The sequence below is a fragment of the Motacilla alba genome, chromosome 20 (genome assembly GCF_015832195.1).
Source record: "Motacilla alba alba isolate MOTALB_02 chromosome 20, Motacilla_alba_V1.0_pri, whole genome shotgun sequence".
NCBI lineage: Eukaryota > Metazoa > Chordata > Aves > Passeriformes > Motacillidae > Motacilla > Motacilla alba.
The window spans coordinates 2711289-2853993 of NC_052035.1; the positions used below are offsets into that span (position 1 = coordinate 2711289).

Here is a 142705-nt window from a genome sequence, read left to right on the forward strand (position 1 = left end):
TAAATGCTTTATTACCACTGTTTAAAACTCCACAGTTTGGAATGTGCTCAGAGTAAATCTGCCATGTTGTGTTTAAGTACCAATTGCTTATGTTTTAATGGCATTAATCTTTGCCTTTTTGCTATGCCTAAGTGGCTTGGTTTGAACAGACAGGTGTCTGCTTAAGGAAGGCAGGAGCCTCCCCTGAAATGGAGAATATAAACACCCTCCCTCCAAATTATTATCATTTTGAAATTACAAGGCTCTCAGGCAAAGATGTGGGAGTAGGAATAACAGCTCTTTATTAGGAAAATTAAAAATAAAAGTGCAATAGTACCAAAAAAATCCCCAAAACACCACTGCCAGAGTCAGAGCAGGAGCTGGCCCCCTGTGGGTCAGGGTGGTGGCAGCAGTGCCATTCCATGGTGGCTCAGCCCTCCTGCAGGGCCAGCTGTGCTTCTGCTGGAGCAGGGATCCTGCACAAGGCTGGAGTTTTCCTCTGCAGCCCCAGGGCTGCTGGAGATGGGCCTGCTCTTCCTCTGGCAATGCAGGGCAGGAGAAAGCTGCTCCTCTGGCAATGCAGGGGGCAAAGGCTGCTGTGCTGCTGCCAGGCTCAGATTGGATCCAGGTAGGAATGCTTGGCTCCTGCCCTGGGCGCAGCATCTCCCCATGGGATGATGGAATTGGATCAGCCATGCAGGGACACTCAGTGGCCATGGACAGCAGAGATCTCCTGGAGGGAGGATTGGCTGTGGCAGAGAGAAAGAAACCTGCCCCATGGACAGCAGAGAACTGCCCCAGCTCTGACAGATGGGGACAGAATGCACAGCCCCATTTCCAGCCTCAGACACTGAGCCAGGATAATGAAAGGAGATTCCCCTCCTTCTCAGCCACTGAATCCTGTGAAATGAAAACAGGACTTGGGTGCTGCAGGCAAAGCTGGTACCCTGCTGCTTCTGAAGGCCCTGTCCCCTCCAGCCAGGCATAGAAAAGTCCAGGTGGCTGTGCCTGCATGGATGGAATTCCCAGGATTGCTGCCTGGCTGTGTCAGGCTGGGCCTGAGCTCCCCTCCTGTCCCACCCTCTCACTCCTGCCCTGCCAGCTCCCAGGCTGTGAGGAAGGGGCTGCAAAGGCCAAAGGCTGCCTCTGCCGGGACTCCTGGTGGTGATGGAGACTGGGAACTGCACCAGGACACCTTGGTATTGTACAAGACAGAGCTCTCAGCAATTTTCATCTGCAGGGCATCAAGCAGGGCTGATCCCGTGCCTTTAATTTCCATCACTCGTAACTCCACTGCTAGGCTTCCCTTGGGAATTTTACTTTGGATTTCACCCCACAGTCCACATGCTCTCAGGAGAGAATCTCTTAAAAAACAGTCCAAGGCAGCTCACCTGATAGAAAGGGTGATGTAACACTGCAACAGAAAATGCTAATGAGTTCCAAATTGTGTCAGGAAAATCAATGCTCATCCTCCAGAAGGTTTTTATTGGGTAAATTTCTTCTTGACTTGGTTATTGTTCCAGAGTCCTACAAAATGAGAGGGAAAGAGGAAGGTAAGGAAGTGCAGTGCATGACAGACGAGCTGATTCTTCAGTCCAACATAAAACTTGGGGGTTTAGAACAGGCTTTAAATATAGGAGATTATAAACTGGGAAGATGGAATGTAGACACAGTAAAACAGGAGGGAGAACACAGGAAAGATCTGCTCCTAACAGGTTTTTGTTGCACAAATATATTTTGTTCAACAAAAGCCAATCTTTCATCCTTCCAGGTTTCTGGTGGAGGAGGACACTTCCCAAAAGCCTCAGGAACCAAACCTCACCTGCTGGAGCTCAGCAGCTCAGGAGTGGCTCTTCCCCTGCTCAGGGGTGGTGGGACTTGCAGCCCTTCAGCACTTTGGGTCCTCCCTGCCCTCCCAATTTTGAGGAGGGCACAACCAAGGAGCAGGGATCTCTTCCATCCTTTGATCATTTCAGCCTTAAAAGAATTTTCTTCAAAGGAAAGAAAAGGCTCTCCACATGGGGAGACCTTTATGATACTTTAATACCAGTGAAGGGATTTCTCTCCCTGGTGCCATGAGGGCCCACAGTTGCTTTAAGGGTGTTTATACCACAAGCAGGGGACACATCTCAGCCTTTTCCAAAGTGATCTTTCAACTCTCCACCATGGTTTTATAGATCAGTGGATTCTGGGCTGGAAGGAAAATCTCCCTGTAGTGAGGAATAAGTCTGTCCTGTATTGTTTCTTTTAAAGGTTGTGCTTTTGCAGCCTCTCATCCACCAGAAACTTTTTTGAGATGCTTTAAACCTTAATTTCTTTCCAAGATTTTTTTTTCTCTGAGGTAATTTGCTTGGCTTCCTCTCTAGGAGGTGGGCAGAGCCGTAAGAGATGACAAGAGTCCCCTGCCACCCCCGTGGCTGAGCAGCCACCTCTGCTCCCTCCAAGTGTCACAAGCAATGAGCAACCTCCTGAATTAGCAGCTCCATCAGCACCAGAACGAGGTGTTCCAAACCCCATTAGATTGTTCACAATGCCCACAAGACCCCAATATTATCAATATTTATCCCAGTTGAGGACTGCACAGAAGTATAAAGAGCAGCCCAGCATGGAGCATCTGATGGCTGCCTTAGCTGCTCAATGTGCCTTTTTAACATCTCCTTCAGATCTCATCTCACAGGAGCCCTTCACATTGACAAGTTTAACACAGGAATGACCCCTACAACAGCTCCCCTTCCAGCAGCTTCTTAGACCCTAAGCTTAAATTAATGAGGTTCAATGAATAACATGAGCTGTGTAATGTTGCTGTCAAATCACCACAGCACAGGGCTTTCATCTGTGCTCAGATCCAAACCCTTCCAATCAAACTCCACCCCCAAATTTGGAGGCTGCAGAAGCTTGGACTTGGCTTAGCCTTTAAATTCACTTGGCCTTAACAAACACCACGTTTCTGACACTGGGATTAGGGGGGCTCAAGCACAAAGGGTACCAAAGCTGGCCCTTTGATTTCCACCAAAACAGCTACCATTTGTAGAGAATTGGGATGGATTTTCCTAGGAAGAGACAAAATTATTCGCAAATAACAGAATCACAGAATCCAAGAATGGTTTAGGTTGGGAAAGACCTCCAGGATCACTGAGTTCAATTGTTAACCCAGCACTGCCAAGGCCACCACTGACCCATGTCCCCAGATGCCACATCCTCACAGCTTTTAAATCACTCCAGGGATGGGGACTCCACCCCTGCCCTGGGCAGCTGTGCCAAGGCTAGACAACCCTTTCCATGAAGAAATGTTCCCTAAATTCCAATCTAAACCTCCCCTGGCCCAGCCTGAGGCCATCCCCTCTCCTCCTGTCCCTGTTCCCTGGGGGCACAGCCCAACCCCCTGGCTGTCCCCTCCTGTCAGGAGCTGTGCAGAGCCACAAAGTCCCCCCTGATCCCCCTTTTCTCCAGGCTGAGCCCCTTTCCAGCTCCCTCAGCCCCTCCTGGTGCTCCAGACCCTTCCCAGCTCTGTTCCCTTCCCTGGACACTCCAGCCACTCAACTTCCTTCCTGTCATGAGCGCCTCAAAACTGCCCCCAGGATTTGAGGTAGAGCCTCAGCAGTTCCAAGACATGTTTTTTTTTAAAAAAAACAATATCACCTGCATGCCACCAAAGGATCACTCCCTTAAGCTGGGCTGGACAGTGGATCAGGGATGCCCCTTCCCAGATGCCAGGGATAGATTGATAATGAAAATTTCCTTTTTTATTCTGGAATCTCTTCATTCACTTTTTCAACAGTGAAAAAATGACAACCTGCTCTGATATGCACTTTCCCCAAGAGCTGAGAATTCAACAAAGGTATTGTATGGAAAGTCATGGAAATTGGGAGGAGTGTTTGGTGAAGGAATGGGGACAGATGTAACATCACAGCTCTGTTTTGGGAGACTCATACCCGGGTGGCAACATCTCTATGTAACTCACGTGGAAAGTCACTAGGACTGCTCCTACTTCAGCTGGGCTGGCAGAGGAATTTTACAGGATGAGGAAAGTTCTGGTTGAACATAAATACCACACAAAATTCCACAGCTGAACTTTCCAGAGACACAGAATTACAACACTGCCCGTGGACTGAGTCTGGGAAAAGCAGCTATGTCAAAAAGCTGCCTCAAATTCCCATCTCCAGACTTGTGGAGACCTTGAAATACCACTCTGCACGTGGGTCTGCTTCTAAATCCTGTTAATCTTTTATGTACATTGGTTATTTGTCTCATTTCTGGAAGGAGGACAAAATATTTCTCAGCTTTACCCCTCAAAAATTAGGTTTTGGGTCTCAATCAGTCATCTAATTTCTCCCAAGTGTCTGTGGAAAGAGCCAGAGGCTGGCATCTCCACAGGGTGATCCATAGGATCCTACACTTAAGGGATGAGTTGCCCTGCAGAGATCCATCCGTGCTTTTCATCTCTCTCATTCCTCTTTGGTAAGAAGAACTGGGGAAGTTCTTTCCTTCATTCTGAGAAAATGGCTCAAACTGCACCAGGAGAGGTGTAGATTGGACATCAGGGAAATATTTTCATGGAAAGGGTTGTAAAGCATTGGGCCAGGCTACCCAGGGAAGTGCTGGAATCACCACCCCTGCAAGTGACCAAAAACTAGTGGATGTGGCACCTGGGGACGTGGGTTGGTGGTGAACCTAGTGGTGGTGGGTTGATGGTTGAACTTGATGATCTCAAAGCTCTTTCCTGACCTCAGCCACCCTCTGAGATGATTGTGGTCTGCAAATAATCTGTGAACAAATTATAAAGAGCCAGGGAAAAAGGAGTTGGGAAATGAGGTCTAATGTCAAAAAGCTGATAAATAATAAATCTGTTAAAAATAATCCTGAGGGGCTGATAAAAATAATCATGAGGGACTGAAAGAACATTTTGGGGTCTGCAGATGAGAAGAGGCTCATCTCTGAGAAGCTGGTGCTGCAGGGAAGGAAGGCAAAGCAGAGCAGAGCTGGTGCCCCTGGCACTGCAGACATCCAGCCCTCCTTGTTTTGCAAGTGCCATTTTAGCAGCTCCTTCCTATAATTTACCAAAGTAGCCTTTTTTTTTTTTTCCTCACAAAGAGAATAAAGAAATGGTAAAATAACTTTGAAAGTCAGGTTATTCCTATGCCTTAACACCTTCCAACAGATGTTGTTCTTACCGAAAGCAGAGTTCCTTGAATTATTAATGGTTCCCAACAGCTCAGCGTGAAATAATTTAGCATTTGAAAGAGAAAAGCCACTCTCATTATTCCAAGTGCAGAAACATTTTTGGTTATTAAAGGTGTTCTCCTCAAAAAAGAGAAATCTGAACAGTTTGTATCTTTTCCTCCAGATGCCAGCAGGAGCACCAGATCCAGGGAACCCTTTGTGCTTGCTGAAGGTTAATTGACAAAATACAATGGAAGAGAGAGGACTTCATATTCCATTTTACTTGAGAAGCTCTTATCTGATCTCATGGTACCTTTAACTTCACCAGACTGATTGTATCTGCACTTGGAGACCATTACATTCTTTCTGAGGCTCAAAGTGACCAATTATTCACTCCAATTGAACTTCCCAAGGGATATTGGCCAGGTTGGACAGGGCTTGGAGCAGTCTGGGACAGTGAAGATGTCCCTGCCTGTGAGAGGGGGTGGAATGGGATGAGCTTTAAGGTCTTTTCCAACCCAAACCATCCTGGGATTTGTGAGACTGTACACCAAGCTGTTGGGCATTGCCCCTTGGGTGGCTGCTGGGAGAAGAACATCACCCACAGCCCCTGCCCCTCTGGGAGGGCAGCACTGGGACATGTTCTTGGCAATGTCGTGGTCTCAAAACGAGCTCTGGCTCCTGAGAAAACCAAACAGGCTGGGGCAAGCTGTGGCAGGTTTGTAGCTTGGCCTTATGGCAGAGCTGGCCACACTGTGGGAGATGCACAGAAGGGCCCTGGGCTGGCTGGGAGCTGAGCTGGGATGGTTTTTGCCCAGAATTGTGTGTCCCCTGTGAAACTGGCCCATGGAGGAGATGAGTGGTTGTTTGCTAAGCACTTAGGGAAAGGTGGCCAAAATGCTCTGTGCAGGGCTGCTCCTCAGAGGGACAGGGTCAAGTCTGCCCGGCCATGGACTCAGCAGGATGGCTTTCCCTCTCCAGATGGATTTCTCAGGTGGGATCCAGGGACACTCCAGGGGCACACGGCCAGGATTCACAGCTGGAGGTGTAAGGTGGCAGTGCTCTGTGACAGGCCTTGGCCCTGTGCTCTCCTCTGGCCCTTCAGCTCGTGGGGCACATTTTTACCAAATTCTGAGATTGCATCAAAAGTGAGGGGAGTGAAATGCTGATTATTGTGATTAATCATCTCTGCAAACATTGGGCTGCTGCCCTCAGTTGCTCATCAATCATGGAATCACAGAATGGTCTGGGTTGGAAAAGACCCCAAAAATCATCTAATGCCAGCCCCTGCCACTGTCCCAGGCTGCTCCAAGCCCTGTCCAGCCTGGCCTTGGGCACTGCCAGGGATCCAGGGGCAGCCACAGCTGCCAGGGCTCTCCACCCTCACAGGGAACAATTCCCTCCCAGTATCCCATCCATCCCTGCCCTCTGGCAGTTTGAAGCCATTCCCTCTTGTCCTGGCACACCATTCCTTTGTCCCAAGTAACTCCCCATCCTTCTGACAGCTTCCCTTCAGGAAATGAATTAGGTGACCCCAATACATTTTCTTTTCCAGGGTGGACACCCCAATTCCCTCAGCTTTCCCCCACAGCAGAGGTGTTAAGGCCCTCCTGGGGGTGGGGGAGATCAGGAGCACGAGCTGGCCGTGGGTCTGGGTGGGACAGGACTGTGCAGGTGTGCAGTGAAGATAACCCAGGGGGGTGTGTGTGGGTGTGTCAGAGCCCTGCTCGTGCACCAGCACACTCACTGCTGTATTGATCTTCTCCTGAAGGCCTCCTGAGCCTCATTTCAAATGAATACCTCAGAGTTGCACATGGCTTTCGATGACTCTTCAGAATTATGACCCAATTTATGTTTTCTGTAATAATCAGCACAATAAGGCAGTAAAGCTGTCATTGCTGGATACACCAAATTTATATTTCATCATGGCAATATAATCAATATAATAAGAAACCAATACTTTGTGAGTTAGCATTGTCTTCTCAGAGTCTTTTTGGGACTCTTTTCTGAAGTCTGCTTTGGGTCTGGGGAGGTTTATGTCCATATTAGCTCTTCCTGCAGCTGTTCCATGATAAATAAACCTCCCACTGCTTCTGAGATCTCAGCCAATATGTTCTGCAGTAATAACAAAACATTTCCTTTACTGGTCTTTTTTACGTTCAAAGCAAAACCATCAAACAAATTAAGTTTTCTCACAATACAACAAAACACAATGTGTTTCTCTGTTTCCCCCAGCTGAGTTCCTTGCATGCACTGCAGGAGCAGCTCTGAAACGTTGAATGATGCTTTGCATTGCTTCAGCTGCTGTCAACAACAGAGCTGCAAACACTCCAAAATGTCATTATTTGACTCCCAACACTGTAAAATATGCTCATAAACACATCCAGAGATGCCTGTGCTCACACATGCTTGCATTTGGCTCTATATACACATTTTCATATCTGTTTCTGTTTCCAGATGAGAAAGAAAAGTTCTTAGATGGTTAAATACCATTTCCCACTGCAAAGGAACGAGCTGAGGGGAGAACCAGGCAAGGATTTCTGGTTCCCTTTCTCTTTGTTTTGATCCCAGCACACCTCTCCCCTGCTGAATGAACAGCCACGGGAATTTGCAGATAAATACTTTAATGCCATTTCTGCCCTCTGGTGCAGCTTTGATCTGTGCCAAGAGCAGCCTCAGAGGGTGACAGAGTGCCCAGGACAGAGCTGTGCCCAGGACAAAGCTGAGCCCAGGACAAAGCTGAGCCCAGGACAAAGCTGTGCCCAGGACAGAGCTGAGCCCAGGACAGAGCTGTGCCCAGGACAAGGCTGAGCCCAGGACAGAGCTGAGCCCAGGACAGAGCTGAGCCCAGGACAAAGCTGTGCCCAGGACAGAGCTGAGCCCAGGACAAAGCTGAGCCCAGGACAAAGCTGTGCCCAGGACAGAGCTGAGCCCAGGACAGAGCTGAGCCCAGGACAAGGCTGTGCCCAGGACAAGGCTGTGTCCAGGGCAAAGCTGAGCCCAGCCTCAGGTGGCTGGGAGAAGGAGAAATCCCTAATCCAGCAGATCCTTCTCCTGCTGCCACTCGTGCCTCTTCGTCAGGCAGGTTGGAGCCAGTAATTGTCCTGCTGATGTCTGACATAGTTCTGGGTCTACCAAAGCCTGCTTTAATAAAAGCCAGGTTTTGCTGTCAGCCCTAGTGCCTGGGCACCTGCCAACACCCTTGTGCCCAGCAGATCTCTGGATTGCCTTCCATAATGTGTACCCTGAAAAGCAAAAGCTTTTAAACTCCCACAATAAAAGGTCCCTTAATTGCAGCAAAGCTTTTACAGTCACTGCTTTGCTGGCTTTCTTCTCTCCGTAAAACATCGATTTTTCTTCTTAGATTTGTTTCTCTTTCTCCCCTGTTAAATTGTGTGTGCTCCCCCTTTCCAGTTAATATAATAATTCTGATGAGCAGTGCTTAGCATAATTCCAGACACTGCTGTACGTGCTGCTCCAAGCTGTGCTTTAGGAGAATTCCATTTCTGAGGGCAATGTAGCATGGAAAGCTCTCCAACCCTCTGAAATTGCATAAAGGGGAACCCAGAGAGCATCTGGAGGGATACTGTGGAAAAGTTATTTTGTGGGATATTTCAGGGCTGGCAGAAGCTGGGAAAAGCCATCCAAGATGGAATAAAAAGCAACAGGGTTTACAGGGCAGAAAGAAATGCTGCTCTGAGGTGCTGGAGTGTCCAGGGAAGGGAACGGAGCTGGGGAAGGGGCTGGAGCACCAGGAGGGGCTGAGGGAGCTGGGGAAGGGGTTCAGCCTGGAGAAAAGGAGGCTCAGGGGGGACTTTATGGCTCTGAACAACTCCTGACAGGAGGGGACAGCTGGGGGGAGGTCGGGCTCTGCTCCCAGGGAACAGCAATGGGACAAGAAGAAATGGCCTTGAGTTGTTCCAGGGAAGGTTTAGACTGGATATTAGGGAATATTTCTTACTGGAAAGGGTTGTCCAGCCCAGAGCAGTGGGGGAGTCCCCATCCCTGGAGGTGTTCCAAAACCTTACGGATGCAGCACTTGAGGACATGGGTTAGTGGTGAACGTGGTGCTACTGGGTTGATGGTTGGACTGGATGAACTTGAAGGTCTTTTCCAACATGAACACTTCCAGCATTCCATGATTTAAAGCCATGCAGGCCTGGGGCTTCAGCAGAGTTATCCCAGCACAGCTGTGGAGTGATGCAGAGATGAACTGGACACCCAGTTGTGTTCAGGGCAGGGCTGCAGGGTGGAGATGGCTTAAAAAAACCCCATGAGGTTTAAAATAAAAACAATATGTTTATCTGCCTCCGGCTTTCTGGACCTTTTAAACACCCACAACCTGCATTTTTCAACTTATGTCTGCAATAAGAAGGCAAATGAGTTACCCTTCATTAAATATTAAAGTGACATCATGGAGTGATCCCAGGAACCCAGGGGCTGGCACTTGGCACTAACCTCTGCTGCTGTGACAGAGCTTTCCATGCCAGGGAGGAAAGGATACTCCAGGGATGGATGTGCCCAGCTCCTCCCTCTGATGCTGAAAGCCACAGGGTTTGAGGAATGAGAGGAGGATTCCTGCTGAGGTGTTTGGAGACAGGGGCTCTCCATGGGGGGAAGACATTCCCAGCCACCATGGAGGGAGGCTTTCTTATATATCTATATCTATATCTATATCTATATCTATATCTATATCTATATCTACATTTACATAATCTACACCTATAGAAATATCTATAACATCTCTACAATCTATATGTCTCTAATATATACATATATATATATATATATATATGCATATCAGAAATATATGCACTTCTTAATTTTGGAGTTGTTCTCCTCACAGCAGCACAAAAGGTGCCTCACATGCACATTCCCAGCAGACTGGGAGGTGTTCCCAGTTTAGGCAGAGCCTATAGAAAAGAGTCTTAGCAAACAGGAGCAGGATTTGGGGTTTCTGTGACTTTCTGAGCCAACAAATATCTCCATAGATTTGCTCAGCCATCCAGTGCAGCCTTCTTGGTGCTCCTGGGTACAGGGAGTTGGAGTTTCAAGCCAAGAGGACTCCCAGCCCTCCTCCTGAACAGCAGCAGAGCTTTCTTTGTGTCCCATCTCAGCCCTTCCTGACACAAATCCCTGCACGTCTGTGCCAAGCCCTTTGTGGGGTCAGGCACGAACAGCCCCCAGCTGTTCCAGGACACAGGGCTCAGTTGGTGCCCAAACATCCTGCCTGTGATATTTGGGGTTACTCAGCCCTCCTGTGTGTCAGAAACTCTCCCTCAGTCTTAGTTCTCTATCTGTAAAGTGGAAAATAAAAGAAATTTACAGCCAACATCTCTCCCTAGAGTGGCAATAGTGGCTGAAAGCATCACTGCAACCCCAGAGAGCCGCCAGGAGTGGCTCTGATGAAATCCCTGCAGGTGGAACAGGAGGACCAGGGTCTGTACACCATCAGCTGGGCACAGGTCTCAGTGACCCAGCTGCACAGGCTCAGCTCATTTTCCTCCTCTTTAAACCCCCCTGCCAGCAGCTCAAGCCTAATGGTCAGGCTGCCTTTCCTGAAAAAAGAGCAGTGAGTCAACAGTGCAGAGGAGAAAACACATCCATTCACTCTGATCATTCAGCAGCTGAGAGTGAGGGATGGAATTCTGGAAACCAGGGATGATTCACGAACAGAAAAAGAAGAATTGAGTTTGCAGAAATGATAGAGGAGGGGGGAGCCAGTGATTTAAGTCACCAAACCTGACTCACTGGTTAAATTAATCCCAATATATGATTTCCATCTTCTAAAATAGCAGAGAAAAGCTGTACAAAGAGGTGGAATCATTCACTGAAAGCCATTTATCATAGGATTTTTGGCTTTTTTGAGGTTTTTTGAAACCTCTTTCCATCTCTCTAGTCTTCAATGAGTCAAACAGCATCCTAAACCTGGAGGTAATAAGTTGGTTATCCTGTTTCCCATTGCTCATTCCCTGCCATTTTTTGTAGACCAACATTTCAACTATCTCAAGAGCCTTACGAAGCAGCCCCAGATCCAAGATTTTGCCATTCCCATTCTCCAGCACCTCTACTTGACATGCAAAAAAGAATCCTTCAACAGACAACCATGGAATGACCAAACCAGGCTGCAGATTTAGAGGAGGCTCCTTCCTGTGTGGGCAGCTCCTGATTGCAGCTCAGTGTAACCTCAGCAGCCCTCCCAAAACAGTGGGAAGGAAGCTGTGACAATCCAGGTGTCCCTCAGGTCCATCCATCACCCCAGGAGCTGGCAGCTGCTGGCTGAAGTCCTGCCTGGGCTCAGCTGAGCTGGGTCAGAGCAGCTCAGCAGAGTGGCAGTGACATCGCTGGGTCATGATGTGGACTCAGCTTCGTTTGCCAAGTTCTCCCAAGTGCCACCACCACTCTGGGCATGAGGATGTGAGAGGAAGGCTTTTAGGAGAGGCAGCATATTTTATCCCAGGTATTCCTGCTTTAAAGGACCCAACTCCACACACATGGGCCTTATTTAAGGTCAGAAGCAGAAGCAGCAGCTTTCAAGTTAAATCTGAGTGTCCCCAAGTATTAGAAATTTATAACTCAGTTATAAATTCTGTAAGTTTCTGTACCCTTTTAAAAAATCCTCCAAACTTGTGCATCTCCTGACATCTGTGCCTTCTGAAGGGGAATTATGAGCTACAGAAAAATGGATGTGTGCCCAAAAAATTCCGTTTCTTCTTGTCATGGTTTGAAAAGACAGGTGTCTGCTAAGGAAGGCAGGAGACTCCCTTGAAATGGAGAATACAAACCCTCACCCTCTGAATTATTATAATTTTGAAATTAAGGGGCTCTCAGGCAAAAGTATGGGAATAGGAATAACAGTTCTGTACTAGGAAAACTAAAAATACAAATGCAATAGTACAAGAAAAAGAAAACAAACCACTGCCAGAGTCAGAGCAGGAGCTGAGCCCCTGTGGGTCAGGGTGGTGGCAGCAGTGCCATTCCATGGTGGCTCAGCCCTCCTGCAGGGCCAGCTGTGCTTCTGCTGGAGCAGGGATCCTGCACAAGGCTGGAGTTTTCCTCTGCAGCTCCAGGGCTGCTGGAGATGGGCCTGCTCTCCCTCTGGCAATGCAGGGCAGGAGAAAGCTGCTCCTCTGGCAATGCAGGGGGCAAAGGCTGCTGTGCTGCTGCCAGGCTCAGATTGGATCCAGGTAGGAATGCTTGGCTCCTGCCCTGGGCGCAGCATCTCCCCATGGGATGATGGAATTGGATCAGCCATGCAGGGACACTCAGTGGCCATGGACAGCAGAGATCTGCTGGAGGGAGGATTGGCTGTGGCAGAGAGAAAGAAACCTGCCCCATGGACAGCAGAGAACTGCCCCAGCTCTGACAGATGGGGACAGAATGCACAGCCCCATTTCCAGCCTCAGATACTTCTCTAATAATCCCTCACTCTTGCTGAGGAAGAGCTAAAAGTGGCTCCTGCTTTTCCCAGCCTAAACCCTGACAGGGCTTTGCTTACATGGCACAAGAGCCACTTCAGAGTGGCTGTGCTGGACATGCCACAGTGCAGAGTGCCCTGCCAGTCCTGGGTGATTTTTGGCTCCAAGAATGGATTGATCCTTCTGCAGTCACCTGGCAAACACAGAAATGCTTGAAAGAGATGTAGAGGAGGGTATTGGGGGACACAGCAATATTGGGAGCCCCTTGCTGATGCTGGATTCAGTCAACTTTGCTTCTCAAAACCAGCATTTCAAAGGGAAAATCTGCTTGGGTTTTTTTTTCCCCCTCTAAAAGACCCCACAGCACAAGGCAGTGGATTTTCTACTGTTAATCTTGTATCCAATTTTTTTTTCCCTCTGTGCTAACAGATTGACCTGAAAGAGCAGGATCCTAATTGCTCAGAGATAAAGTAATTGAGTGGTCTCCTGGGCTCTATTTGGTACAACAGGCTTCAATAGAGTTGACAAATGTCGATCCATAACCCAGGATTAATGGGGCTGTGCTTGGCTTCCCCTTCAGTTTCCCATTTGCTCCTTTGGTCTAACTAACACCCTGATTGCTTTGGGAAAACTGACAAATCTTTGCAGTTAATGAGCCCCTCCAGTAATTTATCAAGCAGGGTTTCTAAAATAAAAAGAGCACCAAGAACAAAATGTTGATTCTGTGCTAAAGGAAGAAGAAATCCTTCTCTGCCCAGATCCTGGAGAGCCTGGAAGACTTTGCTTCCACACAGCTGGGAGCTGGAGGGACTCTTGCAGTGTGGGGTTTTTTGCCCAAAAGCATTTGGGATTCCAGGCCAGGTTGGACGGGTCTTGGAGCTCAGCCTGGAGAAAAGGAGGCTCAGAGGGCACCCTCTGGCTTCTGTCCAGAGGGAGGTTTGGGATGAGATGGCTTTGAGATCCCTTCCAACCCAAACCTTTCTGGGACTCTGGGACTGCTGACTGGCAATGTCCCATCCATGAGACAAGGGGTACCTCTCACTGAGCACCCAAAATTGCACACAGATCAGTTTAGGAGCTTGTTTTTACACCTGTCTTTTAACCTCTCTGTGGAAGGATGAACAGACCTGGAGAGCTTCTGTAGGGACGGGGGGGCTGCAGCCACTCCCCCAGTGCAGATTTCTGCTCCCAAAAGCCCTGCCAGGCTCAGCTGCCCCACGTGTCACGAGTGAGACTCTGCCAGGTGCTGTCTCTGGAGAATCTCTGGGAAGCTCTGAAGAGCAGCTGTTCTTAGCATGCAAAAAAAACAAAACAAAAAAACACAAAAAACCCAACCAAACAAAAAAAACGAACAGCCCCCCCCACAAAAAAAAAAAAAAAAAAAAAAAAAAAAAAAAACCAAACCAAAAAACCAAAAAACCCCCAAAAAACCCAACCAAACAAACAAACAAAAAAACCAAAAACAAAAACAAAACAAAAAAAACCCGAAAAAACAAAACAAAACAACAACAAAAACCCCAAACCAAACAAACAAACAAAAAAAAACCCAAAAAAACCACCAGAAAACCCCAAAAGGGCATTAGAAACACTTAATTTTGCAATCAAATATTTTATCTGGCCCTGGGCTCAATGGCAACAAACTCTGAACTTCTTCTCACTGGGGGTGGAACTCCCCAGGCTGGTACGAGCCCCACTGAGTTCTCTCTACCAGCAGCTGAAACTCCAAGCTTTCCAAACTCTGTATTCCCTGGAAGATGTCAACACTTCTGCAGAAATTCCAGTTTTCCTTAGCTTGATTTAAAATAAAGTTCCTAAATGGGAGCAGGGGAGAGCCAAATTGCCATTCCCAGTCCCAGCTCTGCTCTGGGTGACGGGAGGGGCTGCAAGGGCTCTGTTTCTGTTGTGACACTCGTGCATCTGCCCATCATCCTCTTTCTTTCTAGCTCCTGGTCGTGTTCCTCACCACAGAATGAGCTCAGTTTTACCTGCAGTAAAACTGAGGAACCAGCTGCCATCAGGCTGCAGGAACAGTCTGCTTGAGCAGTGACTTCAGCACATTTGTCAGCCCCTGAACCTGGATCTTAGGGCAGAGGAGGGAACACCTGGCAGGAAGGATCTGGTGCCTCTGCCAGGCTTTTCCTCCCAAGGGCTGTGTCTGTACTGGGTGAAATGGGGGGCAGGAAACCTCTGGGGACCTCCCAGAGCTCCTGCCCATGGCCAGGTCTGTGCACTGGTGGACATGGAGGAGCAAGTGGGTCTGGGGTCTGCTAGAAACTGGATTTTGCCCCTCACAGCCCCTATTTTACCCCAGTTCTGTACATTTCAGGGGTGATTATGTGTAGGTATCTGTTCAGGCCTGGGCAGCTGCCTGGGAAGGGTTGTGTTGCCTCCAAGGTGCAGTTATGGACATGACCCCACCAAACTGGAGGTGCTGGTTAATTCATGGACCCTCCTCCCCCTGGAGGTGACCTCGGGGCTGCTACTTTGTCTGTCCCACCTTCAGCCATTTCAGGATTCTCCCATTCAGCCTCTCCCACATCACCCAGCTCCCTGGGTCTAAGCCTATCGCTCCGGTGCATCCTTGAAAAGCCATTTCCATGGAGCCATGGCACTGCTGCCAGCCTGGAGAGCAGTGTCCCCTCTGCCAGGGCCAGCAGAGCTGTGCCCACCCCTCTGAGGGGACAGCAGCCAGGGGAGCTTACCCCAGCATGAAGGTAACCCTTGGGGTCCCTGCTCCAAGGGGCCATTCCCAGATGGGCACAACACAGCAGAAATCCCTGATTTTAATGTGTTTATCACTGAGGCACCTCTCCCAAATGCACTTTTTGTTCTTCTGAAGCATTTTCCCCCTCTCTGAGTTCCCTTCTCGGCGTGTGTGCCTTTCTTCCTCACATCTCTCTCTCCAATGCCAATCTCAGAGGATTTTTTTTCTCCTTCCCCACAAAATTCCACAGTACAGCCTGCCGACCTGGGAAGGAACATTGACACCTAAGCTCTGCTACCCTTCATGTTTTATTCCCAGCTGTGTGAGAACATAAATATCTTTGTCCTGTAAGAGCAGCAAACAGCTCATGCCCCCTCTTGGAGGAAGTGACCCATTTTGGAGAGAGCTCTGAACTGCTGCTCTGGCAGTGTCAGATGTCTCCAGGGGGGTGTAACAGGGGAGAAGGCCAAAATCTCCAGTTGGGAATAAGGCCTGCAGGGTCAGAATTATATTTCACCCCTGAGCTGTCTGTACCCTCCAGAAGAGTAACCTCGGGCTTTGGATTGGGGGATGGCCCCTGCCCTGGTGGGCAGCAGGGCAGGGGGTTCTGCCCCTCTGCCCTGCTCAGGTGAGACCCCACCTGCAGAGCTGCCCCAGCCCTGAGCCCAGCACAGGGGGTCCTGGAGCTGCTGGAGGGAGCCCAGAGGAGGCACCAGGGGGATCAGAGGGATTGAGCAGCTCTGCTGGGAGGAAAGGCTGGCACAGCTGGGATTGTTCACCAGGACAAGAAAAGGCTTCAGAGTGACCTCATTGTGGCTTTTCAGTACCAGAATGGAGCCTGCAAGAAAGATGAAGACAATTTCCAAGGGCCTGGAGTGCCAGGACAAGGGGAAATGACTTCAGACTGAGAGATAATAGGTTTAGATTGGGATATTGGGAGGGAATTGTTCCCTGTGAGGGTGGGCAGGCCCTGGCACAGGGTGCCCAGAGCAGCTGGGGCTGCCCCTGGATCCCTGGCAGTGTCCAAGGCCAGGCTGGACAGGGCTGGGAGCAGCCTGGGACAGTGGAAGGTGTCCCTGCCCATGGCAGGGGTGGGGAGCAGGATGATCTTTAAGGTCCCTTCCAACCCAAACCATTGTGGGATTCTGTGATTCTGTGGAAATGAGGAACAGGCTGGAAAAGCAGGACGCTGGGGACAGGCGTTAATGCCATTGCTTTGGAAAGCTGCAAATGAAGAAGGCAGCACAGCTGGGTCCCTCCCAGTGCAGAGTCACCCTGGGGGACTAGGGGGGTCACCCTGGGCTGTGCCTGGCACTGACAGCAGGGCTGGGACAGACCCGGCTCTGGCTGTTTGCTGCAGCAGTGAAAATGCAGAGAGGCAGATCATTTGTAGGAGAAAAAGAAAACAAGAGAGGATTATTTAGTCAATCACCTTGTTGGCTGTGAGTAGTCTGGAGTTTAGAGCAGAAAACTTGTGTATAGGAGTTCTCATTCTGCATCTCACACTGGACTCTTAAAATCTTTAAACCTTCCCACTGGACCCCAGACTGAGAAGCTGCTGCTGCTTTTTTTTAACTGTGAGGTGTCCCCACAACAGCTGACTCCTTTGTAAGCCACAGCAATATTTACATACTTCCCCCTGCAATGGATTTACAAATCCTGTGGAACAGCACAAAATGCTCTGGCAGGATTCCAGGCCAGGAGGAACCCAAACCAAACCCTGGAGCAGGTGAAGTTTGTGGGGATAGGAAGGACAGGCTCCAGAGGAGGACAGCGATGATTTCCCTCCCTCAGGAATCCCCAGAGCACCCATGGGCAGGGAGAGCTGCTGCCAGCAGGGACAGGGAAGCAAAGCAGGCAGGAAAAGCTGAGTTCAGAGCTGGGCTGAAGAGGCCAACGAGCCAAGGTGGGCCTGGAGAGCCAGGCAGCACCAAACCCTCCCCTCACTGAAATCCCAGAGAAGGGTTTTTACCCTGATGGGGTAGACAGTCCCATTCTCAGCTGTTAACTGAAGATACCTTGAATGGCCTGATTTTCAGAGAATATTTCCCAGAACCACAGAATGTGCTGAGCTGGATTTGTTCCTGGTTTCCCTGAAAATATCAACCTTGTGGTCTGTAAGTAAAATACAACAGAGTTAATGGTTAAAACTGAGGTACATATATATGAAAGAGGCCGCTACTTTTTCTTTGCTCATCTATCAAATAAAATCAAATATTTAAACCAAAATCTTCCTTGAATTTACTGTGAGTCCTGCAATTTGCTTTGCACTTTTCCTTGCACTTGTCTTTGTGATGATAAACATGTTTTTTCCTGTTGCTGGGAAAAGCTTGGTACAGGCTCACCACAACCAAAGTAGAGAGTGAAAGAACAAGTTTTTAAACTTATTTCTGAATTCCTACAAGTTCACAGATAAACAGGATCACAGAATGGTTTGGGTTGTAAAGGACTTTAAAGTTCATCCTTGTAATAACCCACCTGCCATGAGCTGGGACAGCTTCCACTATCCCAGGTTGCTCCAAGCCCCATCCAACCTGGCCTTGAACACTTGGCATTTTTAATCTTGATTTCTAAAATCCTGATAGTTTTTAGTGATGATCTCATTAAATCCTCACATCTCCTACAGCACATTTCCCAGCAGCACAACATGTGCAGGAGCACTGGGACCTTTGCTGGGTCCAGCATCTCCAAAGCAATTGGAAAGCTTCATTTGGATTGTCTTGGTTTGAACAGACAGGTGTCTGCTAAGGAAGGCAGGAGACTCCCTTGAAATGGAGAATGCAAACCCCCTGTCTCTGAATTATTATAATTTTGAAATTAAGGGGCTCTCAGGCAAAGATATGGGAGTAGGAATAACAGTTCTGTACTAGGAAAACTAAAAATACAAATGCAATAGTACAAACAAACAAAAACAAACCACTGCCAGAGTCAGAGCAGGAGCTGACCCCCTGTGGGTCAGGGTGGTGGCAGCAGTGCCATTCCATGGTGGCTCAGCCCTCCTGCAGGGCCAGCTGTGCTTCTGCTGGAGCAGGGATCCTGCACAAGGCTGGAGTTTTCCCCTGCAGCTCCAGGGCTGCTGGAGATGGGCCTGCTCTCGCTCTGGCAATGCAGGGCAGAAGAAAGCTGCTCCTCTGGCAATGCAGGGGGCAAAGGCTGCTGTGCTGCTGCCAGGCTCAGATTGGATCCAGGCAGGAATGCTTGGCTCCTGCCCTGGGCGCAGCATCTCCCCATGGGATGATGGAATTGGATCAGCCATGCAGGGACACTCAGTGGCCATGGACAGCAGAGATCTGCTGGAGGGAGGATTGGCTGTGGCAGAGAGAAAGAAACCTGCCCCATGAACAGCAGAGAACTGCCCCAGCTCTGACAGATGGGGACAGGATGCACAGCCCCATTTCCAGCCTCAGACATGGATCTGCACAGAGGATGCAGCAGCTGTTGGCACGCCATGGTCAGAGGTGAGGAGCTGCACTTCTGAAGGCAGTTCGTGCTGCAGTGCGGGGTCCTAGGGCAGCTAAACCCCAGTCCCTGGAAGGTATTAAATCTGCCTGTCTGAAAAATCCTCCCTGTGACCTGAGGGAGACCATTTCTAGTCAGACTGGTGCCTAATTGCTATTGTCATGTCCCCATCCCTGTAAAAATGCTGCAGAGGATGTGGAATTTATATATAGACGTATTTATTTCTTGTGAATTATTCCTGTGGATGAGATAGAGCCTGTGAGCATGGCCAGGAGCAAGGTAAATGCACAGCTCAGGCACAATACTGGGAGTTCTGTGCTTCCTAAAGATTCCCTAGCTAATTTTTCCCTTTTTTTTTTGTGTCTGCAAAACTCCTTTTAGGACAAATGGTGACAAGGAAGGGTGATCCTCCCTTTCCTTAGAGCTGTGTCCCCGGACATGCCCAGCACCCTGGGCTGCTCTGGGTTTGAAAGAGCTGGATTTCTCTCCCAGAGCAAGAGTCAGGAAAGCTTTGCTGAAATATCAATTTGCCACTGAAAAGCCCCTAAATGCAAGCAGCAAGGGGAGCTTCCCTGGATGGGAACGTGGCCGTGGGACACTGCAGCCCAGCTGAAACAGGGCTGTCCCTGCCTGAGAGGAGAAGTTCATTTCCATTTTCATTCAGCTGAATAAAATGCAGATTAAAAAACACCTTTAGAAGAAAACAGAATATAGGGAAATGTACAAATTTGAGCTTTTTGCCATAATGGGAGTGCAGGGCTTGCAACCTGGAAAACATTGGGGAAGGGAAATTATCATATTTTCATAAGGAATGTGGCTCCTAGGGTATTCTTCCACTTGATTGATCCACGGCAGGAACTGTCAGGGTGCAGGGACAAGCCAAAAGCTGCACTTTCATTTCTTCTTCCTAATTTAGCCAGAAATTTTTGGTTTTTCCCCATTACATTGGTCTGGACTGGGGTAAAGGCCTCTATTGCTTGAGTCTCTTCAGAGAGCTGCCCTGGTGTGAGGAGCAGAAGGATTTGGTGCAGTTCAAGCACCAAGGCAGAAATCTGGCCAAAAGAAGAGTTGAAGAGGTGCCCAAATGTTGTTAGACACACCAGACATCCCTGTACAGGGTAAAAGGTCCATGCTGGGTTTGGTGGAGCCAGGGAAGGGTCCTGTGCCCAGGGACCTTGGGATTTCCAGATGTGTGAGTCTGCAGAGGGGCTAAAACAGCTGTGGGGAGGTGGCTGTGAGGGTGGAGAGGCTGGCAGGTCCTAGGGGCTGGTTCACAGGGACCTTAAATCCTGTCCAGTGCCACCCCTACCATGGCAGGGACACCTGGCACTGTCCCAGGCTGCTCCAAGCCCTGTCCAGCCTGGCCTTGGACATTTCCAGGGATCCAGGGGCAGCCCCAGCTGCTCTGGGCACCCTGTGCCAGGGCTCTCCACCCTCACAGGGAACAATTTCTTCTCAATATCCCATCTAACCCTGCCCTCTGGCAGTGGGAAGCCACTCCCTATGTCCTGGCATTCCGGGCCCTTGTCCCAAGTCCTTCTCCAGATCTTGGAGCCCCTGGAGCTCTTGGACACTGGCAGGTGTCTTCTGAATTCTCATAAAATGAGCATTTTTGTATCAAGAGCAATGGGGATTATGCTGCTTTGTGTGTGTGAGTGGGTAAAATCCCTTTTTCACTAAAAGTCAGGACTTGTAGCAGATAAATTCCAGAATGCAGCTCTGGTGAGAGAAAGTGACTCCAGCCACCACTACCCTTAATAAATATGCATTGCAAAATCGTCGTAGCTTCCTCTGATTCACATCAGGGAGCTTAAATTTGCCATTACAGGGAATGTGACATGTCAAAATCCCATCTGTAATTATAAACCTGCATGGGAAGATGGTGAAATGGTGGGACAAGGAACGAGCCCATTAGGATTTAGCTGCCAAATGTGTCCTGAATTCCAGAATGATTTAAAAGGCTGAAATCCATAGCAGATAACAGCACAAAGTGTCACTTCACAGGAGCAATAAATTCATGCAGGGACAGTCACTGACCACCCTACTGCAGCCTGGGTTTACGCTCAGTCCTAACAGAGCCAGCCTCCAAGGTAAATATAATTACCTGGGCAATAGCCCTGAACTCTTGCAAATCTGATTTGTGCCTTTGGCAGCCAGACAGAGCTAAGAGCTGCAGGAGGAGGCAGGGAAGGAGGTCACCAGCACAGCCTCAGCATTAGTTTGGAGACACCAAACTGCATCTCTTTTTGAGAGCCTCCCTGGGAGCAAAGCCTTGCTGGGAGATGCTCTACCAAGGGAGGGTTTCACAGAATTCACAGAATTCACAGAATTCACAGAATTCCCAGAATGACCAGGTTGGAAGAGACCTTCAAGATCACGGAGTCCAACCCAGCCCCAACCCCTCAGCTAAACCCTGGCACCCAGTGCCACATCCAGGCTTTGTTAAACACACCCAGGGATGGTGACTGCACCACCTCCCCGGGCAGCCATGCCAGAACTTTATCACCCTTCCTGTGAAAAACTTTTTCCCAGTATCCAGCCTGTGTTTCCCTTGGTGCAGCTGGAGGCTGTGTGCTCTGCTTCTGTCAGTGCTGCCTGGAGACAGAGCCCAGCCCCACTGAGCACAGGCACCTTTCAGGAGCTGGGAGAGTGGTGAGGGCAGCCCTGAGTCTCCTTTTCTCCAGGCTGAGCACCCCCAGCTCCCTCAGTGGCTCCTCTGGGGGTTTGTGTTCCCAGCCCCTCAGAAGATTCTGCTGCTGCATTTCTCAAGCCCAGCAGTTGTTGCACAGGCTGCTGAAGGAGCCACGTGTGAGTGGCTCTGCAGAGCTGTGGGCAGGATCTGGAATGATGCACGTGCTGCTCCTGCCAGGAACGAGAGTCACTGCAGGGAAAAGCTCACACGGAGCCTCAGGCCTCGCTGCTGTGAGAGTGGCTTCTAGAGGCCCTGCAGTGATGGGCTCCTCTTGCTTTTACTGAGCTCCTCTGCTGAGGAGCTGAGCAACGAGGGCTGGAATGAACCCTGGCTACCACACAAAGTCTGGAAATATCCCAGAGATGACTTAAAGACCTAAAAACCCCCATCTCCCTCAGCTGTTCCTCACAGGGTTTGTGTTCCAAGCCCCTCACCAGCCTTGTTGCCTCCTCTGGACATGCTCAAACATCTCACCATCCTTCCCAAATTGAGGGGCCAGTCACCTCTGGGTGCCAGCACAGGCAGCAGGATTAAAACAAGTTATGCTGAAAGGAAATGAGATGGGTGGGAAGAAAAGCTGAACCCAGATGTGACATGCAGGTGCTACAGCAGGAGAAGCACCAGCCCAGCTGTCCCCTGCCAGGTGTGCAGGAACATTTTGCTGTGCTGGGAGGTGTGACAGAGACAGCAAAGCTTCAGGCAGGTTCCAGGTGGGTGTCTGCCCCCCCTCTGAGCCACAGCAATGTCTCAGGCATTGAGCTGACTGCAGAAAATCAATCAGCAGCACTCTCAGCTCAGTGGAGCAGCAGGAGACAATTGCAGAGCTTGGGACATGCCATGGATGCCATGGGTGCCGTGCCCTCATTCCTTGTCCCCACCTGAGATGGCTGTGCCCCTGAACCTCTCTCTCACCACCTTCTGTGTGCTGAGGGTTTTAAGCATTGGTTTCCAGCTGCTGCCACAGCTTCAGGGCAGAAGAAAAGACCTTTCTGGACAGGTATACTCAGCTTTTTTGCCTTCCAGCCATGGCCAGGTGAGGTTAACCCTGGGGATGCACAGGAAACTCCTCCTGGGGGCCTTCCAGTTGTCACCCCTGGGCTGGAGGTGCACTGAAACAGATCATTGGTGTCACCTTTGCTTAGAATTTTTCATAAACTGGATTATTTTAATTTGAAAGAGCTTCAAGCCATGACTCCAAACTGCAGCTGCTCTCTGTTTCCCCAGGCAGGGGTGGTAAGGGGATAATGTGTTTGGGGTTGGGGTTTTTTTTCAGGGAAAGCTTTTGGAGGGTGCTCTTTGTTAGGAAGTTCAGAGCACATCCTTGGCAGGCGCCACCCTGTGCTGCCAGAGCTGCCCTGATGCCCAGGCATGAGGAGGAGGAGCAGGAGGAGCCTCCTTAGAGCACAGAGACCCCCAGGTGGTGGGCACAGCAGTGCTGGGGTGATGCTTGCCCTCAATGGCCTTACAGGTCTTTCCCTGCTGGTGGTCTTTAGGGCCCCTTCCAACCCAGCCCATTCTGTGGTTCTGTGGTTCTCTGATCAGGTTTTGCCTTGGTTTTGTCAGCTCTGGGTGATGGGAATTTTGGGATTCCAGCTCTGCTGGGGGTTGGCAAAATCTCCGTGACTGGTCAGCATAGGCAGGCAAAAGCAGAAATGCAAAAAAATCTGATGTATAGGCAAGGGGGAAATGCAATTAAATAGATCAAACAGATCAAACAGAACTCCTGCCTGCTCAGCACTGCTGTCTTCATGTTTAAGTGCTGAGAAATACTCACACATTTGTCTTCTCCAGTCCTTCCTCAGGGTGTGCCTGAGCTGGGAGTGCCCTGTGGGACCGAGCAGGGAGGGGGCCAGGTGCAGGCTCAGCCCAGCACCTTTATCAAGGAGCCAGGCCAGCCTCCTCCCAAAATGCAGACTGTGGCTCCCTGCAGCCTCTGGCACACAGGATGGTGTCCCAGGTGTGCTCTGGTTCAACTCTTGGGTGCTATTGGAAAGGAGCTGGTGGGACAAGGAATGCCTTGGAATGGTACAAGGGCTCTAGATGGTGAGAAATGAGCCTCTCTGAGGGTTCTGGCTGGGCAGAGAGGGCAGGGCCAGGCCTGGTTCCCTCATTTCCCAGCCTGAAAACCCTTGGCTGAGGGAAGAGTCCTCCTCTAAAATGATCTCTGCTTCCCTGAGAGCACTCAGCAGCTCTCAGGCAGGGCATCCCCAGCAGGAGCCAAGCACATTACAAGATGTGCTTCAAGTCCCTCAAAGGCTTCTGAGTGTTCACAAACCCAAAATGGAATTAATGAGAGAGAGAATAGCCTCCAGGGCTGTCAGAGGCCCAGCCCAGGGACAGGGGACATGGCACAGGGACCTGCTGCTCAGGAGTGTGTGAAGAGGGAAGGTCTGGCCCACAGGGATTTTGTGTTTCAGAGCTTGACTCCTCCTGTTCCCACAGCTTTTCCTGAAGTGCAGCCTCCTGCATTCACTGCATCCTGCAGGAACAGAGGCCTGGATACTTTTCCTGGGGTGCTCCTGGTCCTGGGGAGAGAGGAAGGCCCTTGATGGGATGTCTCTGTCTGCCTCCAGCCACTGTGGCTCCCAGGCAGGTAAAGCTTGTTCCCCACAAACCAGAGTTTTTGGTGGAACAGACATTTTTTGGGATTTGTGATGGCCATAAACTAAACCACAAGAAGCTCCACCTCAACGAGAAGGAGAATTTCTTTACACTGAGGGTGGCAGAGAACTGGAAGAGCTGCCCAGGGAGGGTGTGGAGACATGCCAAACCCACCTGCTCCAGGTGACCCTGCCTGGGCAGAGGGGTTGGACTGGATGGTCCCCAGAGGTCCATTTCAGCCCTAAGGCTTCTCTGAACTGTTCAGGCCCATGAACAACCTCCCAGCCCAATTCATTACAACTGTGGCACCACCTCTGCTCAGCCCCTGGGCTGGAATTGCTGCCCTGAACAAGGCTGGGAGCAATCCAAGACCCAGTTCTCATCCTGCTCTGCCAGCCTGGAAAAAGACATCCAAAGGAGACTCTCAGCAGCCTTTTCCCCTGGTCCTTCATCAGCTCTTTCACTATGGACGTTGATTTTGGGAGACAGGACTGCATTCTGACCATGGTGTCCAAGGCAGCCCAAACTGTACAACCATGGCAGGACACTCAGTGCTGGCAAATGTCCCCAAGCTGGAAGGTGGCAGCTGGGAGTGCACCATGCACAGGCACTGCCCGTGGGGGAAAGAGGCACCACGGACACCTGAGCGTGACCCAAGGTGATGCCTCAAGGAGCTGGAACAGAGGCTGGATGGAGTTCAGAGGAACAAAGTGGAGATTTATTGAAGGGCCTTCAAAGGCCACACCCTGGCAGTACCTGGATGGCTCCAAGATGGCAGCAAAAGAGGGCTTGGCCACGAGATCTCACATTTTTACACATTTAAGTTCATTTTCATATAGGAGTGAAATGTCCAGTTAATAACTTCAAATTATGAGGTTTCATCCTCCTTGCTTGCCTGCCCACCCTCCTCTTCTCACATTGTTTATGCTTTGGGCCTGAAGTTTGAAGAGATTGTCCCTGAGTCTCCAGCTAGAATAGGATTGTTTTGTGAAAAGATCCTAGTAACATTAATATAAAAGCTAAAAGTAACATTAATATAAAGCTAAAAGCTGCACACCAAAACAGAACAGAAAAACTTAAAACCAAAGGTATCAGAGAGACCTGGGTAGTGCTCTTAGAAAAAATGTGTCACTGTGGCCACCAAGCTTCTCTGCTCATGTCCTGATTGTTGCTTGAGTTGCCTGAGACCTCTCTCCCATTTATCCCTGTCTAATTTCCACCTTTTTTCCATGAAAACATCAAAACCGGGGGGTGCTGCCTGCTCTGTGATGGTGTGGAGAGAGAAAAGAGTCAGGAAAGCTGCTGAGCACTGGGAGAGCAGCTGTGTCATCTCCTATTGTATTTGCAGGGATGCCCCAATGAAGGCAGGAATGATGAATCTGACTCCATGTTCTCAGAAGGCTAATTTATTACTTTATGATACTATATTATATTAAAGAATACTATACTAAACTATACTGAAGAATGCAGAAAGGATACTTATGAATGCTAAAAAGACAATAATGAAAACTCGTGACTCTCTCCAGAGCCCTGACACAGCTTGGCCCTGAGTGGCCAAAGAGTGAAAACAACTCCCAGCAGAATGCAATGAAACAATCACCTGTGGGTAACAATCCCCAAACACATTGCACATGAGCACAACACAGAAGAAGCAAATGAGATGAGAATTGTTTTCCTTTTCTCTGAGGCTTCTCAGATTTCCAGGAGAAAAACCCTGGGCAAAGGGATTTTTCCAGAGAATGTGAATGCCACAATCTCCCACGGGATGCTGGAGTAGGGACTGCCAGGGTGCTGCTGCTCATCCTCCAGAACAGGAGCACTGGCAGGAAAAGGAGATGGCACAGGCAGGAGAGGGAGGAAGAAGAGGAGAAGCAAGAAGCCCTTGTCCAAAGGCAGCTGGAGGTGAAATCCACCAGCAGGAGCTCAGTCAAGTGGCCCAGGCAGGTGGCACTGAGTGGCTCAGCCACCTCCTCTCCAGCTGGCTGCTCACTGAGCTGCTCTGCACCCTCTGCCCATGGCTTTTGGGAAATCAGATATGTTTTGTCAGCTCCTGAACAGCCATAAAAGAGGAAACTGAGAGATTCTACAAGTCCCAAAGCAGGGCGACAAGAGATTTCAGCTGTGGCAGTGCCAGAGCACAGCGACAAGTGGTGGGGGTGACCAAAGCCACGGGTGGCACAACCCAGAATGAACATCTGTACCCAACAAGGCTTTGCTGAGCACAGCCCCCCTGGCCTCTGGGGCCAGGGCTGCAGCTGCAGCACTAATTGGCAGCAGCAATTAGCAAAGCACCCGGAGGGCAGCAGAGGGAACATGGAGAGGCACCAGAGCAAATCTGCCGGGGTTTCCAGTGTGTTTTGAGGCACATTTACAGCATAGTGTAGCTAAAGCTGATAGGCCAAGAAATGCTTATAATGTTTTGTAATTAGGAGATAGTTGGCTTCTGATTGTGATGGTGTGAATTATAACATCTGTATTGTCTCGCCCGTCTCATGAGACTGAAAATGGAATAAAAGTTTTTGAAACACCTCTCAGTCGCCCCATCTCTGAGTCAGAAAAGGGCTGAATCCAACACTGGGGGTTCAGACCACAAGAGCACTGCTGGCTCCTCCTCAGGAGGCTCAGGGCAGCACTGGGAGGCTGGAGCTGGGATCCACATTTATCCCATTGATTCCTGCCCTGTGGGAACACCCTGCTCCAACAAAGGCTCCTTAAAGGGCAAGGAATGGCAGAAAGAGCCCCAAAAATGTCCTTCACATCCCAAACACTCCGAGCTGCCGGGGCTGAGTGCTCCTCACTCCATGAAGGAAACAATTATTTCCTCATGCAGATTGAGTACAATGCAGACTAAAAGCATCCAGATGAAAGCAGCCAAAACCCTGGAGTGAGTGGCACGTTGCAGGAAAATATGAATGTATTCCACTTGTAGCACACTAAATATTATCTGTGGCAATAGCAGGTTCAATCAGACACCTCTAGGAAGGTGTGGAAGTCCTGCCAGGACATGGATGGAATGAGATTCCACTTCCCTACAGGTTCCTGCAGCCCTGGCTAACAAGGGAGATGTAACAGGAGGTGATGGTTCCATCCACCTCATATCCAGAAAACACATTTGCATGGTGTTTATGAGGATAAAACCCATTAGCTGGCTGAAAAAGTGACTTCTCAGTGCTCAGAGGAGCCTGGGTTTGCTCTCGGTAATGTTAATGGCAAAAATGTTGACTAAGGAGAGACCAGGAGGGCTCATTCCAAATGCTTTCATTTCCAGCCTTCTCTTTAATTAAATTAATTAAATTAATTAAATTACAATAAAAAACAGACTCTGTCACACCTTCATAAATCCCAGAAGGTCCACCCTCCTAAACAACCTCCTTCGAGAAATCAATTGAGTAAAATATACTGAAAACCATTATTACATCCCAGTTTATTCAGTTTATCAAACAAAATCTCTAATGTATATTTGGCAATCAGCTTCCTGTCCCTGAAAGTCAAACTTTTCCTACAGAAAAATTGGGCCTGATGTTTTGAGCTGTCAAGGATATGAAAACCCAAGGAAAAACTCAGTTGCTCAGCACTATGGAAAATCCAACTCATTAATGCATTTTTTTCCCCATTCCAAAAATAAAAAAATAAAAAAAAAATAAACCAAGATATTTGGGAACAATATCATTCTTCAATATAAACTGTGGCTTACACTTCAGAAAGAAACCAGAGAGGAGGAGAGCAGAATGTTATTTAGATTTCTGTCATGTGTCATTTTTCTCTTGCTATTAAATTCAAAGGAAAACAAAGTCCACTATAATCAAGAGCAATTGTTGTGGTGGGAGCATTTATAAGGTACAATGAATATAAATGGGCCACTTTTCCAGCAACAGAGTATAAGGAAAATCCTGTTAAAAACAATTACTTAGAGTCTCTGGCAATAAACCCAGCACTGAGGACCCCCTGAACCCAGAGCTCCTGGTGTCAGGCCACCAATTTTACAGTGAGGAGTTAAGAGAATCTTTAGGCAAGGCTGCCATTAAAGTCACTTCCCAAAGTCCCAGGAGCAGGATTGATGCCTCTGGAAGGACCAGCAGGGTCCAAATGGACAGGCTGTGTGAGTCAAGGGGTTGAGCTAGGAATGCAGCGAAGATAGTGAAAACTAGATATATTTTAATTAAGAAGGGGTTAAGTTAGAAATGTAGTTAGCAAAGACCAGGTGGGGATAACTGAAACAAGGCTGGGAATGACAGGTGCTACATGAAGTATTGCACAAGGGCAGGAGCCATAAACACCACTGGCCTCTTAGAATGAGAGGAGGCTTGGACTGTGACCAGCAGGCCAAGGAGCCCTGCCAATTTGACACAGGTGAGGAGTTTACCATGAGGAAGAGGTCTTACTTCCTCCCCAGAAGCCCACCGACCTAATTAAAGGGGACAATTGCACAGCCATAATGGACATTCAGCTAATCATAATATGAGGTAAGAGCTAATGTTTATGTAATAGGTGTCCTGGAAACCATGTGGATATGTAAAACCTTTTGGATAAATAGAGAGCAGGAGTTTGTGACTTTTTTACACATGACTTTGAAAATGATTCCACATGTGTCCAGAGGTGTAATAAATATACACTCTTTTCAACTTAATTAGTTGAAGAGTCCTCTGTTTGTGCTTCATGTGTGCTCTCTGCAGCTGGGGTTGTGCTGGGAGCTCAGCCCTTCATGCAGGGCAGAGGTGTGGGCTCCTCACCTTAGGCACCTGGGATGGCAGGGACAGGGGTGACACCTCGGGAAGTGGGATTCAGGATCACAATGACTCTGGGACTGAGTGACTCAACTCCTGTTCAAACCTCTTTTTGTCCAAGCCCATGAGTTCTTCCTTCAGTCTCAGGACAGCTGGGGATGGTGTGGGGTTGAGATATTCTGGGCACTCAAACCCAGAGAGACAGGCCTGGATCAGCCTCCTGAGGATCCTCTCTGAGCTGACACCTCGTGTGCCGAGGAGAAGGGACAAATCTGGATGAAAAGAACAGTTCTTGGGTGCCTCACTCTTCCCATGTCACTCTTTGAGATGTTTGGGGAGCAGGGTTGTCTTATGTTGGAAATGTGGCTGTGTATTCTATCCCCATCTGTCAGAGGTGGGGCGGTTCTCTGCTGAACTGGAAAAATTAGCCAGGGAGACTTTAGGAAGCACAGAACTCCCAGCATTGTGCCTGAGCTGTGCATTTACCTTGCTCCTGGCCATGCTCACAGGCTCCATCTCATCCACAGGAATAATTCACAAGAAATAAATACGTCTATATATAAATTCCACATCCTCTGCAGCATTTTTACAGGGATGGGGACATGACAATAGCAATTAGGCACCAGACTGACTAGAAATGGTCTCCCTCAGGTCACAGGGAGGATTTTTTCAGACAGGCAGATTTAATACCTTCCAGGGACTGGGGTTTAGCTGCCCTAGGACCCCGCACTGCAGCACGAACTGCCTTCAGAAGTGCAGCTCCTCACCTCTGACCATGGCGTGCCAACAGCTGCTGCATCCTCTGTGCAGATCCATGTCTGAGGCTGGAAATGAGGCTGTGCATCCTGTCCCCATCTGTCAGAGCTGGGGCAGTTCTCTGCTGTGCATGGGGCAGGTTTCTTTCTCTCTGCCACAGCCAATCCTCCCTCCAGGAGATCTCTGCTGTCCATGGCCACTGAGTGTCCCTGCATGGCTGATCCAATTCCATCATCCCATGGGGAGATGCTGCGCCCAGGGCAGGAGCCAAGCATTCCTGCCTGGATCCAATCTGAGCCTGGCAGCAGCACAGCAGCCTTTGCCCCCTGCATTGCCAGAGGAGCAGCTTTCTCCTGCCCTGCATTGCCAGAGCAAGAGCAGGCCCATCTCCAGCAGCCCTGGAGCTGCAGAGGAAAACTCCAGCCTTGTGCAGGATCCCTGCTCCAGCAGATGCACAGCTGGCCCTGCAGGAGGGCTGAGCCACCATGGAATGGCACTGCTGCCACCACCCTGACCCACAGGGGCTCAGCTCCTGCTCTGACTCTGGCAGTGGTTTGTTTTTGTTTGTTTGTACTATTGCATTTGTATTTTTAGTTTTCCTAGTACAGAACTGTTATTCCTATTCCCATATCTTTGCCTGAGAGCCCCTTAATTTCAAAATTACAATAATTCAGAGACAGGGGGTTTGCATTTTCCATTTCAGGGGAGGCTCCTGCCTTCCTTAGCGGACACCTGCCTTTTCAAGCCAAGACAGGGGTGAGCGAGCCCAGAGCATCCCTGCATCCGTGGTGGCTGCAAGTGTCCTGGGGTTGCCCTGCTCTGCCTCCTGCCCTTGGATCCCAACCCAGCTCTTTTCAGCTCCTTCCGCTCTCAGCAAGGAGATTTTAGTCCCAAATGTGTAATGAATTCCAGGGAAGGCACAGATGCAAGCCCTGCTGGCTGAGCCACGGGAGGATGAGCACTGACAGCCAAGGCAGGAACTCTGGGCACCCTGCAAAGGCAGGGACTGAGCAGCTGTGAAATGGGGAAGGGGAGGCAGGAGTGGAGCAGCCTGTCCCTGCCTCTGCTCCCTGAGCTGCCACCACCCAGGAGTGTCACCAGTCGTGGTTTGAGCTGGGCTGAGGAAACAAAACCACAGTAAGGGAGGACAACCTCCTCTCCATTCCCCAAATCACTGGCTATCACCACATTGCCCTAATTAATTGTTAACATCTCTGTAATTAAGTAGTAACAGAAATTATTCCCTCTCGCTGCTGATGAAGATAATGAATAACAATCATGGCTGCTTTGTTTACCAGCAGTAATCTGTTTTGAAATATACATTGATTTTATTTTGATTAGGACTAAACCCCCTTTCCACGCTGCAAATAAACCTCTGTGATTTGAGTAAATTGCTGTTGGCATTTACATTATGATAATCAGCTCAGAATCAGCTGCTCTCTTCCTGGGTGTCATTTGCTTACTTCTTAGTCCACTGTAATTTGGGGGTTGTACTCAGGAATATTTAATTATGGCTTCCTTTCTGCTTTGCTCTGTGATCCACGTGTTCCTCAGCACTGTTGTTATCCATCAAATGTTCCATAACTCTGCAAGCTCCCCCAGGTTCGTTCTCCTGGTGCTTTTAAAGTCCTCCAGACCTGCTGGGCTGCCTTCCTCAAGCCAAGCCCAGCTACAAGGCCCTGGCAAGAGTGGAAATTGTGAAAACTCCAAAGAAAACCAAAAATCACATGTTGGTTTTGCACTGAAACCCTGCTTCCTGTTATTTTCCTGATTCATTTGGAAAATCCCAGGAGTTAGAGCCTGGTACCAAACTGCCTCAAAACCAAATTCTAATTATTTCCCTTGTGCTCTGGGAGCTGCTCCTGCCTCTGTCCCAGCCTTGCTGTGTGCTCTGTGCTCATCCCAGTGCCTCTGAGGTGGGGGCCTGGGTTTGGATCTGGTTTGGTTCCCAGCTCAGACACTAAAGTTGTAGTTCAAATCCCTGGACTCAAGTATTTCACTACAAATATCTGAATTCTTCCTGCTGCTTTTAGGGCAGAGTGTGTATCTGGCAACAATGAGATATTTTTTAATCTCAGAGTTGAATCCTTCATTTAAATTATTCACAGCATTCAGTTCTGGCACTTTATAAATGGAACTTTTTCCTGCTTGAAAATGTTTCTGGTTTTTTATTCAATGTTTATTTTGATTTATTTTCTTTTTAGGAGGAGAAACACATCCTTTTCAACAATTCTGTTTTTTGTATTTTCAATTTCAATTCATCATAAAAGACATGTTTTCCTTTTGAACTGGAAGACAACTTCTGTCCAGAGCAGCCCAGCAACCAAAGTTTTTGGCCCAGTAAGTTTAACCAACATTTTTTTGATGCTCCTGTAGCAAAACATTTCAAAAATTCTTTTCTGTGAATCTTCTCCAATCATCCTAAGCCAAGCTGTCCAAGGAGAAGTTTGTTTCTGATATTTAAAAATATTTTAAGTTCTCCAGTATCCTGGGAATGCTGCTGGCCTCAGCCTGGGAGGAGGGATGCACCACCTTCTGCTGCCTGGTTATGTGGGCTGAGGAAAGTGTGAAGAAGACTGGTCTGGATGATTTTGGGAGTCTTTTCCAACATTAAGGATTCTGTGATCCCTCCTCAAAGCCTCCTCCCTCCCTGTGCTGCCCTCTCCTCCTTCCCCAGGCTCTGCCCAGGCCTCCCCCAGACTGCAGGAGGTGGGGAAGTGCTGGGGGGTGTCCTGGAGAGATCCTGAGTGCAGGTGCTCAGGGGGATGCAGGACAGGGCATTTTCCTTGCAAACAGGAGGGCTGGAGCTGCCACAGCTATTTCAGGGTTCCCCAGCCTGGGCTGGGGCCTAAGAGAAGCAAAATCCACCAGCACTGCCAGGGCAGCCTTTCCCCCAGAGGGAGAGAGGGCCAGGGCCTTATGGACATGGCAGTTCAGGAGAATTCCTGCACTGGAAGGTGCCCAGGCACTGGAAGGGGCTGCCCGGGGAGCTGGTGGAGTTTCCATCCCTGGAGGTGTCCAGGGAAGGCCTGGATGTGGCGCTCAGAGCTCTGGGCTGGGGACACAGTGGGCATCAGGCACAGGTTGGACTCTATGACCTTGGAGGGCTCTTCCACCCTCAGTGACCCTGGGATTCTGTGATTGTGCTTTGCCCCCAAATCCAGGAAGTGTAAGAATTGCCTTAAAAATTAGTTGCAAAAATAATTTGATTGATCCATGAGTCCATGCTACCAGCTTAGAGTGGTTCCTGCAAGATCAAAGTCTGACTCCTCTCTTTCAGGGGAGGGCTTCTGGAATGTTTTGGCGTGTGAGGATGGAGCACATCACCTGATCCCAGAATCACTGAGACCTCCAGGGGCAGCAAGGCCAGCCTGTGACCAATCCCCACTGTGTCCCCAGCCCAGAGCACTGAGCGCCACATCCAGGCCTTCCCTGGACACCTCCAGGGATGGAGACTTCAAACCTCCCTGGGCAGCCCCTTCCAATGTTTAGCAACCCTTTCTGTGAAGGAATTTTTCCTCACATCCAATCTGGACCTCCCCTGGGGCAGCCTGAGGCCATGTCCACTCACCCTGTCACTGTGTCCCTTTGTCCTGTCACAGACCTGCAGCTGGATCCTGTCAGCTGCTCATTAACATGGACATGGATGGGAATGAGGATTTTTTTCATAACAACAGCAACCATTTCATTATCCAACAGCCACACTGGTACATCCAAGAGAGATTTGGAACCATAGTGGTACCATAAGCCTCACTGTTCTGATGCCTCAGGTTTTAGCTTTTATTTTTTAGATTCTGAGCTGCTTCAGTGTGTGGGTCTGGGCTTCATATGAGGAGATGGTGAGCTCTCTGCACAGAGCAGGGAGACAAAACAATTCCCTCTCCAGCTGGGCACCAAGGACAAATGATCCAAATCTCAGCCCAAGAGCACAAACCACGTGGGCTGGAGAGAGACAAACAAGAGGGATGGGAGTGCATGGGCTAAAGCTGGGATTGGAGAATTAATTCCAAAATGCAAATGGAGCAGAACAGATCAAAATGAGAGACCCTGTGACCGGTTGTCCATTTTTGTGGCCATTTTGGGTTGTGCTGCCCAAGGTGGATCCATGGAGGCCCCTTAATAAATCCCTACTTTATTCTTTAGCTCTGTCCAGTCTTTGTTCTAGGTCAGCCTTCTCAAGGCATCAGTTCAGGTCTGGCACAGCAGGATCACACATCCAGGCCTGGCAATGACATCCTGCTTCCTCTCCAGAACAGGTTCCACCCCTTCCACATGCCCACCTGTCCCAGGAGAGAGGGTTAAACACTCATCAAAGGGAACAGCAGAGAGAGGGGGTGGCCGTGCAGGCAAACCCCAGCTCTGGAACTGGAATCATTCATGGCCCAGGGCAAACAGAAACACGGTAATGCAGAGCAAGGGATGGCACAGAGGAGAAGAGGCTTTGAAAAATGCAAAGCCAACCTGCAAACACGCAGGGAAATCTGAACCTTTCACTTCAAAGCATTTAAAGTCAGTGTTAAAAGGCTGTTTCTGAAAGGTTTCCGTTCTGCTGCCTCTTGTGCACAATTTTTGTTTCACTCAAACTCCCTATTGGAAACAATTTTTTTCATTCCATGCTTGAGCTCTGCTGCTGGTTCTGGGAGAAGAGGCGTTGTGTGTGAACAGAGGATACCAGGAGTTGTAAAGACTTGTGGAATAAAAGAATGTTTAGGTTGGCAGAGGCCCTTGAGGTCATCGAGCCATTAACTCAGGAAGGTAAAGCAGGGGAGGGGAAGGGAATTGCAACCAAGGGAGAGGCAAGGCAAGGCAAAGGAGGGGAAGGGAAGGCAAGGGAGGGGGCTCAAAGGCTGCCTTGTCTTCCCTTGCCTGGGGTACCCCTCTCTTCCTGCCATGTGCAGCACCAAACCATGTCTCTAAGCACCACATCCACACATCTTTTAAATCCTTTCTGGATCCCTTCCCTGGACAGCCTCTGCCTATACTTGACAACCCTATTCATGAAGAAATTTCCCCCAGTATCCAACCTGAGCCTCCCCTGGCCCAGCCTGAGGCCTTTCCCTCTCCTCCTGTCCCTGTTCCCTGGGGGCACAGCCTGACCCCCCTGGCTGTCCCCTCCTGTCAGGAGTTGTGCAAAGCCACAAGGTCCCCCCTGAGCCTCCTTTTCTCCAGGCTGAGCCCCTTTCCCAGCTCCCTCAGCCCCTCCTGGTGCTCCAGCCCCTTCCCCAGCTCCATTCCCTTCCCTGGACACTCCAGCCCCAGCACAGGGACAGTCACTGCCCTGCTCCGGCTGCCACACCATGGCTGGCACAATCCAGGTGCTACTGGCCTCTTGCCCACCTGGGCACACCGGGCTCACACCACCAGCACCCCCAGGGCCTTTTCCAGCTTTCCAGCTGCTCTGCCCCAATCCTGGAGCATTCCAGGACGTTGTTGTGACCCCCATGTAGGATTGGCCCTTGGCCTTGTTGAACTTCATCCACTGGAGCTCAACCCATGATCCAGCCTGTCCAGATCCCTCTCCAGAGCCTTCCTGCCTTCCAGCAAATCAATTCTCCCTCCAAACTCACCATCATCTCCAACTGGCTGAGGGTGCCCTCAATCCCCTCACCCACAGTGTTAACAAAGACATTAAACAGGGCTGTCCCCAAAGCCCTGGGGACACCCCTGGTGACCACCACCCAACTGGATTTAACTCCATTGAGTTAACTCCATTTAACTCCATCTTTAACCTCCAAGACTGTGGATCTAGCTTTGATTTCTTATGGCCAAGCCACCCTGAAGGTCTGGACACTTCAAATTAACACTTCTTTGGAATCTGCTTTGGGGCTGTATTCTTTCGGGAGGCCTGGCCAGTCCATGAAAACTTGAAGTGAAAAAGCAGAGAAAACCTGAATTGTGATCAAAAAGGCACATTCCAAGAGTTTGGGGGAACAGAGTTTTGCATTCACCAGGCTTTTCCCACGAGCTGCAGGAAGGAAAACCCTGCAAGGCCCTCAGGCACCACTGCTCCAGGGGCAGCCTCTGCTCCCACACAAACCCACAACAGCTCTGTGTCTTGGTTTGAAAAGACAGGTGTCTGCTGAGGGGGGCAGGAGCTTCTCTTGAACTGGAAAATGTAAACCCCCTGTCTCCAAATTGTTATAATTTTGAAATTAAGGGGCTCTCAGGCAAAGATATGGGAGCAGGAATAACAGTTCTTCATTAGAGAAGAAAATAAAAATGCAGTAATACAAAACAACACTGCCAGAGTCAGAAGAGGCCCTGACCCCCTGTGTGTCAGGGTGGTGGCACTGTCCCATTCCATGGTGGCTCAGCCCTCCTGCAGGGCCAGCTGTGCTTCTGCTGGAGCAGGGATCCTGCACAAGGCTGGAGTTTTCCTCTGCAGCTCCAGGGCTGCTGGAGATGGGCCTGCTCTTGCTCTGGCAATGCAGGGCAGAAGAAAGCTGCTCCTCTGGCAATGCAGGGGCCAAAGGCTGCTGTGCTGCTGCCAGGCTCAGATTGGATCCAGGTAGGAATGCTTGGCTCCTGCCCTGGGCGCAGCATCTCCCCATGGGATGATGGAATTGGATCAGCCATGCAGGGACACTCAGTGGCCATGGACAGCAGAGATCTGCTGGAGGGAGGATTGGCTGTGGCAGAGAGAAAGAAACCTGCCCCATGAACAGCAGAGAACTGCCCCAGCTCTGACAGATGGGGACAGAATGCACAGCCCCAGCCACATCTTCCAATGCAGGACACTCTGGAATCCCATCCCAGTTTCCCAGCACATGGGATGCAGGGGGGCTCTGCCTATGGACAGGCACATTCCCTGTGCTGCGTGGCTGGGGAAGGGCTGGCTCCACGTCCTTTGCTTGTCAGCATTAATCAAGCTTTAAAGCAAAGGACAAGCAGATTTTGCTGATTTAATGGATAATTCCAGCTTGTTTGGTCCATCTAATTCAAACTACCAGGACTCAATCTGAAGCGACTACTGCCTGTCCCTGCTTATCTTTGTCAGTAGCTTTAGACACAGGTCAATGCAGGTAATCAGTTTTCAAGGGACTCTCAAAAATACCAGGAGTATATACTTTTTTTCGTTTGCAAATCCTCCCTTTCCCTCATTATTGCCATTAAGTTTGGGGATTTTGTTTAGATTTTTTTCCCTGCAAAATGAAATATTTTCTTTTTTTTATTATGAAAATAATTTATTCCATCTTCTAGCTGAACCTCTACTGACACTTATATGAATTATGGCTTGCTAAGGCACTTTTCTTCCTGAAATAGTTTTTTAAGGAAGGGAATGAGCCTTGTGAATACTGACTGGGCTTGAGACAACCTGTGAGTGATCCTTATTAACATGGTCATGGTTTGAGGAGGAAAACACAATGGGCAAAGGACTTCAACACAATCCAAGGAATATTTCTACACCAGAAATGCTGCATGCTCCTTTTTGCTGCGTGCACAAACATAAAAGTCCAACTGCAAGCTACAGGGAATTTATAGACAGACACAAGCTGCTTAGATGATCAAATAAAAGATGTTTAAACCTCATCAATCTTTCAGGAAGCAGAAGGGAAATTTGATTGTCTCTGACAAACGAATGGCCTTTGGCAGTTCTGCACAAAGGTGAAGCAGATCCCAGAGTAACAGCACAGGCAGCAACGGCAGCAGTGGAGTCTCACATTTTATAGTGGACTCTTTATATGATGAAGTCCATCCAGTAAAAAACCTCCCAACATCCCACAGCTCTGTGTGCTGCAAATTTAGGAGCAGCTGCTTGGAGAGATCACAACTTTCCCTGTAGAAACCCCAAAGCTGCAACTTCTGCTCCTAAATATCTTACTTGGGCAGGAATTGAAGTCAAGCAAAGGGCCAGCAGGTCCTTTTATCCCTCCTGGGAAACACTGTCCTCCACAGCCTCCCCTGGGAGCACAGTTCTGTGGACAGCAGAGCATGTTTTGCTCCCTCAGGGGGGTCATGGATAATGACAGCAGGCTCTGGACTGCAGCCCAAGTCTCTTGGGACTGCTTTTGAACTTGTAGGTGAACATTAGGAAGACAAATGGGGACAGGTACAGCTGCTGGGTCTTTTGGACTTGTGAGAAATCAGCTGTGCTACTCCTCCTCAGCTTCTCTGAGCTCAGCAGCTGCCTTTATCCTGAAGGACAGATCACATGGTTATTCCATGGATTGCAAATATAAGGATGATTTAAGACCTCCACAGGCTGACAAGACATCTTCTGCAGTCTAGTGAGTTAGGGCTTGTCTCCCTTCATCAGTTTGATTGATCTGAAGGTCACCTCAAAGCCCAGTCCTGCAAAACTCTGGGCCTGGCTCCAGGCTGCTGCCTCCAGATAACTGCAGCCTGCCCAGTGAAGGGACCAGCTCTTCCCCATTCCTGTGCCATCTCCAGGCCACTCTGCCATGGGCTGGGGCACACCAGGCCATGGAAGCATGGCAAGTTCTCCAGCAGCTCCCAGCTTGTGGAAGCAGCTTTGTAACAGACAGTCCAGGACGCACCGGAGCAAGGCTCCCACAGGGATGTGGGATAGGCATTAATGTGCACTTAACTGGGATATCTTTCATGCAAGGAACAACTCCAGAAAACAGAAAATACTGAGAGAAATACAGAGGTGCCCCCCAAAATGTTCAATGTTCTTATTTGCCCGTGTCTTGGTGAACTTGATTGTGTGGTACCTACAGCAGAAGCTGGGGAAATATTGGAAGAATTGACCATTAGTTGTGAGGATTCACTGTGTGAGGCACGGGAAAACTTGAAAGACAGGAGACATTTTTAAATGCCAACCTTTGAAATGTTAAATAAGAAGACAGAGAGTCAGGAGCTTCCCTTTCAAACCTATAAAACTTCAGTTTTCAGAAAACACTGAAGTGGATAATCAAATAGTCTATCTGTGAGCTCACAGAGGAGTATAAAGGGATGAGTAACAGTCTGTATGGATTTGTCAAGAACAAATATGTCAAACCAATCTAATTTTCCTTTATGACAGTGCAAAAAGCCTTCTGGATAGAGAAGAAACAGACCATGTCATAGATCTTGATTTTAGTCAGGCTTTTGACACTGTCTCCTCTGATACTTCCATGAGCTAGAAAAATACCATCTGAGTGAATATATTATTGGGTAGTTGCAAAACTGGTTAGAAAATTATAGATGGAGCAATCATTGACAGATTACTGTCAAAATAAGATGTTTGCAGTATGGACTGAGCTTTCAGCACTTTCATTAATGGTCCCGATGATGGAACGCAGAAAATACTTCTCAAGCTGGCTGACACCTCCACATGGAAAGGACTGCCAGGATTTGGGATGAGTAGACTCACAAATTAAGTGCACAGATCTAGAGCTGAGTTGGAGATGATTTGAAACAAAAAGGAGATGCTGCTTGGTGGGCATAAGTCTGTCTGGAAAGGAATGGCCAGCTGTGGTAATTCCAGATGGGAACAAGTGGCTGATGAGCAGATCGGAAGGGAAGTCTGTGAGATTACTGTGGATCAGGTGCTCAGCAGGAGAAGGCAAAGCCTCACTCCACACAAACTGTGATTTGTGAGCCATGTCAGAAACTCCTCCATCAGCTTATCTCATAGGCTTTGGACACATATGGTTACTGCTCAGCCAGTCTTTGTGTCCCTACAAAAACACTGTGTTCTCTGAAATGATTTATCCCCAACTTAGCAATGGCATATTTAGCTTTGAACATATTGGGCTTGGAAGGCAAGGCAAGACTGAAATTGTGATGTGACTGTAGAGCAAACTGTCCAACTCTCCCATTAGTTGGGGGTTTTTTGTTACCCCTTGTCTTCCTCAGCACGTTGCTCATGAGAGTGCAGGGGTGGGATCAACCTGGGAAACCAAGCAGGCTCCTGGTGAAACCTCATCAGATGAAAACTTGGCTTTGCTGGTTGATTAAACAAACAAAACCAGCGTTGGAGGACAAGGTCCACTTTTTTGCTTTTTTTCCAAATACTGCCTTTCCTTCTGCCCGCTCTACAGCGGGATGTGAGTCCTTGCTGCCCGCTCCTGCCTTTCCACAGGAAGCCACACAGAGCCTTTCCATGGGAAGTGTCCAGACAAACCCTTTTCAGCTCTCCAGACCTCTACACACGAGCACAGAAAGTCCAGGGAGTGCTCAGAGCCCTCCCCATCCCTCTCGCCTCTCGCTCCCTTTTTTTTTTTTTTCTTTTCCGGAGAAAATCTGATTAAAGCCGTGCAGGAGAGCAGCAGATGGCAGTTTTGACGTGAGGTGAAGACAGCTTAATCTCCATCTGTGCTGACATTTTCACATGCCTCCCTGCAAACGCTGGCCCCCGATAAGCTCTAAGGCAAGCTGGGGGGTCTCGGTGCCCTTTGCCAGAGGATTTTCCAGGCGGGATGTTGGGAGCTGGCACACACCGGCCACGGGCTGCGGCTCTTGCTGGAGACTCTGATCATTACCCAGCAGCTCGGTGATTGGGCTATCGACCTAATTAACACCCTGAGCACCTCGGCAGAGCTGAGCTCGGGCTCTGGGAAGCATCTGCTGCAGCCCTGCCCTGCCGGCTCCAGAGAGGCAATTAGGGGAGCTTGGAGCGAGGTCAGGGAAAAGCGAGGCACAAAGGCAGAGCATCTTCTGAAGGGGAGCTAATTACAGAGGGCGATTCCAGGATCCCGGCACCCTGTAAGTCAGAAGGATCTGGCAATTAAGGCAGTGATGCCTTTTGTGCTGGGTTTCTAAGTAAACACACAGAAATTTGGTGTTGGAGGCTCGGGTGTATCTGCCAGGGCTCTCCCACCGTGGAGTTTTCCAGGCCAGCATTGCCTTGATCCAGGCTGAATGTTGAGGTTGCCCCTGCACCCTCTGGGGTGGCTGTGGAGGGCAAGCCCAGGGAATGCCCAGGTCCCTGCTGGGTGCCCATGGGGCTGGCAGCCCTGTGGCCTCCTTTGTTCACCTGCTGGGATGGGAACTGCTTCATCCAACCCCCTCCATCACCCAGCACAGGTGGGCACTGCTGAAACACAGAGCTCAGCACAGCTCTGTGGAAATGGCAACTCCCTTCAAGGTCAAATCCTGCAGAACCAGATGGCCCTGCAGCAGGGCACTGGCCAGCGCTCAGAAATGAGTTTTCCATGGGTTTCCCTGCCCGAAGCTGAGGCACAGCCCCACGTGCTCTGTGCCAGCTTCCCACAGGGCCCACAGCACCCAGCAGATGAGGTGAGGTGCTCAGCTGGGGCGGCAGGAGCATCTCAAATCCAAATCCTTGTTGGAGAGTGTGAGCAAGACACTAAAAAGGCTTGGCAGTAGGACTGGGGATTCGGTGCTTCAACACAAGCACCTGGAAAACACTACTCATTAAATGGAGCAACCAAACAACACAGAGCAGGGGGAAAGGTGTGGTTTAATTGAAGCCAGCTTCTGATATGAAGGAAGAAAGGAAAGCAGGATAATGCCATGGCCCAGCTGCAGTCTCAAGGCTCCCATTATCACCAACAGCACAGCACATTTTTGCAAAGAAGGAATCAAAGCCCTTGGTGTGGGGGACCCCAGAGGAAGGGGAGGAGGGAGTGGCCCAGTGGAGAGCCCAGAGCTGATGCGTCAGCGTGACTTGGGAAGGCTGTTCCTGCTGGCTGCCACCCTGGGATCATCCCAAGGCTGCACGAATGGAAGAGAAATCAAAGCTACAAATTCCTCCTGGAGACCTGAACTGCCCGAGGGGATTAGAGCAGGGCTTGGCTGCACATTCAGGACAGATTTGTGAGTAGGCTCCAGGCCATGCTCCCGGGGCGCCAGGACACAGGACAGGCTCCTGGGGGCACAGCCAGGCATCAGCTCAGCTCTGCAGCCACAGCTTTGGGTTCTGAGCAGCACCAGGACTTCTCATCTTCTCTGCCCTGTGTAGGGGCCCAGCGTGCTCAGCTCTTGCCAGGAGGTGGCTGAGCACAGGTGGGGGGTGTTTGCTGCAGCCCCAGCTTTGCTGTGTGTCCTCCACATCCATCCACAAGCTCTGACCTCCCTGTCCCTGTGGGAATGGCACCAAGCAATCGGGCAGCAGCCCCATCCAGAGCACACTGTGGCTCTTGGTACCAGCCCTGTGTGTTCAGGACACTCTGCTGATGGCAACACGTGGGTGCAGGGCCCAGAGAGCTGCACAGCAAACCCAGCCCAGGGAGCAGCTCCGGAGAGCAAACACCTTGTCTGAGGCCTTTGGAGGTGCGTAGAATAACACAATGTGCACAGACAGCTTTGGAATGCCTCCTGTGGTTGTCTGACACCCCCATGAGCTACTGCCCAGGGACCTTTCTTGGGCAAGCACAGGATTTATGGTGCAATTGTGCTGTTCAGTGTGTTCCAGGGAGGGGGCTGTGGCTTTAAGGCAGTGCAGGAATGACTCGTTTCTCAACTTCACAGAGCATCCTTGAAATGCTACTTGTGCCATCTTGTGTTTTCCCTGCTCTAAATCAGTTTAAGTGTTTTGTTCTCCCTGCCACCTATTTTTATGATATCTCCCCTACTTGAACATGCATACAGCCCCATATACACTGCATTTCTAGGCAGGCAAACAATCTTTCATGCTTTAGGAAGGGCAGCTCAGTCTAACACAGACATTTGGGCTTCTGACTCTCTGTGGCTTGTTTAACATCAGCCAGGCAAAGATGAAGTTTTGATGATCACATCTTGCATGTTCTTGTTGCATTACACACTACCAGACAAGCATGAGGTTTTTGTGCAGGGGTGTCAGCCTCAGAGGTATCTCTGCCCTGAGAAAAGCTGTCTGGGTCTGGGAAGTTTGAAGGCAATTGAGAGGTTACAGTGAGGTCCTGCCTCTATAAATGTTCTGCTGGTAACCTCAATTCTGGGAACAAATCATTGCTCAGGAAACCTGGGACTGTCTCCTTTGCTTAAAATCCTTACTCAGGGTGAATTTAGAAAGCCCAAGATAGAAGAAAATTGGCTCAAAATAAAGCAATAATCTATTTGTGGCTTTGGTTCAAAGCTTATCCATAGATAACTTTTTCCAGCAAATCCTTCTAGATGTTACCAAGTTGACCAAAGTATCACTGAGCACCTCCTGCTCTCCTTTAACCACATTAGTTGGCATGGTCAAGGAGCCAGGATGATTCCTGCCCATCCTCCAGGGTGGCAGAGAGCTGCCCAGGAGGTGCCTTGGCAGCCTGGCTGGTGCCCAGGGTCACCTCAAACCCTCCTGGCTCCCTGCTTGGTGGGTGACACCTCAGAATCCAGAGAACAATGAGTGGCAGCTGAAAACAGCCATCCTCTGCAGAGTCCTCAGTGCAAACCCACTGGTGATGATGGGATTTGGGAACCCTGGACACAACTGGTGGCTGAACTTTGCAAACAGTGCCTGGGCTGGTCACAGGGAGTCAAACTGCAGGGCTGTTCTTCAGCATTTGCTCAGCTTTATATCTGTTTTCATTGGTGTTCATAGAATCACAGCATCACAGCATGGTTTGGGTTGGAAGGGACCTGAAATCTCATCATCTCATCTCATCTCATCTCATCTCATCTCATCTCATCTCATCTCATTTCCTCCCCTGCCATGGGCAGGGACACCTTCCACGAGTTCAGATTGCCCCAACCCCATCCAACCTGGCCTTGGATGGACAAAGCTCCTGAGAAGATGGGAGAGATACTTCAAATCCTGACATTTAACTGAAATGTTTTATTGAAATGGGGTTTGTATAAGCAGACAATCCAGACTGTGAATCTGAGGAGCTCTGTAATTGGACTACTAATGACAGCAGGTTATTTCTTGCATTTTTATGCAGTTCAAGCTGAAAATTGGACCAGTGCTAAGCAAGAGGAGCAGCCCTTTCCTGTTGCAGTTTCCTGGTTTCACAAGGGGCTGTGACAGCAAAACTCAGTTTGCTCTGAGAATGGGCCTTTCTCATTCCAGCATGGCACATTCCCTGTTATCTATCTGAAATAAATAAGGTAAGATCAAAACCAGAAAATGAAGATGCAGCAATCAGACAGGGCTGTTTACACCTCAGGCTCAGTGGCCTGAATTAAGCAAAGGTCTGCAGCAAGTTGCCAACTTCCTCACTACTCCTCTGATTCCTGATTATTATTTTTTTCCATAACGCTCTGGCACCCGTGGCTCCCAGGCATTGCTTTGAACTCCAGCTACTGCCTTGTAAATGAGACTCCAGACTGGAAAGAAAAGCTTGAAAACAATGACCTGAGGCACCTCAAAGCTGAAGAAAGCAGGGAGAGGAAACGGAGATGGGATTTCTGGGGCTGTGCTTTTAAGTCTCATCATTTCCCACCCCATCTCGTTGTCTGGGGCACCCAGTGTTCACTGACCAACAGCCAGGGACATCCTGGCACAGGAACCACCCCTGCAGCCAGGACTGGTCCCTCCCTGGATGATGCAGCTGGGCCAGTCACTAAGAATCAGACAATAACTGAGGTTGGAAAAGACCTCCAAGATGATCAAGTCCAACTTTCAACCAAACACCACCATTCCTGTAAGAATCCGTGCAATACAACACATTCCCACTAAACCATATTGCAAAGTGCCACATCCACTCATCCTTTGAATCCCTCTGGGGATGAGGACTCCACCACCTCCCTGGGCAGCTGTTCCAGCGCTTAACTTCTCTTTAAGTGATGAAATTTTCCATAATATCCAACCTGAACCTTCCCTGGCACACCTTGAGGCCAGTTCCTCCTGTTCTGTTCTTCTTGGGAGCAGAGCCTGACCCTCCACCCAGCTGTCCCCTCCTGTCAGGAGCTGTGCAGAGCCACAAGGTCCCCCCCGAGCCTCCTTTTTCTCCAGGTTGAGCCCCTTTCCCATCTCCCTCAGCCCCTCCTGGTGCTCCAGCCCCTTCCCCAGCTCCCTTCCCTTCCCTGGACACGCTCCAGCCCCAGGATTCCAGGTGTGGCCCCAGCAGTGCCAGCACAGGAGTAAGTCACTGCCCTGCTCCTGCTGCCACCCATGGACAGCTCCAAGGAGAGCTTTGCATCTCCCACCACCCCTGCCTCCCTTGGCAAACCTGCCCTGCTTCTATTCCCACCTGAAAACCTGCACCAGACCCCTCCATTCCAGCATTCCCTTCAAAGAGAAGCAAAAGCTGGGCAAGCCCATTCCAAAGTAGCTGTTTGCAGCCTCTCTGGCAGGTTTTTGAAGGCAGACTGCAGAAGGTTAATGAGTCCTGGCAGTGTGAGCCCCTGCTCCGGGGGATCCTGCCTCCTGCCGGGATAATGAGAAGTGCCCGGGGTCATCTGGAAAGGCAAAGCTGGCTGTGTGATCCTGCACCTGGATGCCAGCAAGGATTGTTCTGCAGGCAGTGCTGAGCAGTGCAGAGAGGAGGGAGCAGCCTGGGAACTCGCTGTCTGATGTTTCTCATGCCTCAAAAATCTTTTTGTTCCATAAATTAGGCTTCACTGAGGAAACGAAAGGAGGTGTTTTATAGTTCTGCATTCTCTGTCACTCAGAGAGATTCCCAGGTGAGCCAACACATCTTTGAGAGGGCAAATGAACGATGGGGCTGGGAGAGAGGACAGCTGGAAGAGACAGTGAATGTGTCACTGTCACCTCATCATGGTCCCCTGCCCAGGAAGGTGCTGGAATGATGAGTCCTTGGAGGCCAGGGCAAGCTCGGGGATCTGCACAAGCTCTGTGCCCAAGCCCTCTTGTAGCTGCTCTGGGATCAGGGGGAGCTGGAGCAGGTTTGGGGTACAGGGAGACTCTGGGTAATGACTCTCTCCCTGGGTCTGTGCCTGGGTGTGAGGGGGTCAGGATGCCATGGATGATGCCAGGAGTGGCTCCAGGAGGCAGGTGTGCCCCCATTTCTCTGATCACACAGCTGCAGGGAGTATAATTTATTTTAGATTTTCAATTTATTTTACATTTTCAAGGATATTGCAGTGGAAATACCTGGGAAGGTCCTGCTTGCTGCATCCCAGGCAGGTGCTGCTCCTGGAGAACACACCAGGGCTGGCTCATGGGGGGAAATGAGAGAAAGGCAGCCCAGGCATGACCTGGAATTAGTCTGGGCCAGTTCCAGTCCACAGCCCAGGACAGCAGAGCACTGTCCCAGCACAGCCACAGCTGCGTGAGGGATGCTCTCATCCACCTCTGGCTGCTCCCCAGCCTGAGGAGCCAACAGCAAGGGCAGCTGGGCTGGCCTGGGAGAGCTCCTCAGTGCCAGGGGCTGTTCACCTGTGTGCCCTGCACAGCCCCCAGCGCTTTGGCAGCCGAGGCCAGGCAAATGCTGAGGGCTGGGAGCTGCAGGAGCAGCAGCAGCTCAGGGACAGGGCTGTCACTTCACAGCACACGGGAGGAGGGGAGAGCACAAACCCCCCTGCAGCTCTAAAGGCAGGCTGGCTCCTGGCCCTCTCCCCTCAGATCCATCCAGGTCTGTGCTGCAGAGATCCAGTGGAAGTGATCAGGAGGAGCTCTGCTGGCCTCACAGAGGAGAGCAGCCCTGTCTGCCCAGAGGAAACCATAATCCTAGAGCTGCTGTGGGAATTGCACAGGGATGGATCCCACTTCCCAGGACTGTGATGCCTCAGGTTTTAGCTTTTATATCTTTCAGATTCTGAGCTGCTTTAGTGTGTGGGTCTGGGCTTCACATTATGGGATGGTGAGCTCTGCACAGAGCAGGGAGACAAAACAATTCCCTCTCCAGCTGGGCACCAAGGACAAATGATCCAAATCTCAGCCCAAGAGCACAAACAGCGTGGGCTGGAGAGAGACAAACAAGCAGGATGGGAGTGCCTGGGCTAGAGCTGGAATGGGACAATGAACTGCAAGGTGCAAATGGAGCAGAACTGATCCAAGGGAGAGACCCCGGGAGCGCTCGTGCATTTTGGGACCATTTTGGTTCATCTTGGGGGCAGCCCTGGCTGGGCTCTTGTGCTGCCCAAGGTGGATCCATTGAGACCTTCTAATAAATCCCTGCTTTATTCTTTAGCTCTGTCCAGCCTCTGTTCTAGGGCAGCCTGCACAAGGCATCAGTGGCAGATCACAGAATCCCAGACTGGTTTGGGGTGGAAGGGATTTTAGAGGTTATCTCACCCCAGCCCCTGCTGTGAACAGGGACACCTTCCACTAGACCAGGTTGCTCAAAAGCTCATCCAAGATGTTTCTCTTCAGTGGTCCAGGCTTGTGCCTTCCAACAGACAAATATTTATTGGCTGATTTTGGTTCTGAACCTGGTGGACACAGGAGATTGCAACAAATGCATCACAGGGAATGGGATTCCCTGGAGGCAAAGGCAGGAGCCTAAAGCACTCTGAGGATGGAGCAGGGACATTTTAGCCAGGGGCAGATCCAGAACTCTCTTTGCAAGCACAGGGCAGAGGTGAAACACATCCTTGCAGCAGGACAGTTCCACTCTCCCACTCTTTGGATTTTATTTCTTCCCCCCAACCACACACGCTGGCTGGGGCAGGTCCTGCATCTCTCTGTACATGAGGATGTGACACAAGGGCACCTCTGGATGGCCATGGAATGAAGTTCCATCCTGCCTGGACACAGCTCAGCAGTCAGTGGTCAGTGTGGGAGCAAGGACACACCCAGGGCAGGCTGATCCTCTCTCAGTCTCCAGCAGTTTTCCCCTCAGGGACCCCCTCACCCACAAGGATGGCTTTCATTTCCATCAATTCAGTCCGCAGACTTTTTGACAGTGATGCTTTTACACCTGTTTCAGAGTGCCCCAAATGCTTTTAGTGTGGTGTGGTGTCAGTGTGGGGGATGAAAACTCATCTCCAGCTGTGCCCCCAGGGCTGATCCATGGCCTTGGCTCCCACTGGGATATTGCCCAAGAAAGAAATTCAAGCAAGCACTGGAGCAAATAAAGATTCCTTCTTCATTACCTTTATTGAAATACATTTCTGCTAAAGCTGCACTGTGTGAATCTGCTTTGAACACTGCAAAGGAGACACAAATCTGGGCATTAAGCACCCCCTGCAAAGGATAATTGAAATCAATGCAGTTGTTGTCTCCCTCTGACACTGGTGCAGGTGAAAGGAATGCTGCTGAGATCTGCTAATAAGTTAGAGCATTCTGGCAGCAGGTGTGGCTCTCAGATATTCCCTCTGCCCCAGAGACTTTCAGTCAAGGCATCAGGAGCTGGAGCATCAAGACAAGGCCAGAAGGGATTTTTTTGTGACTAAAAAGAAATTTTTTTTTTTTAAATTAAAGAATCCCCTGCACGTTCAGAATTCTCAGTATGTTCTCAATACACTCTGCAGAAATCCATCCTCTCACTGCACAGTCACAAGGGAGTGAAATATCACTCAGCTACTCCTCTGTATCCTTTTATTTTTTATGTGTTTTCACTCCTTTTCCTCCAACCTCCTGTGATTTCCAGCCCTTGTTGAGCACTGACAATGCCTCCCTATTATTCCAGCATCCCTAGTCTGCTGTCAGCCAGACTTCAAACCCAGTGCCTACAGCTCCCTGCTCCTGTGCTCCCTCTGTGCACACAGAGCTGAAAAGTAGCAACGTGGATTTGAAAGACTCATCTTCATTTTGCTGATTCTCTCCCCTAGAAAATTCCTCCCTCTCCCAAAATCTCTGCAGTGGATCTTTACCTTCCAGCTCTCCTGGAGCAGGAGGGCGAGCAGATCATGCTCCTGATCCAGGCTGCACCAAAGGAGATGTTCTTATTCCTTCAGGGTGGGACAGGCAGGGTATCCCAGGAAGGAGTTTGAGGAGAAAATGTTTCCAGCACTTCCTGGGAAGGAAAGAGAAGATGAGGAGTAGGTAGCCCAGGTAGAGCTGCCCTGCTGGGGCAAATCCCCTCCCGGGGTCCTTCCAGAATAAAAACTTCATTATTGGTCTCCAGAAATTGCATCAAGTCAGATGAACCAATGGGAAGGATTCCTCAGTCCACCAGGAGCTTTGAGTGTTACTCTCCAGGGGCTTTGGGATGGAAAGGTGCATTCCAGCTGCTGCCAAAAATTTTGTTCTGGTTGTTTCAGTGCTTCTCTATTAATTAAAATTGTTTAATTATAAAATAAATTGTTTTAGTAATTGTATGCCTGGGCTTTGCAAAGGGGTTGTGTGTTGCTTGTAAGCACTATGATGAGTGTGAGGATAAGGTTTTCCTTGCTATAATGAGATTAATTGCTATTAAGGAATTACAGTGAAATGGGTTCAACATGGTGCATGTTATGTAGATGGAAAACTTACAACCATGGAATCACTGACTGTTTTGGGTTGAGAGGGATATTAAAGAGCATCTCATTCCACCTCTGCCATGGCAGGGACACCTTCCACTGTCCCAGGCAGCTCCCAGCCCCAATATCCAGCCTGGCCTGGGACACTGCCAGGGATCCAGGGGCAGCCCCAGCTGCTCTGGGCACCCTGTGCCAGGGCCTGCCCACCCTCACATGGAATGATTTTTTTTCCTAACATCCCATTCAAAGCCCCTCTCTTTCAGTTTAAAGCCAATTGCCCTTGTCCAGTCACTCCAGGCCTTTTTTAAACCTTCCCAGTGGTGAATCTGAGCTGTGAATCCTTGCCATGGTCAGGAGGATGCTGGAACGAGGCCCTGCAAGGATGGGCATGTGGGCTCTGTGCTGTTCAGTATTTGTACTGATGATCCTGGAGAAAATATAAAACAGGCACCAATCTCTGCTCTGGGACAGGGACAGGAGCCAGGGAATGGCTGGAGCTGTGCCAGGGAGGGTCAGGCTGGATTTCAGGGAAAGGTTCTTGCCCCGAGGGTGCTGGCACTGCCCAGGCTCCCCAGGGAATGGGCACGGCCCCGAGGCTGCCAGAGCTCCAGGAGCGTTGGGACAGCGCTGCCAGGGATGCCCAGGGTGGGGCTGTTGGGGGGTCTGTGCAGGGCTGGGGCCCTGGGTGATCCTGGGGGTCCCTCCCAGCCCTGGATATTCTGGGGTTCTGTAAAAGCTACAGGCAGCAAAAAGCTGATGGAGAGGTCTTACTGCAGTTGGGAAGCAGGCTGGGTGATATGTGTTATAAACTGAGACAGTGAAGTGGGGCTGGATGTGGAGCCATTCCCTGGAGAAAGGCTGCAGTGGGGGCAGGGCTGAGCTGGAAATCAGTGAGACAGGGAAGGTGTGAGGGGAAGCAGCCCTTGGAGTGAAGGGCCACAGCAGTGTCTCAGCCACAGGTGTTCAGTACCATCCCCTCAGATGAAGTTCAGAATTACACACTAAAGCAGTACAGAATCTGAAAGATATAAAAGCTAAACCCTGAGGCATCACAGTCCTGGGAAGTGGGATCCATCCCTGTGTGATTCCCACAACTGAAGGAGGATTGCCCTAAATTGGAGGAGATATTTAGGAATGCACCAGAGCAGAGATTCAATAATGAGATAAAGTCAGGCATGTGAATAATTCCCAAAGTTCAGTCAGATAAACTTAGCCAAGAGGAGGTTAAGGACAAGTGGTGCCAAAATAAGGCAGAGAGATTTAACAGCAGAGGTTTGGTAGGATCTGAAGCTAAAAGCACAGGATAAACTCACCCAGGCTATAAATAAACTATATGGGCTCCTTTAACGAAGAACATCCTCGTTAAAATGATGAATGAAGGCTTCTCCACCACATGCAATGAACAATAATAGCTGGATGTGTTAATTGTGGGTGCAGCCCAGTTCAAGCAGGAGCACAGGGATGTCTGTGGTGTGGAGGTGACACCGATGTCCCTTTGGGACATTAAAGTTCCCCAGGGTAGGGCTGGGGTGCACCACGGTTAATTCTGCATTATCTCATCTCTGCACAGGCTGAGCTGGCAGGGACCCAGGCCTCCCTGACATGATCACCTGACGTGGATAAAATCACACAGATTCTGATAAAATAAAAACAATTCTAAGAAACAAACAACAACAACAATTTAAAATAATTCAATCTGTGGCTGGCCATGTTCAGTTCTGCAGTGAAGGCTGTCAATTCTTGCCACCAGCACTCACAGGCAACACTTTGTGAAGATCCAAAGGGGTCAAATATGTTTGTGAGACCCACTGGAAGTCCCAGCAGGAATGAAAGCCTGTGGTGATGCCCTTGGCAAGGGAGATGTGCAGGTGAGCAGGTCCCTGTGAGCACAGGCAGGGCTGGCTTTCATTCAAGCTGCAGATGGGCATTAGGAAAGAAGGATGAAATCCCAGATTTTCACCAGCAGTTTTTTCTCCTCTGCCTTTGGGAGAGAGTCTCCATGTCTAGTGCCCCCAGGAGCACCAGAACCTGCCCAGCTCCTTCTCAGCTCAGCTCCACCTCCTTTCCCCTGGAGTGGAAGCAAGTAGCCAGGTGTCCAAAAAATACCAAAAAAAAAATTCTTTCTCATTGCACATTATTTCGATGCCTTTTTGCTCTGCAGCCACAGGGACTGCTGGGCTCTGTGTTCAGCCTGGGGCCAGCTGTGGAGCAGAAGCTGCTGGGCTGTTTTACACAGCCCTTCCCAGCCTGGCTGCACCAGGAGCAGGCTCTGCTCTGTCCCTGTCCCAGCTGCAGACACAGCATTTCCTGAAGGCACAGCCTGCTGTGGCTGCCAGCCTGCACAAGGCTCTGTGTGCAGCACAGCTGCAGACTCACACAGCCCTTACTCCACGGGAGGAATCAATCTGTGGGATGTTTAATCTGGGATGAATCTCAGGAGCTGGCATCACCGACATTTCACTCTCCTGTAAAAGCCAGTGACAATCCCTCATGTCCCATCAGTGCCAATTACATCCTCCTCAGGGTCACACAGACACAGATCTTTTCTCCCAGTGGCTCTTTATTATTTCTCACCTTTTTCTGTGAGCTGTTGTTTAATTTTATGAGTTCTAGTAGTGATCAAATGGCTGAAATTTGGAGTCTGTGATTACACCCCACGGGGCATCTTGGCAAAAGCATCTCCCAGTAGCCTCAGGTGTGCAGCCCAATGCTACAGAAATACTTTTCCTTGTGGCTCCTAATTAAACTCCTCCTCACAGGTATGAACAAGCCCTGGGGTGATGAGGAGCAGGGAGGTGCCTGTCACTCCTCTGGCAGCTCCTCCTTTGCCCAGGACCAAGTGTGAGGCAGGGGCTTGAGCAGGCAGATGTTGAGTAAGGTTGAAAAATTATAAAGAAAGACCTCATAAAATCAGGCCTGCTCTGGCTGGCCTGTCATTTCTTCTAAGCCAAGCTAGCCCTTTGCAAGTTCCCATGTGAGAGCAATCCTGGTGTGAGCAGTCCATTAACATAACAATCTATTCCTGGGTAAAAAAAACAACCAGCACCTGTATAAACTGTTTTTACACTGTTAGAAAAATGAAAACTATCTCTCACAAACAACTTTTCCTGCCCATACACACTGAGAGTTTGAGTGACCAATCAATACAGGGTAACAACTTGTTTAACTAAAAGCAATTGGCAGGAAAGCTCCTGACCAGTGGGAGTCCCACACGAGGTCTGTAAAACTGGATAAAAATGAGTTATGTGAATAAAGAGGGGGCTTTTTCCACCATGAAGAAAATGGGGTCCGTGGGCTTTATTCCCATAGGCAGATCCCTTCCTGCTCCCCTGGCTGGTCTGAGCCTCTCCCCAGCTCTCCCCAAGCATCATTAGGCAGCCAGAGCAGTTCCTGCTGCCTGCTGCGTGTGTTACACCTTCACCAAGCCTCCCTTGTCCCCTGGGGTGACTGGAACACAAAGGGAGGTTTGCTGGAGCAGGGTTTACATTGCACATTATTTCGATGCCTTTTTGCTCTGCAGCCACAGGGACTGCTGGGCTCTGTGTTCAGCCCGGGGCCAGCTGTGGAGCAGAAGCTGCTGGGCTGTTTTTCACAGCCCTTCCCAGCCTGGCTGCACCAGGAGCAGGCTCTGCTCTGTCCCTGTCCCAGCTGTGTGGTTTCAAAAGCCTGTCACCAGCCCAGCCCTGCTGGGTGTCACTCACACACCTGGGGTGGAGGCTGCAGCTGGGCATCCCCAGCTCTCCAGCTGCTCTTTGCTGGCCCTGCCCTGGTGATGCCTTCACAACCTGTAGCTGAAACTGCTCTCACATTTGAGATAATGTTAGTATAGGAGGTGATATGAAAGCTGGTCTTCGTTGGAGGCCTTCAGGGGCAGTTATGGAAAAATGTCCTCAAAAGCCCACCCCCATGGGGGTGCAGACAGTTTTATGGGCTTGGCTAATAATTAGCATCATTAACAAAAAGCACTAATTAGGAGCACAAGTGGTGATACAATTCTTCCCCCAGTCCAAGCCCCTTCTAAATCCTTCCCCCCTCAGGTAGAACTGACCTTTGTTGATGAAAATGTGTCTGAAGAGCTGGTTTTCAGCCTTGGTTCTGAGGGAGAACCAAGGCAGGACAGGGGTCCTGGAATATGTTTTGTGTTTCTGGGAATATTTCCTTTCTGGAATATTTTGTCTTTCTGGAATATTTTTTGTCTTCCTGGTAAAACTAGCTGCGAATGCAATAATAGGCTACAGAGCTCTGAATATATGAGTACAGAATACAGAGAATGTATGAAAGAAAAAAAGGCAAACATCAATAGGCATCACTGGGAACAAGGTGTGGAGCACTGGCCCTGTCCCTGCCACCCCAGCTCATTGCTGAGGGGCCCTGAGGTGTCTGGGGCAGACCCCAGAGGTGTGGGGATGATCCCACAGCTCCCACACCCAGGGGCTGGGGGGGAGGCAGCTGCACCAGGGAGCAGCCAAAATGCTTCAGAGCCTTGACACCTTCAGTTTTAGCTTTCATATTTTCCATATTCTGTACTGCATTAGTTTATAACTCTGAATTTCACATAAAGTGTTAGCAAGCTCTCCTCACAGCTCAGTCAGACAAAACAATCCTTTTCCAGCCCCAGAACCAAGGACACCGCTGCAGCTTCAGGCACAAAAAGTGCAAACAACAAAAAGGCCCAAAATGGTGCAAACAACAGAGAATTGAGGAGAGCAGTCTGGGAGGATGGGACTGCAGAGCCTGGAGCTCTAATTGGACAATTAACCCCAATATGGAAATGGACAAAAACTGATAAAAGTGTGAAAACTTGTGACCACTGTCCATCTTGGGTGGAGCCACAGCCAGGCTCTTGTGCTGCCCAAGGTGCATCCTTTGAGGGCCTGTTAATAAATCCCTACTTTACTCCTTTAACACTGTCTAACCACTGTTCCAGGTCACCTTGCAGGCCTGATGAGCTGAGCTGAGCTGAGCTGAGCTGCTCCCTGTGCCTGCAAGGGAGCTGGAATCAGCACAGGTGGGTCCCTCTGCCTTCATGGAAGGTGTGTGCCCTACCCAGCAGGCAGGCAGAGCTATGTTCACCTGGGAAACGTGGCCTGACACACCTGCAGATGGGGAGGAGAAGGGATTCCATCTTTCTGCAGCTCTCTGACACCTCCCTGGGGGCAGCCAGACTGGGGGCCGGGCTCTGCTCCCCAGGAACAAAGGACAGGACAAGAGGAAATGGCCTCAAGTGCCAGTAGAGGTTTTGATTGGATGCTGTGGAAAATTTCCCCACAGAAAGAATGGTCAGGGCAGTGGTGGAGTCATCATCCTTAAAGGTGTTCAAAAAACTGTGGATGTGGCACCTGGGGACACAGTTAGTGATGGGCTTGGCAGTGCTGAGTTAATGGTAAGGCTTAATGACCAGCCTTAATGACTCCAGAACAGCAGGATTCTGTGATCTTTTCAAAATCTCTTGGCACTTTGCTCTCAAGGATGTTTTTCTTCTAGGAATTACATCTAATGTTGAAAAAGCTGAGTATGAGACACGCTCTGACATCAAATTCAAAGTGCAAAATGCTTCTGACTCTGCAAGCTGTTCAAAGGTGAAATCTCCCTCCTGCCATGCCCCAGGGCACCAACAAGCACTTGGGCCAAAGCTGTGCCAACCCTGAGATCCCAGAGCTCAGTGGAGAGGCTCTAGGGTCACTGCTGCTGGCACAGCTCGAGCTGCTGGGTGCTCAAGAGGAAAACACACGTGGAGTGGTGGAGGAAGGAGGTGTGTGCTTCTAAATGCTGAGAGGATTGAGATTGCTCAGCCTGGAGGAGGAGAGAAGAGAAGAGAAGAGAAGAGAAGAGAAGAGAAGAGAAGAGAAGAGAAGAGAAGAGAAGAGAAGAGAAGAGAAGAGAAGAGAGAGAGAAGAAGAGAAGAGAAGAGAAGAGAAGAGAAGAGAAGAGAAGAGAAGAGAAGAGAAGAGAAGAGAAGAGAAGAGAAGAGAAGAGAAGAGAAGAGAAGAGAAGAGAAGAGAGAGAGAAGGCTCTGGGGTCACCTCGTCGTGGCCTTCCAGTACCTGAAGGGGACGAAGAAGAAATCTGGAGAGGAACTGCTTACAAGGGCCTGGAGTGACAGGACACAGGGAAATGGCTTCAAACTGCCAGAGGGTGGGATGAGATGGGATTTTGGGGAGAAATTCTTCCCTGTGAGCTGCGGCTGCCCCATCCCTGAAGTGTCCAAGGCCAAGTTGGACAGGGCTTGGAGCAGCAGGGACAGCGGAAGGTGTCCCTGCCCATGGCAGGGGTGGAATGAGATGATCTTTAAGGTCTTGTTCCACTCCATGATTCCATTATATCAGGGTGTGTCCCATGCTAGAGCTCCCTGAGCTGTCACCAGCTGAGCTGTTTCCTTGGGAGGTTCATTTAATCCATGTTCCTGCATGAAGTGCCTGGCATCAGAGCTGTGGCTGTGCAGCAGCACCCTGGAGTTCCCCACCTTCCCCCTCAGCAAGGATGGTCACTCCCAACTCTGCAAGGCCAGCAAAATGCAGAATCACAGAATGGTTTGGGTCAGAAGGGATCCTAAAGTTCATCCCATTCCACTGCCATGGGTAGGGACACCTTCCACTATCCCAGCTTGTTCCAAGCCCAGTCCATCCTGGCCTTGGGCACTTCCATCACCAAACTCATCCTCTGGGCTCTGCTGAGTTCAGGTGAGCCCAGAAAAAGGCACAGCCTCTCCCTGCAGCTGTGTCTCCTTTGGGTGAAACATGGGGAATTGCTTCTCTGGGATGTGCTGTTTGGAATTCACAGTGCTCTAGAAAACACAAAGCTCTCTAGGTTCTGATCACTGACACTCCCTATCCCTGTTCAGCCCTGCAGGACTGGGTTTCTTTGTGCTGGATGTGGGCTGGGTACAGATTTATGGGTGCTCCACATTCCTGGTGCACCCAAAGGCCCCTGGCTCTGCTGCTTGTTGCAGGGTAGGACAGTCAGTGCCTGAATAATCTGTGCTTGCTGCTAGGGCACTGATTTCATATTCATCTGCTAATCTCTCTGGCCACATATATTAAGGACTTTAAATGTGATACATGCTATTAATCCTGGTACTGAATTATAAATTTGCCCTGACAGGTTAAAGTGCTGTTCTCACTGCTGTCCACAGAGCTGCTCTGTCACTCCTGCTGTGTCCTGGAGCCTGCTGGAATAATCAAGGGAAAAGGTTAATTGGGAGCTGCTCTGAGCATCACTCTGGTTAAAGACCTCGGTGTTGGGGTGTTTACTCAGCTGAAGCTCTCAAAACCTCTGCCCCAAAACCTTGTGTTAGAATCTGCTCTTTTTTGAGATGAGCTGTGCTTACAGCTCAGGACATGCAGCAAAAGCACCACCTCAGGGGGCTTCCAGAGCCTCTGCCACCACGGAAAGCTGGAGTAATGGTGCCTAAAAACACATTAAAATGGAGGTTTCTGGATCTCTGCAGTGACTGAGCTCTGCACTGAGCTCTGGGCAAAGATCCGTGGTGGTGCTGACCTGGCTGGGACCACAGAGCCACAGAATGGTTTGGGCTGGAAAGGGCTTTAAAGACCAGCTCATTCCAACCCCCCCATCTCATTATCCCCATTCCACACTGGGCAGCTGGCACTGCCCAGAGGGCACAGAGAGGCTGACACAGCCCCAAACCCAGTGTGTCCCTGTTCCCAGGCCCAGGCAGGAAGGAGCCAGTGACACATCCATTCTCCAGAGCCCTGTGAATGCTCTCAGGCTTTTATTATTAACTCTGGCTGGGTTATTATTCTGCTCCCTCTGCGATTTTCCCCATTCTGCTGCTGTCAGCAGCGTGTTTGTCAGCCTGCTGTATTAATACCTGTGCTTTTGCCTCCTTGCCTCTTATTAGCTCGGGGAGAGGAGGGAGATTTGGTGGTTTCATGTCACATTAGAGACTCAGGAAGCTCCTCCACATCTCTGCAGCCTGAGGGAGGCGAGGCTTTGCTGCCTGACCCGGGTCTAAGGGATGTATGTGGCTGCACAGAGGCGACCTGCCAAGCCCTTTGCTGTCTGCACTCATGCCATGGGCTGTTTTCTGTCTTGCTGAACAGATACAAACAACAAAAAACAGCAGCCCAGGGAGATGAGACGTGAGGAACTGGAGAGGTTTGCTCTGCAGCTAGCAGCAGCACAAAGTATTCAAAGGCTCCCACTGTCAGTAATCAATGCTCCTATTAGATGCTCCTCTTTTTTTCTGCAGATCTCAAGCTACTTAATTGTTGATATCTAGGCACTGAATCAGTGCACGATTCATTTATTCCATCATCTGCTGCTGGACAGCTGATGTGGACACTAAAAATCCCCAGTCAATTCCCACTGCTCCTCTGCTTCCTTGTGTGGACATGAAGTTAAGGATAGTCAAGATTTTTTCGACCCTCTGAAGGTATTTCAGGAAACCTGCAGCAAAACTGCTCCACTGCCATGTGGATGGGCTCAGCCCAGCAGGTTTGATAGCCTCAGACTGGAACAGCAGTGCTGCTCCTGCTGCAGCATCCACAGTCCAGGTGCTCTTGGTGGGAGGTGCCTTAATTGCTTCTTAATTGTTAGAAATTGTTACTGTTCTGTAACAGGGAGAGTTCCCACTCCAGGATCCAAGGAAGCCCTTCAGCCTTTCTCCAGCCTCCTCTCTAGCCTGGGAGCTGCACCCCTTGTTTTACAGCCACCAACCTGAGGCTGTATAGGTTTATACAAGTGAAAAACAGAGCAAAATTCCTCACATCTTCAGGGATTTGGGAATCTGGCCAATCAAAAGGCACGCCTCAGCTGCCTGTCAGAAGCAGAGATTAATATTTGTGGGCTGGCTGTGTCCCACCGGCCTTCTGCCTGACAGCACCACCAGAGCTGGTTTGTGCAGTGCACTTGTGTCTGACTCTGCAGCTGATGGAGAAATTCCCTCTTTTCAGGGGCTCTGGACAGAGAGGTTTGTGTTCCAGCCCAGCCCTTGCTGTGCAGGGGCAGGCAGTGACAGCCATAAAGTGCCCAGGTAGAGTTGTTCCATTAATAACAACCCCTGTTATTAACAGCTTAATAGATAAAGCCATTCCCTTTACTTGGGATCTGCTCTGGGACTTCCTGCTGGAGAGCCTGGATGAGCAGAGCCAAGGGGTAATTGCTAATTAGTCTGGGTTATTGTTCATTAGTGAGCCAGGGGCTGGCTACTGGAGGCTCTGTGCCTTCTCCAGTTTCTTCCTGGGGTTTCATCTTGCCTGGGAAAGGTGGTGTCACTCTCCTTCCTCATCCTGAAGTGTGGAAGAGGTTTTAGAGCCAGAGAGAAGTTTGATAAGAGGATCCATGTTTACCCCTGAAAGAATTTCCTACCAAGGTTGTTGACAGAGAGACCAAGAAAGAAAGAAGGATAAATAAGAGAAACCTGCAAGTGCCTGTTCCAATGAGCACTTTGTTTGACTTTCCTGACCAATGAGTAAAGTGTAAACTGAAGAGTTTTGTAAGAATGTACAAAAAGCAGGCATGCTAAAATGAAACCAGGTTTGAAGCCTTCTGAAAATGGAGTGTTGCTCTGGATTGTGACCATCTCAACTACAACACTAAAGGGCTCAGACACCTCAGAATGTGGGAGGTTCTCTGGCAGGATTGGCCCTGGTGGTGAAAGAGAAATTGTTCTGTGATGGCATGGTGCAGGTAAATGCCATCCCTCCTCTGAAATGCCTCTGAGCCCATGTTTTCATATTCGTGCCCAGCTCCCCTCACAGAAACAACAGAGCCCATCAAGGAGGGCTCTCCAGTGCATCCTGGCCAGGTGTGGAGCCATGCTCAGGTCGGTTCATGCTGATGAACTGGCCAAAGTTATGCTGCCTCTGCAAAGGGGACAGAACAACCCAGGGACATCCTGGAGCTCTTCCTGAGGATCTGCTCAGGGAATAGGGACCCATGGAACCTCTCTTACTCTGTAGTTCATACCTCAAACCCCTTTGCAGAGGCAGGAGCATCACCCAACTCCAGCTTGAGGGCTGAGTGTCAGTGCTGGGAGCTGACCCTGCCAAAGCAGCTGCAGGTCCCTGCTTGTTGAAGAAGTCAGGAGAAAGTAGCAAATGCATCTCCCCAGACTGAAACACTTCCCCTCTGCCAGTGAAGGGCAACATCCCATTGCTGACCTTCCTGCCAGCACCAAAAATCCACATCAGTTCTTGTGGGCTCTACAAAGGGCACAGAGCCTCACTGCCAGGGCAATACACAAGCCCAGCATGGGATGGAGCATCTTCTGTGGGACTTCTCCAGTCTCACAAAGCATTGTTCATGTCTGTGCAGGTCCCCGGTTCTCCAGCTGTGGGCTGGTAGCCCAGAAGGCTCCTGGGAGTGACCTGCAGCTGGTGCACAAGCTCAGCACACCTGAATGTTGCTCTCTGTGACACCCTGCTGGCATAAGGACATGGTGGCCCAGGCAAATGCTGGTGGCTGACAGCACCCTGAGTCCAAATAATTCAGAGGGTGTGAGTTTTGAAGGGTTAGAGGCAGCCTCTGCTGTGCAGGATTTTTCTCACCTCAGTTTAGGCAGTGACACCTGTGGTAGGACGGGAATGAGCTGAGTGAGTGTCCCAGTGAGCACAGACAGAGCCCAGGCAGCTCCCCTGGATGAAACCCCACTGCTTCCAGGCTGCAGCGTGGAACATGGAGCTGAGCCCCAGGGAGGGCTGGCAGAGGGAATCCCTCATTTTACTGGGGCATCTGGGCTGGGAGGGACTGCAGCTCTTGGCCAAGGACACGGGCACCTGGCTATGCCACCCTCCTGCCACATTCATATTTTCTGAAAAATCCCTTTGCCCAGGGTTTTTCTCCCAGGAAGCTGAGAAGCCTCAGAGAAAAGGAAAACAATTCTCATCTCATTTGCTTCTCCTGTGTTGTGCTCATGTGCAATGTGTTTGGGGATTGTTACCCACAGGTGATTGTTTCATTGCATTCTGCTGGGAGTTGTTTTCACTCTTTGGCCACTCAGGGCCAAGCTGTGTCAGGGCTCTGGAGAGAGTCACGAGTTTTCATTATTGTCTTTTTAGCCTTCAGTAAGTATCCTTTCTGCATTCTTTAGTATAGTTCAGTATAGTATTCTTTAATATAATATAGTATTTATAAAGTAATAAATTAGCCTTCTGAGAACATGGAGTCAGATTCATCATTCCTGCCTTCACTGGGGCATTCCCAGCAAATACAATACCTTCCCACCTCTCAGATCTGCCCAGGCCCCAGAGCAGATGTCCCTGTCCCCCTGGGCAGCCTTGTCCCCTGGCCCTGCTGTGGGAAGGGCCAATTGTCCCCCCTGCAGCAGACAGCCTTCCTGGAGCTCTCCTGGTTTCTGTTTCCAAGCTCCAGCTTCCTCTCCTTGCTCTGTAACCACTTATTTGGCTCTTGTTATTGGGTTATTTATAGAAACTCTGCCAAGTGTTTGGGAACCAGGAGAAGGGCACAGAGCTAAATACAATAGCATCACCTCGTGAGAGCTGACATTTAAAACCAGGGATCTCATTACTGAAACCAAGGGAGACAGCAAATGTCAGGAAAAGCCGGTGGCTGTTGGCTCTGTGCTGCTGGCGGGGGCTGCTGCAGGCACAGGTGGCCTTGGCAGCCCGTGGGGACCCCACAGAGCCCAGGGGGACACCTGCAGCACGCCTTCAGAGGATACAACCTGTGCTGCTTTATCCAGGGCTGGCTGAAAAGAGCAGCATTGTGAGGCTGGGTGTGTTCTCGACAGGAAATTGTTCATCCTGAGTTTGGGTTGTGTGTTCTGTTCCTGTGGCTGTGAGGCTCTGGGTGCCCTCCACTCCTCAGGATCAATGATTCCCACCTTCATTCCCACCCTCAGAGCCTTCCACTGAAGCCAGGAGGGTCAAACTTGTTCCTAGACCTGTCCACAAGTTTTCCAGCCAGACTTGGTGTAAAGAGCAATTTCCCAGCCTGCTTTTTCCTCGCAGAGCTGATGCCATTTCGGGCTACCTAAAACCAGAGGCCAGACAGAATTAAGGGAATAAAAAGCAGTTATATTTATTGAAGAGCATTCAGGTGCATTTCAGGCAGATTAAACCCCCCCAGGGGCTGCACCCAAAAATGGACCCCAGGTCAGTGGTTTTCACACTTCTAAGTTTGGTCCATTTGCATATTGGGGGTTAATCTGCCAATTACAGCTTCAGGTAATGAAGCCATTTACCCCAAGTTTGCTCCCCACAACTCACTTTTGTTTCCATCTCTGGGGCCTGAGGCAGTGAGGTGTCCTTGACTGCCAGGCCTGGAGAGGAATTGTTGTGTGTGCCCAAACTGGGAAAGCAGCAGCTCCCACTGTGTGTGGGGTTTAGAGTTACACACTAAAGAACTGCAGGGTCACAAATAGATGGAAAATTGAACAGCTCAAATCCTAAGGCATCAGAGGAATTCCAGTGCAGAGCATGTCCTGGCTGTGTGAAATAGTGCAGCTACCCAGAAGCCCCAGTTAATATTCATGCACTGTGCAGAATTCCAAATACATCCAGGATTTCAAATACATCCACCTCTCATCAGCCACGTCAAACTGTCTTGACAGCTAATGAGGGAGGCACAGCCTCGAAACCAGCAAGTTGCAACTGAATAAATATGATAAACAACCTGTTTCCAGATGGCTTTTTATGTAAAACTATTTATGCAGCGTTGATAGATGGCAAATTTTATGCCAGTAAATCCTCATATTTTAAAACATTTGCCTTCTTAATTGCCCATTTTACATGTAAAATATGTTTATGTGCATTGCTAAGTCAAAAAGTGGCCTGGAACAGCTCTGGACTGAGTAAGCATCACTCCTGTGCTGGCCCATCTGCCTGGGCTCCTGGGAGCAGAATCACAGGAATGTCACTGGGAACCTGGTACTGATCAGAGCCAGACTGATCACAGGAGAGCACAAGGGGCTGTTCAGCTCCTGTCTGTGGCCCCAAGGTGTTTGGGGGAATGTGGGCCCCTGAGTGCTGCCAGGGAGATGCAGCTGGGGATGGATCTGGTGCTGGGACAGTGAGCTGGGGCTGGGTGATGGTACTGCTGCAGCCTCTGCTTCACATCCCTAAAATCATATCAGGGAATCCCCAAACGGTTTGGGTTAAATATCACCCAGTGCCACCCCTGCCATGGCAGGGACACCTTCCACCATCCCAGGCTGCTCCAAGCCCCATCCAGCCTGGCCTTGGGCACTTCCAGGGATCCAGGGGCAGCCCCGGCTGCTCTGGGCACCCTGTGCCAGGGCCACTCCACCCTCACAGGGAAGAATTTCTTCCTAACATGTACTCTAAGCCTCTTTCAAAGTGAGCTGGCTGTGTTTTGGGCAGAGGTTGTCATCTGACCACTTTGTGCTGTCCTCTAAAGAGAACTCACCCTGCTTCTCTGTGCTTTCCCAAGCTTTCCCCAGAGCCAGCCAAAACCCTCTTCCCTCCCCCTCTTGAAACACAACCTGAACAGAGATGATGCAGCAGGAGGCACTGAACATCCCCCAGCTCTGCTGCTGAGCCTTTATCCCAAACCACCAACACCTCTGGAGATGACAGGGCACCTTCCACGTGCTGCTGGCTGCATCCCAGGGACCTGAGCAGTGGCAGGAGCAGGAGAGACAGAGCCCTGGTAGCCTCTAATGCAATTAGTTCGTGGTGTATCTGCATTCTTATTACTGGCTATTTGCTCTAATGGGTTCAATCATGTACAGCATTAACATAAATTGACACGAAGCAGAGTTATTCCTCTGGAAATGTTTGCTCATTTAGGATTGTTGGTCTCAACTCTACAGTATATGGGGTGTTTTATTTAGCCTCTAACTCATTTATTGGGTATTTATAGAAGAGGGCTTTCCCGAGCAGTAAAACCACGGGGCTTTGCACACAACAGCTCTGTCCTTCTGACAGGTTTATTTGGGTTTATTTCTCTGTGGGAGAGCTTTGCCTCACTCTATTTACACCTCAGCATTGCCACTGAAGTCCTTAACCAGGGTCTGCCCTGTCACTGCTGCTGTCCAGGCACTGGGGCCTGGCTGCTCCCTGCCAGGGCAGGACTGGGGAGGAGCTCAGGGCACCTTCCAGGGCTCCCCACACTCAGCACCAGATGTGGCTGAGCTGCCATTGCACAGCCGAACCTGCAGGGCAGAGCTGCTGGATCCCTCTGGGAGCAGGGAACAACCCCTGCAGATCCCTGTGCTGCTGCTCCCTCTTCTCCAGCGTGGAGCAGGAACCTCCACCACCCCCATGGGCACAACCAAATCCCTGAGGGCTCCAACAGCACCAGCCCTGGCCTGGCTTTACAGAATTCACAGAATTCACAGAATGACCAGGTTGGAAGAGACCTTCAAAGTCATGGAGTCCAACCCAGCTCCAACCCCTCAGCTAAACCCTGGCACCCAGTGCCACATCCAGGCTTTGTTAAACACACCCAGGGATGGTGACTCCACCACCTCCCCGGGCAGCCATGCCACAACTTTATCACTCTTTCTGTGAAAAACTTTTTCCCAATATCCAGCCTGTGTTTCCCTTGGTGCAGCTGGAGGCTGTGTGCTCTGCTTCTGTCAGTGCTGCCTGGAGACAGAGCCCAGCCCCACTGAGCACAGGCACCTTTCAGGAGCTGGGAGAGTGCTGAGGGCAGCCCTGAGTCTCCTTTTCTCCAGGCTGAGCACCCCCAGCTCCCTCAGTGGCTCCTCTGGGGGTTTGTGTTCCCAGCCCCTCTCCAGCCTCGTTGCCCCCTCTGGATGTGCTCCAGCCCCTCAGTGTCCTTCCCAAACTGAGGGGCCAGAGCTGGGCACAGCACTCGAGGTGTGCCCTCAGCAGTGCCCAGTGCAGGGGCAGAATGCCCTCCCTGCTCCTGCTGCCCACACCATTCCTCATAGAGAATTCACATAGAGCCCTTGGGCATGGCAGGAAGGAGTGAGCAGGGAATCACAGAATGTCCTGAGCTGGAAGGGAGGATCCATCCAGTCCAAGGATCACCCACCCAACAGCCCCACCCTGGGCATCCCTGGCAGCGCTGTCCCAACGCTCCTGGAGCTCTGGCAGCCTCGGGGCCGTGCCCATTCCCTGGGGAGCCTGGGCAGTGCCAGCACCCTCTGGGCAAGAACCTTTCCCTGATCTCCACCTTAAAGCCCCCTGACACAGCTCCAGCCATTCAGAGACCTCATGCCATCCTTTAAGAATTATGGCAGAACCTCAAGGAGTTTTTTACCTTCAAGAACACAGTATGCACCCAGCCAGGCTCCTGGGGATCCAGGTGCCCTTATCTCGGTGAGAGAGCTGAGTGAGAAATCTCATGTGCAAGGTGGGTGACACTGAACTCAATTAAAATGCTTCCCTAAAGCCTTTGCTCTCAAAGCTCTCTTTGCTCTCAAAGCAGCCTTTCCCCAGCAGAGGTCTGGATGCAGGGGGACACATTCTGACAGAGTGCCTGGCACCAGCATTAGAACCTCTCCAGAATTTTTCACAGAGCTGCAGGTTCAACAAAACCATTATAAAGGAAGATTGGGTTTGATGAGGCTCAAAACCACAAGAAAACAATTTGGGGAATAAATAATAAAATAATTCAGGCATTGTCATAATGTCCCGTTTTGATTTTGAGGCTTTTTTTGTCACCGAGTTGAGAAAGGCTTTTGTTTCCAAACATGTTTAATCTTGGACTAACCAACAGGCAAAGGAAGAAGAAATGTCAAATGTCATCTTCCTCTGGAGTTTATGAATATGGGACGTATGACAGCCCAGGACTCTACTTGGCTGTGCAAAAAAATGAATAGCATAGTTTGCAAAAACAGTATGCATAGCAAAAAAAGAGGAAAAAAATCTTGACTTTTCATGTTTTCATCCTAATTTGACCAGGATGCTGTTTTTTTCTTTTTTATAATATGAAGACTTTTTTACCAGAAGAGAGAAGCCTTCCCCGTTTCTGCTCCAGTTGTCACTGTGATGGGCATTTTTAGATAAGATTTTGATGGGGGAAGGGGGTGGAGAGAAGTCCAGGACTTTCTGTGTTAACTTGCACATTCTGTGAAGCTCTTGACTAACACTCTGCATTGAAAACCTTGAAGATCAGGAATTCTGGGACAGCCAGATTTGCCTGGGCCTAAATAGCACATGAAGCTCAGGAGGAAGCCCATGGAATAGGGGACAAGATGGAGACTGGGCTCCAGTGGAGACTGGGCTAAACTGGGATTGACACTGCCCAGGAAATGCAGCCTCACTGCATCCTGCCTGCCCCAGAAAGGGAACTGCTCCTTCAGTGTTGCAGTGAAGTAGAAAAATCATAAAGAAATCATAAAATGAAGGCTGCTCTCCTGGAATCAGTGGCTGGCCTTGGCAAGTTAGCCTTTGCAAGTTCCATGTGAGAGCAACCCTGGTGTGAGCAGTTCATTAACATAACAATCTATTCCTGGGTGAAAAACCACTTACACCTGTATAAAACTGTTTTTACACTGTCAGACAGAAAACTGAAAGCTATCTCTCACAAACAACTTTTCCTGCCCATACACACTGAGAGTTTGAGTGACCACTTAATACAGGAAAACAACTTGTTACTGAACAATGAAGTAATTGGCAGGAAAGCTCCTGACCAATGGAAGTCACACATGAGGTCTGTAAAACTGGATAAAAATGAGTTATGTGAATAAAGAGGGGGCTTTTTCCACCATGAGTAAAATGGAGTCGATGTGATTTATTCCCACACTTCAGCACCAAAGCACCGCATCCCCACTCCATCCCCACTTCCAGAGGGTCCCAGGAGTCCAGGCCCAAGGAGTGTGGAAAGGACAGCCCAGCCACCACCACAGGCTCAGCTACATGTCCTCCCATCTCCTTTTCCATCCCACATTTCAGTGACATTTGAGAGTCCTCTCCCATTTTAAAACACATGGATTTTGACATTTTATTACTCGCCTGTCTCAGTTTTATGGTTATTAGGATGGGTGAAAAATTAAGGTTCCTGGAGGCTCTGGAGAAAACCTCTATTTATCCAAAGGGCAATAAAAAAAGGCTGCATCCCTGTAGGGGACAGAAGGAAATTTAGGATCATTCCAGGCTCTCAGATGCTTTGCAGAATGAGCTGCAGTGTCAGCTGCTCAGCCCCAAGTCCATTCTGCCAAATCCACTCTCATTTCATCCCCTGTCCCCAGAGCCCAGGACACCCACCTGGGCTGTGGGCACACGGAGATATCCAGATTCCCATGAGAGAGACACTGAGGGGCTGGAGCATGCCCAGGGAAGAGAAGGGAGCTGGGGAAGGGTCTGCAGCACCAGGACGGGCTGAGGGAGCTGGAAAGGGGCTCAGCCTGGAGAAAAGGAGGCTCAGGGGGGACCTGGTGGCTCTGCACAACTCCTGACAGGAGGGGACAGCTGGGGGGGACTCCAGGGACAGGAGGAGAGGGAATGGCCTCAAATTGCACCAGAGGAGGTTTAGATTGGATTTGGGGGGAAAATTATTTCAGGGTAAGGGTGGCCAGGCACTGGTAGAGCTGTCCCAGGCGGTGGTGGAGTCCCCATCCCTGCAGGCATTTAAAAGCTGTGTGGTTGTGATGCCTGTGGGTCAGCAGGGCATCCATTTAGGAGGAGCCAGTGGGAAAGGAGCAGATTCCCCTGGGATTTGCCTGCCAGGCTGCATGTGCAGCCACCTCACTGCCATGTCTCAGTGCAGGTGAGGCTCCAACACACCTGCAGGTCTGGGTGAATGTCGTTCTTCTTTCAAGAAAGTCCCTGTTTTGTGGGAAGCATCTGGAGAAACAGATCCCTGGGAATGTCGTTGTTTCAGGCCTGCTCTGTGTCTTACATTGGAAGATGTGGCTGGGGCTGTGCATTCTGTCCCCATCTGTCAGAGCTGGGGCAGTTCTCTGCTGTTCATGGGGCAGGTTTCTTTCTCTCTGCCACAGCCAATCCTCCCTCCAGCAGATCTCTGCTGTCCATGGCCACTGAGTGTCCCTGCAGGGCTGATCCAATTCCATCATCCCATGGGGAGATGCTGCGCCCAGGGCAGGAGCCAAGCATTCCTCCCTGGATCCAATCTGAGCCTGGCAGCAGCACAGCAGCCTTTGCCCCCTGCATTGCCAGAGGAGCAGCTTTCTTCTGCCCTGCATTGCCAGAGGGAGAGCAGGCCCATCTCCAGCAGCCCTGGAGCTGCAGAGGAAAACTCCAGCCTTGTGCAGGATCCCTGCTCCAGCAGAAGCACAGCTGGCCCTGCAGGAGGGCTGAGCCACCATGGAATGGCACTGCTGCCACCACCCTGACCCACAGGGGCTCAGCTCCTGCTCTGACTCTGGCAGTGGTTTTTGTTTGTATTATTGCATTTGTATTTTCAATTTTCCTAGTAAAGAACTGTTATTCCTACTCCCATATCTTTGCCTGAGAGCCTTGTAATTTCAAAATTATAACAATTTGGAGACAGGGGGTTTGTATTTTCCATTTCAAGAGAGGTTCCTGCCTTCCTTAGCAGACACCTGTCTTTTCAAACCAAGACACTCTGTCACTTGTGGGAGCCCATGTGGTCACCTTTCAGGGTGGGCTCTCAGCAAAGGCAGGGCTTCCTACAGGGCACTCTGGAATTGTGCAGCAGGAGGAATTAGGGGGCAAAAACAGAAGAGGCTTTGGTTGGAATGTTCCTGGTGAATAAAAGGCTTTTATGTTACATGACCTACAAGGGCCTCCCCAGCCACTGGATGAGAAAAGGGTCCTGACAAGGGGAAACCCCAAATGTGCTTCTCCAGGGCACCTTGAACCTGTCTGAATGTGGGTGTCTGTGGAAGTGGTTGGGAATACCCCATGGCCTGGAGCAGACCTTCTCCTGACTGTTGGTGATTTTTCCACTGGAAAACCACTCCTGTGGGACACAGCCTGGATCCCAGGCTGGCCCGTGGCACTGTGTGACACCACATGCAACAAGGAGCCTTTGGAACAAACCGTGAGACTCCAGGCCTTGAGATGCCCATGGAATCCACAAACAGGGTAGGAAAGCCCTCCAAGATCCCAATTCCAACCCTTAACCCAGCACTGCCGAGCCACCACTAAACCCTGTCCCCAAGTGCCACATCCAGGAGTTCTTTGGACACTTCAAGGACAGTGATTGCACCACTGGGGAGCCTCTTCCAGTGCCTGACCACCATTACAATAAAGAATTTTTCCCTAATCTCCAACCTGTTCCTGTGCTTTGCCCACCACCCCATCCTGAGCCAGGCACCTCTCAAGGACCGCAGGGTTTCCTGAGAGCCTCTCCTGATGCCTTTAAAGCTTTTTCTGTGTATTTGTTATGAAATAGGATAAAAAATAAATAATACATTTCTTTGGAAAGAGCACTAAGACCGAAAACAAACAAAGGGGAAAAGCCAAAGCAAGCAAACCCTCCATTATTTTAAAAATTTGCCAGAAGAGACAAAACACTTCATTTTGGCTTGGGAATTTTTCTATTGTGCCTTTCCAGTGAGACTAAGAAAAGCAACAAGCAAACAAACAACAGCAAGAGCAAAGAGAGCTTCCCCAGCCTGTTGCTATATTGCTTAGATTAATTTCCTTTTTTAGTCTTTTCACCTCAAAACACAAAGGAAAATTATGAAAACCCCTTTTGCAGGTGCCATTGGCTTTGCTAAGCCTCAGGTGTGTGGCCAGAGCTTAGGGTCCCCGTGGCCAGGAGGGCAAGGGGAGGTTTGGCAGGGAATGCAGAGGCCCAAGACACTTCTTTGCCTCACTTCTGGGATTTTCCAGCTGAGGTAGCACAAGGCAGAGCCCCTGAATTCAGCTTTACTGCTGCAGGTGTGTGCTTGTGGCCCAAATTTCAACTCCCAAAATCTTCCTGAATAGGAAGCACCTGGAGCAAAGCCCAGCACTGAAGCCTCTCTCCCCTTCCAGGGTGCTCCAGCTCAGGTGTGGACTCTCCTGCTTGTTTGGAGGATGCCCAACACAATTCCTGCTGCTCCTGCCAGCCCTTTCCCAAGCTCACACACTCCATGGACAGCTCCCTTCCCTTTCAGTCCTGCCAGAATCCCATTAGCTACAACATTTTTACACTCCCCAGGGCACGCTGGAGTTCTGCTTGACATTCTTTCCCCAGCTTTCCCAGTTCCCCGGCACGGTGTACAATTAGAGCTCAGAGCTCTCATGCACTTCATTGTTTCCTGGTTGCCTTGGTTTGAAAAGACAGGTGTGTGTTAAGGAAGGCAGGAGCCTCCCCTGAAATGGAAAATGTAAACCCCTGTCTCCAAATTATTATAATTTTGAAATTACAAGGCTCTCAGGCAAAGATATGGGAGTAGGAATAACAGTTCTTGACTAGGGAAGAAAATAAAAATAAAATAAAAATGCAGTAATACAAAACAACACTGCCAGAGTCAGAGCAGGAGCTGAGCCCTGTGGGTCAGGGTGGTGGCAGCAGTGCCATTCCATGGTGGCTCAGCCCTCCTGCAGGGCCAGCTGTGCTTCTGCTGGAGCAGGGATCCTGCACAAGGCTGGAGTTTTCCTCTGCAGCTCCAGGGCTGCTGGAGATGGGCCTGCTCTCCCTCTGGCAATGCAGGGCAGAAGAAAGCTGCTCCTCTGGCAATGCAGGGGCCAAAGGCTGCTGTGCTGCTGCCAGGCTCAGATTGGATCCAGGCAGGAATGCTTGGCTCCTGCCCTGGGCGCAGCATCTCCCCATGGGATGATGGAATTGGATCAGCCATGCAGGGACACTCAGTGGCCACGGACAGCAGAGATCTCCTGGAGGGAGGATTGGCTGTGGCAGAGAGAAAGAAACCTGCCCCATGAACAGCAGAGAACTGCCCCAGCTCTGACAGATGGGGACAGAATGCACAGCCCCATTTCCAGCCTCAGACACTGGTGCTGCACTGCGGTGCCTGGGAAGTGCCCTGAACTTCCCCTGAGGATTTTTAATTATTGCTGCTGAGTTCATTCTCCTTCCCCTCCTCGAAGGATCCCTCACCCCTCATCCATGTTTTCCTCTGAGGTACCACCAGCACTGTTCATCCCAATTAAATACAGCTCCTGTAAACTCTTATGGGGGATGAAATATAAAAATTGGTTTCCCCCCCTATTATTTTGTTTGCCTGCCTCTTGTGGATTCTGGCTGGTATTCCCAGCTTCTGTAATTATGGGAACTGTCACCAGTGAGCAGAGAAATGGGCCTGGAAAATTAGAAACACTTGGAACTTGGCTTGTAATATTTCACTAAGAGCCTGAATCCAAGTTATCCAAGGCATGTAAAAATGGTTGTGTGAGTAGGCACAGGTACAGAAGATGTCCTGCCCGGCATGGTTTAGGTGCAGACCTTGAGTTAAACCCTAAAATGTAGAGGCTCAGTGTCCCTATCCCAGACTGAGATTAACAACAAGGGAAAATGGACTGAATGGATCCAGGGAAGGCTGGATACATTATCAGGAAAACTTTCTCATTGCTGAGTTTCACATTTTCTCAATTCCTGATATTATTCCAGCAAAACAGGGCATCTTACCCACCCTCCATCTGCACTATGGACAAATAACAGATATTTTCTTTGATGAACACACTGGAAAATGTACTGCAGTGCCTCTTCCCACCAGATTAGCCTCAGGGTTAGAGGAGGAACATTTCATTTTAATCCAATCTGCTTCGTGGGGTCCATTTACTCCTTTAACACCTTTTCCTCCAGTTAAGCCAAGGCTTAGATTTAAAAACTCTGTAGGAATTAAACAAAACAACAACTCTGTGGTCACAACAGGCTTTGCTGTGAAAGCCTGCTAATGAAACCTGCTGCTGTTTCCAAAGCATTTCAGCTGGGAAACTCCCAGATTACATTTTTCAATTTATTTTGCCTTTTAATCCTCCCTACTTTTTTCTGGCTGAAATTCCCACTGCTCTTTCAAGGCATTCTTGAATATTTGCTGTTATTTGCTCCTTTTCCTCAGAAGTGAATTTGAAGCCAGTGCATGGTATGGAAGAGCAGAAGGAAACCATATGGCAGCAGCCTCTTGTGGCTGGTATTTGGATGGAGATGAGGAGCTGAAGGGGGCAGAGAGAGACCTGAGGGGAATCTTGGCACTGCAGAGGGGATTGTGCAGAAACTGCCTTTGTCACTCTGAAAAACTGCATTAAAAGTGGCCTCATCCCACACAGGAATAGGAAAACCCCAGCGAGATCCAGAAGAATTGTTAGGGACCTGGAAATGGGAGAAGATTGGAAACTCTCGGGGGTCTCTGCTGGTCAAGATGACCCCAAGATGCGTTAGACAATCTCTGTTTCCAAGCCGGACAGCTGAAGAAGGAATCAGGATTCCTCATCCGTGGTTTTCAAGGTTTTATTTTCTCTTATCTAGTACATTCTTTCCCTGACCTGCCGAGGTCCGTTCAGCAGGTCAGTCCGTGGCACGCTGCACTGCCCTGAGGTGGTGCTGTTTTTACACTAAAAACTATGTGTACTTTATTTACAATTATTTTCCAAAACCTATCACCTGTGTTAGACAGTCCATCTCTAAACCAATCCAAAAGTGCCACCATCACCCAAAAGATGGAGGCTAGGGAGAAGGAGAAAGGACAAGGAACGCCCAGATTCCTCCATCTTGGCCTCCGAACCCCTATTCTAAAAACCCCAAAATTCTACTTTTCACCCTGTGACAAACTAGCTATCATTCTACTCAAACTTTCGTGGCTTGTAGTTCTTCACATAAGGTTGGTAATTTTCTCCATGGGTTAAAATCAAAGGCACAGGGGTCTTGAGCTCCGTGCCAAGGTCTCGGAGCCCCCTGCCAGGGGCTCGAGCCATCCAGGGCAGCCAGAGGGATGTCCTGGGTTCCAACAGGAAACCAGGGGGCATCAGCCCTGCAGAGGGGAGCTGTGGGAGCCCATCCTGGGAGAGGGAACAGCTGCTGGAGCAGGGACAGGGTCAGCTGGCCAAAGGGTGGAAAGGGAGCTGTGTCGCAGTACGACACGAAATGAACGACATTCACGCGCTGAGATGTTCAAGGTAAAAAAGGCACATTTATTTCTGGACTTTCTTATTTATAAAATTCTAAAAGTAACTATCGATAAGAAGATGAAATTACGACCTTTTTAATTACCTAGTCAAACTGACAATCTATCAATTCTCCCCTTCTCCAAAGAAAAATGAAAACCAATCATTATTTATGTAAAAAGTATGTAAGAAACTCTATTACAAAAATGTAAACATCAAAAAGCTTAGAAAAACTTTAGAAAAACAAAGCAACAGAGGTGGACATGACCAATTTTCTCCCCAAAAAGCCCTTTCTCTCCTGCCCCTTATCATTAAGAGGCCATGCTCCACCTCCTGCTTCTTCCCCCTGTTTTTACAGCTGTTGCCTCCCTCTCTGCCTTCCACTCCCTTTGCTTCTCCTTTTTCTTTTCATTCTCTTCCTTCCTGCTGCCTGGATTTTATCTGTGACTTTTACAAATGGGCCTTGGCTGTAAAATTCACCGTATGGATTATCCATTTTTCAACGGAGTGCTCTTGACATTGTGTGGGGAGAGAATCCAGGCAGGAATATATAAAATCCATTATATATATAATATATACAACTGTGAGCAAACAGCACAAGCACTTCCTTCAGAGAGTTCCTCACAGTTCACTAAGGGAAAGCAGAGCCCAGACACTGAATCACCAACCTCCAGCTTAATTACAGACACAGAGGGTTGGAATTCCAGTGCTGCTGGTGGTGCTGCACAGCTCCTGCCTGGGTGTCTGCCCAGCCCAGGCAAGCAGCTGATGGAGCACTGAGCTGAGTAATTCCTCACAAATACTCCATTTAGGAAAAGGAGCAGCAAGAACCATTAGCAATTTCAGTGTGTCAAGGAAACTGGGCATTTCATCCAGGGGAGGGAGGTGGGGAAATCAGTCAAAGTGTTTTCATCAATGAGGGAAGAAAAATGGGCTGAAAGAGAAGAGGAATAGCAGGGACTTGGAGGCAGAGGGAAGGCAGGAGGAAAAGATGGAATTGAAATTTTCTTTCTCATGAGAGGGACAGGGAGGAGGGAGGGGGAAAGGGTGGCAGCAATTTGGTGGAAATTGTGTGAGCTGGCTCACTTTTAGAACAACTGGTGAATGACTTTTAAAATATACTTTCAAATATATTGCATCATTTAAATATGTCTCATATAACCAAAAGAAGGGGGAATTTCCTCACAGGAGGGGAGGGCAGGTGGTCCTTCCCCTGGTTTCAGGAGCTGCAGAGCAGTGCTGGCTTTCCCACAGACCTCCCCAGCATCCAAAGCTGTCCCACTGCAGTGTACCCGTGGGTTTTTACCTCACCATTAAGTGATACCACAGCACAGCCCCTGGTCAGGTGTGAAGCCTAACCAGGTGCTGTGAGACAAAAAAACTATGTCCCTGCTCCAAAGAATTACTATTTGGGGAGACCTGAGATAGGAGAGGGGGGGAAGAAAAGAGATGTGGCGGGACTCCATTGTTGCCACATTTCTCTTCACAGAGAAAAGCAGGGCACAATTCTTCCCAAAAATATTTCTGGGTTTCACATTCTCTGAACCTCAGAGAAAGAAAAAACAATTCTTATCTCATTTACTGCTCCTGTGTTGTTCACAAGGGGAATGCATCGTGGAAGATTGTTTACCTGAAGGGAATTGATAATTGGATTCTGGTGTGAGTGTTTTGATTCACTGACCAGTTGGATCCAGGTGTGTGTGTGTGTCAGGACTGTGGGCTGACAGGCACCAGATTCTGTGCAGTTGTGTGCAGGGTTGAGTGCTTGGCAGATTCAGTTTAGATGTAACGTAATATACATGTAATATACTACAGAATAATGTACTATAATAAAGTAATTAATTAGCCTTCTAATAAGATGGAGTCCTCCTCATCATTCTTCTCCCCCGTCAGGGGCAAAAATATCTACTATACTCCATGGGTGCCATGACATCTCCAAAGGACAGCACTGGCATCCCAGGGAGCCAGCCCTGGGACAGGGGTGTAGATGGCCTTAGCAGCTGGTCTGCAGGCCAAACAACTGAGTTGGCAGCAGAAGAAATTGATAAAATACGAGTTTATCCGTAGCAAAGAAGAAAGCAAGGCAGTTAGCATGGAAACCAATAAAATAGACACATAAGGGATGTTTGCAGGCAGAGGATATGTGCCTTAGTGAGCAGTGTACATGCCTAAATAATTTGTTGTAAACTCTTACCAATTAATTATTGATGTTAATTACTTTGTACCAATAAAATAAAACATTGCTTTGTCCAGTGAATATAATGAGCTGTTTTGATGTAACTAATGACTGAAGATCACGCTTTGTTAAGGGTATAAAACTTAAGAACAACTTGTAATAAAGAGAAGCCATGGTTGTCTCTGCACAAGTGTGTGTGTGTTGTGTGTCCGTCTCAACAGCGACACATGGGAGCTTGGGAGCATCCCAGCACTGCTCTGGCACAGCTGGGGGAGGACTGGGGAGGCTTGCAGAGAGAAAATCCAGGCACTCCCTTGCAGCCCTGCTCTTCGGGATGGTCCAGCTGCAGCTCCATCCCCTGCAGCCACGTTGTCTGTTGGGTTCTGGGGAAGCACTTCCAACAAATAACAGGAACTGAGGCCACTCTCCTCACAGGGATCCTGGGGACCTCCTCCTCCTCCCTCTCTCTGAGCTCAGCTTGGGCCATGCCATGTGCCAGAGCTGCCGTGGGCAGAGGGCTGGGGAAGCACAGGAAAGGTGTTAGGGAATTCTCTGGGTCCTGCTGGCAGCTCTTCCCCTGGACTCAGCCCCTTCCTCTGCAGCTTGGCCCCAGTTTTCATACACAGAAGCCTAAATCCTGTGCCCTGGCCTCTCCCACTCCTCAGTTTGAAGAGCATTTCATCTCAAATCTCAACTCTGTGATCTCTCTTCCCATTCCCTTGTTGATCCTGCTGGCTCCCTGTTTCTTTCCCTAATACAGGAGCACATTTAGCAGCTCAGGAGGAGCTAATGGGAAGGTTTCTCCATCATTCTCAGAGCCATTAGTGGTCACATCTTCCCTCTCAGTAGGGCACATTTGTATGTTTAATTTAAGAAGGTTATCTGTCAAAAGTGATATCCTAAGGTAGCACTGAGCTGGATAAATATGTCAGAAACAATAGCTCGTGCTGAGAGGAACAAATGTTCAGAAAACTCATCATTTGGAAGATCTCAAGACTGAGAAAATCAGGCCAGACTGGCACCTCTGTCTCAGAGCCACTCGCTGCTGCCCTCCATCCCTCTGGCACCCTGAGAGCAGTGAGGGGCACCGAGCAGCCTGGGGCTCCTCCAGGGAGCAGTGCCTGGGCAGGGTAGGGATCCCACCTGGCACATGGACTCAGCTCTGGTGGGAAATGGTCAGGGAACATGGGATTTACACACAGAAAGGGTCAGGCTTGGCTTTAGAACCCAGGGATTGGGTCCTGGCAGGGGTGTTCGCTCTCAAAGCTGTGTGGGCACCTCTGACAGATACAGGTGGAGATATTTCCCAGTCATCAAGTGCACCAAAGATCAGGGAATCAGAGAATGTCCTGAGCTGGGAGGGACCCACAGGATCACCCAGGGCAGCCCCAGCCCTGCCCAGACCCCCCAACAGCCCCACCCTGGGCATCCCTGGCAGCGCTGTCCCAACGCTCCTGGAGCTCTGGCAGCCTCGGGGCCGTGCCCATTCCCTGGGGAGCCTGGGCAGTGCCAGCACCCTCTGGGCAAGAACCTTTCCCTGAAATCCAGCCTGTCCCTCCCTGGCCATTCCCTGGGCCCTGTCCCTGTCACAGAGAGCAGAGATCAGAGCTGCCCCTCTGCTGCCCCTCACGAGGATGTTGACCACAATGAGGTCTCCCCTCAGTCTCCTCTCCTCCAGCCTGAACAATCCATAACGTTTCCCCTCCAGACCCTTCCCTGTCCTTGTGGCCTCATTTTGACACTCTCTAACAGCTTCGTGTCTTTTTTTATGTTCTGGTGTTCCTGGAAGTGTTCTGGTCCAGATTTGTGCCCAGACAAGACCAATGTCTAGTGGCCCAATGACTTCTGAGCCAGAAAAAACAGACAGTAAATCAGATGGACTTGTCCCAAAGAGAGAAACCAGGAACTGTGGCTGTCCCATGGCCACACACAGGCTGGAGTCACAGAAAGCCCCCCACTCCCAGGAACTGACCCTGGCACCAATGGTTTGCAGTGGTGCAAGCCTGTGCTTCCCAGTAGCCATCCCACAGCTTCTTCACTGCATCCCTCTGCATCCATCCCATCCTCTGCACCCATCCCATCCTATCCTCTGCATCCATCCCATCCCTCTGCATCCATCCCATCCCTCTGCATCCATTCCATCCATGCCATCCATCTGCATCCATTTCATCTATCCCATCCTCTGCATCCATTCCATCCATACCATCCCTCTGCACCCATCCCATCCCTCTGCATCCATCCCATCCCTCTGCATCCATCCCATCCCTCTGCATCCATCCCATCCTCTGCATCCATCCCATTCCTCTGCATCCATCCCATCCCTCTTCATCCATCCCATCCTCTGCATCCATTCCATCCATTCCATCCTCTTCATCCATCCCATCCCTCTGCACCCATCCCATCCCTCTGCACCCATCCCATCCATTCCATCCATTCCATCCTCTGCATCCATCCCATCCCTCTGCATCCATTCCATCCCTCTGCACCCATCCCATCCTCTGCACCCATCCCATCCTCTGCACCCATCCCATCCCTCTGCATCCATCCCATCCCTCTGCACCCATCCCATCCTCTGCATCCATCCCATCCTCTGCATCCATTCCATCCATCCCATCCTCCGCATCCATTCCATCCATCCCATCCATCCCATCCCTCTGCATCCATCCCATCCTCTGCATCCATCCCATCCATCTGCACCCATCCCATCCTCCGCATCCATTCCATCCATCCCATCCATCCCATCCCTCTGCACCCATCCCATCCTCTGCATCCATTCCATCCCTCTGCACCCATCCCATCCCTCTGCATCCATCCCATCCCTCTGCATCCATCCCATCCTCTTTATCCATCCCATCCCTCTGCACCCATTCCATCCTCTGCATCCATCCCATCCCTCTGCACCCATCCCATCCTCTGCATCCAATCCATCCATCTGCATCCATCCCATCCTCTGCATCCATCCCATCCTCTGCATCCATTCCATCCATCTGCATCCATCCCATCCTCTGCATCCATCCCATCCCTCTGCATCCATCCCATCCTCTGCATCCATCCCATCCCTCTGCATCCATCCCATCCATCCCATCCTCCGCATCCATTCCATCCATCCCATCCATCCCATCCCTCTGCACCCATCCCATCCTCTGCATCCATTCCATCCATCTGCATCCATCCCATCCTCTGCATCCATCCCATCCATCTGCATCCATTCCATCCATCCCATCCCTCTGCACCCATGCCATCCCCCTGCTCTGGGTTGCTCAGCCCCTGGAGCTGTCTGGGTCCCACCTGCACTGCACCCAGCAGAAGGTGGGTGCAGGCTCTGGAACTCCTCTGCATCCCCCAGTGTTACTGAACAGGAAGAACCAGCCCTGGGTGGCAGAGAGCTCTTCTGAAGTAGGAAACTGCAAGGAGTGTGTGGAATTCTCTGGTGTTTATGTGAAAAAATTCCTCTCTAAAGCTGGCAAGAAAAGGAGACACGTCCTCTTCTTTAATCCCACCCTAAGACAGGGGAATTAAATACCTCCACAGCAAATAAATTAAGGGACAACAAGGCTGGCAGAGATGAGCAGCCCCTCCTGTTTCCAGGGCAGAGCATGACCCCTGTGAGCAGTGCTGAGCAGTGAATCCCACACTGGGGAAAGCAGGAGCAGCCCCAGGCCCAGCACAGACAAAGCCAGTTTGGCTTTTGAAGATGAATCCCTTCATCCCAGAGGTGGGGAGGCTAATGACAAGAAATACCAAAGTTAAAGGAGGCAATCTCTTCAATCAGGTGAGTGATTAAAATCAGGCTTTGAAGAGCCCAAAGGTCCCCTTGCTGCTGTCAAAAACCGAGAGGAAAAAAGGCAGCCCTGGGTAAGGCTGAGCTCTTCAAAGAGCTCCCAGCTGCTGGGGAGCCCTGCAGCCACATTGCCCAGCAGGTGCCAAATCCACACCAGCCTCTTCCTGCCCTGGCACAGCCTGGGACAGGGCACATTCACCAGCTGGAGGATGCTCCTGGGAGAGGCACTCCCAGTGCTGCAGGCAGAAATGTCTGTTTGTCCCTGCGTCCCCCTCAAGAGCTTGGAGCTCCAATTCTGCGTTTGGCTGGTGATAAATGCTGGATTTGGGGGATCTAACACCAGATAAAAGATGCTGTAGGTATGTGAGGAAAGGCATTGCAGGCTTTCCCCAGCATCAGACTCACTCAGGGCCACCCAGGGCACTTTTGTGCTGCTTTGCCCTGCCCAGCCATTTGTCAGTGTGGCCACTGCCTGTCCCCTCAGTATGGCCACTGCCTGTCCCCCTGGTGCCACACAATGGCTGGTTTTACCTTCCAGAGCTGCAGGAAGGTGGCCAGATGCTGATGACAGACTGGCATCAAGCTGGAGCTGCAGGAGGATGCTCGGGATTGGATTTCATGGATGTGGAGAGAGGCTCATCCAGCTGCAGCCACTGCAGGGCTCAGGAGGGAACAGCCTGCTCCTGGCAGGACTAGTGATGGGGAAGGTGGAAATGTCCTCCAGGGGTGTCAGAATCTCTTTCTTCCTCCAGTGGGAGCTGGGATGATGTTTCAGGTTGCAAGATTTAGCTGGGGCTGTGCATTCTGTCCCCATCTGTCAGAGCTGGGGCAGTTCTCTCCTGTCCATGGGGCAGGTTTCTTTCTCTCTGCCACAGCCAATCCTCCCTCCAGGAGATCTCTTCTACCTCACCCACAGGGGGTCAGCTCCTGCTCTGACTCTGGCAGTGGTTTGTTTTTGTTTGTTTGTACTATTGCATTTGTATTTTTAATTTTCCTAGTAAAGAACTGTTATTCCTGCTCCCATATCTTTGCCTGAGAGCCCCTTAATTTCAAAATTATAATAATTCAGAGGGAGGGGGTTTGCATTTTCCATTTCAGGGGAGGCTCCTGCCTTCCTTAGCACACACCTGTCTTTTCAAACCAAGACAGATGAGCAGTTAGGATCAGTTTCCCATGATGAGGCAGGACTTGCATTTTTATTTTACAGAAGTGAAATAGTCCTAAGGTGGAAAAATGCTGTTATTCTGCCCCTCCATGTCCCTTTCCTTTCAGAGAGAGCTCAGCCTGATCCATAGGCTGCCCCAGGAAGGGTTTGTTGGTTCCAGTGCAGCTGCTGGAAGGGAGGTTTGTGTACTGCTGGCAACTGATGGAAAACTCCCAGATATTACTTCTGGGGAGACTTGCTGTAAATTTATGTCTTCTGTTATAAAACTCACATCTGCCAGGAATGCACAGCACAGGAAAGCAGTGTCAGCACACAAACAGAATGGAAGCCATGAAATAATCAGCGCTCCTAACAACAGCTTTGGAAGTAGGAGATGGATTGGGCTCTGTCAGAGCCTGTCAAACACAACAGGATTCAAATAATGCTGAGCTGCAAGGGGCTGCCTCAGTCTGGGAATAGAAATGGCAACAATAATCTGGGCTGAAGGAAACCCTTGGCCAGCCCAAACCTTCCTCCATGCTCTCAGTTTCTTGCTGAATTTCACAGGGAGAATTTCTACCATGGCTCAAAATCTTGTGAATTCTGCACACAAAAATAAACCCCATAAATAATAATGAAAATTAAAGCATTCCCTGACAGGACCACAGGCAGGAATGAGCTGTTTGGGAAGTGTTTATGGATTTGCAGCTGTATGAGCAACTTGGGCTAGTGGAAGGTGGAAGCACCAAAATAAATGTTCTCTCTTTTGTTCCCTAACAATTCCCACTCTTTTATTCTTCTTTTTTTGGCCATTTCTGAGTTTTTCACAGAGCCTCAAGGTGCCGACAGAAAGGGTGGAATGAGATGGGCTTTAAGGTCCCTTCCAACCCAAACTATTCCATATTTCTGTGATATAAAACTCCTGGTACTTCTGTTTCTTTAACTGCATTTCCTTGTGGCCCAAAGTTTCTCACAGCAGAAAAAAAAAAAAAAAAAAAAAAAAAAAAAAAAAAAAAAAAAAAGAAAAAAAATGGAGCTGGCTGCAAAGACTAGCAGAAAAACCTGGCTGACCAGGCAAGCAAATGCTGGATTAAGCCTAATATGGATAAATTCACATGGTGCATGTGCATGAGGATAAATGGGATGCTAATCAGCAGTTCTCTATTTCTAATATTGGGCTCCGTGCATGCAGGATGGGGATCTGTGAAAAACTCAGAAATGGCCAAAAATGAGAGAAAAAAAGAGTGGGAATTAGCAGGGAACAAAAGAGAGAACATTTATTTTGGTGCTTTCTGCCACTGCATGAATTCATGGCTTCCCAGCATCCCGAGAGCTGGGCACAGTCTGGGTCCCCTGTCTGGAAAAGAGCAAAGTGGAAATGAAAGATGTCCAGGGGAAAGCAGCAAAAGTCATCAAAGGTATGAAACAGCTCCCAAATGAGAAGCAAGCAAACAGATTAGGACCTTTCAGGATGGGAATCAGAAAATTGGAATAGACAGGCACAGAAGATGGAATGAGACACACAGACAGGAGGGAGGAAATGAGTCACTGTGGTCTATTGGAATGCAAGAATTTGGGACCACAAAGTGAAATCAGTAATTGGAAGGTTCAAAATAGGCTTCAGGAGGCCCTTTTCACACATCCCAGAGCTCAAGGTTGAAAACAGGTCTCAAGAGGCCCTTTTCACACACCCAGAGCTCAGCTGGGGCTCTCCTCCCTGCAGGAACCTGCACAGAGGACATTTGAGATGGGCTCAAAAAGCAGCTGGGTAAGTTCACAGAAGAGTAATCCATTGGGGGCCTTTAAACTCAACAAAAAGCTGAGCCAGTGGCACGGGGAGAGCACGAGCTGCATGTTCCAGGCTCTTGGGACAGGGATCAAAGGAGGCATCCCTGGATGTGCTCCCTCTCACTCACTGGCAGAGGCAGACACAGCTCCCTGGATTTTTGGTTCCTGAGCTTAACTGAGAGAGCCCAGGAATGATCTCTGATGTCTAAAAGCACTTTAATACAAATTCCTCTCCTTGTGCTCAGGTTTTAGGCTTGTACACATCCTCTGCTGTGCTCTCAGCAGGGATTTGGGCACGGGCAAGGCTGGAGGTTTGGGATGCAGGTGGGCAGGAGAGGTGGGGCACAGCCCTGGCTGTGGGGCAGCATCTCCCCTGCTGCTTCCCAAGAACTTCTCCAGCCCCCACAGGGAGCAGCTCAGCCATCCTCTGACCTTCTGGGCTGTAACCAACAGCTGGGGACAGGCAGTGACAGCCCAGTGTGGCAGGGGTTTATCCTGCAGGGTAATGGGTCCCCGTTTCTCCCCAAAGAAATCCAGCCTCAGCGTGGGGTTTTACATCCCCCAGGGTGAAGGGGGAGCAGGAGGAGGGGAGATGGGAAACAATAATTCATTTAAACACAAGTTCAAATCAAATCCTGTAAATTACCCCAAGTGATGTTTTAACAAGACACAATTGCAAGAGCTGAGCAATGTTTCTGTCATTACTCTGCAGTGTGGTTTTGTTTTTATTTAACAACCAAAATACAGGACTCAATTTACAGGGCTTTAGCCATGGTAGATGAATTTTTATGAGATAAATTCACACTCCAGCTTTGCTATTGGGTTGCAATACGAGGAGCTGGGCCTTTTTATTATTATTAGACCAGGCTGTCAAAAGCAGTTATACTGCTCTCCTAAAACTGGATGCAAAATCACTTGCCTCTGTGCAGCATCAATAAAAATGGGGCTTCTCTTACTGCTAGAATTCGGTTTTTAATTTTATTTTATTTCTGTTGGGAAAGTTGGGATCACAGTCTCAGCTTCCTCTTCTTTCACCCAAACAAAGTCACTCCTACAGAGGATCTTCAGGCAGAGCAAACTGGGGCTGGCTTTGCACAGAACCTGAGGAACCACAGAAATGGGGGTTGCTGGAGCTCTCTGGCCCAAGATCCTTCTCCAGGCAGGATTAGAATCAACACCAGACCAGCTCAGCCATGACTTTACCCAGCTGAGCCTTGAAAACCTCCATGGACAATGATCCAGTGGCCTCTCCAGGGTTTGTCCCAGGGCTGCACTCTCCTCACTGTAAAAAATGAGTCAAAGTTTGGAAGAGAAACGGGGATAAAAAATGTCAGCATCTTCTAGTTAATTAATATTTCTACTCTTCCTAACCCCTCTCCTGGTGCAAAAACCAACTGTTTGTTGGGTTTGACCTGTGAGCAGAAGAAATGGATGGAAAGAAGAAAATGGATGAAGAAATAATGGATGGAAAACTTCCCTTCATTGTGCCAGGCAGCACGTGGAGGGAAGGTGCCTGAAGCAGTTGGAGAGGTCTGAGTGCCCAGGCAAACTGGGGTTACTGAGTAGGAACTCAAACCTGCCCTAGAAAATTCCCATCAGCAGAAACTTGGTCTGGGCAGGGCAGCACAGAGCTCAGAAAACAAAGCAGTGCAAAGGTTTCCTGCTCCTGCTTGCACTGACACCAGCCCAAAAGCAAGGGACTCGCCCTGAAATCAGAGTTAAAGGCCAGTGGGCAGTGCTGGCTGGCTGGAGGGTGAACAGCACCACAGCTGACACATCCTGCTCCCCTACACAAAACTGGCTGGGACCTGAGAATCACAGAATGGGCTGGGCTGGAAGGGACCTTAAAGCCCCCCTCCCTGTCCCTTGGGCAGGGACATTTTCACTATCCCAGCTGTCCAGCCTGGCCTTGGACACTGCCAGGGATCCAGGGGCAGCCCCAGCTGCTCTGGGCACCCTGTGCCAGGGCCTGCCCACCCTCACAGGGAACAATTCCTTCCCAGTATCCCATCTTTTTCACCCTAAGGCCATCCCCCTTGTCCTGTCACTCCATGCCTTTGTAAAAACTCCCTCTCCATCTACCCTGTCAAAAGCATTACCATTAATCAAATTAGGTGTAAGAACCTAAGTAAAAACGTGCATAGTAATTTATGCAGATTGATGTGTAAGCTCTTAAAATGCTGGGCTGAGGAAAAACCAAACCAACAACACAAACACAAAATAAAACCTGCAGCTTTCTTTGCTCTAATTAAATCCATCCTCCTCTGCCTGCAGGTGCACAGAGCCTCCTGTTCATCTCTTTCTGTGATCAGACTCCGTGCAAAATGACAAATTAATAACTTGAATAACAACAGTTCAACAGGAACAGCCTGATTACAAATCTTGATAGAAAGAGGCATTGTTGCAGGAGTGGTTTCTGTTTAAAATGCAGTAAATCAGATGTCTCTGAAGGGAGGAAAGTGCAGTTTAAAAATGTATTTAAATGAAGGAATGGTAAATAGGAGAGGCAGTGCCCATTTCTCTTATTATATGAGCACAATCCAGCAACAGAAAAACCTCAGCAGAGGAGCTGCTTCAATTTACTGTTATCAGAGGGGATTAGAGCTGAAGATCCCTGATAACCACAAGAGCTTTCCTGTGTTATTAACTAGGCTTGGCAATATTTTTTCTCCTTTAGAACACAAATGAAAAACCTCTTTATTTGCAATGCACATTGGATATTTCCTGCTTTAATGCAGCATCTCTTCACTGCAGTACCAGCAGGAACTTCTGCTCCCCTGCGCTGCTCCGGAGCCAAGTCCGGTGAGAAGCCAGGGAGTGTGGAGCTCTTCCCCTGGCCCGGTGCCCGAATCCCACCCCAAAGCCACAGGATGTGGCCCTGACATTCCCAAACTCATTCCCAGTGTGGAGCAAGGAGAAGAAATCTCCGTGGTCGGTGATGAAGTTAAAGAGGTTAAGCAGCCTCTCCTTAACCAACAATGCTTTAACTACAGAATAACAGAATTATTTGGGTTTGAAGGGCCTGAAAGACCAACTCATTCCAAGCCCTGCCACAGGGAAAAATAGCTGCTTTTGTAGGATGGCGGCTCCACAGCCATGAAGATGCTCCAAGGGGCACAGCTGCAGCAAGGAGGTCCCATGTCAGGACCATGGAGCAGAGCCCTCCCACCCTGCTCCAGCACCAGGAGGAGCTACAGCACTCGCATCCTCTGAAAAAATCCCTTCACCCAGGGTTTTTCTCCTGGGAAGCTGAGAGGCCTCAGAGAAAAGGAAAACAATTCTCATCTCATTTGCTTCTCCTGTGCTGTGCTCATGTGCAATGTGTTTGGGGATTGTTACCCACAGGTGATTGTTTCATTGCATTCTGCTGGGAGTTGTTTTCACTCTTTGGCCAATCAGGGCCAAGCTGTGTCAGGGCTCTGGAGAGAGTCACCAGTTTTCATTATTGTCTTTTAGCATTCAGTAAGTATCCTTTCTGCATTCTTTAGTATAGTTTAGTATAGTATTCTTTAATATAATATAGTATCATAAAGTAATAAATTAGCCTTCTGAGACCATGAGTCAGATTCATCATTTCTGCCTTCGTCTTGGGGATCACAAATACAACAAGGAGCCTCTAGGACTGAAGGTGCTGCCCGAGGGCACAGCCCTGCCCAGCTCTGCTGCCAGCAGCCCCAGGCCCCTCCTGCTGCTGCAGCTCCTTCCCCATGGCCAGGGGCTGTCATGAGCCACTGGCCTGCTGGTGGGGGAGCTGTGATCTTCCAGAAGCTTCTCCAGTAACGGAGCTGCTCAGTGGAACAGGCACAGAGGCCGAGCAATGTTGAGTGCAAAGGTTTCCACCTCCCTGCTTGCACAGCCACCAGCCCAAAAGCAAGGGACACACACACAATCACTCCAGCACACACTTCTCTGGTAGAATCACCCATGACAAAGAAGGGGGAAAGATCTTCATGTGGAGTTCTGAGGAGGAGGTTTATGCCAGCCACACACAAAGGAGCTCAGAGGCAAAGCCAAAAGAACAGCAGAGGGTCCAGATTTAAATATGGGGGACAGGGGGTGGAGCAGAGCATCAGGGCCCATGGGCTGAGGGCTCAGGGCAGTGCAGAGGCGGGAGAAGGGGTGGCAGCCAATAGGGTGAAAGGGGTGGGACACTGCAGCAATATGGGGCCAATGGGTAAGCAGGGAAGGGAGAACATTCTAGGGCATGTACATATAAGGAAAAAGGGGCGGAGAGCGAAACAGGCCAACCAGAGAGGTAGAACTGGGGTACATTTGCATATACAACAAAGCATCCTGGGAGAGGCTCTGCTCAGTCGCCCTGACAAAGATTTCTCCCACTGAGGGTCTGTCCCTCCAAGGGACTCTCCTGGACCTTTGTTCACCACTGGGATGCCTTGGGTGGATCCCACCCTTGGGTTGAGTGGCAGCTCGTGGGAGCCTGTGGATCTGGAGCAACACAAACCTGCTCCCACTGCACTGCTCCATGTTTGCTTTATCCCTCCCCTTTCTCCCACCCAAGGGGACCATGAGAAGAATCTCCCTGAAGGGCAGAAGCCTTTAAAAGTGCAAAGGCAATGAGACTCAGTAAAGCTAAAATCTTTCTTTTCTGTGCCTTGCACAGCCTGAATTGTCCCTTATCCCAAACCCTTCCAGTGAAGGGAAGAGCACAGACCTTGCCCAGCCTTTACTAAACCCTTACCCATGTCTTTGACAGGACTCTCCTGGCTATAAGGAAAAAGCTGTGGGAATCTGCAGTATGTCACGAGCTCCGCACACCAGAGAAGCGTTAACTTTATGCAAGAGAACAAGAAAGGTCCACACCAGCCTTTCTGCTGCTCCACAAAGCCATGACAGTTTTCCACCGGCCTGGAAAAAGCCCTTTCCATGATACGTCCTTGCCATTCGGATGTAAAAGTTGAAACACCTCAGGGTGGTTCCCTGACTGAGAGCAGGGAAGGGACTGAAAGAAGAGGTAGAATTTCATGGTTTTAAATATGAAAAAGAGAATCACAGAATCCTGGAATGGTTTGGGTTGGAAAGGACCTTGAAGACCATCTCACTGCAACCTGGAGAACTTTCCACTAGAGCAGGGTGCTCAGAGCCCCATCCAGCCTGGCTTGGACACTTCCAGAAGGAGATCAGCAGCTGTTTGGCACAGGGGAGGGAGGATTAACAACTAATCAGCTCCCAGAAAGGTCAGAGCACAGCTGCTGCCCACACACCCACGGTCTGAAAGAGGGCACATCTGGCCAGAGAATGTTTAGGACAGACAGGGACAGACACGGAGCAGGAGGGCTCCCTCCCTGCCCAGCCCACCCCAGCCTTAGCCCTGGCATTTGCTGTGGCTACTGTGTGCCACGACCCAACCATCCTGAGGTCAGTGGGCTGGGAAGCCCAACCTCAGGCTTGGAGAGGAGGGAAGATGGGGCAGGAAGCAGTGGACAGGGACCACCCCCACCTGGAGCCTCCTGGAGACTGCAAATGAAGAGGAACAGATCCCCTTGGAGGCAAAAAAAGGCCAGATCAGCCTCACTCAAGGCTCTGCTAAACAGCTCGTTCCCAAGATGCTTCCTCATATCCACTGTCCTCAGAGCAAGCCAGGTTCCTAATTAATGAAGTGCTAATCAAGAGTGCAGGAGCAGGACATGTGTGTGGATGCAGCAGCCCAGGGAGGCCGTTCAGGGCTGCTGGGGGAAGCTTTGCTCCAGAGCCAACTTAATTTAGGAGCTGTGCAACAAAACAGTGACATAAACAGGAGCTGGACACGAACAATTACCAGGAGCTCATTCCAGTAAAATGCAAAATCCGGATTTTTTCCATCCCTTTTATGTCTCCATCTCTATTCCCACAGCAGCTCTATTAAAAAGATGGTGCTTGGCTATAGAACGTGGTGTTAAACAAGGCAATTTGCTGAAAGGCTCTTGCTCTGCTCCTGTGGCTGGGGCCTGGGATTTAGGGATGTGCCTGGCTCTGTCCTGAGCTGGGTTTAAGGGATCTGTCTGCACCTCCCCATGGTGAAGAGCCAGCCCAGGTCACACATGGCACTGGAGCAGGGGGGTACTCTGCCATTTCCACTTGTTTTCAGAGGATTTCAGATGTGTTTTTGTTTTCAAGTTATTTTTCCCACTGTGGCAAATTTTTCCATGGGAGAGAATGGAGGGGCTGATGAGCCTGGGGTGCAGCCCACGTTCCTCCCCAGACAATGAGTCCTGGCAGTGTGTTCCTAAAAAGATTCATAAAAGCCTCTGCTGCTGGATCCATAGAGTTGTGAATTGAGCTTCATTTTTCTCATGTAACTGAGGTTCTCATTTGGGGATTATCAGGGAAAGCCAACATTTCACAGGGAATCCAGCACTCAGAGAGGCAGATGACAATGGAAGGAGACCCAGCAGACAGAGACCAGGTCCTTCAGACTCCATCCAGGGCACAGCCACCCTGGCTTGGAGACACAGGCTGCAAGATTCCTGTCCGTCCTCCCGCACCGCAACATCATTCCTGCAATTCTCTCAGGTGCAGGAACAAGCCCAGAGAGGGGAAGAAATAAATTGTGCAGACAGCTGAGGGGGGTTTAAGCTGTAGCATTAAAAATTTATCTCTCAGATTAATGCTCACCTGCTGTCCAGTCCTGTCCAGCCCCTTGGGTATCTCAGTTCTCTTTTTAAAGGTCAGTTTTATCCACAGGCCAGTCTGGAACAGGGTGTGTTCAGAGAGCTTAATTAGAGACATGCTGCAGAAATGGTGAGAAAGAAACCCCTGGACAACACTGTCCTCGTGTCCCTGGGGCTCCAGCCTCTTTGCAGCCAGCCTCTCTTATCCAGGAGGAGAGAGAACGTGCCTGCATTTGGGGAGAGATTGAATGTCCTGAGTTGGACCCCCAGGATCACCCAGGGCAGCCCCAGCCCTGCCCAGACCCCCAACAGCCCCACCCTGGGCATCCCTGGCAGCGCTGTCCCAACGCTCCTGGAGCTCTGGCAGCCTCGGGGCCGTGCCCATTCCCTGGAGAGCCTGGGCAGTGCCAGCACCCTCTGGGGAAGAACCTTTCCCTTATATTCTTTGGTTCCCCTTTGCTCCAGGAACTCCCACTCCACCAGCTTTTGGAAGGAACCAGACCTTCTAAAAACCTCTCTTTAAGGTACCAGCAGCCCCATGTTGAGGCTGCTGGTTGGAAGTATTTATAAACACTTTAAACACTTAAAAACCTGATTTAAACCACTTAAAGCACTTGAAAAGTGTTGCCTACACATCTCTATCAAGGTCCTGGACCCTCGCTGGGAGATCCGGAGCAGCCTCATCCCACATGCCTGACCCCTCCCATGGCTGAGCCACAGCTCTTCACTCCACAAAACAAATCCCCATCTACCTCCAGATGTGCCTTTAAATTCCTATTCCAAGGCTGAGCACCAGCCAAAACCCCCATGGACCTGATGCCAAAAGCCTGGCTGGAAGATGGAAGATGTTGTTGCTGGGAAAAATGATTCCCTTGGAAAGTGCCCCACCACATTTCACTGCTCCCACATGTGAGGCACCCAGCACTGCCCTGCAGGAGCCAGGAACATCAGCACAGCCACATATCCCAGCTGGTTTTCCATGGGATAAATGCATGGGAAGAAAGACAAGTGTCCCTGCTGCCCTGGGAGCGCTCCCCAGCTCCCCTCCCTCTGGCTGCCCTTTCTCTCCCCGTGCGGGGCTCATGACCATCACCCAGTGCTCCGGGCCCCCAGTGTGAGGGGCCAGGTGTTGCCACATTTCTCCTAATGGAGAAAAGCAGGGCACAGTTTTTTCCCAAGAATATTTCTGAGATTCACACTCTCTGAACCTCAGAGAAAGAAAACACAATTCTTATCACTTGCTGTGCCTGTGTTGTGCCAAAGTAGAATGCAATGTGGAGATTGTGTACCCAAAGTGAGGATGTTTTGTTCCCTTGGCCCGTCAGGGCCAACAGTGTGTCTGTGTCAGGACTGTCTGCAGACAGTCACGGGGCAGTCATGGAAGAATCAGAGGATGAGTGCAGTTCTGTGCAGTTGTGAGCGAGAGTGAGTGCATGGCAGATTCAGTTTTAGATGTATAGAATAATATAGCGTAATAAAGTATTTAGTTAGCCTTCTGAAGCTGGAGTCAGATGCGTCATTTCCTCTGCCCTGGTTGTCAGAGTCGCCCATGATTTACAATAGCCAGGCATGGAACAGAGGGGAAGAGGATGAGGAAGGCAGCAGCCAGGGGAGTTTGAGCAGGCAGACAGGATTTTCATCTGCTGCCCAGTGCCCACGTCAGCACAGAGCCCTGGGGCCCGAGGCTTCCGTGAGCTTTGCGTCAAGATTCTGACTCAACCTCTCACCTCTGGTGTGCCCTGGCTCTGGAATTCAATAATGTGCTTCTGGAGCCGTCAGGAGCTATGAAGCTTGTGTTCCTGCCTGTTTTGCTGCAGTGTGAGATATCCACCTGAAATCTAATACAAGGGGGAAAATCTTGTCCTGGAGCGACTATATTGTAAATTGAGCAGGAATTCTCTTCCCCTCTCCCTGCTGAGCACGAGCTCTTTCATTCAGCCCAGCCTCCCAGTGAGGAGCTGGAAAAAAACCAGGAGAGGTAAATCACACCAGGTCCCACAGAGCCTTGGAGAACAAGGACAGGGAGAGATTGTGTTGACGTTTTGTTTGTCTTTGTGCTGCCAGGCTGCTGATTTGTGTTCAGCCTGAGCAGGAGCTCATCCTGGATGATCCCTGGGGGACCTGCCAGCTCAGGAGTCTCTGTCCCTACAGCAAGTCCTGAGGGAGTCTTCAGCTCCTGGAAGGTTCTGGTTGGACATGGGACCCCTCTGACCTTCTCCATGCTGTGTGCTGTCCCCCAGATTCCTCTTTCCCCATTTCTTTGGATAGCAGAGGAAATCACACTGTAGAGAGCAAATCCCCAAGGGCTGGGAGGAGGAAAAGACACACCGCACCCAGGGCACCCCAAGTCCCTGCAGGGACCATCATTTCTGGAGACAGATGTGCCCATGTGGTGCTCAAAGTGGAGCAGAAATTACAATATTTCTTTATAACCTGCAGATGTGGAGATTTTTGCTCACGGAGATATCACCCAACTCCTTTGTTCAGGGTCCAGGCCTGAGTTTTGTGTTCATATTCCCTGAAAAAGCAGGGAAATGTCAGCTTTTGGAAGAACATTAGAGGACTTCAAAGCAAATGATCCATTTTGAGAGCCAGGCATGGACATAGTGGAGCAAGACCAGAAAAGGGCCACAAACAATTCCCAGAGCAGGAAGGAACGCTAACAAACATCCAATATTTTTAAATAACAAACATGTGACACAAACTGCTGGCAAAAACAAATTCATGAGCAGAAGAAGTAGCCAAGTTCATTAAATTATCCATTACATTTTATTCCTCCTTCAGCTCTATTAATTGTTCTAGAACAATAGATAAGGCTGAATTATAAATATTTGTCAAAAAGAAGTGAAAGAATGTAAGCCTCCTACAAGTATTCAATCAGTGGAAGTAATCTATAAATACAGTGCTGTGTTGTATAATTACATTGATAGACTTAATGCAGCAGGCTAACAGCAAACACTCACAATTAGCTACTTATTTATAAATGAGCCATGGATCAATAACCACTCATTGAGCTCAATGGGCAAAATATTCCAATTCTCATTGCTGCACTTAATCCGGGAGTTTGTACAAGAACAGCAAATTTAGGTAGTTCCTGATTTATTTCCTACCCACCAGAGATCTGCAGCATTGAGACAGAGGTGGTTTTATATTTAACAGCCCTCCATGGATTCTTCTCTCCATCAATTTGTTTGATTTTTGAGCCAAGGCAAACTTCCTGCATCTGCTGCTTCTGCAGGAAGAGTTTCCCAGCTGAAAGTGCCCACGGAGCCAGAGGAGCCTTCTCTGGATCTTGGGTCTATCACCCACAAAGCGATCCTGGGAGAGACAATAAAATTGCTTCCCTCTTCACCATCTACAAATCAGGATTTTATTGCCTTTTGCAGATTTTTGAGGTGTAAAAAAAAAAAAAAAAAATAGTAAAACCCATCCAACCCATCCCTAATAGACCTTATTCCACCATGTGTCTCCTCACTCCACTCACTCCAGCCTTTGTTTGGAGCAGCTTCCACCCATGTTTTGGTACTATTCTAAAAGCAGTAAACTAACTAAAGTTTTACTTTTTGTTTCTTTACATTATCAATAGAAAAGTTTTTGGAGGGAGGAGAAGTGTTCCAAAGGTTTTTATTCTAATTCTTATTAGTCTTTCTTTTTAGTTACTATTAATACATTTTTCTTTTACAGTTTTAAAGTTTTAAGCCTCCTTTACCTGTCTCCTAATTCTATCTCAAAACAAAAAATAAGCATATTAGTAATTAACCAACACCAAACCCACCAGACTCTTTAGTGCATTAACCAAGAAAACCTCAAAATTAACAAAATCTCAAATTAATAAACCAAAAGCACTAGAGCCCAGTTCCCTGCTGCAGATGTGGCTGCCTGGCCTTTCCAGCTCTTGTTGAAAAACAGCAGCAGAGCTGTCAGGGCTGGGGCTGGGGCAGAGATGCCACCCGCAGTGCCAGCTCTGGTACCTCCTCCCTCATCCTCAGAGCACGTGGATGCCACCATCCGGCCCTGGCTGCTGCTCGTCTTGTCCTTTTCCCTGTCCCCCACCCAGAAATGCCTCAATCCGTGACAAATCTCCCGTGCCGGGGGCTCTGAGCCCCCCCAGCCTCGGTGGGTGCAGATGCAACACGAGCCCTGTGTTTTCCTGCTCTGCCTTTCCCTTCTCTTTTACACCTGTGTTGTTGAAGGTCTTAGGGGTTGTCAGAACAATTTTCAGCTCCTGAATCCTTTTTTAGGGTGTTACAGGTTTTGTAAGCTGCTCTTACAACTTTTTAACCTTTTTGAGAGGCTCTTTTGTGGTTTTCCATTCAAGCAGTGCTTGCATTCCCTCCTCAGTTCCTTAGCTAAAAATCACTGCTATTTTTCTGAAGTTGTTTTCATATTCTCACACACTTGATGTTTATCATAGTTGGGTTTTAGTTTGAGCATCCCAGTGGGAACTGAAGGGCTTTGGCTTCTGGAAGGGATCTTCTTTTCTAGGAGAGCTTGTCACAGAAAGGACAGAGCCTGGAGCCTTTTCTCCACCTCATTCAATCCTCTCACCTTTGGCATGGCCTGATTTATGTTTTGGACTTCCCTGATTGCTGACCATGCAGCCAGAACACCTCTGCAATCAGACCCTTGCACAAATAAACAGGCAAGACACTGAAAGTGCATCTCAGTTCCTGGGGAGAAAAACTGGCCTCAGCCTTTCAGGACCTCAGCATTCTACAAGCCACCACGGGAAGGGATTTTATTCTGCTAGGATTAGCTATGGAAGAAAAATCCCAGCCACACCCTGGTCATTGCACAGATGAAATATTTGTTGACTGATTTTCGGTGATGTGTTCATCCAGTTATGACTTCTGCCTGTACTCCTAAGCTCAGGAAGGCAAATATCCCAGCAGAGATCATCCATCAGATATCTTACTGTACTCTGAGGCTGCTGTCTCTGTTGGGAGTGTGCGTGGCAGGAATGCCTCCTTTCTGGGGAGGCTTCTGTTGAGTGCTGTTCCAGGGGCTCTGTGCAGTGAGGCTGGATCCCCTGCTTCTCCTTGCCAAGTGTGGATTCCCTGGATCTCCCAGTCCCAGCCTGACAGGCAGCAGGATGTGTCTGCAGAGAATCTGAAGTGGCAGCTCAGCCACTCATCCATGTGAAACATCCCTTCTCTTCCTGAGAAGAGCAGCCAGCGGGGTCGTGCCATTTGGTGTTCCCCAGTTTGCTCCCACCACAAAGCCGAGGGTTCAGCAGCACCCCCAGCCCCACCCCAGGAGCCTGGAGGCAGCTGAGGCAGGGGGGACAGGGAGGGGATTGTGCCTCAGGGATTGCTGAGGGTGCAGCATGACAGAAATGTGGGTTTGGAAGGCTCCAGGATGTCCTGGTTTGGGGAAGTCAGGAAGGTTCCTACATCATGGATTACCACATCAGGTGTGTCTCCTCTGAAGGTGAGAGCCCTGCTGTGCTTCCATCATGAGTGTTTTCCCAGAACCTGCTGAGCCCTGGCACACCTCAACTGGCTGCCAGAGCTTTACAGTGGATTAAGGACCCGAGACAGCAGCAGCTCCAGCTGTGGGGAAAGACTCATCCACGCCTCAAGTCCCACCAGCTTCCTTCTCTGCAGAGCTCTAGGAATATCCAAAGGGAAAAATCCCTGACCGCCCTGCTGATGGAGCAGAGACCACCCTGGGGTGAGCCCTCAGCACCCAGGTGGCTGCCTGACTCACTTCCCTGCTCCCCTCAGCAGGAAACCAAGAAATCACCACAAGGGAAAAAAGAGCTTTTATAAAAAAAATTTAAAAAGAGTATCACACACGATGTGCCTCAAAATAAAGTTACTGTGCTGGGTTATGAAAGCTGGAGACCTGGCAGGAAAAGAGTCTCTGCAGTGGGGTCAGCAGGGTGACCACCCCAAAACTGGGACAGTTCCTGTACCAGCCCCTGCTGGCCTTGCCCACTGCCCTGCCCCAGCAGCCTTGTTTTGCACATCAGAAAGATCACAGGAGCAAAGAATCCTTTAGGTTGGAAAACCCCTCCAAGACCATCCAGTCCAACCATTCCCCCAGCCCTGCCAAGGCCACCAGTAACCCATGTCCCCAAGTGCCATATCAACACATTGTTTGAAGCCCTGCAGGGATGGTGACTACACCAGGGATGGTGACTCCCTGCGAGGCTGTTCCAATGCCTGACCACCCTTTTTGATGAGATTTTTCTTAATATCCAATCTAAACCTTCTCTGGTGCATCCTGAGGCCAGTTCCTCCTGCTCTGCCCCCAGACCCAAGTGCCCACCTGCATTTGCAGTGATGGCTCCTGACCAGCATCTCTGTTTCTGGGGACTCTGACTTCCCTGCTGGCAAACAAAGCCACTGACAGCATGGGGAAGATTAAATCCCCACCAGAAGTCAACATCTTTTTAGATCCTACTTAAAACAAGCCAGAGGCCACAGTGCCTCATGCAGAGGAGCTCCTCTTCCATGGCTCAAACCCCCCTGACCTCCCCATGGGGTCTGGGACTTTTCACAAGGGCAGGTGGTAAAACGACAAGGGGGGATAGCTGTAAACTATAAGAAGAGTGATTTGATAGTTGTTCCCTGTGGGGATGGTCAGGCCCTGGCACAGGGTGCCCAGAGCAGCTGGGGCTGCCCCTGGATCCCCGGCAGTGCCCAAGGCCAGGCTGGGCAGGGCTGGGAGCAGCCTGGGATGGTGGAAGGTGTCCCTGCCCATGGCAGGGGTGGAACAAGGGGAGCTCTAAGCCCCTTCCAACCCAAACCATTCAATGATTCCATGCAATTGTTCTTGTTCTCCCCTCACCATGCAGGGCAGAGCTCCCTGAGGCTCTGAAGCAGGCTGACCCTGGCTGGGTGCCAGCTGCCCACTCAGTCACTCCATCGCTCCCTTTCCCACTGGGATGGGGAGAGAATGAGATGGAGCACAAGCAGCAGGGTGAGATAAGGCAGGTTTGTTCCTGTACAAGAGAGAAATAAGCAGAGATCTGTGCATGCAACAGCTAAAGAGGAAAAAAGGTCAGTCTCTACTTCCAGCAGTGATACTCAGACACCTCAGTGGCATTGGGTGCAATTCCGGGATCTCCTGGCTGGGGCAGAAACCCCCTCCCCATCCTTCATCCTGGTCCCTCTCCTTCCCATCCCAGCATGGACCAGGAAAGAGGGCAGAGACTTGCCAGGGAAGGCCTTGGGGCACCATCCCTCGGCCTCATGGGGCTTTTCTTTCTGAAAATCTGGGCACAGCCCTGGCTGGTGGAGTGGGAAAGCAGCCGGGGTCAGGCTCCTCACTGGGATGAAGGGAGGCAGAAGGACCAGCCTGGCACAGAATCCACTCCTGTGCTACTGAGTCGTCTTGGGAGAAATTCACAGGTTGGTAACAGGCCCCGAGTGGGGAACAAGTGTCATTCCAGCTGTAATGAAAGTGCTTTAGTCCCCAAAAAAACCAAACCTGGCTTTAAAAAGAAGCATGAGATGGATTCATTCCAGGATTACTCAAATACCTTGCTTTGGGGGAATATCCTTCACTTCTCTTTTAACTTTAATATCACATTAGAGACTGCTTGCTGGGATGGTGGAGACTGTATCCTGAATACTTGATTGCCAGGCTCTGAGAGCTGGTGGAGTGTTTTGGATAATAGAAATGAATAATGTATCATGCATTCATTGCCTACCAGACTGATTTGTTTACTAATAATTTAGTTTAAAGTACATTATTGTTTTACTACTCACACACTGATTTACTTCCTAACATCGGCTAAACAGATATCATTAAACAAGACTAATTTTTAACTCTAAAAATATATTGTTTACAATTTGCTCGTTAGAAGGCAATTGCTCTCAGCTGGATAAACTTGTCTCCAGGATTATGTGTCCAAAGTGTTCTTTAAGCCATCTCTGGGATATTTCCAGACTTTGTGTGGTAGCCAGGGTTCATTCCAGCCCTCGTTGCTCAGCTCCTCAGCAGAGGAACTCAGTAAAAGCAAGAGGAGCCCATCACTGCAGGCTCTTGAAGCCACTCTCACAGCAGCGAGGCCTGAGGCTCCGTGTGAGCTTTTCCCTGCAGTGACTCTCGTTCCTGGCAGGAGCAGCACGTGCATCATTCCAGATCCTGCCCACAGCTCTGCAGAGCCACTCACACGTGGCTCCTTCAGCAGCCTGTGCAACAACTGCTGGGCTTGAGAAATGCAGCAGCAGAATCTTCTGAGGGGCTGGGAACACAAACCCCCAGAGGAGCCACTGAGGGAGCTGGGGGTGCTCAGCCTGGAGAAAAGGAGACTCAGGGCTGCCCTCATCACTCTCCCAGCTCCTGAAAGGTGCCTGTGCTCAGTGGGGCTGGGCTCTGTCTCCAGGCAGCACTGACAGAAGCAGAGCACACAGCCTCCAGCTGCACCAAGGGAAACACAGGCTGGATATTGGGAAAAAGTTTTTCACAGGAAGGGTGATAAAGTTCTGGCATGGCTGCCCGGGGAGGTGGTGGAGTCCCCATCCCTGGGTGTGTTTAACAAAGCCTGGATGTGGCACTGGGTGCCAGGGTTTAGCTGAGGGGTTGGGGCTGGGTTGGACTCCATGATCTTGAAGGTCTCTTCCAGCCTGGTCATTCTGGGAATTCTGTGAGTTCTTCAGCCTTTGAAGCCTTTCTCTCTAGCTCAGCCTATGGAATTAATCCAGAGGCTACAGCTGAAGGGATGGAATGAGGTTTAGGATTGTTGCAAATAACCCTGACACCTATTTGCAGCCATTTCACTGAAACTCAGCTGACTTCTACTGATGCCATGAAGGAAAAGATCTCTTAGTCACAAGTTTCATTCCCTGTAGGACCAAGGCTGCTAAACTCATCCCTGATCCTTGCAGTTATTCCATATTTTAGCTCCCCAACCTATGGAGAAAGGTGAACCAACTGGGGCTTCTCAGCATAAACCAGAGGAGACAGAAGAAGAGGAGGATGCAGAAACACTTTTTAAAGATGCTGCAAAGAAAGAGACTGAGTGTTTTCCACTTGTGTGGATGGTAGGAAACCATTCATTTCAAATACTGTATGAAATTCTCTTTACTCATCAGGAACTTTAAAAGATTGTTGCAGGCAGTAGAGGACTGGAGGAGATTGGTGCAATGAATCCTTCATGGGAGGCTGCAGGGAGTGGCTGGAGCAGCATCTGTGGCTGAGATGTGGCTGAAACCTGGCTCGGCTCCAGAGTTTCTCACAGCTTTTTTCCAAGCTCCTGCATCCCTGGCTGGGGAGCCCGGTTCTGGATCTGGGTGTGGGAGTGTCAGTGCCCTCAGAAAGCCAGCTTCCAAAAGAAACAAATGTACTCTGATGTATACATTCCATACTTACATTTGAGTAATTCACACGATGCTAGAAGAAGGTTCTGGATGGATTCACTGCTGGGGATGCTCGGCCTCCATCTGCTGCTACCTGAGCTCTGAGGGGGGTTTGGAGGAAGGGGAGGGGTCTGTGCTGTGTGGACAACCTTCACTCGAGGTCAGCGGGTCAAAGGATGTTTGCTGGAGGTGGGAAATTACTCTCAGCTGTTAATTTGTGACAGAGAGGAGCTGAGGTGTTACAAACTCTCAGAATTGGCTCCCCAATCGGACTTTGCAAATCCTCCAGAGAGGAAATCAGCACAAGGCGTGGGGCTATAAAGAGCCCAGAGCAGGCAACGTTCTTTTGAGATTCCTGTTAGACTTGGAGGAGTTAACAGTGTCAGAGCAGAGGGGAGCATCCCAACATTGCTCTCAGGGATAAGAGCTGGGAAGAGATTGCAGAGCTTACAGGATGAGAAAGAAATTAAACCACAGCACACAAAACCCCGATATCCCCGCTGCAGGCTCATCCACACAGTGAAACCAATCTAATTTGTTGGACTCTTTATTCCCAAAGCCTCCTGGGACCTTGGAGTAACAGAATGAAGCTCCCTGGGGAGAAAAGAAAGTTTCCAGCCTGGAGGAGCAAAAGGGATGTCACGTTTATTTAAAAAGAGAGAGGGGACAAGAACGCAGCAGGGAATCCTGGGTGCCTCCAAGCCCTGCCAGGCAGATCCCAGGGGAGAAGTGGTGTCAGAAGTGGGGTTTTACTGAAACAGCTCTGCTAACACCAGAGGAGGAGCCCTGCATGGTGGCAATGGTGGGAAAGGTGCAAAGGTGAAACAAGAGCTGGACCAGCCATTCCCAACCTCTCCCTGACAGGCAGCAGAGATCCCCTTTGGAGAGATCAGCTGTGGAGGAGAAACAGCCCAGAGAGCACAGAGCAAAGGGCTGGGGTGCTTCCTGAGCCATGGGGATAAAGGAGAGATGTGGGAATGAGGTGGGCAGGAGGGAGCAGCCTGGAGGAGGTGGAGTGCTGGTTTTTGGCTTCTTTTTTCTGCCTCTGTCAAGGTTGGGATTGGAGCCCTCAAGATGGTATTTGTGTTCAGATTCAGGTGTTTATTATTTCTTATCTATATCACTGACTTACAAGCCATGGGTTCTGTAGTATTTCACTAACAAGGTACAAAATGGCTGTCTTTCTCTACAAGGTCTTTAAAGGCTAAACTAGCCAATTAAGAAATTACACCTAAATTATTTTCACTTTTAACCCAATAACTAATCACCCGTGTCCCGCAGTGTGGACTTTTCTGTCCAGTCACAAAGTACCACCCAAATCCATGGAGAAGAAAGTGAAGAAGGACCAGCCACCACCTAAAACCTCCATCTTGCTTTATATATTACTGTATTCTAAACCCTTAAACTCTTTAAGTTTTCCACCCTGTCATATCACACACTTCTATTTAAACTCCACACTCACAATCCCAGTTCTATCTTTCCATTTTGGAATCCTTCTCCACAGCCTCAAGTCAATGCAGTGTTCTCTTGGGGCTCAGTGCCTGGCAGCACAGAAAGTCTGAAATTCTCAGCATCCAGGGTTCCAACAGTGGAGGAAGTCCCCCAGGCAGCAGAAGCATCCAGAAGTTTGCTTGTGGGCCAGCTGGTGTGGGAAAGCACTGAGAGAAAAACACTCCAGGCTATGAAAATGATTTCCTTAACCTGCTGAGAAAGCAGGCCTGCCATGGATCACAGGGAAGGGGCTTCCTGGGCAGCAGGCATGAGCACTCCTGGGAGCTGCCATGGACATTCTCTCAGGGCACAGAAGGGATCACTGCCTGCCCTGCAGACTGTGACTGCACACAGCCAGGAGCTTCCAGGGGATGGCCAGAGCCCCAAAGTGATTATTCAAGGATTTGCAACTGTCCTTTCTCAGAGCTCTGCATGCCCTCAGCTGCACCTGAATCCAACTCCACATGTGCTGGAGATCCATGATCTCCTGTTCCAAGCCTTGCCCAGGTGAATTTTTGATATCTCACAGCCTCTCTTGCACCCCTGGTTCAGTGTCTGATCACCCTCAGCACGATTTTCTTTTCCCCTTCTGTCTAACGAGGATTTCCCCTGATCCCACTTGTGGACTCTGACCTCTACCCCATGAACCTCTGGGAAGTGCCACCTCATCCCCCTCCTGTCAGGCCATTGCAGATTATGATGAGATCTCAGCTTCCCCTTCTCTTCTTCAGGCTGAACAGACACAGCCCCCTCAGCCTCTCCATCCCTGTCTATTTTATTCTCCATCCCTGACCATTTTGTTCTCCATCCCTGTCTGTTTTGTTCTCCGTCCCTGACCATTTTGATGGCTGGACCCTCTGGCCTTGCACTGGGATCCAAGAGGACAAGGATCCCTTTCCTTGCCAAGCTGCCCCCCTCACTAGCAGCTTTTGCAGGGCTGTGTCCCTTTATCCCTGACTTGTCCACCAGCAGCCCCAGCATCTTTTCCTGCAAATCTTTCCCCAGATCCAGCAGTGTCAGCTCCTGGTGCTCCTGCCAGGACTTTGCTTTTGTGTTTATTGACGTTTCTGAAGCTCCCAGCAGCCCTTTCCTGGAGCTGGCCAGGTTCCCATGGTCAGTAGCCCTGTCCTCAGGGTCCCCACCCCTCCCCAAAATGTGGGAAAGCTGCTCCAAGGTCTGTGCTGCCAAGCTGAGCAATTTTATTCTGAAACAGCTACAAGAACGTTGCTATGTTTCCATACAGTTTAAAACAGAAATTAATAAGATTAATTGAAATGGAGCCGGCATTCTCTGCTCCAAACTCTGCACAAACCAAAATTTCTGAAGCCTGACCTGTTCGTGTATCTAAATCTGCCTTCCCTCATTCAGACAGAGCTGCTCACATTAATACATTATTCATTGGTTCAGTCCTTCTGTCCACGAGCCAAACCCATTTTTGCAAATGTATTCACTGCTCCCTCCTGTTTGTTGACTTGTTATGTGAAGGACATTCAGCCTGGGGGGAGGATTTAGGAACATTTTGCTTTGTTTGCCAAAGAGAGGGCGCAGAATTTTACTCAGGGCCTGGCTGAGACAGTCTGAGCTCAGTCCCACCCTGACATGAACCTGTCCCATGTCACTGCCAGGGAGGATTGAGCCCTGAGGAATTCCTGAGCTTGGCCTCAGCCCTTGTTGTCCATGTGCTGGCAAGGCTAGGCTGGAGAAAATCTTGGATTGTGTTTCCATTATATTAACATCAGATTCCTTCATTTAGCCATTGAAGCGTTTTTCCCTTCTCTGGTTGTCTTACTGTGATATTCTGGAAACTTTCGAAATGCTACTTTTAAAATTTCGGGTCAGGAAATGCCCAGTGTAGCCACATTTCTCTTCACAGAGAAAAGCAAGGCACAATTCTTCCCAAGAATATTTCTGAGATTCACATTCTCTGGACCTCAGAGAAAAAAACCACAAATCTTATCATTTGCTGTGCCTGTGTTTGTGCAAAAGTAGAATGCAGTGTGGAGATTGTTTATCCAAAGTGAGGATGTTTTGTTTCCTTGGCCTATCAGGGCCAGGTGTGTGTGTGTGTCAGGACTGTCGGGTGACAGGCACGAGATTCTGTGCAGGGTTGAGTGCTTGGCAGATTCAGTTTAGATGTAATGTAATGTAGTGTAATACAGTATAGAATAAAGTAATTAATTTGCCTTTGGATATCCATAGAGTCAGATACATCATTCTCTCTCCCCCTCATCGGGGTTGCCAGTGAATTTGATATGCCCAGGGTTTACCCTCTCACAGAAAGATAAACAATAATGTGCAAAAAGAAAATAATCACGTTTCCATTGAATAGAAATGTCCTTTCTGGGTCCTCTGGGACATTCTGCAGCTCTGGGGGTATCTGGGCAGGCTGCCCTCCCACGGGCTGGAGCCTCTGTCCCAAAGAACATCTGGATCCCACCTCTGGCAGCAGGGAGCCCCCAGGGATGTGCACAGCCCCACACACCCCAGTCACTGTCCCCCAGCAGAGAGCCACTGACGTGGCAGCAATTTGGCCGTGAGTTGTTGCTGGAGCTCTGCTCTCCCTCCTGCCTGAGGCTGCAAAAGCTCTCAGGTGAAAGATTTACAGTGTTTTGGAGAGACAGGGTTATCCTTCACGAGACAGGAACAGTGACAAGCTGGGTTGTTTCATCTTCATTCCCCTCCTGAAATCCCTCTTGATTCATTACACTTTGTCCTTCCCGTTGCTGTAATGAAATAAAAATGTTTATGTTGATATATAAAGATAGCAACATTGATTTTCCTTTCTGCAGTAGATTTGATTACTATCAAGCTTCCAAAGCCTTCCCTGAGTCTTTCTTTATTTTATTGCAACACCTTTTCAAACTCGCAGCTTTTCCCTAATTGTGTTTTGTGCTGAGAGAAGCATGTGGAAGGGCTGGAGAGGGAAGCAGGTGAGCTCTCAGAGGGGCCCTTTCCATGCATTAAGATATTGAGATGCTCTGATTTTACCAAGACACTGCTCCGAAAATTCCATATTTGCAAAGACTGGAGATGAAATTATAAATATGAGAGTGCAAGCAAAGTTATTTCAGATTTATTATTGCTGCTTCTGGATTTTCATTTCATCTCTGATCCCTGGGGGTTTTAGAGGTTTACCAATATTTTGACACTATTTGTATTCCTGCCTCAGTGCAGGATACCTGCAATGTGCTCGTAGGAAGGGATGAGAAGCTGTGGAGAAAATATTCAGGTGCCTTAAATATGCTCAAAACCAGAGGCAGATTTAAAGTTTAGACAGCATGTTCTGTGTTAAACCAGAAGAGGAAATTCCAGCCTGGAAGTCTCTGGGAGGACAGAAGGATTTGATATTTGCAGCTGAATTTTACACCTCGGTCTCTCAAGGTTCCTTCTCCGCCCGCACTCTGCCCTGTGGCACGGGGACAGCAGAGGCTGAGGCTGTGCTGGTGCAATATTTCCAATCCTCTAGATGCAAAAAGCACTGGGAGCTCAAACAGTGCCTGTGCTGTTCCAGAGCAGGACACAGCAATCACCCCCAGGCTCCGGGACAATCTCCAGCACAGCTGCTCTGCTGCCAGGGCTAAGCTGGTCCTACAGCACAGCCTGCCTTGCTAAGCTGCTTAGAGTTATTGATTACTGAGGCAGAATGTTCATTATTCTGGAATCCACGGAAAGGCTGCTTCTTTCCATTTTTTCCTAACAACCAGCATTCCCCAATTAATCTTGGCTTTGTTATGAAGGAAAGATTCCTCGTAACCACGGAAGGAATTGATTTTTCGGGTTTCAGTGTGTTTCTGTTCAGCACAGCTTCACCCTTCCCTTGTTTGCCTCAAAAAAAAACAAAAAGGGATGTGCATGAAGCTGGAGCAGGCTTTTCCCTCCAGGTGTTCATTTAGTGGTTTAAAGATCAGTTTCCCAACAGTGCCTGGAAGCACATGTTTGAATAAGGCTGGGTTCAAACTGTTGGTGGAATTCAGCTGCTTCCTCGGTGAGCTTTCTGGGAAGATCCTGGATGAGCCTTCCCAATCCACCAGCACTGAATGTTAAATGTGCATAGACGTGGGACTGATGGCCACACATCTTGGGAATTCTGTCATTCTTCCATGGCTCTACAGTAGCAATTCCACGAGTTTCTTCTAAAGTCATTTTATTTTCCAAAAAATGACTCACTGGAAATGAAATCTCAGCATGCCAGCAGAAGTGTCAGAACATTTCTAATCAAAGGAAAGATGATTATTTTCTTTTTGCACATTATTGTTTATCTTTCTGTGAAAGGGCAAATCTTGCCCCTTTCCTGCCTCAGTTTTTAAAGCAACATTTCAAAACTGCCTGAAATATTATTACAAGATATTTAGACAAGGGAAAAATGCTTTAATGGCTAAATGAAGGATTCTAATAAATAAATGAAGGATGCTAATAAAGGGGAAACAATCCAATATTTTGTTTGGAGAATGGTCCAGTAACTTTCTAGATGGTTGACTTGGGGACTTCCTGCATATTTTCTGACAATTGAAATTTTTTTTCTTATTTCTAACTTAAAAGTTGTTAGAGAATGCCCAAAGGAGGGATATGAGGATGGTGAAGGGCAGGCCCGTGAGGAGCAGCCAAGGGCACTTGGTCTGTTTAGCTGGAGCAGAGGACACTGAGGTCAGACCCCACTGCTCTGCTCTGTGACAGGGACAGGAGCCAGGGAATGGCTGGAGCTGTGTCAGGGGGGTTCAGGTTGGGTGTCAGGGAAAGGTTCTTGCCCAGAGGGTGCTGGCACTGCCCAGGCTCCCCAGGGAATGGGCACGGCCCTGAGGCTGCCAGAGCTCCAGGAGCATTGGGACAGCGCTGCCAGGGATGCCCAGGGTGGGGCTGTTGGGGGGTCTGGGCAGGGCCAGGAGCTGCCCTGGGTGATCCTGGGGGTCCCTCCCAGCTCAGGATATTCCATAGTCTATGACCTCAATTGCCATGGTCTGGCAGCCTCATTCCTTGCTCCTTCTTTCAGCTAATTCTGAGAAAAACAATGCTCAGTTCCAAAATTTAAAAGGTTCATTAAAACCTTATCAAAAATACAACAGAAGACTGAATAGAGAAAACATTACAGCACTGGGAGCAGAGGATTTTCCCCACCATGTGCTCACCCACACCATGGAGGATTCACCTTTTAACCCTTTAGCCCCTCCCAAAGTTCTGTCCATCGACTCCTTCGCTGTCCAGTGGTGATCACTGCCTTAAATCCTGACTGGAGCTCAGGTGCTGCCACAGTGACAAACTGACCCTCCCAAATGTCCCAAACCCAGGCCAGCCCTGATAACAACACAAGGGAGTAAAACATTGCTAGAAATCTATAAAACTTCTCTTAACATATATACAGGATATTTGCCTTTTAATTGTGAGAGTCAACCACCCCATTGCTCATCTACCAAATAATGAATGTACTGAGGGTGATTCCTCACCCCACACATGCTCTGACCCCCAGCTGTCCAACTGCAAGGAAGTGATGGTGTGACCCAGAACCTTCCCACATGCTCAGGCTGAGGGGCTGCACTACAGGACCAAAGAATGACCCTGAGCTGGAGCTTGAAATGTCTGACATGAAGTCACAGAATCCCAGACTGATTTGGGGTGGAAGGAACCTTAAAGCCCATCCAGTGCCACTCCCTGCCATGGCAGGGACACATTCCACTGTCCCAGGCTGCTCCCAGCCACGTCCAGCCTGGCCTTGGGCACTGCCAGGGATCCAGGGGCAGCCCCAGCTGCTCTGGGCACCCTGTGCCAGGGCCTGCTCACCCTCACAGTAAAGAATTTAATGTGTTTATCTAATCTAAACTTCCCCTCTTTCAGTTTGATCCTATTCCCCCTTGTCCTGTCCCTACAGTTCCTGACAAAGGGTCACTCTGACTTCCCTGTAGCCCCTTCACAGCCTGGAAAGGTGCTGGGAGGTCTCCACACAACCTTTTCTTCTGCAGGCCGAGCAGCCCCAGCTCTGTCAGCCTCTCTCCAGAGAGGGATGCACACCTTGGGGGGCTCTGAGCAGTCCCACACCTGCTGACAGGCAGGATTTTCAGTACTGGCGTTTTGGTGAGATAAATGCTGGTGTCTTGGCTATTTACGCCCCTAAGACCCACTGGGGGTGTTGTCAATCTCAAATTTCAACTCAAGAATTACACCTTCACCAACCTAGCCCTGAGCCACACACCTCTCTCGGTATTTCTTGTCTCCAGATGCAGCTGAATGCCCAGGAGCTCCCGCAGCATGAAACCCTTTGTTAGCTGGATTAGCCCGGGAGGGGCTGCTAATGGAGCATTGTTAGGGCTGCTTCTCATCCCCCACCACGCTGGCAGAGATGCTTTCACTCACAGAATCCTGCAGTTTTCCTGGCTCTGGGCTGGGCACAAACCCCTCGCCAAGCTGAGATGTCTTTTCTGTAAAGTCAATTACTGTAGAAAATCCACCAATACAAAGGGCATAATGCAATTATTTGGAATTGATTTCTAATAAGCTTATGAATAGACACGTGGGCAAGTTCAAGTTTGCTGAGGGAGTTTATAATAATAGCTGTCACATTCCTATTAGCTTCCATCCCAGGGGATTTCACAGCACTCTGCAAATCCTGAACTCACATCCCTAAAGAGGAATTGTTGCCCAACACCCACTTGCCTTTTGCTTGGGAAATCTGCATTTAATTCCCCTTTTCACCACCAGCACATGAGTCTTCCAACAAAGCAAAGAAGAAAAAAACGTGTGTTCCTTCTGCAGGAGACAGGGAGAAGACACCCCCAAGGACCAGCAGGGGCAGGAAGGTGCAAAACAAGGTGACAGCCTGGGCTAGGGGAAGGTGTCCATGCCTGTGGCATGGGCTGGAATGAGATTTAAGGTCCCTTCCCACCCAAAACATTCTGGGGTTCTCTAAATTTGAAAGAAGCCCATTTGGACAAAAATCAGCCCTAAGAGGGGAGGATCAGTATGGTACTTGCAGGGTGCCCCGACAAAGGCAGGAACGATGAATCTGACTCCATGTTCTCAGAAGGCTAATTTATTACTTTATGATACTATATTATATTAAAGAATACTATACTAAACTATACTAAAGAATGCAGAAAGGACACTTCTTCAAAGTCAAAAAGACAATAATGAAAACTCGTGACTCTCTCCAGAGCCCTGACACAGCTTGGCCCTGAGTGGCCAAAGAGTGAAAACAACTCCCAGCAGAATGCAATGAAATAATCACCTGTGGGTAACAATCCCCAAACACATTGCACATGAGCACAACACAGGAGAAGCAAATGAGATGAGAATTGTTTTCCTTTTCTCTGAGGCTTCTCAGCTTCCCAGGAGAAAAATCCTGGGTGAAGGGATTTTTCCAGAGAATGTGAATGGCACAGATCAGTCCTATCTGCAGGCCTGAAATGGAGACATGTCCCACTGCCAGCTGCTTTCTGTGGGCTTTAGAGGAACCTAAGAGGGAAGAATATGGATTTACACTCACAGCTTTTCACAGCCTAAAGATCCTCCCTGCTCTGCCCTCATGTCCCAGCATGATTCCAAGCTGAGGGCATTTGGATTTCAGCAGGAGAGCCAAGTGAGGATGGTTACATCAGCCCCAGGGACAAGAGAGAGCTGGGAGCAGCTCCAGGAGGATGCAGCACCTGCCAGCCAGGGAGGAGAGAAGGAGCAGGGGGGTGGAGATGGCTGAAAACACAGGGGCTCCTGCTGCCTTTATGAGTGAATTAGGTTGAAAGATGTTAGGGGAGGGCTGTGCATTCTGACCCCATCTGTCAGAGCTGGGGCAGTTCTCTGCTGTTCATGGGGCAGGTTTCTTTCTCTCTGCCACAGCCAATCCTCCCTCCAGGAGATCTCTGCTGTCCATGGCCACTGAGTGTCCCTGCAGGGCTGATCCAATTCCATCATCCCATGGGGAGATGCTGCGCCCAGGGCAGGAGCCAAGCATTCCTACCTGGATCCAATCTGAGCCTGGCAGCAGCACAGCAGCCTTTGCCCCCTGCATTGCCAGAGGAGCAGCTTTCTTCTGCCCTGCATTGCCAGAGGGAGAGCAGGCCCATCTCCAGCAGCCCTGGAGCTGCAGAGGAAAACTCCAGCCTTGTGCAGGATCCCTGCTGCAGCAGAACCACAGCTGGCCCTGCAGGAGGGCTGAGCCACCATGGAATGGCACTGCTGCCACCACCCTGACCCACAGGGGCTCAGCTCCTGCTCTGGCTCTGGCAGTGGTTTGTTTTGTACAAATACATTTGTATTTTTAGTTTTCCTAGTAAGGAACTGTTATTCCTACTCCCATATCTTTGCCTGAGAGCCCTTTAATTTCAAAATTATAATAATTTGGAGACAGGGGGTTTGCATTTTCCATTTCAAGGGAGGCTCCTGCCTTCCCTAGCAGACACCTGTCTTTTCAAACCAAGACAATGAGAAACTTTGTCCTCACTCTGCAAAGCTCCAGAGCCATCCAAAGGCAGGAGCTGCCCAGGGAAAGAGGATGGACAGCAGCAGGAGCTTTCAGGAGGCTGTCAGGGCTGGTGTTGGCCTTTCCTGCCCAGGGCAGCCTGGCCCAAGGAGAGATTTCAAGGCAAATCTAAATAAAGCTAAGACACCAAAGTGAAACTGAAGCATCCATGCCCCCTACAATAAATATCTCCTCCTCTGTAAGGAACATGGAATCAGGGATTTATTTATTTTTCCATCTGAGATGAGGTTCACATAAGTTTGCCGACCAGGAAAAGCAGCATCAGCATAGAGAGGATTGTGCTGGAATAAATCCATTTCTTCATCTGGCATCCTCCACATTTATTTGGCCTTCTGGTTTAGCCTTTTTTAGTTGGGTTTTTTTTTTTTTTCAGAATTGCAGTGGACATGAAATAAACCTGACCCTTCTTAATTTATATTCATCTCAGTTGATGTCATTTGCAGAAGAGTTTTCACTTTCTAAGCACACCAGATAATAATTAATAGACTAGATAATTGCACCATCAGGCCTGCCGTTTTGCATGAATGGGGATGTGTTACTTTAATATTTTAAAACTTCCCAGATTGTTTCAGACATATGGGGATTTTAGAATATTTACTGTGCCAGGCTGCTGAAGGACCAGGCTTAACTGAAGTTATTGTAATCATGCCATTGTTTTCAAAAAACCCTGAAAAAATAGACATTGTAAAGAAATATTGACAACTGAAACAGATTCCAGGATGAGAACTGGGAAATTGCTCCATTAGAGCACGTGTGTATTACAACACTAGGCAATTATTGAATTAACAGATGGCAGAGGCTGCTCAGAGCCCTGCAAATGGAGCCCAGCAGCCAGTGAGGAAGGGAAAGTCAGATGCTAGTGCAGGCAGGAGCCTGAATAGCCCCTCAAGCACTGGCCCCTGGGAATTGCAGGGATTAAAGAGTTGCCTTGGTCTCCCAGCAGCAATAAAGTGGTGAATCACTCACTAATGGAAATCTGTGCCATCCCCCACTCCCCCTGTTTATGGCAAACTGGTCCCCAAAAGGTGATTTCCCTGGTTCCTCCAGCAGCAGAGGAAAAACAGTGAGCAAAGGGAGGAGAAGCCAAGAAGGCAAAATCACAAAATGGGATAACGTGGAATTTGGCCAGGTGTGAGTCTGGGAATGCTCACCTGGGACACAGCAAGGCCCAGCTCACCCCAACCCCTCTCCTGGAGGGATCCCAACCACAGCCTGCAGTGACACCTGGCATGTCTGTTCCTTGGAATATTCCCTTTGTGAAGAGATGAAATTTCACTGGAGCAAAGACTGGGGAGGCACCACAAATCCCTGGGAGCAGAAGGGGCTTAAAACCTCCTGGGAAAGCCCTGTGGACACAGTTCCTGGCCCTGTTATAAATACATATTTTGTTGTTGGCTTTTCACAGATATTGAGATAAATGCTATATGTATAATGTTTAAATGACTTTGTTTTTATTTCTACTATTAACAAAATCTTAGATGTAGTGGTAGCTGATATAGTTACGAGTCAACTGTTTGGTCAAGATAACATCCAGTGAACATATAATGAAGACCCTACTATTAATATACCAACTATCAGCAGCTGCTGCCTAAAAAAAGTATAGACCAAAGCCCAAACTAGAAGAAAGAATAAAAGAAATAATAATTTAATAAAGAAAACGACCAAAACCACAGCCAAGAAACACACATACTCTAAAAAGGCACACCCAAGGAAGGGCCATGCAAAATAGTTCCTAGAAAATGTAAACCAGTTTATGAAAAAATATAAATGTGCATAAGAGTCTATAAACATACAAGCTAATGTAATAGAAAAAGTATTTAAGGAGTATCTCCAAAGATAACAGTGTGCTCTTGGCTGTGTGCCAAGCACCTGGCATTTTTAATCCTTTGCTTTATTTCTGTCTCCTACTGTCTTTTTATTAAACTTTTGTCTTGGTTTAGAAAGACAGATCTTTGCTAAGGAAGGCTGGAGCCTCCCCTGAAATGGAAAATGCAAACCCCCTCCCTCTGAGTTGCTATACATTTTAAATTAGGGGCTCACAGGCAAAAATATGGGAGCAGGAATAACAGTTCTTTATTAGGGAAGAGAATAAAAATATAAAATAAACAACGCAGTAAACTAAAACAACACTGACAGAGCCAGAACACAGCCTGACACCCTGTGGGTCAGGGTGCTGGCAGCAGTGCCATTGGAATTGTGGCTGCAGCCCTCCTGGAGTGTCAGGGGTGGTTCTGCTGGAGCAGGGATCCTGGAGAAAGGTGCCGTCTTCCTCTGAAGATCCAGTGGAAGAGGCAGCTGCTGTTCCTCTGGGAAATCCAGTGGAGAAGCTGTGCTGGTGTTCCAGAATTTCCAGATTATATCCAGGTAGGAATGCTTGGCTCCTCCCTCTGGGCTCACGTCTCCCAGTGGGATGCTGCAGTTCTTATCAGCCCTGCAGTGACATTCAATGGCCTGTTATCAGCAGGTGTCTCCCCTGAGGGAGGATTGGGTGTGGAAGAGATAAGGAAAACTGCCCACTGAACAGAAGAGAACTGCACACAGATGGCAAACAGAATACAATTTGCCTTGGAATCTGGGACAACTTTTTAAATTTTACCAGAAAAGCAAACCTTGTTTTTCACAGCCCTGTTCTGGGCATGGAGGAGGTGGAGGAGGATTTTGAGCCTGGGCCCAGCTCTGTCCCCTCCAGGGGAGAAACTCTGCTCCTGCCTCTGCAGTTTCTTGTGGGAAATGATTAAGTTTATATGCATTGATTGTTATAGTGACAGTGATAGTGCCTCGTGTACTTCACTGTGCACAGCAGAACAATGCCATCAAAGAAGTTTTTTTCTGTCCAAGAGAGAGGGGGAAATGTGGGAAATGGATTTGTAGAAAATTCTCAAAGCCTGACAGAAGGCCCACACAGTGTGCATTTGTATGCAAACTTTGAGATAAGAAACGCTGACTTAGAAATGCCATGGAATAGGACAGATATTGTTAAGAGAGAAACAGAACTAGAAAATAGTTTCAAAAGATGGCCTTACAAAAAAGGCTAGATACTTTGGAGAAATAGAACTATGAAAGATGCATTGTAGTGGGACCCACAAGGAGTAGTTTGAGATGATTTGCTTTAAGGCATTTACAGCATGGTGTGGCAAAAGCTGATGGGCCAAGAAATGCTTAATGTGTGTTGTAATTAGGAAATAGTTGGCTTCTGATTGTGTGAATTCTAACATCTGTATTGTCTCACTCTTCTCATGAGACTGGAAATGGAATACAAGTTTTTAAAACACTTCTTAGTTGCCCCATCACTGGGTCAGGAAAGGGCTGAATCCGACAGTTCCTCAGCTGGGATGAGTTTTAGTCCTTGTGAATTCCTAGAGCAAAAGCTTGAGAAAGGTTCCTTAGCCTGGAGGAAGGAGCAGGAGCTTGGGAAGTGGCTTTGCTCAGGAAACCGGGAATTGTTTGTACAAAGTTTCACAGCTGGAAAAGTGGGATTTACCATGGAGGCACCCAGGGCCTCTCCTTGGGCTGCCTGTGGCCACAGCACTGCCGTGGGCACATGGCTCATCCCCTAAATCCCCTCAGGCAGCAAGAAAATTCAGATGACACCAACTTCTTGAACAGTTCATCACCCCAGGCCTCTATTTTTAGCATGAGAAGTTTTGCATTAAGTGGAAAAGTGTGCATTGAGCCACATGAAGTATTTAAGAGCTGGATTTTTGGGAGATGGACAGTGAGTGTTTTTTCAGCTCTCCAAAGCTCAACAGTTCCTTGAAAATTTTGGCTGTCACATGGAAAAAGAAATCAATCATTCACACCATTTTAGCAATTATCCCCCTTTTTAGACTTAATTTTTCAGAATTGGAACCCTGGAGTTCAATTCAAACCCAAAATAGCTGTTATATTGCTGTGGACTTTTTAATATTTACTATTTTCAAATTCTGGAAAATACAAGTAAAAGTCCTCTTTTTTTGCAATTTTTTTTCCCACATCTAGCAAGGCCTGGTCTGCACACAGAGCTCCCCTGGATGGCAGCAGGGATTAAACACAACCTTTACCTGCAGGAGCCTTTGGGTGTTAAGATTTAAATTGGCAATGGGGGGTTGGAGGGGCTGTAGCCACCGTCCAGCCTGATCCTCCCCTGGCACAGCCTCCTGTCATTAATATCTTATATCTATAATTAACTTTTACCTTCTGATTTAAAGATGAGCCACAGCTTGGCTTACAACTCAGAACTCTTTCCCTCTCCAGGCAGGGACTGGGGGTGAATTATCTGTGAGGAACATGGAAAACAAAGACACTTTGGGGATTTGGGAGCCCAAGTCCTGTTTCACTGGTGCCACGGAAACTCAGGCATGCTGAGGACCAGGTTCCCAAAGGCATTGGGGGTTCAGGGATGCAGATGGATGGGGGCAGAGGCACAGCAGGCAGGGAAAAGGATGGTTTAAAATGCAGATGCAACAGGAAGAGCTCAGATCCAGGTCAGGTATCTCAGGCTGTGACCTGAGAGCTGTGGGGAGGGGACAGGGGCAGAGGGCCATGAGCTGGGGCAGAGCAGTCCACAAGGGACTTAAAAAATGACTTTCACCCACACAGCTGCACAATCCACAATGCCCAAATGTTTGCTTCTCCACCCAAAGCTGAAGTAAAATCCACAGGCTGAAGATGGTTGAAAATTCCTGGTTTGGCCCGTTTGGAAAACCCAGACTCCAGCAAGAAGGGCAAAACAACCCTAATGCTCCTTCTCCCCAAAGAAATCATTTATGCTTACAGAGAAAGTAGAAATTGAATTGGGCATTATGAAAAATTCTCTGTGTAGCTGCAACTACAACCCAGATAATTCATTTAGGCTAAATATACGGCTGTAATTGAAAAATCCAAATAAGGGATGCATATGCATTGATCCATATGATTTAAATCAAGCTATAAAACATCAACATTATCCAGCAAAAGCTGCTGAGGAAACAGCAGCCAAGCAGAATATGAAATTCCAGGGAGACCATTGCACTGGTTGGGAGGAGGACTTAATTGATTTTGACAAAGAAACCTATTTGCTGTTTAATTGATTCCTACTCTAAATTCCTAGCACTTTCAGAGCTAGCAGAGAGAAGCAGCAGAATAGTGATTACCCAGAGCAAATTACAGCTGGCCAGGGCTGGAGTACTTCAGGTCTGGTAATTCTCTATTTACCAAATTACTGCTGTGGATTTTCAGAGAAACACTGAAATGAGCTCATAGAAGCACACAAATCAGCCCGAGTTACAGGAGGGTTGAAAGAGCTGCCCAGGCCCCAGAAGGACCTGGGGGGAAGCAGTAAAATCCTCACTTTATCCCAAAAGTGTCCCTGCACCTCTTTAGGGTGACAAGAGCTGTGTGTGCTGGGAAGGACGGGCTCACAAATTGTTCCAGTGCTGTAAATCCTCTTGCAATGCCTTCCCAGCTTTGACAGATGCCTGTGTCACACTTCTCCAGGAGCTGCCACCACCTGACTGAGCTCCAGGGTGTTCTCTCTGCTCGTGGAGAGAAGCTGCTCAGCAGCTCCAGGAGTGGCAGCACATCTGGGTCCAGCTGTGTAACCCGGGGTTAGGCTGGAGCCCATGGGACTGCAGCCCCTCTCACATCTCCAGTGCTTCCCCAGGCACTTCATGGGCATCACTGAGCCTTTGCCTCCACACCAGGGATGGGGGAGAATGATTTTCTTTCCATCTTAAACCAGAGAAGCGACCCCAGCAAGTCAAGCACTGCCTCACACCCAGGTCACTCTAGACAGTGATGGTGTGAAGGTGCCCAGGAAAGTCATGGAAATGGGAAAAGGAGCTCAGAAATGGCTCAGGACCTCAAAAATGGGATAAGATACAGAAATGGGAACAGGATCTGAATTCTGCTCTCCACAGATACCTGAAAGGAGGTTGTGGCACGCTGGGGGTCACCCTCTGCACCCAAGCAGCTGCAACAGGACATGGGAGAAGAGCCTCAGGTTGTGCCAGGAGAAGTTCAGGCTGGAGACCTGGAAAAATTGCTTCATTGAAAGCCTTGGAGCAGGCGCCTTGGGACAGTGGTGGAGTCACCACCTGCGGAAGGCTTAAAAAGAAAACAAGAAGAGCAGATTTCACAATGTGGTTTGAGAGGTGGCATTTGGTCAAAGGTGACTCGATGGTCTTGAAGGTCTGTCCCAACCTTACAGATGCTGTGATTTCCACATCACAAGGAATGCACAGCTGGACACTGGGGGTGCAGAGTTCCATGGGCCCTTTCCTGTGCTAATTCCAGCTGTGCCCAATGAGGATGCCCAGTTCCTCCTGCTGCTGCCAGCCCTGGAAGCACAAACCAGCGCCCCAAGGCATCACCTTGCTGTTTATAACCCCCTGTTTCCCCAGTGCCTCCCTGACAGTGCCCAATGGACTCAGGGCAGAGATGTCTCCATTTGAGAAATCCCCTCCCATTTCAGAAGCCCTTCCCCTCCCAGCTCACCCATCTGTCACTCGGTGCCAGGCAGAGCTGGGCTGGCACCCACGGGGAAGCAAAGGTCCATGGAAAGCCAGGATAGAAATGTGACAATTACAGCCTGGACAGGGAGAATAAATCACTGGCCTTGTTCCAAAATAATTAAAGAAAGCATGTTTGGAAGTGTTAAGAGGCAGGTTGGACCTAGGAAAATATTATTTTATTTTTTTCATATAATATTACCTGGCAGGAGGGTGCAAGCAGTATGGGGTCAGGCTCTTCTCCCAGGGAACAAGGGACAGGACAAGAGGACACAGCCTGAAATTGCATCAGGGGAGGTTCAGATTGGATATTGGGAAAAATGCCTTCACTGAAAGGGCTGGAAGCATGGGAACAGGTTGTGCAGGGAAGCAGTGGAATCTGTATCCCCAGAACATTCTAAAAATGTGTGGATGTGGCACTTGAGGACATGGGTTAGTGGTGAATGTGGCTGATGGATGGACTTGAGCTCAAAGGTCTTTTCCAAACTTAACAATTCTGTGATTCTGTGATTATTATCATCAATATTTTAGGACAGATCTCATTCTTTCAGGACTTGTACACTTCTTACCCATCTCCTGCTGAAAGTGACAGAGCACAACCACCTGAAGGCCTCACCCCAAACCTCTGTCCAGAGCTGGCACTTGTCCACAAGCCACTGAAGTTTTCTGTACCCTCCAGGAAATGCTTGAAGGGAAACTCCAGCTCTGTGTAAAGCTGGGTAAATGCCATGAGCAGGGCTCAGGATCAGAGAGGGGAAACCATTCCCTGCTCTGGCACAGGGACACGGCCCTGAGTGACAGGAGCAGGGAGCTGGGGGATCCAGACACCCAAAAGTGTCACCTGTTGGTGCTGCCCTCTCTTCCAAACCCCATTTTTTGATGACTCTGGGCTCCAGCTCTTCTGTCCCATAGAAGTGAGTGGAAGTTCAGGATAAAGGGGTGTGGGAAAAGGGGTTTGGTGAGAGCCCAGGCTGGCATGGCCAGTACCAGCTTGAGAAGGGGACAGGAGAGGACAGGAGGTGGCAGGAGGCAGGGAGCACTCCTGTGCCTTTTTTAGGCAGTTTCTATCTCTGGACCTGTCCCAAGGGGATGAGGGGACAGGGACAGGGGGCAGGAACACGATAGCTGTGGTGATAACTGGGGTACAGAACTTTTAACATTCTTAGAACCCCCTCCCAAACCCTCAGTCACCTCACTGATAGAATGAAACAGTGGATAGAACTTCCCAGCCCCCAAATCCCCTTCAGTTTGCAGACAATAGAGCTTTTCCCCAACCTTATCCCAAAAGCCAACAGACCAAACTAACTCACACATAACACCCAGAAAATATTTGAAAATCCAGTGAAAAAGAACCTTTAAATCCCCCTTAGAGAACTTAACATTATTTCTAACAAGGGTATTAGAAACTTGGGAATACACTTCTTTCTGTTCAGTGGTCAGTCTGTGCCTGACCCTTCTGGGAAAGCAAAGGTTGTTCCACATCCTTCCAAGCCTTCCAATCCCACAGGAAAGCAGCACTCCAGGGCTTGTCCTGCCGTGTTCAAACACTGCACTGTGGATTAGCCAGCAGCAGGTTTGCTCTGGGACTGTTTCAGTATGAGCAGGAAAGAAAAAGAAATGTTAAAAAGTAAAATTAAAAGTCAAAAGCCAAGCAGAGCCTTCACCTGAGGGTGGCCCTGGAGCTGCAGGGGTGTCCATCAAGATCCAGCATGGGCACAAAGGGAGCTGGAAGTAATTTAGCTGTCTGTGCTTTTAGGAAAGCACAGTAGGATCATCCACATGGGGAGTGTGTCCAAGGAAGGGAACAGAGCTGGGGAAGGGTCTGGAGCACCAGGACGGGCTGAGGGAGCTGGGAAAGGGGCTCAGCCTGGAGAAAAGGAGGCTCAGGGGGGACTTTGTGGCTCTGCACAACTCCTGACAGGAGGGGACAGCCAGGTGAGGGTTGGGCTCTGCTCCAGGGAACAGGGACAGGAGAAGAGGGAACGGCCTCAGGCTGGGCCAGGGGAGCTCAGGTTGGACATCAGGAGGAATTTCTTCATGCAAAGGCTGGTTTAGCACTGGATGGGCTAGAAAAGACCTCCAAGACCATCAAGTCCAATCCTCCCCCAGCACCATCAAGCTGGCAGAGAAGAACAGTAGGTCCAAAAGCAGGAATTTAATACAGAACAAAATTGCAACAATGGTTGTCTCCAGTGGGATGTCTGGGCTTCCAGCCAGTCCTGTGTGCTCCACAGTCAGCACCAAGCCTCCTCCAGCCTGGCCTTGGACACTCCCAGGGATCCAGGGGCATCCACAGCTGCTCTGGGCACCCTGTGCCAGGGCCTGCCCACCCTCCCAGGGAACAATTCCTTCCCAATTTCCCACCTACAGCTCCTGTCAGCTCAAAGCCATCCCCCTGTCCTGTCACAGTGCTCAGGACCACCTCAGGTCTGATCCACCCCTGCTCCAACCACTTCTCCAATGCCCAAACCATCAGTGAAGCACAAACCCCTTCGTGCTCTCTGCACCTGAGGCTCACCTGCCCTCCTTGGGGCCATGGTTCAGCCTCCCCAGGGGGATGAGAGGCCCCAAAACAGCCACAACACCACACAAACAGTGCCACACCCTGATCTGCCGGGGATCCGTGGGACAGGACACAGCCAATAGGAGACATCACAAGCAAAAATACTTCAAACTCCTAAAATTGCCTTTTTCTGTTCCACAAAGTGGCACAGGTGTTCCCAATCCATCTCCCACAAGGTAAACACTGCATTTGGGCTGTAATTTGTTTAGCAAACCTTGTCTTTCCAGCTGTAATTACCCCATGGAGGCAGCTAAATGAGGATGGCATTTCAGGTGACCTTCAGCTCCCAGCTGCAGTCACCCTCCCAGGGAGGGATGGAGCAGGGAGGGGAGGCAGCCCAGGGCTCCCCAGGTGAGAGGGGCCAGGTGTTCCTCCAAAATCACCCAGCTCGAGGCACAGTGGGGTTTTAGGGAGGACAGGAGGCATAAACCCAAAATGCTGGATTTCTCTGCCAGGGAAAAGGCCACTGCAGTTGGTGTTTCCTCAGCTGGGAGAGCTCAGGATGAGTTTCCTCATAGAAAATCCTGCAAAGCCAAGGTGTGTGAGGACACCACCCTGCAGGATGGTCCAGACAGTGTAAATATTTTGGGGTTCCTCTTGCAGAGGAATGGGGTTTTCCCTGACATTCCCTTGCCAAAGGGCAGAGATGGTGTTTTGCCTTGCACTGAGACACCCAGTGAGTCAACTTGATACGAGACACACACAGGGTCCTTAAAACAACTGTACACAAGGAATTTCCAGTCCCTTCCATCTGATTCCTCTCCTGCTCCCCAGTTTTCTGCACCTTGCCCAGGGGAGCCCATCCCAGTCCAGCATTCCCTTCTCCCCCAGGCTCACTGAATTCCCACCTGTAATCCAAATCCATTCTGGGGGATTTTCCACCGGTTTTCCATCCAGCCTCTCACCTGCTCTCTGGCTGCCCCCAGCCCTCCTGGTGGCTCCTCCTCCAGGTCTCTCTGCTTTCCCACTCCATCTCAGCTCAGTCTTAGCCTCAAACTTCTCCCCACCCTTCCCAGCTGTTTCTGTCCCAGATAATGTCCTTTAACAGCCACCATGCCACCCCCATGGCAGACCCAGGCAGGGCTCTGTGCCTCCTGCACCCAACTCCTGCCACTGTGAAGCAAGCTGAACAAAAACATGAATTAAAAAGTGAAATGGATGCAGAGAATGGCACAAACCCAGCCATGTCAGCATCCAGCAGGTCAGTCACCCCCTGGGTCACCTCCCCTCACCTCCACTGCTGGAGCAGCCACAGCCATTGCTGGATCTGAGTAAATACAGGAACCAGAGGGACTCCAGGAAGTCAATGCTGCAATTGAACTGCTCCTGCACGTGGATTTTCCTTCCCACACGGGCAGCTGCAGTGGCCAGAGGCAGCAGAGCAGGGCTGTGCTCTGTACCCACAGCAGCAGCTGGGCCCTGCTCCTGCAGCTGAGAGCAGCCCAGCATCGATCAGGGCAGCAGCCTGTCAGTGCTGCAGGCACCAGGGGCTTCAACAAGCCCTGCCCAGATCGTTTGGAGCTGTCACAAGCCCACACTCTGTTTGTAAGGCAGTCTGCAGCAGATTTATTGACCCCCACACCGCAGGGGACAGAGGGAAGGAAAGCAAAGAATGCCCAAAGTCCAGCTCAAAGTCCTGCCAGGACCTGCCACAAGCACCTGAGCGGGGGAAGAGCTGCATGCTGCCAGCAGCAAAGGTTCTGTCTGGAAAAGGACTGGAATGCTTCACCAGGGAGCACAGGGCACGGCAAAGGGATGGCCCTGCAAGCACCTGTGCCCTTACACACACCTGTGTTCTCTGGGGCTCCCAAACCCACTCTGATCTCACCTGGCCACTGCAGGCTGCCACGATCCAGCTCAGAGAGCAGGGAAATCCCTCCAGGGCTCCCTCCAGTGCCATGAACACTTGGCTTCCTCTAATACAAGAGAGGATGCAGTTGGAGAGGGAGGGGAGAGGGGAGGAAAGCACAGAACCAAGTGCAAGCCAGCAGAACAGAGCCCTGCCTGCCCACAGCAGCCACCAGAGCAGGGCCCACAATCTGATTTTGCTCCCACACTGACCAACCACAGCAGCTTAAACCCTTCCAAATTAATGCCTATGAGCTCTGAACACCTTGAATTTTATGGGAATAAATCACACAGACTCCATTTTCTTCATGGTGGAAAAAGCCCCTTCTTTATTCACATAACTCATTTTTATCCCGTTTTACAGACCTCGTGTGGGACTCCCATTGGTCAGGAGCTTTCTTGCCAATTATTGATTAGTAACAAGTTGTTATTCTGTATTAATTGGTCATTCAAACCCCTGGGGGTACATGCAGGAAAAGTTGTTTCTGAGAGATAGTTTTCAACCATTAGATAGAAAAATGAAAACTAGTTTGTACAGGTGCTGGCTGTATAAACTGGCTGGTTCCTGGGTGGTTTTACCCAGGGATAGATTGTTATGTTAATGAACTGCTCACACCAGGGTTGCTCTCACATGGGAACTTGCAAAGACTAGCTTGACAAGGCCAGACACCGATTCCAGGAGAGCAGGCTTGATTTTATGAACCCTTTCTTTGTGATTTTTCTACTTTACTGCAACAAATTTTTCCAATCACAAGACTTCGAGGTGACCCAGAAATTGGAGCCCCACAGCTCCTGGCTGGGCAGGGCCTCAGCTCCCTGAGCAGCCCTTCAGGGAGGCCTCAAACCTGTTTTATACCCAGCGTATTCTGCAGCAAGTAATAACAGCTCTGGAGAAGGGCTGACAATATCCAAGAGTGACAGGAAACATGGATGGGAGAAGGGGAAATTAAGCTCCTTAAAGCATCTACAAAGCTTTTGCCTTCCAGCACTTCCTGAGAGCTTCCCCTTCCCAATCTACTGCCGTAACAAAGCTGCTTGGGAAGCTCTCCTTAAGCCATTCCCTCTGCCAGGTAGGAAAACAGGGAAATAGGTTGGTTAATGCCTCCTAATTTCACTCCTAAGAAGTGTCAGCCCAAGGAGACCCCCACCCAACAGCAGCACATTCAGTCCCTGACCCACAGCTCAGGCAGAGAACAGCAGGGAGGGAAGGGAGAACAGCAGCAGGACATGAACCTGAGAACAAAATAATTAAAATGTTACAAAAACTGGCAGAGGGATGTGGTGGCATCCACCAAAAGTGGAACAAGAAGCAAGTGCCCCTGCAAGTGCATTTAAAGTTTAAATCAGCCCAGAAGTGAGCTGGCACAGGGGAGGGTTGGACAATCAGCAGGGCAATAATTAGCAGAATTAAGGAACACTGCAACGTTCCCCAGGGCTGCTGAGAGCAGAGGAGATGCCTCAAGGCACGGCTTCCCTGCCAAGGTGCTTGCTTGGGGTTGTCACATCACCAACACATTTCTCACCTCCATCCAAAACTCCTCAAAATAAGCATGGAGAATCACCCGAGCTTGGAGACAATGAAGAACAACCTGGATACTTTCCCAGAGCTCAGAGGAGCTTCAGCCTTAAACACTGCAGGAAGGTAGTCCATTCATCATTCCCAGCTTCTTCCCACCTTTATCCCCTGCTGCTTCTGCAGCATGGATGAGAGCAGATCAAATTTAAAAGTCAAACTCTTCCCGTGTGCAGCTGCTCTGAGTTCTCCCTTCTAGCTTGGTGTAAGAAGTCTCCATGGCTCCCTGAACCTTTGGATGTTAAATAGGAAAATGGGGAGAGGCTTCCACTCCTCAAGCTCTGCTCGAGAAGCCTCCTCTTTTCAAGCAGAGCTTTAGCAGCTGCCACAGGAAGGGCCTTTCAGCCTGTGGCAGCTCTTCTGCTACAGTCTCTGTCACCTTTTTGGAGGCTTTTTTAGCTTTACAGGTGCTGGGCTGTTCATCACCAGCTCCAGCACAGGGAGATTCCAGCCACACACAGCACTGGAGTTCCCAGAGGGGCCCAGGAGCTGTGGGCTCAGGCAGCCAGGAATGGTCTCAGTATATAGATTTAATGGCCATGCAAGAACACATCCCTCTGATCCATGGGCAGGAGCAGCAGGATTTGCTGGGCTAAGCACTATGTTAGCATAATTCAGATGTGCTGCACGGACAAATCAATATCAAGTGTGGGAATGCCCAGATATTCCTTAAAATTCCCTTTTATAATAAAGTTTACATATATATTATAAAGTTTATATTATAAATATATATATATAATATAAAGTTTAAATTTCAGGCATTCCTAGGTGGTAAGGGACAACTTTGATATTGAGAGGAATGGCAGATTTGTCTTTCCAAACAAGCTGTGGGTTTGCTGGTACATAAAACCAGCACTGAGAGATAAAAGAAACAATGGGAAGGATTCCACTGATTGATGAATGGAAAAAGATATTTGCTTTTACAAATAAAATGTATGTTTGCTGATAAATGAAATTAGACATTGAAAGCTGGAAGAAACAATGGGGAAAAACCCCTAAATTCCATAAGAATTAACAATCAAAAGGGAGGGTTATACATTAGAGGGAAATCTCTGGTATCAGGCGTTCTGGGAAGTCTGAACCTCCCGAGTACCTCAGCCATGGGGAAAGAGAGAAGGGAAATGTGGCTGGGAAATTGGGATAAAAAGGAGGCTGCGTCCTCCAGAAATTGGAGGGACCCCAGGGGAATGCCCCGTGGCCTCTGCCTTTATTGGAATAAAGTAAGAGGACTCCTCTGTCTCCTTTTTGGACATAAACCTCTGGTGTTTGTGGATTAATTTTCCTAACACTATGAAGAGGACAGCACAAACACAGTTTATTTCCCACCAAGCAGCAGGACTGGCTCCAATATCCCCAGTTCCCACTCTCCGAGTCCAGCAGGAGTTACAGGAGACCGAGCTGCTGAGCCTTTTTCCAGAGAGAATTCCCTCTGCAGCTGAGAGCTCACAGTGCAGGGACGACCCTGCAATTCCTCTCTCACATCTCAGCATCACCTCAGCCTGGCAACTTAAGCTGCCTGGTTATTTTGCCTTCTGCACAAACTGGTTGCTACAGGAGGAAGACCCTTGTCTGGTATGTGCTGAGCTCAGGGAATCAGGACCCAAACCTTTCCTTCATGAGGGGGTTGTGTGACATGAAGGAATAATTGCTGCCCAAACCCAGAGCCCACACGCTGCTGCCTCAGCACAAAGCCTTTACACACAGGGCTGAGGATGAGGAGTGCTGCTGGAAAAGTGGAAAAGTGGTCACTTTTATGTGAGAGAGGAGCAAGTTCCACCTCTTCAAACCTGCATTCACCACTCACAAAGAAAGCCCCATCTCCAGTCCCTGTCTGACCCCCATGAAACAACTTTAATTACCTTGGAAAAAAAAACTCTGGAAGAAGCAGTACTCACATGAGTACAGATTCCACTTGTGGTCTTGAAGACAGAGGGATGAGAGGCCAGGAGCTTTTCCTCTCAAAGTCCCACAGGCACCTGGTCCATCAGCCCAACCCACAGCATTGCCTGGCCAGTCTGAAGGCTTTGGGCTCCCCAGCCTCTTCCAAAAGGAAGTCTGAGCTCCCCAGAAACCCTGTGCTGGCAGCAGGTGTCTATCACCTACAGCCTGGTGTCACTCATCAGAGGCCACAGCTCCCCCACCTCCCACCCCCCAAACCAACCTGCTGCAGGCAGCAGCAGGGAAATGCAGGGGGAGAATTTGGCCTCAGAGGAGCAATGCCAAGGGATGCCAGGGCTCTGACAGCTCTCCCAAGCACAGGGCAGTGCCAGCAGGGCACATATTTGCCTCCAGGCTTGGGTGAGAGAAGGAATTACAACTTCCAGGACAACATTGGTGCTCACCAGCTGTGATCCTTCCTGTTCAGCTCACTGCTCTTCCTGCACAGCAGAATTCCATCAAGGAAGAGGTGGAAGAGCACAGCTCACACCCACTGAGCAATCCTCCCAGTCTTCGTCCAAGAGAGACCCAAGACAGGGTTTTGTATGCAGCAGTTTTATTTTAAGCATTTCTGACCCTGTACAAGCAGCTTTTAGGAAGACAGTTCTTCACACTTTCCACTCACTGAGGGTTTAAAGCCAACAGCTGTTATTGCTTTAGCCTTTACATGGGGGTGCTGGAGGTGTCCAGGTGCCCAGCTCCTGCTGCCCCTGCCTCCTCCTGGGAGGATTGATCCTCCTCCTCCCTGGGGGAGAAGGGTCCCACCAGCCAGGACAGAGGAGTCTTGTTCTTCAGGTAATCCAGCAGCTCCTCCATGTACCCCTGAATCACAGCCAGCTCCCTCTGGCTCTGGGTCAGGACACTGCTGGACAAGTCCTGGAAGGAGTTTGCCTCTGAGAAAGCAGCATGCAGCTCCTTGATGGCACCCAGAGCCTGCTTCAGCTTGTCCTGCAGGCTGCAGGGAAGGCCCTGCATGGCAGCCACCAGCCCAGAGCAGGTGAGCTGCAGCTGCTGGCTGATCCTGCGTGCCATCAGCAGCGTCAGACACTCCATCTCCTGGGGGGAGGCAGGAAGGACACCATCAGGAATGAGGCACTCAGAAATCCAGGGGATGCCCAGAGCCCTTGGCCTCCCTCCCCAGGAGGTACCTCAGGCTCTGCAGGGCTTTTATCTCCACTCTCTTTGAGATACTGCCTACTCCAGTCCAGCCACATCTGCTGTAGTTTCTCCTGCCCCTCCTGAAGCTTTTGATTAAATCCTTGCTTAAACGCCTCAATCTGTGGCAGGGGAAGAGCAGAGAGCCAGGACGGATCAGCTGGGGAATTGCAAAGCTCCTCAGCGCAGCGAGGCAGCTGAGACGAGGCCGGGGCTTTGGTCCCCTCCTCCCAGGGGCTGTGCTCTACCTACCAGCCCGAGGATGCAGTGGAGCTGCGCCAGGGCCCCCTGCACGCCCTGCCAGACCGGCCTGATCCTGCCTGTGGAGCGCAGCGGGGCCAAGAGGCTCAGCTCCTCCGAGCCAGAGCCCCGGCGCACAGAGCGCTGCCGGGCCAGCACCGCCGCGCCCTCCTCACGCACCGTCCCCTGCGCTGGGGACACAGACACTGCCTGGGCCACAGGTGGCACAGCAACAGGCTCAGGAGAGCCCAGACCAGCAGCCAGGCACCCTCCAGTGAGGCCCTGGCACAGGGTGCCCAGAGCAGCTGTGGCTGCCCCTGGATCCCTGGCAGTGCCCAAGGCCAGGCTGAACAGGGCTGGGAGCAGCCTGGGACAGTGGAAGGTGTCCCTGCCATGGTGAGAAACCCAAAATGAGCTTTAAGGTGCCTTCCAACCCAAATCATTCTGGTGATAGTATAGGGATAAAATGTTTCTAAAATCATGGGATATTCAGGGGAGCTGGAAGGAAAGGCTGGGCCTGGTAGGCCCTGGGAAAATGTTGGGCTTTACTGGATCATGCGAAATTGCACCTGTATAATCATTTAATGACTATGATAAATGATATGACTGTTATATGATAAATGATATGATGGTTAAATGCAATGATTGTTTGGTAATTGGATATAATTATTGTTTAATCGTAACAAGAATGAGAAATTATGTTTGAGGGATTTGATGGAAATTACAAAAATACATGGTTGGATGAAATCAATGTACACAATAGAACAATAAGTTTAATAGTTAATATGTAGTTATATAACAATAAGGGTTCATTCCAAACCCATGTGGGAGTCAGATTTGGGTCTGTACGCCTAACACCCAGAGCTCTTCAATAAAAGCACCTGCATATAATCATTCTGTGATTCTGTGTTCCTGAATGCTAACACTGGGATTCTCCTCTTCCCATTATCCCCATTGCAGAGTAGTGGGGTGAGGAATGGGGCTGACCATCCCCAGTCCAACAGCTCCCACTTTCATGGCCACAGCCACCCTTTCCTTACCTAGCTCCTCCTTTCCAATGGGGAGAGAGTCACCTTCTGCTGTCCCCAGCGCAGCCTCTGCTCCACAGACACTCTTCTGTCCCCCTGCAGGCGCCAGCCCAGCAGCACTGGTCACTGCGGGTGTGGCAGCCCCCTCGCTGCCCTGCAGAGTCTCCCTGGTGACATCCAGCACCTCCAGCACTCTGCTGCTCACAGCCTCCTTCACCTCAGCCACTCTGGATGACAGCAACTCCTTTGTGTCAGAGAGAATCTGGGAAACAGGGGGAATGGCAGGTAACGGAGTGGGTTGTGTCTCACACTGAAATACTGAACTGCACTAAGAGGGCAAATAGCACAGTGTCAGTTCAGTGTTTACTCAGGTGTGTGAGCCTACATCACTCCCTGGCTTAGAAATCCCATAAAAACCAAACCCCTCTGCCTACCAGGGACAGCACAGCTTTTAATTCTTACCTGTTCTGCTGGCCTTGGAAGGAGTGGCAGCTTCTCCCCCAGTTTATCCAAACCCTTGGCAGCATACTCACTCGCTGCAGCAACTGAAGAGAGAACCAAAAAAAGTGTCAAAACGTGGTTTTCTGCACTTTCACCTCAAGTTCCACCTTGCAAAAATCAGTTTTAGGACAGTCAGCATCAGAGTCAATCCCTGACTCTCCCTCACACGGCTGGGATTAGGGCCCAGCTTCAGCCTGATTTATAAGCCATGGGCTGTCCTTGCACTATGGCAATGGAGAGGTGCATTTCCTCACCCCAGGATTCCTCCCAAGTGAGGAAGGAGCCAGAGAGCCCCTCCCAGGCAGGGATTTACCGTGGGGCTCCAGGGTGGCCAGCACAGGCTGCACACAGCTGGCCGTGGCCTCGGTCACACTCTGCACTCTCTTCTCTGCAGTGTCACACACAGACCTCAGGTAGGGGTGGCTCTCCTTGCTGGAGGCATAAGCTGCAGAAACCACGTCACAGGCAGAGCTCACCAGGCTCAGATTGGCCACCTCCTTCACTGCAGCCTGGAAGAGCAAAGAAAAGTGCAGCCACAAAGCTCCAAACGTGGCCCTGAGCAGTTCTGCCCTGGAATTCCCTCTTGGGGAGGAATTGTCACCAAATCACCTGGCCTACCTGAGGGAGAAACTCTTGCCTTGCTCACACACCTAATTAAATGCATAACTCAGCTGTGACGTGAGCTGGGGAGATTTGGCATGAATGAGTGTCCACCCCAGGAAAATTTTCTTCTAGCACAAAGAACAACCAAGTTTGGAGGTGACCTTAATTCTCCTGCCACATACCCATCTCCAATTTACCTGGAATGGCTGTTTCCAATAGCCATTTTCCAAATAATCCAATACCCCAAGAAAAGCTCCACCAGGCAGGACTGAGTTGGTTTTAAGCTGACAGACTTGGTCACAGGAGCAGAGCAAGAGCAGCAGATTTCAGGGAGGCTGAAACATTGCAGTCTCTACATGGGAGCCCTGCTTGCCAGGAGCCAGGATCTTGAGTTAGGGAAACATCTTTCCTAGCCAAGAACCAGCTAATTTTGCTGAGCCTAAGAGGTCACAGGGACTTCAGGTCCCCATCTTTGTCTGTGCTGTCTCCCAGAAGCTGCAGGGCACAGCCTGAGCAGAAGAAACTGCCTTTTTGGGGGGCTCAGCTCCCCTCAGCCACAGCAGGGCCACCTCCTCACCCTGCACCCCAGAGCTGCCACTCCTCACATCCCACAGGGAGCACCAACCTCCTGCTCCACCTCTGGGGAGCTCTGGACAGCCTCCTCCTTGTGGGGCACAGCAGAGGCCATGGCAGCTGGAACGCAAAGAACACCAAGGCTTTAGGGAAAGACCCCCCTCCAAGGGGACACTTCCCTCTAGGGCCATAAAAGAGAGAAGTTCTTTTATTGCCTGTCTAGGGGAAACCCCAAACCAACCTCATAGGAGGAGGTCTGTGCCATGTGCAAATCCACCCAGTTTCAAGTTTAAGTTCCAGGTGGTTTGTGATAATCAGAGGAACAAGGAGAGCATTCTTTCCTCACCCTAGAGACCAAATATTATGAATATATTTATATCAGAGACGGGCACAAGGTACTTCCTTCCTCTGATGCCTTAGGATTTGAGCTGTTCAATTTTCCATCTATTTGTGACCCTGCAGTTCTTTAGGGTATAACTCTAAACCCCACACACAGTGGGAGCTGCTGCTTTCCCAGTTTGGGCACACACAACAATTCCTCTCCAGGCCTGGCAGTCAAGGACACCTCACTGCCTCAGGCCCCAGAGATGGAAACAAAAGTGAGTTGTGGGGAGCAAACTTGGGATAAATGGCTTCATTAGCTGAAGATGTAATTGGCAGATTAACCCCCAATATGCAAATGGGCCAAACTTATAAAAGTGTGAAAACCACTGACCTGGGGTCCACTTTTGGGTGGACCTGGGGGGCTTTGCCTGCCCTGGATATACCTGAAGACCCCTGAATAAACATAGCTGCTTTTTTACCCTCTTATTTTTGCCAAGCCTGTGTTTTGAGGTAGCCTCAGAAAAGGCATCAGCTCCCCAGCAAGGCTTCAAGAAACTCTTGACTAAAAGAAACAACAGCAGCAGAACTAAAGGAAAACTGAGCTCAAGGGTCTGCCCTGCTGCTACCACACCCCAACACCTGAACATTCCCCCTGGAAACCCCAGAACAGCCCAATACCTGATAGAAGAGAACCAAGCACCAGCAGAAAAAACCCAAACACCCACCACACACCATCACCCCTCCTGCCTTTTTATGGTGCCTGGGATGGGCCAGGCGGGACCCTCAGGGACTGACAGCTCTGGGAAGCAGCAGGAAGGAGCCAGGCCCTGCACTGGCCAATTAGAGGGGAACAGGGCTGCTGGGGCTCATTAATTACTGTTAATTACTCTGGAGTTAGGCAGGTGCACCTTGCCCTGTGTGAAGCAGCTTTGCTTGGAGGCCTCCATTTCATCAGCAATGACTATGGGAATGTGTCTACTAAGTTTTCTGCTTTGTGATGTTACACACTTTTATTTAAACTATACACTGGTAATCTCAGTGCTGTTAATTAATTCTGGAGGTTTTCTTTATGGCTTTATGTTAAATACAGTATTTTGTTGTGGGTTTATGCTTTTCAGCACAGAAAGTTTTAAATTCTCAGCATCTAGGGTTCTAAGAGGAATGTGTGAAAGCAGTTTCCTATTCCTGCATAAATGATATTTCATGATTAATCATGTTCCTAAATTAGGGATGAGCAATGAGATTTCAGGTTATTTAAGGGGAATTTAATTTCTGACTTTGTCTGAGATGCCATGAGCCTTTGCCAAGCATGTTTAGTGCTCTCTGACCAGGTGTCTACAGCTCTCCTTTTGGATTCTGAATCTCCCTGGATTCTGAACATTGCAAGTAATTAAATTTATTTATTTATTTATTTATTCATTTATTAAAATGGTTTTTCTGATGGCAAACACTAAGTACCAAAGATCATAATTTTTACATTAAATATATGGCATTATCTGTGCTTTCTCAGGCGCCCTTAATGGTAAACTCAGTGCTAGAAAAAAGAAAAAAAACACTTTGGAGTGGCCCTAGCTGCACAAAGATCACAGTCTCGTGCAGCTCTCATCATGATGAGCCTGGCTGATTGGGGGTTGCCAAACAAACCTGTGTGAATGGCCCTGGAGCCGCTGCTGGAGGCTCACCCAGGGAATCTGGGGGCTCTGACACACTGCCTGGTATCAGAGCTCACTATCCCCACAACAGAGGCCAGCAGAGCAGTCAGCGAAATGTCTCTGTGTGTTCCCTGGGCTCTGTGCTGCAACAGAGGAAAAAACCCCTGCAAGCAGCCCCTGGCCTCCAGCCCAGCCCTGGAGCAGTGCTGAAGCCCTGCAGGAGGATCCCTCAGCCCAGAAGGCCTGGAGGGAGGAGCAGTGGTTGTGCTTTGCCTCCAGGTTTGTCCCTCTGCTTTGGGCTGTGACAGCAGCAGCCCTGGAATGTGTCACCCTCCTGCAGAGAGCTCCCAGTGCTCAGCCTCACTGCTCCTGTAAGGCTTTGGATGACCATGCTCGTGGTGCTCGTCACGTCCTACAGGGACAAAAAGGTCCTCAGTGGCCTGAGATGTCCAGGCAGTCCCTCTGCCTGCAGCAGAAACAGCCTTGAGTTTCACCAGGGGAGGGTTAGCTTGGATGTTGGGAGGAGTTTCCTCACCCAAAGGCTGGTCAGGCATTAGAACAGCTGCCCTGGGCACTGGTGGCATCACCATCCCTGGAAGTGCTCCAAAAAACTGTGGGGTGTGTTGGATTCAGCCCTTTCCTGACCCAGTGATGGGACAACTGAGAGGTGTTTTAAAAACTTATTCTACTTTCACTCTCATGAGAAGGGTGAGACAATACAGATGTTAGAATTCACACAATCAGAAGCCAACTATTTCCTAATTACAATATAAGCATTTCTTGGCCCATCAGCTTCAGCCACACCATGCTGTAAATGCCTTAAAGCAAATCATCTCAAACTACTCCTTGTGGGTCCCACTACAATGCATCTCTCATAGTTCTATTTCTCCAAAGTATCCAATTTTACTTGCAAGGGGCTTGGGGACATGGTTTGGTGGCAGAGCTGGCAGTGCTGGAGGGATGGTTGGACTTGATGATCTGAAGTGCATTTTCCAACCTTAATAATTCCATGATCCCATGATCTCATTCCATCATCTGAGGATGTTTACATGGGAAATTGGATTTTGAACCTGTTGAAATGGAAGCTACCATATTCCAGAGGGTGAGCTTCATCTGGCTCATCAGCACAGCACAAGCCACAGCCTGAGGCCGCCAGAGCTCCAGGAGTGTTTGGACAATGCTGCCAGGGATGCTCAGGGTGGAGTTGTTGGGATCTCTGTGCAGGAGCTGGACTCCATGATCCTTGTGGGTCCCTTCCAGCTGAGGATATTCCACAATCCTATGAGAGAAAAAGGGCGTGGGAAGAGGCCAAATAGGCATTGGCTGCACCTTTTCCCCATAATCCACCCAATTTCAGCCACGTTCTCAGTGTTACAGCTTGGCTCTCACCTGGGTCTCTCTGCAGCTACAGCCTCCTCAGGGGATGCTTCGCATGGGTCTGGCTGGGGTGTCTCTCCACTGCTGGGACCACCCAAGGCAGGGGCAGGGAGAGAGAGGTGCTGTGGGGCTGGGAAGGGCACAAGCTGTGTGTGGGTCCTGCACAGAACTGAGGGGAGGTGACCCACAGGTCCTGGCAGCCGTTGCTGCTGGGGACATCGGTGACTCCAGCAGCTGGGTCAGTCCCAGAGGTGCCAGCTCAGTCTGTGCTGTGAATTCATCACCCTTCCTGTGCTGATGGCTGCACTGGTGTCTGAAGCCCACAGAGCTCCTCTGGAAGAGCAGGAGCACAGCCTGTGGACGTTGTCTCCGTGACAACAGGTCCCTCCAGCCACCCTCAGCCAGCTGACAGCAGTTACCAGTGTCCATCCCAGTGCTGATGGCGGGAATGGGGCTGGAGCACTGGGCTGGGCTTGAGGACTGTGGGACTCAGCCCTGCCAGCAGCCTGTGGGGTGACTTTGTCTGGGACTCTAGGGTTTTGTGTCTCAGCTTTTAAATGGTGTCCACGATTCTGACCTTTTTCCACAACAGGCTTTGCGATCAGCTGGTGCAAAGTGCCAGGTGAGAGCTGGGGTTACTGAGCACGTCCTGCTCAAGTCACAGCTCCCTCAGCCAGGGAAATAAGAGTTTCCCAGAGCAGATCTGGACAGCAGAAGTTGCCAAATCCTTGGGTTTGCTCTCCTCTGGGAGGAGGAGGCAGCACAGCCAGTCTCTGATGTGCAGGAGCTGCACTCGAGGTGAGAGCAGAGCTGCCAGCAGGTCAGGCTGGGCTCTGCTCCCTAGCCCATCCAGCTCCTCCTCCAGACACCTGGAGGAAACACATCCAGCAAGGGCATGGAACCTTCTGGAGTGGCTCCAGAACAGGCAAGCAGGTGATCAGAGGGATGGAGCAGCTCTGCTGGGAGGAAAGGCTGAGAGAGCTGGGGTTGTTCAGCCTGGAAAAGAGAAGGCTTTGGGGTGATCTAATTCCAGCCTTGCAGTGCCTGAAGGAGCCAACAGGAAAGATGGAGACAAACTCTTCACAAAGGCCTGGAGTGTCAGGACAAGGGGGAATGGCATCACACTGGCAGAGGGATTAGGTTTGGGTTGGATATTGGGAGGGAATTGTTCCCTGTGAGGGTGGGCAGGCCCTGGCACAGGGTGCCCAGAGCAGCTGGGGCTGCCCCTGGATCCCTGGCAGTGCCCAAGGCCAGGCTGGACAGGGCTTGGAGCAGCCTGGGACAGTGGAATGTGTCCCTGCCATGGCAGGAGTGGGACTGGATGGGCTTCAAGGTCCTTCCAACCCATTCTGTGATGATTCAACAAAGAAATAGGTCCTGTCCCCCAGAAGGGGCCTTCCACCAGCACCCTTTGTATCTGGACCAGAACTTCCAAAGCAGGCTGGACCTCTGGACAGGTTCTGGCTGCTGCAGGCGAAGTGGGGCACCCATAGGAGACCATCCACACCCCTCCAAGAGCATCCTTAGAGACTGATACCGGGCTCAGTGCCTGCATTTGGGGGGTTTGCATGGTGCAGGTGCACAGAGGGAGTCACAAAGCAGAAGAGGAGCTCTGGGTGCCCCTCTGCCCCACAAGACACTTGCTTAGAGTGTCCTGGCCTCTTTCAGTCATCTCCATACCATGCCATCAGCAAGTGGCATGCGTTTGAAGAGGGTGACCAGCAAACTGTCATAAACACTCCTCAGAAATATTATTTGAAGTCCTATCCATAAAAAGAAACTGGAGTTTGATATATGTGCAGAGCACAAAGAATGGGCTCCAGCAGCACATTTTGAAAATCACTGCTTTAGGCAATCTCCTTAGCAGCTTGTTAGATGTTTTATAAGTGTCCTTCCCAGCTCCAAAAGAAATAATACCACTAATGATTGTGTCAGATACAAAATAATTTCACAGCCTTTTTTGTCTGCCAGCTTTCCAATTTCAATAAATCACGTGCCCTTCTGTGCAGCTGAAGGAATCCAAATCCCAAGGAGCAGGCAGCTTGGCTGGGAAAGAAAATAAAAATAGGAAGGACACTGGGGCCATTTTTTTTCCTGTATTAATTCCAGCAATAGTTTGTTTGCCTTAGCAAGCCAGGCCTTGCTGAGCTGGGATTCCTGCTCAGCCTGGAATGAGCACTCCTGGCAGGGGCTGGGATTAAACATGGAGAGGGATAAGGAGGGACTCTGCACAGCCCTGCACGTGTCACCAGTCTGCAAAGTGGACTGGTGTCCCTGAGAGGGCTGGGGAACATCTCAGCTCCCAGGGAGGAGATGGGCCATGCCAGATCTCCTGTCACATCCCAGGGAAGGGATTTGCAGGAGCTGGGCAGGGCTTTGAGCAGGGAACTGTGGGGACCTGAAAGCTCCCTGCAAATTCCCCAGTGCTCAGGAGATTGTTGTCTTGGTTTGAAAAGACAGGTGTCTGCTGAGGAAGGCAGGAGCCTCCCCTGAAATGGAAAATGCAAACCCCCTCCTTCCGAATTGTTATAATTTTGAAATTAAGAGGCTCTCAGGCAAAGATATGGGAGTAGGAATAACAGTTCTTTATTAGAGAAGAAAATAAAAATAAAATAAAAATGCAATAGTACAAACCAACCCTGCCAGAGTCAGAACAGGCCCTGGCCCCCTGTGGGTCAGGGTGGTGGCAGCAGTGCCATTCCATGGTGGCTCAGCCCTCCTGCAGGGCCAGCTGTGCTTCTGCTGGAGCAGGGATCCTGCACAAGGCTGGAGTTTTCCTCTGCAGCTCCAGGGCTGCTGGAGATGGGCCTGCTCTCCCTCTGGCAATGCAGGGCAGAAGAAAGCTGCTCCTCTGGCAATGCAGGGGGCAAAGGCTGCTGTGCTGCTGCCAGGCTCAGATTGGATCCAGGTAGGAATGCTTGGCTCCTGCCCTGGGCGCAGCATCTCCCCATGGGATGATGGAATTGGATCAGCCATGCAGGGACACTCAGTGGCCATGGACAGCAGAGATCTGCTGGAGGGAGGATTGGCTGTGGCAGAGAGAAAGAAACCTGCCCCATGGACAGCAGAGAACTGCCCCAGCTCTGACAGAGGGGGACAGAATACATAGCCCCATTTCCAACCTGAAATGATTGACCCTGTGGACTCAGCCACACCTGAGTGACAGCATCAATCCACCAGGAAAAGCTTTCCTGCCAGGGGCATCTTTGGGGACAGCAGGGATGAGGCAGGGCAGGAAGGACACGGGTGCCTCTGTGCTTTACCTCTTGGAATTAAAGATCCAACATTGTATAGGGGAAGTAGCAAACTCGTTTCACACCTCCCTTGAATAATAAAATCATTGAATGATTTAAGCTGGAAGGAAACCTCAAAGCTCATCTTATTCCAGCTTCCCTAAAGGGGCACCTTCCACTGGACCAGGGTGCTCCAAGCCCCATCCAGCCTGGCCTTGGACACTTCCATGCATGGGGCAATGCTGACTTTCTTTTTCACAGAATAATTGCAACCTAGCCCCGAGTTATTTTAAATACCCAGAAACAAGCAGTAAAAATTCATATTTCTGGGAAATGTGCATTTCCAGTCTTTTGAGACTCCCTGTTGAATTTTTACTGGGAGTTATGGGGGAAAGGCCCAGAAAACAATTGTTTACAAAGATAAATAAACAAAATGCATTGAAAAGAGCAGAGGATGGTGACTCTCCAGGGCCCAATGCAGTTCCAGACCATAAATAAATAACATACACTGCTTGACCACCCTTCCTGTGGTGATTGTATGCACCGACTCCTTTTCTGAATAACAGCAAAGATCTCTCCGGGCTCCTGCAGAAGGTGGGGTAAGGCCAGAAGTTCTCTGGCCTGGTGCTCCAGAGGCCTGTGCAGCACTTGAGGAGAAGCACAGTCCCACGTGTCCCTTGGCCCCACACTGTCCCCACATACTGGGGCTGATGGAGCAGGTTTAGTCTCATGACTAATTCCAGGTCCTGGCTGAGCTTCCCCTGGGATTTGCACTCTCTCCACCCAATCCTGCAGAGGCTGCTGCTCTCCCAGCTCACACAGTGATGTCTCCAGCACTTAGGATGCTTCCCCTGCCTGTCTCTTGGCCAGCTGCCCATTTCTTTAACATTTTGTAAGAATTTAATTACCTCTGAAACCTCTTCCGTGCTCTGCAAGACCTGATTGAAATTTAGTAATGGATGTAGAAAGCACAACTTAAACACCCAAAGGAGAGAGTTATTCTGCACAACTTAAACACCCAAAGGAGAGAGTTATTCTGCAATGTGAAATAACATCTGATCCAGCTGAGTTTCATTCATCCACAGAAATTACAATTTTTCCTTATTTGCTGACTGACAGAATTTTGAGAAATTTATTCCAGTTCTGCATGGCCCCTTATTTTCCACTGAAATTCCTGGAGTACCTGGCACCACCAGGGAGATGATCCCCCTCAAGGCCTGCCAGGGACCCCTCTGTGGGCAGAGCTGCAGCCTCAGCTCATCATCTACAAAATAAAAGATATAACTCAAAGGAGAAGGAAAAACTCAGAAAGCACATGATTAACTAAACTTTTGTGTGTTTGTGTGTGTGTGTGTGTGTGTGTATTTATGTTTTTAATTGTAAAAGCTGTCCATGAACTCCTGGGCTTTGCCCCAGAGGCGAGTGAGGCTCTGGGTTGGGGTTTTCAATTGAATATTCCCCTGGCTCAAGTCTTGCTAAACCCCCACAAAATCCCTGTTCCCTTCATCCATGGCCACTGTCTGGGGTCCCTCGCACTGATCCCTCATGGGCCATGGATAGTGTGGGATGGCTCCTCCAGGCAGGAGAGACTCCCAAGAACTGCAGGAGATGGGTAAGAATGGTTGGGGCATTTGGGTGTTTTGAGTCCTCCCATTTATTTTTGACAATCACCTGACCATTACCACCCTTTGAATTGTACTGATCCCAAAAAGAAGCCTCTCTTCCCCTCGGCTTGAGGCTTTCTTGGGAGAATGATGATGAAATGTGGAGCCCTGGAGGTCTGGAAACATCATTTCACAGGGGACAATCTGTGCTGTGCCCCTTGGCAGGGAGGCACAGGGTGGGGGTCATTAATTGTGTGGCTCCAAATGAAGGCTGTCTGTCACATTTTATCTTCTTTTTCTGCCTGGGTCAGAGTCAGGATTGAAAGTACTCAAGATGATATTTCATGTTTGGACTCAGATGTTTATTAACTCTTATTTTTATCACAGTCTTACAAGTGGTGAGTTCTACAGCATTTCACTAACAAGCTACAAAAAAGCCCCATTTCTGTCTCTGCAAGGCCTTTTAAGGAAAAACTATCCAATTAAGAAATGACACCTAAATTATTTTTACTTTTAACCCAATAACCAACCACCCATGTCCTGCAATGAGGACTTTTCTGTCCAAAGTGCCACCCAACCCATGGAGAAGAAGGTGAAGAAGAAGGTGAAGGACCAGCCTCTGCCCCAAAACCTCCATCTTGCTTTATATATATTTCTATATTCTAAACCCTTAAACTCTTTAAGTTTTCCACCCTGTCATATCACACACATTCTATTCAAACTCCACACCCACAATCCCAGTTCTATCATTCCATTTTGGAAGCCTTCTCCACAGCCTCAGGTCAAATGCAGTGTTCCCTTGAGGATCAGTGCCTTTCAACACAGAAAGTCTAAAATTCTCTGCACCCAGGGTTCCAACAGTTGTCCAGTGGAATTCCAGCTGCCCAACCCAAACTCTGAGGCTCTGAGCTTCCACAGAACACCTGGAATGTGCTGCCACCGTTTAAGTGCATTTGGAAGATTCATTTCCCCATGGTTCAATTGGCAGTTTAATGACATCAGGGGCAGGATGGGTCACAGCCATCCCCTCTGCCCTGGGGCTGCAACTCCAGTGCCAGATGTTCCTTGCTGAATTCCAGGAAGCTTTTGGGAATATCACAAATTCCATGAAGGTTTTGGGAATATCACCTCGCTGAATTCCAGGGAGGTTTAGGGAATATCACAGTATGGAAGCAGCAGCAGCATGTGCACCAGCCCAGCTATTTTGCATCTGAATTTCAGACCTAAAGACCTGAGGGCTAAAATAGTTTTAATGCTTGGTTCTGCAAATAAACATCCAATCTTACATGGCTACACAATGCCAGGCAGCCAAAATAACTTATAAACGTACGAATATTATGGGATAACCCAATGCAATCATAGGTGACTTCCCTGTAACACTCACATATTGCTTTACCATGTCCCAGCAGCTTTTTCATTGCTTTTTTCAGTGGTTTGCATTTTTGAAGGCAGAAGTTAAAGATGTTACAGCTGACTTTGAAGTGTTGCCTTCAGCTCCAAAGAGGGATTTTCCAGCAGCCCCATTTCCAAGCCAGTGCTGCCATGACTTCATGGCCATGCTGCCCCAGCATCCTGCAGGATGCTCTGGGAGGTGAAGGTGCCTTTTCCTTGCTGTAAATCTCCTTTCTGAGTGCCTGGGGGCTCAGAGCTCCTGCCAGTGGTGAGCTGTGGCCAGGAGCTCCTCTCCTGCTAAGTGGGATTGTAGACTTTTCCAGAAATCCCTGTGTTCCAGGGGGGTGCTGGGGTTTTATCCCAGTGGTGCTCTCAAGGAGCCTTTGTTTGCATTATTATCCCAAGCAGTGGGATAGGACTGCCCTACTTTGCCTCCCATAAAAATAGCACTGAAATAAGGTTTGATCTTTTTCCAGCCACAGAAATAATTGTGAGCTGTTTGCTTCCATGCTCTTCCCAGTCAGTTGTTGGAGCTAATCTAAAATTATTCTTTCAGTGCCTTTTTTTTCTGATGGGGTCACTGAGATTGCTGGTAAATCTCGATACACCTGTCAAAATACCTTCTTTTTCCCACTAACGGAACATTTTGTATTCAATGTTGCAGCATTAGTGTATTTTAATATGTATCCCTTTCTTTTGCCATTCTCTAAAGTAGTTGGAAGATGCAATTTTCAAATCTTTTATTGTACAGCCTTTTATCAAACTGTCTCTATAGCTGCTGCTTTTTTTTTGAAATCAGATTTCTCTCTGATAGGATCAGATCTGAAATCATTTGTTACATTCCTTGCATTTCTCATTTCTAAAGCCAGGCATTGCTTTTTTACACAGTTTCTGTGGGGCTTTTTGAGCCTTTTGTACTTCTTTTCTCCTCTTTTAATATCGATTCTAATGTTTGTCAGACCATTTTATTCCTGCCTTCTTTGTTCTCTGCTTTTTTGATCTTTCCTGTTGGTGCTTCCCTATGAGTTTTATTACTAAATTTCTTTAATTTCCACTTGATCTCTTTCTTTAAGTACTGTTGATACTGAAGAAAAGCAGAAGAAACGTGATAGATTTTCTGCTGGTTTGACATCTAATAAGAGGTGGAACAAACCACACACTGCAGCTCCTCAGAAATCCTACAGGTTCCTTATAATGGGAAGAGAATGTGTCTGAAAAATATGAGTGACATCCAGGGAATATCATCAAGGTGTGGATCCAGTCAAGCCAGACTGGCACCATAAATAAATTGCTTTACAAAGTGGATCTCTGTTTCAGCAATCATGAATCATGGAATGCCCTGAGCTGGAAGGAACCCACAGAAAACAGCCAGTCCAGCCCCTGGCCCTGCACAGACACCCCAACAATCCATCCCTGAGAGCACGGTCCAAAAGGAGGAGAATTGGAGTGACTTCCAGCAGACTCTGATTTATGGTGTATTTAGGTCTGCATAGAGATGGATCTCTTCACTACCTTCCCAGAAGAATTCAGCAAGAGGGATTTGTCACACAGCAGGCTGAAATTCCAACTCCAATAATAGACTCGCTGAAAAGTGATGTGAAAAATTAATGAGCAGTTTGGAAAAACTCAGTATCCAGCTGCTGAGGAAGGCTGGGCTGGCTTGTGCCCAGCTGCTGCTGTTTCCATTCCTCATGCTCTGCTTGTTCCTTCCCTTCCTTGCCATTCTCTTTGTTTTGGATCTTGTCTTCATGTCCCAAGCAGCCCAGCTGGGCTGGAGAGGAGAGAGCAGCCCAGGAACACAGAGAGGCACTCCTAAACCATTCCTCCTTCACTGTTTAATGCATGAAATCTGTATTTGCAGCACTGATGTGGAACCGAGAGTCTGGGCTGTGCTGGGCTCACACACACACAGGTATCCTCTGCCTCTAGGGACACCATTTGTGTTTGGAGGTTTTTTCACAACTCCTGGGATTCATTCCTTGAGCTTTTATTGCAGCATCAGCCCCATCACATGCTTGAGACAACAGAAAGATGGCAAAGCTCACGTACAACCAGCAACAGCCAAAGATTTCTTTGTTACAGAGCATTTAAAAAACTTTCTAGCCAATGGCATATTGCTAAAGCTTACAGACAATTGTTCTAGGCAATTACTAAAAGTACATGTACACCTGCTGCACACAATGCTTGCTTATATGCCTTCTACTAACAATACAATATACCATTATTGTACCATTACCATTATTATATTATTATTATTATACACAATACTTCATTATTAAGCTTAAAACCTTCCACTATCTTGCTAAGCATATTTTCCTGCAGTCTTAAGGTCTATCTTAGCCAAGCCTAAAACTCAAGTTGTTGTTTCATGTCCTTGCTTGCTGTACCATTGTAACTTTTTCTACTTTCAGACTTTGCAGCTGCAGCTAACTCTGAGTTTTCTGTTCTTTCAGTTTCTAAGGCCTGCTTTTACAGCTTTCTGAAAACCTTCTTACCTTTACTGTATCCCACAGGGTGAGGCACAAACCTTCCAGGCAGGGCAGGGCAGGCAGTAAGCAGAGAAATGTCAGAACAGCAAGAGCTGCTGGTGATAAATCCAGTCAGGAGCGGCAGGGCATGGCAGGGAGCTGGGACAGACCCAGCCACGCCGAGGGGTCGGCTGGGGGCATGTCCTAGGGTGATGTTATGATGCTTGTATCCCCAGTCGTTGTTCTGTTTATGCTGGATATTTTGTTCTGTGCCTTCAAGACTGGCTCTGAAAAGCAAAGTTTGGTTTGTTATGCTCACTCGCCCACGGCTGGCAGGATACAGGGGGGCAGTACATGGTGCAGCTTTTGCTCTTTGCTTTGCTTTCCCTTTTGCTCTTGCTCCTGCTTTTTGCTCTTGCTTTTTTGCTCTTGCTTTTTGCTTTTGCTTGTTAGTTAGTTTAGCTAAGCAGTCTGAATTTTTCCCTGGACTGTTTTTCTTTCCCTTCCTTGGAACCACTCGAGCCTTCTCCGGACTGGGACCTGGAGACACCAAGAGTTTGCACCTTGTGGCTGCAGCAGCCAACCCCAGTGCCGGAGGGACTGACAACAGAGCAACCCCGCCCAAGAGAGACTTTCTGAATTTGTCTTCCTTTTCAGAGCAGTGAAAGAGTGTTGTCTTCTGGTATTGTTCATTCTGTGTGCTGGGGGGTTCTGTGCCTGTTAAATAAACAGGTTCTTTGCACTTCTCTCGAGGAATCCTTCCCAAACCGGTTGGGGGAAGGGGCTGTGTGGGTTTGCTTTCTGGAGGTTTTGGAGGTTTTCTCCCAAATTTGCCCTGAACCCGGACAGGACATCAGCAGGTGAGAGGTGTGGGAGAGCTGGCAGAGGAGGTGACAGCCTGGGAGTGCCCTGGGGGGACAGGGATGGCATGTGCTCACTCTGAAGTAGCAAAGCAAAAAGAGCTGCTCTCCTTGTAGTAATTGCAGCCAGGAAAGGCATGGAATAGTACGGGAATAAATCACATGGATTCCATTTTATTCATGGTAGGAAAAAACCCTTCTTTATTCACATAACTCATTTTTATCCAATTTTACTGACCTCGTGTGGGACTCCCATGGGTCAGGAGCTTTCTTGCCAATTACTTTATTAGTCAGTAACAAGTTGTTATTCTGTATTGATTGGTCACTCAAACCCTGGTGTGTACATGCAGGAAAAGTTGTTTTTGAGAGATAGTTTTCATTTTTCTATCTAACAGTGTAAAAACAGTTTATACAGGTGGTGGTTGTTTTTCATCCAGGAAGAGATTGTTATGTTAATGGACTGCTCACACCAGGATTGCTCTCACATGGGAACTTGCAGAATGTTAGCTTTGACAAGGCCAGCCACTGATTCCAGGAGAGCAGGCTTGATTTTATGAACCCTTTCTTTGTGATTTTTCTACTTCACTGCAACAGAATAGTTTTCTTTTTTTTTTTTTTTTTCCAAAATGCTGAACTTTCCCATCCCTCAGCAGCATCTCCCCAGAGCCCCCTTGGCTCTAGAGCTGCTCATTTTAAACCATCCTCTCCTCCCTGTTAAGGGGAAAGTGCCAGGGCTCCCAAAGGAAAACTGAGCAGCAATATAACCTTTTAACAGGGCTGTTTTCTGTGTGAGGAAACCAAGCCAGCCACAGAGAAATTGTTCCCTGAGGATCAGGAACATCCTGAGTCCTTCTCTCCATGTTTCTAAGAATCAACCCCTGCTGCTGATCAGGCACAGCCTCCATCCATTCCAGCTTTCTCATTCAAGAGCCTGCTTTAAAAAAGTTATAACTCATCTGTTGGGGCAGGAACAAAGGAGGAAGTGACAGGAATGTGTCACACTTGGGAATTCTGCTGGAAGATGCCACTTACAAACAGTCTCTCCTCCCAGCCCTTGGCAAGCCTGGCCTGGCCCTCCCTGAGGACTCATCTAAAAGCAAGAGCAAACACTGCACTCAACAATCCCAGGGGAGGAGAGGTTTCCACCACCTTCTCCTGCAACCTCCCCATTCTCTTTAGATGGAGGAAAGGGAATAAAAGGAAAAAAAAATGGATTCTATAAAATCATAAGATGCTGTAGCTTTTTTGCTTAGGAGAGAAGTTTAGATTTACCTTTTTTTTGCGCATCTGCTGCCTTTGTTTAATTGTAAATAACAAACTGGGGTTTCCTCTAGGAAGCCTGGAGGTGACACATGTCCCAGCTGCACCAAACATCCACAAAATCTGGGTTTTACCAGAGGTTCCAGCGGCCAAACTGATGGGTAGTGAGACACACCCAGAGTCCTGTTAAGTCCTCACCCCCCCGTGTGCCTTTTCATCACCCAGGAGTCCAGGATTTCAGTTTAAATCACTCTCGTGGTTTGGGTTCAGCTGAGAGGCTGATGAACAGCCCAAAGCCAAACCGTCCACTTTCTCCGTGCCCCAGCCCTGCTGCATGGTGCTCAGAGCAATGATTTACTGAGGTGCAGCTGGCACAGGGCCCAGCCATGCTCTGAGCCCCAGCAGTGCCCAGGAAAACAAATCCTGGCAGAAAATTTATTTCCTTGCAGGCAGAAGAAGCTGGCCCAGGAGGTTCCAAGCAGGAGCTGCTCTGCAAGTCAGGAGCCACAGAGATATCCAGCCTAAGGAAATTAATGCAGGAGGGGTACAGGTGTTCAGAGGAGGTTTGCTGAAGGTAAAACTAAGATAAAACAGAGATTTGCTGCTTCTTTCTACCAAACCTCCAGTGGCTGGTGTGTCTGCAAAGCCCCTGCTTTGGCTGAGTGGCACATGAGCATTTTCCCTCTCTCAAGAGAGGGAGCACAGGGGAAAGAGGCACCTGTGTGGCAAATCTTGACATTTCCTGCAAAGCAGTGCACTGCCTGGGTGTCATAATAAAAATGAAAATGAGGTTAATAATAATAATAATAATAATAATAATAATAATAATAATAATAATGGCTCCCTGCTTCTGCAGCAATGGGAGCACAGGTGAGGTGCCCAAACCCTGGCTGGCCACAAGCTTCCTGAACTTGGAGAACTGGTGATGACTCTGAAAAGCCTCCCCACTCCAGCCCCCTTCAGCCAAAAACATCTTTGAGAAAGCAAGACAATAAAATTCCCTTTGAAAAGATCAAAGGGCAAAACAAGACTTAAAAATGCTCAAAGTATTTTAGGGCATTTTTCTTTTGAATCTTTTTTCTCACTCAAAACCATCCACTGAGCCTCACCCTGGGCTGTTTCACACCCTCAGAAACATGGTTTTAGGACAAACACCCTGTTCATGGCAATGTTTCACCCAGCTCTTGTTTTATAGCCAACTAAGCATCAAATTTACAGATGCTGGAGGCACAAATATCCCTTATCCTGGTGCCAGGAGCTCGGAGCAAGAGCCCTGGGCTCTGCAGTCACTGCTGTGAGCAGTCCTGAAATTAATGCAAGTTTGCAAGAGCAGGTTGGCAGATGCCAGCCCCACAAATGGCAGCTCTGTGTCTGTCCATGCACAATCCCATTTCTGAATCTCCAGCCCCCAGTCTCACTGCTCCGGGAGGTTTCGTTATCACTTCTTGTCTTGACACTGAAGATCTCCAGGAGATAAGGGCTCAGATGCTGCTGATATTGGACACCAGCACCATCTGCTCCCCGTCCTTATTCACTCAACATTAAAGACTAGAGAGCTCTCATGAAGTCAGAAGAAAGAAAAAATCAGGGATCTGTCATCTGGGATTCCTGCTGTTTGCTGGTAATTAAGTTTGTCACAATCTTGACAAAGCAGGGAACAATGGAGGGAATCAGAAAGAAAAGGCAGAGGGAGGGAAAATATAAAAGAGTCACTCTGGAGCTTTTTCCTTCTGATTCTGATGCCAAAGAAAATGATTAAAGGAAATAATGATATCTCATGGTGTTTGCTCTCCAGTTCCACTAGAGATAAAAAATTCTGCCTAACAATTTGTCAATTTTTTCTCAAGCTCAGGTAATGTCATTCCAATATTTACTGGGTTGCACACTGGTTCCTGGGGTTTCTATCAACTCAAATCTAGGCCCTCCCTCTTTGTCACACCCTCTTTGTTGTTTTGTCCTAGTTTTAGCCTATCTTGTACTTTGGGAGAGCAAATAAAGCTGAGCCCAGCTCGGCAGCAGTGTCCCAGTGCTGGGCTGAAGGGCACCTCAGCAGAAGGACCTGCCCATCCTCATCTTCCTGCAGGAAAAAGGGATCACTGGAGTTCATTTTCATCTCTTGCTGTGCTCACTGCAGCTCATTTGGGCTGGGAAAAGCTCTTAGATCATCAGACAGTGTGCAAGGATGCAAGACAAGCAGGAGGTGTTGGCAGAGCTTCTTGTGGGTGGTGAGAGCTGCAGGAACCCAAACCAAGTGGCCACAGGCTTGGCCCTGCAGCATCCACAGAGTGCAAGAAGGGCACTGCTGCTGGGGCTTCTCCACTGGAGAGGAGTTTCCAGGCTGGAAAGACACATTTCCAGGGAAAACAGCAGCCTTGGTGCCAGGAGTAGAGGATACAGGAATGTGGAGGGGTCATTGGAAACCATCCCTGCTCTGTCACAGCCCAGTTCTGGGGCTGCTGCTGGAACCCACCCTGTCCATGGGATCACTGGTGGGTCTGGAAGGGCTGAGTTCATGCTTGGATCAGAGCTTAGAAGTCTTTTCCAACCTAAAAAATTCTGTGATTCCTGCTTATTTTCCTTTTGTTTCCTGGACTGAATAATAATAATTTGCTCCTTAGTTAAAAATACAGACCCTACCAAAATAACTGCAGGAAGTGGAAGTATTCTCTGGAGGAGAAATTCAGTCTGTCTCACCTGTGTCCTCAGAGCAAAACTTTAGAGGCATTTCCTCTAAATTTAGAGGCATTTCCTGTGCATTCCCAACTTCATGGCCAGAGTTGAGGCTGGGTTTGAAAAATGTAGACAGCACAGGGCTGCTGCTGTGATGTGCATCTCGTGCTGCCCCACCTCCTCCCAAACTGCTACATCTGCAGAGGGTCTCAGAGTGGACTTTGCAGAGGGCCATGAAAACAGATTTATTTTGGAATATTTTCACTTGCCATTACAATTAATCACCAGAACCCAAGGAAAAGAAGTGCAGTTTATGAAAACATCAAGCAGGGAATGTGCCCGCAGGAACCTGACAAATGGGACAGCCACACAGAGAGATGGTTTAGTATAATCCATTTTCATGCCTGCTCCAGTAAAGAGAACAGGGAAAGACTGAGCAGCATCTTTCCCTCTGAAACCTCCAGAGCATAGTTGTGGCCCTCATCTGAAACCTTGCAGTGGCTCCTCAGAACATTTTTGAAAGACAAAGCACTGTATTTTTCAAACTCTGTCTCAAGCAGGAAAATCAAAAGAGTTCCCTCTGCTGTGAAAAAATAAATGTTCCTCTATAAAAGAAGTAAATCCACATTTTTCAAACCCAGCCTCAACTCTGGCCATGAAGTTGGGAATACACAGGATAATGCCATCTGAAATTTTGCTTTGAGGCACTGGTGAGATGGACTCAGTTTCTCCCCCTTTTCCTTGGGAATGCTTCCACTTCCTTCCACCACCTGCCAGGAAGCAACAGGCCCCTCTGGGATGTGTCTTTGTAGGGTCACCATCATTAGAATGTAAGAGAAGAGGGCAGTGGCCGTTCCCAACTCAGTCTGGGTGAAGTGTCCCAACCTCCAAGTTCCCCATAAGGATGATGAAGAGAACTAAGAGGAAGAGAAGATTCACTTCTAGTGTCTTGGTTTGAAAAGACAGGTGTCTGCTAAGGAAGGCAGGAGCCTCCCCTGAAATGGAAAATGTAAACCCCCTCCCTCTGAATTGTTATAATTTTGAAATTAAAGTGTTCTCAGGCAAAGATATGGGAGCAGGAATAACAGTTCTTTACTAGGAAAATAAAA

General features: G+C 49.3%; 1 protein-coding gene across 1 annotated transcript; it reads right to left on the reverse strand.

Moving 5' to 3' along the window:
- Positions 1-121210: 121210 nt before the first annotated feature.
- Positions 121211-124952, reverse strand: LOC119710189 (perilipin-3-like). Its single transcript, XM_038158914.1, has 7 exons — positions 124809-124952; positions 123894-124089; positions 123542-123624; positions 123092-123341; positions 122064-122242; positions 121805-121933; positions 121211-121712 (listed from the first exon to the last, which is right to left on the reverse strand). Exons 1-7 carry the CDS (start codon positions 124869-124871, stop codon positions 121320-121322), a joined length of 1293 nt encoding a protein of 430 aa, XP_038014842.1. The 5' UTR covers positions 124872-124952; the 3' UTR covers positions 121211-121319.
- Between the last annotated feature and the right edge of the window lie 17753 nt (positions 124953-142705).

What these genes read in the sequence shown, in the direction of transcription:
- LOC119710189 (XM_038158914.1), bottom strand. Translation starts at nt 124,871, where the DNA reads ATGGCCTCTGCTGTGCCCCACAAGGAGGAGGCTGTCCAGAGCTCCCCA. An exon ending in TTCCAAGGCCAGCAGAACAG is followed by an intron (nt 123,342 to 123,541) that starts GTAAGAATTAAA and finishes CCTGTTTCCCAG; the next exon opens with ATTCTCTCTGACACAAAGGA. An exon ending in AAAGCCCTGCAGAGCCTGAG is followed by an intron (nt 121,713 to 121,804) that starts GTACCTCCTGGG and finishes GCCTCCCCCCAG; the next exon opens with GAGATGGAGTGTCTGACGCT.